Here is a 144,179-nt window from a genome sequence, read left to right as displayed (position 1 = left end):
TTGAGCCGAATTGACATACCCTGATTTGGTTTTGCTGGTCCCCAAGATCATTCTCACCAGGATAGCACTTGTACAGGTCACCTACCGTGGTATTGCTATTGGGGTACTCATCAATCTTAGGAATGCTATGGCCCTATACAGCTTTGTTTTTAACCTTCACTGAGGACTAACTTACCTTTAGTCAGTCAGCAATATTTTTAGCTCACAGTTTTTTTGGTGTATGTATTTTATACTTGTTTGTGATATATTTGTTTTTGTTATAATAAAGATTGTATACAAAAAAATTTTAATTATGCCCACAAAGTACAAAGCACAATAAATATGGCCTGAAATACATCCTTTGAGCCACCATTCATAAAATTGCTATATCCTGGCGGCAACCCACTCTATCTTTTGGGGAAGTTAAACGATGCATTACAAGCACTTTGATCAATGAGAAGCTTCTTGAAAAAGTATTCATACCCCTTGAAATTTTCCACATTTTGTCATATTACAACCAAAAACATAAATGTAATTTATTGGGATATTATGTGATAGACCAACACAAAGTGGCACATAATGGTGACGTAGAAGGAAAATGATAAATGGTTTTCAACATTGTTTACAAATAAAAATCTGAAAAGTGTGGCGTGCATTTGTATTCAGCCCCCTTTACTCTGATAGCCCTAACTAAAATCTAGTGGAACCAATTGCCTTCAGAAGTCACCTAATTAGTAAATAGAGTCCATCTGTGTGTCATTGAAACTCAGTATAAATACAGCTGTTCTGTGAAGCCCTCAGAGGTTTGTTAGAGAACCTTAGTGAACAAACAGCATCATGAAGGCCAAGGAACACACCAGCCAGGTCAGAGATAAAGTTGTGGAGAAGTATAAAGCAGGGTTAGGTTATAAAAAAAATCCCAAGCTTTAAACATCTCACGGAGCACTGTTCAATCCATCATCCGAAAATGGAAAGAGTATGGCACAACTGCAAACCTACCAAGACATGGCCGTCCACCTAAACTGATAGGCCGGGCAAGGAGAGCATTCATCAGAGAAGCAGCCAAGAGGTCCATGGTAACTCTGGAGGAGCTGCAGAGATCCACAGCTCAGGTGGGAGAATCTGTCCACAGGACAACTATTAGTCGTGTTCTCCACAAATCTATCCTTTATGGAAGAGTGGCAAGAAGAAAGCCATTGTTGAAAGAAAGTAATAAGAAGTCCTGTTTGCAGTTTGCGAGAAGCCATGTGGGGGACACAGCAAACATGTGGAAGAAGGTGCTCTGGTCAATGAGACAAAAATTTAACTTTTTGGCCTAAGATCAAAACACTATGTGTGGCAGAAAACTAATGCTGCACACAGGGGTGGAGAATAGAAGATCATGGGGCCCCCTGTGTTCCTGCCCACACTCAAGACACACCTGCACAGGGAGACACTGGGGGAGGGGAGGGAGAGCACACAGGGGGAAGCACACAAAGGGACACTGTGGGGGGGAGAAAGCACACGGGGACACTGGAGGGAGAGCACACAGGGGGACACTGGAGGGAGAGAGAGCACACACACAGGGGGACACTGGAGAGAGAGCACACACACAGGGGGACACTGGAGGGAGAGCACACATACAAGAGGTCACTGGAGGGAGAGCACACACAGGGGGGACACTGGAGGGAGAGAGCACACACACACACAGGGGGACACTGGAGGGAGAGCACACACAGGGGGGATACTGGAGAGAGAGCACACACACACAAAGGGGGACACTGGAGGGAGAGAACACACACACAGGGGGACACTGGAGGGAGAGCACACACAGGGGGACACTGGAGAGAGGGCACACACACAGGGGGACACTGGAGGGAGAGAGAACACACACACAGGGGGACACTGGAGGAAGAGAGAACACATACAGGGGGACACTGGAGGGAGAGAGCACACACACACAGGGAGACACTGGAGAGAGAGAGAACACACACAGGGGGACACTGGAGGGAGAGAGAACACACACAGGGGGACACTGGAGGGAGAGAGCACACACACACACAGGGGGACACTGGAGTGAGAGAGCGCACACACACACAGGGGGACACTGGAGGGAGAGCGCACACACACAGGAGGACACTGGAGGGAGAGAGAACACACTCACAGGGGGACACTGGAGGGAGAGCACACACACACACAGGGGGACACTGGAGGGAGAGAGAACACACACACAGGGGGACACTGGAGGGAGAGCACACACACACACAGGAGGACACTGGAGGGAGAGAGAACACACACAGGGGTACACTGGAGGGAGAGAGAACACACTCACAGGGGGACACTGGAGGGAGAGCACACACACAGGGGGCAATGGAGGGAGAGAGAACACACACACGGGGGGACACTGGAGGGAGAGAGAACACACACACAGGGGGCAATGGAGAGAGAGCACACACACAGGGGGACACTGGAGGGAGAGCACACATACAAGAGGTCACTGGAGGGAGAGCACACACAGGGGGGACACTGGAGGGAGAGAGCACACACACACACAGGGGGACACTGGAGGGAGAGCACACACAGGGGGGATACTGGAGAGAGAGCACACACACACAAAGGGGGACACTGGAGGGAGAGAACACACACACAGGGGGACACTGGAGGGAGAGCACACACAGGGGGACACTGGAGAGAGGGCACACACACAGGGGGACACTGGAGGGAGAGAGAACACACACACAGGGGGACACTGGAGGAAGAGAGAACACATACAGGGGGACACTGGAGGGAGAGAGCACACACACACAGGGAGACACTGGAGAGAGAGAGAACACACACAGGGGGACACTGGAGGGAGAGAGAACACACACAGGGGGACACTGGAGGGAGAGAGCACACACACACACAGGGGGACACTGGAGTGAGAGAGCGCACACACACACAGGGGGACACTGGAGGGAGAGCGCACACACTCACAGGGGGACACTGGAGGGAGAGCACACACACACACAGGGGGACACTGGAGGGAGAGAGAACACACACACAGGGGGACACTGGAGGGAGAGCACACACACACACAGGAGGACACTGGAGGGAGAGAGAACACACACAGGGGTACACTGGAGGGAGAGAGAACACACTCACAGGGGGACACTGGAGGGAGAGCACACACACAGGGGGCAATGGAGGGAGAGAGAACACACACACGGGGGGACACTGGAGGGAGAGAGAACACACACACAGGGGGCAATGGAGGGAGAGAGAACACACACACAGGGGGACACTGGAGGGAGAGCGAACACACACACAGGGGGACACTGGAGGGAGAGCACACACACAGGGGGGCAATGGAGGGAGAGAGAACACACACACAGGGGGACACTGGAGGGAGAGAGAACACACACTGGAGGGAGAGAGAACACACACACAGGGGGACACTGGAGGGAGAGTACACACAGGGGGGACACTGGATGGAGAGCACACACAGGGGGACACTGGAGGGAGAGAACACACACACAGGGGGACAATGGAGGGAGAGCACACACAGGGGGACACTGGAGGGACAGCACACACACACAGGGGGACAATGGAGGGAGAGAACACACACACAGGGGGACAATGGAGGGAGAGAGCACACACAGGGGGATCAGGAGAGTATCATGGGCCTTCCTGCGGTCATGTTGGGGCCTGGTCCCCAGACATCTGTACTCAGCCCCCACATCCCCCCCGATGTCTCAGCTTCACTCACCGAGTCACCCGATGCCGATAATAATACTGCTAACGGTGCGCATATCCCCGCCGACCCCTCCTATCTTCTCATCCCAGGTGATGTCACAACGCATACAGTACAAGCACCTGGGATGGACAGGAAGGAAGGAGGGGCCGGCAAGGAGCAGCACGCCGTTAGCAGTATTATTATCTGCATTATTACAGCCGCTTCGAGTGGCCTCTCATAGGGCCGAGCCCGGGCCCCTAATGGCCTTGGGCCCTCGGTTGGTGCCCAAGTGCTGACTGGTCAGTCTGCCCCTGGATCCAGTGTAAGTTCACCTTACAGATTTTTTGTAAAGGTGAACTAACACTTTAAGTTAAGTTAATAATTTTGTATTCGTTATGTTAGAATGATTCGTTTTCGGAATTTGTTTTGTATGTTCAGATTTATTTTGTATATCAAGATTTGTTTTGTATATTCAGATTATTTTAGTTTATTCGGATTTGTTTCGTATACAGTGGGGACGGAAAGTATTCAGACCCCCTTAAATTTTTCACTCTTTGTTATATTGCAGACATTTGCTAAAATCATTCAAGCTCATTTTTTTCCTCATTAATGTACACACAGCACCCCATATTGACAGAAAAACACAGAATTGTTGACATTTTTGCAGATTTATTAAAAAAGAAAAACTGAAATATCACATAATCCTAAGTATTCAGACCCTTTGCTCAGTATTTAGTAGAAGCCCCCTTTTGATCTAATACAGCCATGAGTCTTTTTGGGAAAGATGCAACAAGTTTTTCACATCTGGATTTGGGGATCCTCTGCCATTCCTCCTTGCAGATCCTCTCCAGTTCTGTCAGGTTGGATGGTAAACGTTGGTGGACGGCCATTTTTAGGTCTCTCCAGAGATGCTCAATTGGGTTTAAGTCAGGGCTCTGACTGGGCCATTCAAGAACAGTCAGGGAGTTGTTGTGAAGCCACTCCTTCATTATTTTAGCTGTGTGCTTAGGGTCATTGTCTTGTTGGAAGGTAAACCTTCTTCCCAGTCTGAGGTCCTGAGCACTCTGGAGAAGGTTTCCGTCCAGGATATGCCTCTACTTGGCCGCATTCATCTTTCCCTCGATTGCAACCAGTGGTCCTGTCCCTGCAGCTGAAAAACACCCCCACAGCATGATGCTGCCACCACCATGCTTCACTGTTGGGACTGTATTAGACAGGTGATGAGCAGTGCCTGGTTTTCTCCACACATACCGCTTAGAATTAAGGCCAAGAAGTTCTATCTTGGTCTCATCAGACCAGAGAATCTTATTTCTCACCATCTTGGAGTCCTTCAGGTGTTTTTTAGCAAACTCCATGCAGGCTTTCATGTGTTTTGCACTGAGGAGAGGCTTCCGTCGGGCCACTCTGCCATAGAGCCCCGACTGGTGGAGGGCTGCAGTGATGGTTGACTTTCTACAACTTTCTCCCATCTCCCGACTGCATCTCTGGAGCTCAGCCACAGTGATCTTTGGGTTCTTCTTTACCTCTCTCACCGAGGCTCTTCTCCCCCGATAGCTCAGTTTGGCCAGACGGCCAGCTCTAGGAAGGGTTCTGGTCGTCCCAAACTTCTTCCATTTAAGGATTATAGAGGCCACTGTGCTCTTAGGAACCTTAAGTGCAGCAGAAATATTTTTGTAACCTTGGCCAGATCTGTGCCTTGCCACAATTCTGTCTCTGAGCTCTTCAGGCAGTTCCTTTGACCTCATGATTCTCATTTGCTCTGACATGCACTGTGAGCTGTAAGGTCTTATATAGATAGGTGTGTGGCTTTCCTAATCAAGTCCAATCAGTATAATCAAAAACAACTGGACTCAAATGAAGGTGTAGAACCATCTCAAGGATGATCAGAAGAAATGGACAGCACCTGAGTTATATATATGAGTGTCACAGCAAAGGGTCTGAATACTTAGGACCATGTGATATTTCAGTTTTTCTTTTTTAATAAATCTTCAAAAATGTCAACAATTCCGTGTTTTTCTGTCAATATGGGGTGCTGTGTGTACAATATGGGGTGCTGTGTGTACATTAATGAGGAAAAAAATGAACTTAAATGATTTTAGCAAATGGCTGCAATATAACAAAGAGTGAATACTTTCCATCCCCACTGTAATCAGATTTGTTTCAAATATTCAGATTTGTTCCGTATATTCAGATTTGTTTTGTGTATTTGGATTTGTTTTTTATATTCGTATTAATTGTGTATATTTGGATTCGTTTCGCATATTCGCATTAATTTCGTATATTCGGATTTGTTTCGTATATTCAGGTTCGTTTTGTATATTCGGATTTTTTTAGTAAATTTGGATTTGTTTCTTATATTCGGATTAGTTTAGTATATTTGGATTTGTATCATATATTCAGATTAACTTTGTATATTTGGATTTGTATCGTGTATTCGGATTTGTTTTGTATCTTTGGATTCCTTTCATATATTTGGATTTGTTTCATATATTCAAATTCATTTTGGATTTGTATTTGGATTGTGTATTCAGATTAGTTTTGTATATTCAGATACGTTTTGTATATTTTGGAAGAGCAATCCCTGTTTGTTCAACCCACAAAAAGAAATGTAATGAGCTGATTTTTTTTTATAATAATGAAAAATGTTAACGCAAAATAAAAATATAATAGATTCGAAAGAACAGATGGGTCAAAATGATTTGTTTTCTATATTCGTATTCTTTTGGGCATTCGGATTTGTTTCGTTAATTTGAATTTGGATTTGTTTCTTATATTCTGATTAGTTTAGAGTATTCAGATTAGTTTAGTATATTTGGATTTGTTTCATATATTCGGATTAGTTTAGTATGTTCGGATTTGTTTCATATATTTGAATTCATTTTGTATATTTTTAGATTTGTATCATGTATTCGGATTCGTTTTGTATTTTCGGATTCGTTTCGTATATTTCGGAAGAGCAATCCCTGTTTGTTAAACCCACAAAAAGAAATGTAATGAGCTGATTTTTTTTATAATAATGAAAAATGTTAATCCTAAATAAAAATAAAATAAATCTGAAAGAACAGATGGGTCAAAAAGAATTTCAAATTAATTTGTTATGTTGTGATTTGGAGATTCTGATGGATCTACCTCCATCCAACCCAAACACAATAAGTAGGCATCATCATCTTATTTCACTTTTATACATTAATGTATTTATTGAAATATGTTTCCATTTCATATGGTAGTGTATTTTTTTAAAGATGAAAAATGCTAATAAAACATAAAAACAAAATGGATCCAAATCAAATGGGATCTTTTGTTAATTAGTTTCGTTATTTTGGATGCTTCAGGCATTTCGTTGTTACATTATAATTAATTTTGGATTTGTTGAAATTCCTTACTATTGTGATTTGAAGATGCATACACATCTAAATCTCCGAATAATGAAAATTTTGTCCGCATTTGTCCGTAACAAAACGAATCTCACGTCTATACATCAGTGCCATAGAAAAAAAAATGACATAGGAGTGTTGAGGGGAACGGTTCCCTACTGTACCTACAGCAGACTCAGGTATTTGGGGTCCTGCACAGGAAATGCTACAGTTTAGGCCTCTGAAAGATGAATTTAGCAGAAGATATCAGACCAAAGGAGAAGAAAATCTTTCATCTGAGGACACTGGAAAAAAGGATTATAATAAACTTTGTAGCAGATTGATACCTTTTGTCGCTCTGAAGAAAAAGCTGTTTTGTTTCACCATTTATTGTGCAGACGGATTCTGAATGGGAGCGTCTGGTTTATTATTAGACATGAGTACTACCAAAAAACTTGTTTGTTTTGGTTTCATTCATTTTTGGGTTTTTTTTTCCATTTTTCGGGTCATTTTGTTATGATCGAAATTCGGAAATTCAAAAATTCGGAAACTCAAAATCCGAAAATTAAAAAATTCAGAAATGCGAAAATTCAAAAATCCAAAAATAAGAAAAAAAATCCAAAAATTCGAAGGAACGAAAATCCGAAAATGCAAAAATCCAAATATGCAAAAATCTGAAAACTCAAAAATCTGAAAATCCAAAAATTCAAAAATCTGAAATAATAACTAACTAATAATAACTAACTACTAAATTATACGTATTGGAACTTCCTTTCAAATTTGGCTGTTAGTGAACGCAACGAATACGACTTTTTCCAAAATTACGAATTATCCAAAATAACGAATGGAATGTAACTAATTATTAATAATAAATAATAATAATAAAAAGTTTTTATTAGTAATATTATTATTATTTATTATTATTAATTCATTACGTTCCATTAGTTTAGATGCGGAATTCGTTATTTCGGATAATTCGTAACTTCAGGTAAATTCGAATTCATTACGTTCACTAACAGCCAAATTTGAAAGGAAATTCCTATACCTATAATTTAATAGAAAAGATGTAGCAGCGCTAAACTTAACAAACATAAATAAATTAATTGATAATCAATAGTGATGTGACAAAAAGTTCATCAATCATGCTCAGATTCCATAAACCAAGTGTAGGTATTAGTATATTGAGTGAAAAAATGAATCATCCACCGTAACCAGAGTAAAGCACCACACAAAATGCGCGCTTACCACAAGGCAAGCTATAAGAGCCTGCAGCCTATTACCCGGCTAAGGCCTTTATCCAAAGACAGGGGAAACCATTGCCACAGCTGGATCCTAGGGATGTAGTCAGCAATCAGCCCGGGTTCGGATAAGTGATCAACTCCAGGTACCGTTTAGTTGTTCCCCAGAATAGAAAATCTCACCATAGCCTAATACTGGCGGACCACCGTTTATTAAAATAGAGTAACACTTACAATTTCCAAGGTTGGAAACACATAACAGCCGGCCGGCAAATACAAATGCCCGTCCACTCGGACTCACACGCGATGACGTCAGCACGTCAGCTCCTCCCGACGCACGTTTCATCATATAATGATGTCCTCTGGGGCCCCATGCATTTTGTGTGGTGCTTCATTCTGGTTACGGTGGATGATTCATTTTTTCACTCAATATACTAATACCTAAGCTTGGTTTATGGAATCTGAGAACAATTTGTTTCCTACTAAGGGACATTTTCAATTCTGATCATCCTTAATATTAGGACTGTGTTTGCATTAATAACAATACTTTGATGAACTTTTTGTCACATCACTATTGATTATCAATTAATTTATTTATTTATGTTTGTTAAGTTTAGTGCTGCTACATTTTTTCCATTACATTTTTGTACCTGTATCTCACCCTAGCAGCTGCTCTAGTTTGATGTATATATTCCACTAGCGCGGTGTTTTTTATTATATTCTATAAATTTAATAGTTAGTGTTAATTATTATTAGTTAGTTAGTTATTATTTCAGATTTTCTCATTTTCAGGTTTTCTCATTTTCAGATTTCTGTTCTTATTTTCAGATTTTCGTTCTTTTGAATTTTTTAGGATTTTCCTACTTATTTGGATTTTCGAATTTTCAAATCTCCGAATTTCCAAATTTTCGAATTTTTGAATTGTTGAACTTTCGAATTTTTGAATATCCGAATTTTTTTAATTTTTGATTTTCATGTTTATCAGATTTTCGGATTTTTGAATTTCTGCACTTTCGGCGTTTCGACTTTCGCAAAAATTTGTTAAACGGATTTTCGTTAATTCGAATATTTCTGAATTAACAAATTTGGCGAATTTCATCGAAAAACAAATTCGGGATGATACGAATTGCACATGTCTACTTATTTTAATCGCCCGGGGCACTCTTAGCGTTCTAATGAGGAAAGTTGCAGTGTCTGCATGCCTTAAGAAGTATTTAACCGTTGGGCAGTTCCTCATCAAAATTGAAATTCCCATCACAGAAAATGTCTAAGCTTTCCTTTGTACAGACTTCTGGGAAAATAATTCACACAAGCAGGGGGAAATGTAAACATTTTCTGTTGCAATGGAGCTTGTGCCTGTACTGCCCTGATGTCATCAAGACCCGGAATTGGATGTGAAGACGCCAAGAGAAAGTCCACCAGCAGAGCATGGAGAAAAACCATCTGCCAGGACAGCAGATAAGTTATAGCAGGAAAAGAAGGTCAACTGCAGGTCAGATACACCTATCATTGATTTCTAAGTAATCTCAGAAGCATCTCAAACTGAGGCCATTGACATAAGCCCAAAGACCCTTGACACAGGTACCCTTACACTTTGTTGGCCCCATGGTACTCACACTGGGTTGTTATTGTCTGGAGAATTTCCAATTCGGATCTCAAGACCCATCATCCGTTCCATAGAGCCATCCGACCAGCCAGTGACCACAACGATATTTACTTTGTATTTCCGTTTCATGTCTAGCCTCCACCAGGGCGACTGGTCCTTATTTGTGTGGGTACAGAAGCCATTATACCAGTTTGTATCTTTCACTCTATCAATGGCCTTTAAGCGTAACCTATAGGCATAGCGCCATGATAATCTGAGCTCTGTGAGGCTTCCCCAGTTCTGGTGATATTAAAGCCTGAAGAGAGAAAAACAGAAGACCCTCAAAAATTATACATTTAGGGGTTCATGTGTAAAAAGTTGGCTGAACGAATGTGACAAACATCTGTCCACAAAACTTGCCATATTCTGTGTAATATAATTTTCTCCTATGTTAGTAAGCGCCACCTAGTGGCTGTAATGTAGTGGTTGTAAAGGCTGAAGGTTTTACCTTCATGCATTGTATGCATGAAGGTAAAAAACCTTCTCTGTGCTGCCCCCCCCCCCCCCCCACAGCCCCCCTAATACTTACCTGAGCCCCCTCCAGCGATATGCATGGGAGTCTCGTCTATCTCTCTATTCTCATTGGCTGAGACACAGCGGCAGGAGCCATTGGCTTCAACTGTTGTCAATCACAGTCAGTGAGCCAATAAGGAGAGAGCTCTATGTGTTTTATGAACACATAGAGCGGGGTCTGGGAGCGAGCACGCACCAGTGCTTCCTTAGCAAGTAGCTTGCTATTGGGGGCACTGGTCAAGAGGGAGGAGCCAGGAGCGCCGCCGGGGGAACCACGAAGAGGAGGACCTGGGCTGCTCGGTGTAAAACAATTTTACAGGGCAGGTAAGTATAAGGGTTCTTTCACATGGGCGTTCTGTATGTCCGTTTTTAATCCATCCGTTGGCAGATGAAAAACGGACATACATGTACCTCTATGGGCTAGCGGACATTAGCAGATGATCATCTGCTGACATCCGTCTCTGCTGAGCTCCGTCATATGAAAAACGGATGTTAGCGAATTATCTACTTACATCCGATTTGCTGAAATTCATTTTTAAGCCCTTTCCCCCCCTAAACACACTGTATATACCTAGTTGCTAAGGAGCGGGCTGGGAAGCTGCCGTCGCGTCCTTAACAAGCGATGAGCCATCAGCGGGCTTCCCTGCTGACAGCTGAATGTAAAACAAAAAAATTGCCGGTAAAAAAAAAATTGTGAAAAAAACAGTGTGGGGTCCCCCCCCCCCAGGTCCATACCAGGACCTTTGGGTCTAGTGTGGATTCGGAGGGGATCCCCCAATGCAAAATGTAAATAAAAAAAATGGCGTGGGGTCCCCCCAAAATCCATAGCAGACCCTTATCTGAGCATGCAGCCCGGCAGGTCAGGAAAGGGAGGGGATGAGTGAGCGCCCCCCTGATTCATACCAGTCCGCATACCCTCAACATGGGGGGGTGGGTGCTTTGCGCACCCCACCCCAAAGTACCTTGCCCCCATGTTGATGGGGACAAGGTCCTCTTCCTGACAACCCTGACCAGTGGTTGTAGGGGTCTGCGGGTGGGGGCCTTATCAGAATCTGGAAGCCCAATTTAACAAGGAGAGACCTGCTAAAGGAGCTTCTCCTCTCCTATGACTTGGGCATGCGTGGCTACACACATTTCAATTGTCCAATGTCAGGGTTCTAAATATATTGTAAACAACCTGACTGGTTCGTGGATAAAATGAAATGCTGTGTCCAGGAGAGTTGTAGTGAGTCTGGTTAGATCAGACCAGACTGGGTTTCTCAGGTCACCCTGTGCCCATAATAGACACAGAGTAACTTACACATAATAGGGGCCAGAGGAGCTGAACCGGGAGTTTCCTGACCCCTCTAAAGTAAGCTGGGTTCCACGGACCCCCCGTCCAAAGTGACAGTCAATTTTTTTTGGTAAACAACGGATGTCAGCGGACAAAAAAACTGGTGTAAAACTTTATATCCGTTTTCGATCCATTTTATTTACAAAATAAAGTGACTGAACTGAACTAAAAAACTGAACGCCCGTGTGAAAGGACCCTAACATGTTTGTTATTTAAAAAAACAAGAAAAACAAACAAACCTATAATAGCACTTTAAGTATCTCAAACAGTAACAAAATGCATTATAGCCACTAGATGGCGAACATAGGAGATAATAATTATATAGAGTTTGGTAAAATATGTTGGAGCTCTGCAGATACTAATATTAATATTTAAAATGTATCTATACCCAAAATGTTTTTTTTTCTAGATTTGGATAGAATGAGGAAATGTTAGAAGCCTTACCAGGTATACCCACGTCCCACCCACGATATAAATGAAAAACGGCTTGTTGGGAGGGCGTCCATAGACGTTCTTCAATGAGCGTTCTTCCCACGCACCCCCTGCAGCATGCATCAGCAAAGATCTATGATCGCTGTTGCCTTGGGACACAGCTGATCACAGATCGGGGTAAAGAGCCAGTCACAAGGGCTCTTTATCATGTGACCAGCTGTGATAATCAGGGCACTGATCATTAGTGTCCTGATTATCAGTGCAGCCCCAACAGTGCCCACAAGTGCTGTCAATCTATGCCCATCAGTTCTGCCAATCAGTTCTGCCTATCAGTGCCACCTATCAGTGCCCATCAGTGCCACATATCAGTGCAGCCTTATCACTGCCCATCAGCACCGCGTATCAGTGCCCATCAGTGCAGCCCTATCAGCGCCCATCAGTGAAGGAGAAAAAATACTTATTTAGAACATTTTATAACAGGAAACCTGTTTCCTTTTTTTTGTTTCAAAATTTTTGGTATTTTTTCATTTGTTCAGCAAAAAATGAAAACTCAGTGGTGATTAAATACCACCAAAAGAAATCTCTATCTGTCTCAAAAAAAAAAGATAAAAATGTTGTTTGGGTACAGTGTCATTCAATCAATGTGTGACAGTGCTGAAATCTGAAAATTGGCCTGGGCAGAAAGGGGCCTCAAGCACAAGGGCGTATGAATTTATGCTCCAAGACATGGCTCACCTGCCATGAACATAAAAATAAAAAAATACCAAAAAAAATAAAAATGATTGAGCTTCGAGGGTCGTAGTTCGGTGACCTGGGGTCACCAGGGGTAGGTAGCGGAAGTCTTACCCAACCACTGGTCAAAATTTGGGGCTACAATCTATGGTTCCAGAGATACGGGACTCCTTGTGCAGCCTGTCAGATGCTACATACAGAGCGACCAGTTTAACCACATGCCGACCAGCCGCCGCAGTTGCACTACGGCAACATGGCTCGGCTGCGCGAATCGCCGTCATGTTACATCAGTAACATGGACAGCCACTAGGGGGCGCGTGCACACCCCCTGCTCGCCCACGGAGCCGATGCGAGTGCCCGTCTATCTCTCTGTCTATACAGCAATCCTACTTTGTACTGGGAGGGGGGCAAGGTAGAAGGCCTGGACATGCTACACACATTCTGTGTACAATGATGACCTTTTTGTTCGGCATGCACAGCACTGCCAAAGTTTGCAACTGGTTAAAGTAGAGAGGTAAAAAAAAAATATGTTAACATTAGGGATGAGCTTCGAGTTCGAGTCGAACTCATGTTCGACTCGAACATCGGCTGTTCGCAAGTTCGCCGAACAGCGAACAATTGGGGTGTTCACGGCAAATTCGAATGCCGCGGAACACCCTTTAAAAGTCTATGGGAGAAATCAAAAGTGCTAATTTTAAAGGCTTATATGCAAGTTATTGTCATAAAAAGTGTTTGGGGACCTGGGTCCTGCCCCAGGGAACATGGATCAATGCAAAAAAAAAGTTTTAAAAACGGCCGTTTTTTCAGGAGCAGTGATTTTAATAATGCTTAAAGTAAAACAATAAAAGTGTAATATCCCTTTAAATTTCATAGCTGGGGGGTGTCTATAGTATGCCTGTAAAGGGGCGCATGTTTCCCATGTTTAGAACAGTCTGACAGCAAAATTACATTTCAAAGGAAAAAAGTCATTTAAAACTACTCGCGGCTATTGCATTGCCGGTCCGACAATACACATAAAAGTTAATTGATAAAAACGGCATGGGAATTCCCTACAGGGGAACCCCAAACCAAAATTAAAAAAAAAAATGACGTGGGGGTCCCCCTAAATTCCATACCAGGCCCTTCAGGTCTGGTATGGATATTAAGGGGAACCCCGGCCAAAATTTAAAAAAAAAATGACGTGGGGGTCCCCCTAAATTCCATACTAGACCCTTCAGGTCTGGTATGGATTTTAAGGGGAACCCCGCACCAAAATTAAAAAAAAAAACGGCGTGGGGTTCTCCCAAAAATCCATACCAGACCCTTATCCCAGCACACAACCTGGCAGGCCGCAGGAAAAGAGGGGGGATGAGAGAGCGCCCCTCCCCTCCTGAACCGTACCAGGCCACATGCCCTCAACATTGGGAGGGTGCTTTGGGGTAGCCCCCCAAAACACCTTGTCCCCATGTTGATGAGGACAAGGGCCTCATCCCCACAACCCTGGCCGGTGGTTGTGGGGGTCTGCGGGCGGGGGGCAGTTTTTTAGTGAAATGGTAGGGGTACCCTTACCATTTCACACAGGGGGGGCCGGGATCTGGGGGTCCCCTTGTTAAAGGGGGCTTCCAAATTCCAATAAGCTCCCCGCCCGCAGACCCCCACAACCACCGGCCAGGGTTGTGGGGATGAGGCCCTTGTCCTCATCAACATGGGGACAAGGTGTTTTGGGGGGCTACCCCAAAGCACCCTCCCAATGTTGAAGGCATGTGGCCTGGTACGGTTCAGGAGGGGGGGCGCTCTCTCGTCCCCCCTCTTTTCCTGTGGCCTGCCAGGTTGCGTGCTGGGATAAGGGTCTGGTATGGATTTTCGGGGGGACCCCACGCCGTTTTTTTTTTAAATTTTGGCGCGGGGTTCCCCTTAAAATCCATACCAGACCTGTAGGGTCTGGTATGGAATTTAGGGGGACCCCCACATAATTTTTTTTTAAATTTTGGCCAGGGTTCCCCTTAATATCCATACCAGACCTGAAGGGCCTGGTATGGAATTTTGGGGGACCCCCACGTCATTTTTTTTTTTAATTTTGGTTCGGGATTCCCCTGTGGGGAATTCCCATGCCGTTTTTATCAATGAACTTTTATGTGTATTGTCGGACCAACAATGCAATAGCCACGAGTAGTTTTAAATTACTTTTTTCCTTTGAAATGTCATTTTGCTGTCAGACTGTTCTAAACATGGGAAACATGCGCCCTTTTACAGGCATAGTATAGACACCCCCCAGCTATGAAATTTAAAGGGATATTACACTTTTATTGTTTGACTTTAAGCATTATTAAAATCACTGCTCCTGAAAAAACGGCCATTTTCAAAACTTTTTTTTTGCATTGATCCATGTCCCCTGGGGCAGGACCCGGGTCCCCAAACACTTTTTCTGACAATAACTTGCATATAAGCCTTTAAAATTAGCACTTTTGATTATTCATGTTCGTGTCCCATAGACTTTAACGGTGTTCGCGTGTTCGAACGAACTTTTTTCCTGTTCGCATGTTCTGGTGCAAACCGAACAGGGGGGTGTTCGGCTCATCCCTAGTTAACATGTTAGGTTGTTATTGTTGCCTGTATCCCCATTAGCGAGATTTAACCTCTCTTTTTTTCCCTACTTACTGTTATCCCCAAGGTCCCATTTAAGGTTGTTACCAGAAATTTTTGAAATACCTGGAGGCGTTATTTTTGAATCAGTAGCTTCAGCCATGAGAATGTATTCAGATCCCCCTCCTCATCACAGTTTTTATTTATATTTATATTATTCCTTACTTTCCTCCAGGTTCAGGGCTGCACCAAGCCAGACCCAAAGAGCCCAGGAAAAGAAAAGCCTTCAGAGTCTTCATTCTGGAGGAGACATCAGGACACACAAAGTCCATTACTATTCTGAACCAGCAAAATAATACAGAAATATATTTGACTACATTGAAAAAATCAATGGGTTATTTGAATGATCATAATAAACTACGAATAGAATACATCAGGCCATGATCCTCTCGAAAACAGATGCCATATCCAACGATAACATACCTAAATTTGAAAAAATTTGGAGTCCTTGGGTGACCCACTTTCTTTCTTCTAATTTTGACACTTCTTTACTAAGACCTTGGTAACTATATAACTTTCTTTTGAATAACTGATAAAAAGATACTATGTACATATTGTTACTAAGAAATCCCCGGAAACCTCTACTAATCCAGACTTTTTTTTTTTTCTTCTTATCTTTACTTTCCTTTAATTCTTTTCTTTTCTCCTTATTCTATCCTGTCTTCTCCTATTTATTTTTACATAACGAAATGGTATCGAAACATTCACTTTTATAATGTTCAAGTACAATACAATAATAGATAGTAAGCTCTAATGTCCTATTATAAATAACTGAATCTCGTAATAATTAATATTATTTCTTTATTATATATTACTCAAAGTTAAAAGTTTAACAACTTTTTCATTTTTTGTTGCTCTTGATTATATAATTGTTAAAATTGATTGTAACACCTTAGTCTTTCTAAAACATATAGCCTATTTAAGTCTTTCATTGCTTGTAACTACAAGAAATACTAAGATCTGATATGTAAATGCCATTAGTTGAATTTAATGTAATCAATATTTTGTTAATTGTACCAATGTTTATATTTTCAAAATCAATAAACAAATTTGACAAGAAAATAACTCAAGGAATTTCTTAATCCTCCTTCCCCGGCCAGTAAAGGATCTATATAGAGACATTCAAACAGGTGAACTTTTGCCCATTCGACCCTCTGTTCAGCTTGAACTGAGCATCATACAGTATCTCACAAAAGTGAGTACACCCTCACATTTTTGTAAATATTTTATTATATCTTTTCATGTGACAACACTGAAGAAATGACACTTTGCTACAATGTAAAGTAGTGAGTGTACAGCTTGTATAACAGTGTAAATTTGCTGTTCACTCAAAATAATTCAACACAGCCATTAATGTCTAAACCGCTGGCAACAAAAGTGAGTACACCCCTAAGTGAAAATGTCCAAATTGGGCAAAAAGTGTAAATAGTTTGTGTGGCCACCATTATTATTTAGCACTGTTTAACCCTCTTGGGCATGGAGTTTACCAGAGCTTCACAGGTTGCCACTGGAGTCCTCTTCCCCTCCTCCATGATGACATCACGGAGCTGGTGGATGTTAGAGACCTTGCACTCCTCCACCTTCCATTTGAGGATGTCCCACAGATGCCCAATAGGGATTATGTCTGGAGACATGCTTAGCCAGTCCATCACCTTTACCCTCAGCTTCTTTAGCAAGGCAGTGGTCATCTTGGAGGTGTGTTTGGTGTTGTTATAATGTTGGAATAATGCCCTGCGGTCCAGTCTCTGAAGTGAGTGGATCACGCTCTGCTTCAGTATGTCACAGTACATGTTGGCATTCATGGTTCCCTCAATAAACTGTAGCTCCCCAGTGCCGGCAGCACTCATGCAGCCCCAGACCTTGACACTCCCACCACCATGCTTGACTGTAGGCAAGACACACTTGTCTTTATACTTCTCACCTGGTTGCCGCCCCACAAGCTTCACACCATCTGAACCAAATAAGTTTATCTTGATCTCATACTTGATCCGGCACTTCTGGGTAGGGAGCACGCATTTGCACCACCACCGGCCCGCTTCCGCTGTGGTTAGTTACACACAGCTTATACCAATCAGCGGGTGCCAGGCACTGGATGTGCGCCGGCACACGCCAATCGTCAGGCAGAGGCACAGAACTGAGATCTGCCTATGTAAACAAGGCAGATCACTGATCTGACAGGAGGGAAGGCACGGATCCTGTGTCTCTGCAAAGCAGGGAATCAATTTCATGCCTTCCCTTAGTAAAAGCACCTCCCACAGTATACTAAAACACAGCTAGGCACACAGTTAACCCTTTGATTACCCCTGATGTTAACCCCTTCCCGGCCAGTGTCATTAGTACAGTGACAGTGTATATTTTTAGCACTGATCACTGTGTCACTGGGTCCCAAAAAGTGTCGAAAGTGTCAGTTAGTGTCAGAATGTCCACCGCAATATCGCAGTCCCGCTATAAGTTATAAGTAGCTGATCGCCGCCATTACTAGTAAAACATTTTTTTAAATAAATAAAAATATCCCATGGTTTGTAGACGCTATAATTTTTGTGCAAACCAATCAATATACGCTTTTTGGGATTTTTTTTTACCAAAAATATGTAGCAGAATATATATTGGCCTAAATTGATGAAGAAATTTGATTTTTTTCATTTTTTTTATTGGATGTGTTTTAAAGCAGAAAGTAAAAAATATTGTTTTTTGTTCAAAATTGTAGAGATTTTTTGTTTATAGCGCAAAAAATAAAAACCGCAGAGGTGATCAAATACCACCAAATGAAATCTCTATTTGTGGGAAAAGACAAAAATGTTATTTGGGTACAGCGTCGCACGACCACGCAATTGTCAGTTAAAGTAACGCAGTGCATTATCGCAAAAAAATGGCCCAGTCATGAAGGAGGGGTAAATCTTCTGAAGGACAAGTGGTTAATTCAGTTTCAGCTTTATGTCGTCTAATTGCAGAAATGATTGTCCCGCTTTTGTAACAAATGGTGCGGAGACCCAAATTTTGCTCATGCAGTGCAGTTTTTTTTTCTGTATCACAACTGTGGAAATAGATTTTCAGATCTTGTGAATAAAGCAGCAAGGTATCTGGTCAACGCAAGCCTAATTTTTCCCCTAAAACTGCTATTTCCTAACTGTGGAAAATAGATTTTCAGCTTTTGAAACAGAGCAAGCAAAGTAATTGAAATTTTGTTTTTAAAAAAACTCTGCAAAATTTAAATTTTTGGCACATTATTGGACGACTGCTTTTGGTGGGAGCTCGGGCTTTCACACTGGAGCGGTGCACTTGCAGGATGTTAAAAAAACTCCTGCAAGCAGCATCTTTGGAGCAGTGAAGGAGCAGTGTACACACCGCTCCTTCATCGCTCCTGCCCATTGAAATCAATGGGGCAGCGCGGCTATACCACCGGCAAAGCACCGCTGCAATGGCACTTTGCGGGTGGTTTTGACCCTTTTCGTCCGCTAGCGGGGGTTAAAACTGCCCCTCTATCGGCCGAATAGCGCCACTGAAACAACAGCAAATCATTTTACTGCCAGCGCCCGCACCGCCCCAGTGTGAAAGTGGCCTTAGGGTTAGGTTAGCAATAGTAAATATATAAAAAGGTACAGTATACTTACTTTTTTAAATGTTTTGTTACATTTCTTCAGTTGCTTCCTGGTTTCAAAAAGATGTAACTCTTCCCAGTAGTCTTCCTGGGCATTTTTTTTTTTTGTATGGAGGAGGTATTTTCTCAGCTGAGCACACACTCCTGCCTGTATGTCTTAGCCAAGGGCAGATGGATTCCAGGAAGTAAATGAGTCATCTGCCTTTTACTCAAGATGGCCACAATTAGTTAGAAATGCTAGAAATTGGGCTGTTTTTCGAAGTATTTTCTCAACAATACAAAACATGGAGACATGCATGTGTAGCCTGGAGCTGGCTATTGTGCCTGGAATTCAGAGACATAAACATGAAAAATCAAAAGTGTTAATTTTAAAGGTTAATATGCAAGTTATTGTCATAAAAAGTGTTTGGAGGTTTTAAAAACGGTTGTTTTTTCGGGAGCAGTGATTTTAATAATGCTTAAAGTGAAACAATAAAAGTGAAATATTCCTTTAAATTTCGTACCTTGTGGGTGTCTATAGTATGCCTGTAAAGTGGCGCATGTTTCCCGTGTTTATAAAAGTCTGAGAGCAAAATGACATTTCTAAAGGAAAAAAAGTCAATTAAAAGTGCTAGCGCTAGTGCCGGCTATTAATGAATTGTCGGTCCCAACAATACACATAAAAGTCATTGAAAGTCATTGAAAGATACAAAAAAAAGTGCGTGGGGGTCCCCCAAAATTCCATTACCAGGCCCTTCAGGTCTGGTATGGATATTAAGGGGAACCCCGCACCAAAATTTTTAAAAAAGTGGCGTGGGGTTCCCCCCAAAAATCCATACTAGTCCCTTCAGGTCTGGTATGGATTTTAAGGGGAACTCCGTGCCAAAATTAAAAAAAAAAAATGGCATGGGGTTCCCCCAAAAATCCACACCAGACCCTTATCTGAGCACGCAACCTGCCAGGCTGCAGGAAAAGAGGGGGGGCAAGAGAGCGCCCCCCCTCCTGAACCATGCCAGGCCACATGCCCTCAACATGAGGAGGATGTCACCATATTGATGGGGACAAGGGCCTCATCCCCACAACCCTTGCCCGGTGGTTGTGGGGGTCTGCGGGCGGGGGGCTTATCGGAATCTGGACACCCAGATCCTGCCCCCCCATGTGAATTGGTAAGGGGTACATTGTACTCCTACCATTTCACAAAAAGAAAGTGTCAAAATGTTAAAAAAACCACAGGAGAAGGCTTGGGACAAGTCCTTTATTAAAAATACAAAAATAAAAAATAAAAAAGAGATTCCAGTGATGTAATCCAATAAATCCATGCTCCTACTCCAGCGATGTAATCGAATTCTCGATCTCCAGCGAGGTATGATCTCCAGCGACTCCAGCGAGGAACATGCACAGGATCCTGCCTCCACTGTAGGCACCCAGCCAATGACGCAACGCTAGCTTGACAGCTCTTATGTAGCTGAGGGCGGGGCCACCCGGAACATGACCCCACCCCCCATTGACAAGGGGAAACGCTGAGGTATCCCAGTGATGTGTACGGGTGACCCCACCCACCTCTGATGCAAAGCAGGATTCCCGCTGCATCAGAGGGGGCGGGGTCACCCGTACACGTCACTGGGAAACCCCGGCATTTCCCCTTGTCACATGACGGGTGGCCCCACCCTCAGCTACATAAGAGCTGTCAAGCTAGCGCCGCGTCATTGCCTGGGTGCATCCAGTGGAGGCAGGATCCTGTGCGTGTTCCTTTTATGCATTGATACATGTCCCCTGGGGCAGGACTCAGGTCCCCAAACATTTTTTATGACAATAACTTGCATATTACCCCTTTAAAATTAGCACTTTAGATTTCTCCCATAAAATTTTAAAGGGTGTTCCACGGCTTTTCGAATTTGCAGCGAACACCCCAAATTGTTCGCTGTTCGGTGAACGGGCGAACACTTAGTGTTCGAGTCAAACATGAGTTCGACTCGAACACTAGCTGTTCATCCGTTCGCCGAACAGATAGCCCATCCCTACCTGACAGACAGAAATTAGAGCTGAGAAAAGCATTGTGGGATGTGTAGTGCAGGGGTCTCAATTTCAGCAGGACTGGCCTGAACTACAAACACCAGATTGCTGAGGAGGAAAGAACAGACTGCTTGGAGAGGATATAAAAAGGCTGGCTTAGGCCTAGGTCGCTCTCTTGGGATGTCGGACTGGATCTGCCAGCAGGAGCTCTGTGCCAGTCTGAGCAGCGGCCCGAATCGCGGCCTGCAAAGACGGAAGCCATAGCGGTCCGGAGGTTGATCCAGATCCTTCAGCATTACCTGAACTTCAGATCCGGGTAGGCCATGGCCTGGTGGGATTGGAAGATCGGATGCCAGGACCCAGAGGGAGAGCCTGAAATCATTATCATTTGCATAGTTGCCAGCAACTTCTGTGGTGATCGGTGAGCGGGCACCTGCCCATTTGAATCTATAGACACTGAATATAGACATCATTGTCTTTGCCCACATTTCTGACACTTGTAGTCCCACAGGAAGCAAGCTCTTTATCACAAATAGACACTGTATGCAGACATCTGTGCTTGGCTCACATCCCTGTCATCTGTGACCCTATTGGATACAATACTATTGCAACAACCTATATGGTGACCGTGTGCTTGTAGGTTATACAGGAAAAGTTTGCAATTACAAGGAGTTGATTACACAAAAGCTAAATCTGCTCTGTTCCACCACCAAAGAATTATTTCCTTCATCATACTTGAGTGCTAGCTGAAAATTTATCAGATTTCACGGAGTTACCATTAACCCCTTTTTGTTCTTTCCTCATCTTCCTAAGAGACTAATATTATTTAGCACAAAGGGGTCTGCTCACATTTTTATGGAACCTTGTTTAAAGGAGCCAGCCAACCGTAATACAAGTTTGTTGAATGTTTGTCAGTAGTTGATGTTAAGTGCCTGTGGGCTGAGGAGATAGATGGGAGTGGTCTGACATTTTAAGTGTCAGTCCCCTGCTTCTCTGCTGCCTGTTCACATAGGTTTCAAGGATTTAAAGGGGTTGCATATGTACTGGACACATTACATACTAATGCTGTATTATTATCCCTCACTGAGAAAAGCTTACCAGAAAGGTTAGTGGGGCCATCCCCAATTGTATTTGTGTAGGTAGAGGGTATCTACACTAGGGCACTGTTGGATACTGGGGCACAAGTCATGCTGCTCTACAGAGACTTTTATGACAAGTATCTGAAACACATTACTCTATGCATGCTTGAAGAACTAGATATCTGGGGAATCGGAACTGTCAAATGCCCGTATGATGGGTACATTCCCATACAAATAGCCTTTGGGCCAGCAGCTGCTGGAAAACATAGAAGCGTTTGATACACTGGCAGTCGTGTGTCTCAGGCCACCAGGGGCTGAACAGAACTCCCTACTAATCAGAATGAACACTGACTTGATAAGGAGACTGTTGTCATCTGTACTGGGAGAAGATGGCTCCATTCACAATAAGGCTCCCCCTAAGTTGCTTCAGGATTGTCGACGTGTAGCCAAGAAACAGAGCACTCCAGCCGAGGGAGTGGGATGTCTGTGGAAGCTGGAAACCAGGGAGAGAGTGTTGCAGCCTGGAGAAGTTGCTTGCCTGAAGGCTACAGTCAAGTTGACCTGGGACCAATCCGGCCCCTTCGTTGTGTTGGAGACAGATGAGCAGGCCAAAGCTGCTGGAATAGAGATGGTCCCTGAGATAGTCCCTACTAAGGATCTGTCCCTAACTGGGAAGAAGGTGCCGATCAGTTTTCGGAATGTCACAGGTCATCCGATTACCTTAGGGGCTTGTATGCTGGTGGGGCGAGTGAGTGCTGCCACCCCCAGTGCCTCCCGAACAGGCTGTTGGGAAAGAGGAATGTCAGAGGATGTAATAGGAAATTCAGCAGTGCACTCAAGCTCTGCCTCCCGCATGGCAGCGAAGAATGAAGCTACAGCTGGCTAGATGGGAGAAGATTTTCTCGGAGAATGATTTCCATGTAGGATGTGCCAAGAGTGCTCAGCATTGAATCCAGTTGCAGGAAGACAAGACCTTTCAAGAGTGAGCTCAGAGAATACCTCTCAGCAACCTAGAAGACCTTCGGAATAGTTAGCCGAGTTGAAGAAGTCCGGGGTCATTCAAGAATCTAGAAGTCCCTACGCCACTCCCATTGTGATGGTGCGAAAGAAGAATGGGTCATTGCGCATGTGTATTGACTACCGGACTTTGAATCGACATACTGTCCCTGACCAGTACACGACCCCTCACCATGAAGATGCCCTACAGTGCCTCACCGGAGCCAAATGGTCCAGCGTACTAGACTTAAAGAGTGGGCACTATCAAATTTCCATGCACCCGGAAGACAGAGAGAAGACAGCATTCATCTGCCTCTTGGGATTCTTTGAGTTCAGTCAGATGCCTTCCAGCATTTAATGGAAAGAGCAGTAGGAGACATGAATCTAATAGATGTACTAGTGTACCTGGATGACATTATTGTACTCGGGAAGACTTTGGAAGAGCATGAAGCCCGGTTAGAAAAGGTCTTTGCATGGCTCCATAAAAAAGAGTTGAAGCTGTTGTTGGAGAAGTGCCAGTTCTACAGAACTTCCGTCAAATACCTGGGCCATGTCGTCTCTGCTGGAGGGGTAGCCACGGACGGAAGGTAAAGAAGCCTGATGCTTGCAGAAAGGGAGAATCAGTGCAAGAGCAACGGACTCCCCAAAGTGGAGAGGCTTTCTGGCATCTGAAGAGGAGTCTCATTGAAGCTCCGGTATTGGCTTATGCTGACCCCGCCACGCCCCATGGACTTCATGTGGATCCCAGTAGAGATGGGCTGGGAGGAGTTTTTTACCAAGAACAAGACGGTGGCCTCAGACAAGTGGCTTACTGTATGTGCCTTGCAGTCTCACCCCATCGTAGAGAAACTATCCTGTCCACAAACTGGAGTTCCTGACTTTGAAATGGGTCGTGGTGGACAAATTGAAGGATTACTTGTATGCAGACCATCATCAGGGGAGTACAGCCCATACACCTGTAAGGGGCCTGAGTGTCTGGAAGGGCCCAGCCAGATGGGAGAAGGCAGGGGGGTGTAGGGGAGCTCCGTGGCTGCGCTGGCTTTTGGAGTGAGTGTGAGTCGGCAGCTGTGTTGTTGCGCTCACATCGGGCTCTTTGCTGCCACCTCTGCATGTGCACTCCTTGCGTGTAAGGGCTGTTCTACAATTGAAGGGGGGGTTGTGTACATGTGTGTGTGCGTCTGTGTACATGTGTATGTCTGTGTACATGTATGTGTCTGTGTACGTGTGTGTGTGTCTGTCTGTATACATGTGTGTCTGTGTACATGTGTGTGTCTGTGTACATGTTTGTGTGTCTGTGTACGTTTGTGTGTCTGTGTACATGTGTGTGTGTCTGTGTGCATGTGTGTGTCTGTGTACATGTGTGTGAACATGTGTGTGTGTCTGTGTACATGTGCTTGTGTGTGTGTCTGTGTACGTGTGTGTGTCTGTGTACATGGGTGTGTGTATGTGTGTGTGTCTGTGTACATGTGTGTGTGTCTGTGTAATGTGTGTGTGTGTACATGTGTGTGCGTGTCTGTGTACATGTGTGTGTCTGTGTATATGTGTGTCTGTGTACGTGTGTGTGTGTGTGTGTACGTGTGTGTGTGCCTGTGTATGTGTCTGTGTGTATGTGTGTGTACATGTCTGTCTGTCTGTGTGTGTGTGTGTCATATATACACATGTGAGGGGAGCTGTGAACATACAGGTGTTAGGGGGGCTGAGAATGTACAGGTGTGAGTTGGGCTGAGAGCGTATAGGTGTGAGGGGGGGCTACGAGCATACAAGTGTGAGGGGGCTGAGAGCGTACAGGTGTGGGGGGGGGCTGCGAGCATGCAGCTGCTGGATTAGGATGTCTCTTTTGGGCAAAATATAATTTCCTACTGTTAAACCTTGAAAGCACTGGTGACTTATAATACACTGTGCATTTTTATATATGACGTTGTATGAGTGTTAAAATAAAAGTGTGTGCAATGAAGGACTTGGTGGGATAGCTAGTGGGCAGATTCGGTGGGACGGCCAGTGGGCAGGCCCTGGGGAATGTTGGTGGCCAGGCCTCGGGGGGCCCAGGCCTCAAGCTGTCTAAGGGGCCCCACAAATTCTGATGGCTGCCCTGGTTGTATGGAGCCGTGTTTGTGGTGAAGACAATAATCCTTTGACCTATCTCCTATCCTCTGCCAAATTGGACATAACGGGACATAGGTGGCTGGCTTCCCTTGCAGGATTTTAGTTCAGCCCGAAGTACCAGCCTGAGATGGGGAATCGAGGCGTGGATGCATTATCCCGTAGGCCTTACTGGTGGGTGGAGTCAGAAGGGCTTATGTGACTGCAGAAGGTGTGCGTGCTTTGTGTTAAGGTATGGCCCGGCGGCAGAAATGAAGTGTAAGAGCTGAGTTCCATCCTTCTGGAGTACCCAAATGCTATTGCAGGTTGACGCAAGTACGAGGTAAGGGCCTTCCTCGGTTGTCCAAAAGAGACCTGTGAAAGGACCAGGATCAGGATTATTATTATCAGGATCTGCAGTGCCACCTGGCTATTCAAGCCCTGAGCAAGCAGGATCCAAACTTGTTGATGAAGAGCTCTGTGATTGGGCGAAGATTCTACAACGGGAATGGAATAGGTTGCAACTGAGAGATGGATTATTGTGTAGGCAAGGTCCCTCTGAGGATATGGATGAAAAATGGCAGCTATTTCTTCCCGAGAAACACAGTGCAACAGTCCTGATAGCTTTGCATGATGACCATGGACATTTAGGAACAGAGAGAACCTTTCACCTAGTTAAGGATAGGTTTTACTGGCCCAACATGAGAGGGGAAGTAGAGAGTTACTGTCACTCATATTTAGCGTTAATTCAACAAAAACTTTACCAGTTCGGGTCACTCCCATGGGACACTTGCAGAGCCAGGAGCCCCTAGAGTTGGTTTGTATTGACTTCCTGTGCCTGGAACCCGATACGGGTAGAAGAAGTAATGTCCTGGTGGTGACTGACCATTTCACCCGCTATGCGTAAGCCTATCTCAATAAGATCAGCAGGCGACTAGGGTGGCCAACGTTCTCGTTGAAAAGTTCTTCATGCATTATGGGTTGCCTGTTCGGATCCACTCTGACCAAGGACGAGACTTTGAAAGCAGGCTAGTTCATCAGTTGTGTGCCTTGCTGAGCATTAAGAAATCTCGCACCACTCCTTATCACCCACATGGGGATCCTCAACCCAAGAGATTTAACAAAACTTTGTTAAATATGCTGGGGACTTTGCCCAGAGAAGAAACAGCATTGGGGAAATCATATTGCAGCAGTAGTCCATGCTTACAACAGTAACGTGAGTGATGCCACTGGCTATTCTCCCTACCGACTTATGTTTGGGAGAGAAGCTCGCCTCCCTATTGATCTAGCTTTTGGAACATCTGCTGACAACACTTCCTTGACTTCTCATAGGGGTTATGTCGAGAGGCTGAGGAGGAATCTGAAGCAAGCATACTAAAAGGCTATGGAACATCCCTCAACCAGAGAGTTAAGAAACAAGAAGAATTTTGATTTGAAAGTGAGATTGCAGGATTTGCAGCCGGGAGATCGGGTGCTGTTGAAGAACTTGGAGGTACAAGGAAAGCCTAAACTGGCTGACCGTTGGTGATCACAACCGTTGGTTATATCTTCTGTAAAAAGCTTGCTTCCATTGTCTGATGCTGTCAGGGTGCCTCAAGTGCCCCCTTCGCCTCCTCCAAAATAAACCCCACCCAGGACCCATTCACATTGATGATTTCCTGCTCCTACTGTAACGCAAGAAGAAGAAGGGGAAGACTGTGAGGATGAGGAAATAGTACCTTACTGGCTGTGGCCTACAGAAACTGATGAAAGGCCCAGTTGAGTGACTAGAGGAAGAGAGCGAACTGGAGCAATAAGAAATTTACCTAGTCCAGGGGTTGAGATCTTACCGTCATTTTGGGAGATTGACCGAATCAAGGTTGAAAGCACCAGCCCGACTTCTGAGAAAGAAACAGGAGATCTAATCAACTTTGTTGATGAGGCTTTAATAATGCCTGAGCCAGATCACCCTTTGACATCTGAAAGTAGGGAAAGTGAAATGTCTATCCCTGAGGTCATTGAGGAGATTGATCTCCCTCTTCCACAGCCTGGTTCTGAATCACAGTTACGGATTTTCCGCTGGAATCACGCAGCCCTGTCTACACCAGGAGCCCAGCAGGGAACTCTTCCCCAATACCTGAAGAGCATTCTCCCATCCGGTTGAGACGAAATATACATCCTCCAAAGAGACTCACTTACAATACTCTAGGAGAGAGCTCTCATTAACTGATCCCTACCGGGCGGGACAACAGCCTAAAATCATTATTGATGTTTCACAAGAAGGTGCAGAATGAGACCCCAGTTCTATTCCTGTCATTGGATGCAGAAAAAGCATTTGACAGGGTAGACTGGGGTTTCATGATGGATACATTGCGGCACTTGGGTATTGGGACAAAAATGATGAAGTGGATAATAAATTTGTATAATGGCCCGACAGCAGTCGTAAAAGTAAAACGGTAGACTCTCTCCAAAAATTAATATGCAGAATGGAACACGGCAAGGCTGTCCACTGTCTCCACTATTATATGTATTGGCTTTAGAACCACTATTAGCAACACTCCGCAATAACAAAGAGGTAGAAGGAGCGAAACTAGGAGGAAAAGAGCATAAGATCGCTGCCTACGCGGACGACATCTTGATGTACGTATCCAACCCAAGAGTGTCACTCCCAAACATACTGAAAGAAATTAAAAAATACGGAGAACTGTCAAACTTCAAAATTAATCCAATAAAAACGGAAATATTAAACATAGGTCTAGAGAAAAAGGAAGTTCAGTTTTTACAAAAAGAATTCCCATTCACTTGGGTAAAAGAACTAAATTACCTTGGAATTAAAATAACTCCTAGAGTCGAAAAAATTTATCAGGCAAACTTTATTCCACTGATCAATGAGGTCAAAGAAGAAATGAAAAAGTTAAGAATACAGCCACTTTCATGGATTGGAAGAATAAATATGTTTAAGATGACGATATTACCTAAAATAAACTACAGATTACAGATGTTACCAGTAAAAATCCCGCAGAGCTTTTTTAAAATAATTAAAACAATCCTGCTAAAATACATATGGCTTAATAAAAAACCAAGAATTAAATACACGCTGATCACAAGGAAAAAGGAGCATGGAGGTCTTGCCGTCCCAGATATAAGTAGGTACTATAAAGCCATAGTTTTAACACGAATGTTAGAGTGGACAAATGAGAAAAATGAAAAAAAATGGGTGGAAATGGAAAACACAATAAGTGGAGCCACACTACATAAGAATATTTGGATTCCACGGAAATATAGAATACTGGACACCGACACGCACGAAATAACAAAAAATGTATTTAAAATTTGGGACACCATTCACTTAAAGAATGAATGGAAATATAATTCACCACTATTAGCACTCACAGGATCGAATCTCTTCACCCCTGGGAGGGAAATATTTGAAATCCAAGGAATAGGTAACCCACAACTGAAAGATATCACTAGAAATGGCAAAATAAGAACACGAGTAGAAATAGAGGAAAGGAATGGATGGAAGATGAATGAATGGAATTATACTCAAATAAGGCACCTAGTAAGCACAATACCACACCCACTGAGAGATGAAACAAAATTAACTGCACTGGAAATGCTATGTAGCAATGAAACACCATTAAAAAACGGAACATCAAAAATTTATAGTATACTGACAGATTTGGAAGCACAAGAAAGACCAGAATATATAAATCAATGGGAAAAAGAAATGAATTTAAAAATAGATAACCAAAAAGTGGAAAAAATGATAGAAATGGGATATAATAAGGCTTGGGATATGAAGACCATAGAAATGAATTATAAACTAGTATCAAGATGGTATATGACCCCAGTAAGAATACACAGATTCCATCAAGATAGAACCTCCTTGTGTTGGAGAAAATGTGGCCAAATAGCAACGATCACACACATATGGTGGGAATGCCCAATAATAATGGAGTACTGGAAGGAAGTGTTAAATAACATAAAAGGAAATAACTGGAGAAGAAATAGAACAAAATATTTGGACTTGCCTCTTCCATATCTACAATAAACCTAAGAAACAATATAGAAAATCAATAATACCTAACCTCCTGAATGCGGCCAAGGCCTTAATTCCCAAGAATTGGCTAAAAAGTGGAAAACCAGACATTAGAAACTGGCTAAAGGAAATAGATTATCATTACAAAATGGAAGGAGGAGAGAAAGGGGATAATAGTAGATGGGAAAGTTGGAAAAACTATAAAGTCTCGGATATTTATTTAGATAGGATAAAAGAAAGAATAGGTGCAGAGCCAAGTGGATAAATAAACAACATAAAGGAACGGACCAGACACAGGGGAGGGGGGGGGCGGGGGGAAATAAGAGGGACTGAGAGGGACTAAGATAATAATAGGGTTTATAATTATAGAAGGCGTTTTGTTGTCGGTTTTTAAAAATATTTAAGAATATCCTAGAAGGGAAAAATAATAAAGATGTGACGGAAACAATCCACAATGATGTGAAAAAGGAGAAGAGATAAAGTTTGACACATAAAGTTGAAATAATGTCTCTCGGAAAACTTTCGCTGAAGTGGATAAAAAAAAAAAAAAAATGAACTGATCCCTACCATTTGAAGGTCAGTTCCTGTGCCTCATCCCCCTACTGTCAATTGGGTAAGGGGTGACTCTGTTCGGACCTCTGACACCAATGGGTGGGACACGGCAATTGCCCTGGCCTGTCAGAAAACTGATTTTGAATTGACTGAAAGTGTATATAGATGGTTTCAGCAAAATCCAGATGTGTGTCAACATTTACTGAGTTTAGATTGTGGTTGATGTTATTATGAACTTGTTAACGCCTCTTTCTATTCATAATTGTTTGATTAGTTTACTTTCTCCTTCTCTTGGGGACCAAAGAATCCAAGTGGGGGGAGAATGTAGCCTGGAGCTGGCTATTGTTTCTGCAATTAAGAGACATTATGCAGTGCTGTTAATGTGGAGCTGTCTCCCTCTAGCATTGGCTTGGACTCCATATGTCATTTTCTGACAGACAGAAATTAGAGCCGAGAAAAGCATTGTGGGATGTGCAGTGCAGAGTGCTGGGGTCTCAGTTTCATCAGGACTGGCCTGAACTACAACCACCAGATTGCTGAGGAGGATAGAACAGACGGCTGGGAGAGGATATAAAAAGGCTGGCTTAGGCCTAGATCGCTCTCTTGTGACGTCAGCCTGGATCTGCCAGCAGGAGCTCTGTGCCAGTCTGAGCAGCGGCAGAATCGCAGCCTGCACAGATGGGAGCCATACAGCTGCATCCAGAGGGACATCTGTGGACAGCATCGCTTCCTAGCTGTAGAGGTCCGGAGGTTGATCCAGATCCTTCAGCATTACCTGCATTTCAGATCTAGGTAGGCCGTGCGCGGTGTGATCGGAGGATAGGATGCCATTCCCTGACCAAGGACCCAGAGGGAGAGCCTGAAATCATGATTCCTCATAATCTGCATAGTTGCCAGCAACTTCTGTGATGATCGGTGAGCGGGCACCTGCCCATTTGAATCCATAGACACTGAATATAGACATCATTGTCTTTGCCCACATTTCTGACACTTGTAATCCCACAGGAAGCAAGCTCTTTATCACAAATAGACACTGTATGCAGACATCTGTGCTTGGCTCACATCCCTGTCATCTGTGACCCTTACATAGTTACATAGTTACATAGTAGGTGAGGTTGAAAAAAGACACAAGTCCATCAAGTCCAACCTATGGACCCTATTGGATACAATACTATTGCAACAACCTATATGGTGACCATGTGCTTGTAGGTTATAAAGGAAAAGTTTGCAATTACAAGGAGATTACACAACAGATGAATCTGCTCTGTTCCACCACCAAAATTTCCTTCATCATACTTGAGTGCTAGCTGAAGATTTGCCAGATTGCACGGAGTTACCATTAACCCCTTTTTGTTCTTTCCTCATCTTCCTAAGAGGTTAATATTATTTAGCACAAAGGGGTCTGCTCACATTTCTCTGGAACTGTTTGAAGGAGCCAGCCAACCTTAATACAACAGTTTCTTAATGTTTGTCAGTAGTTGATGATAAGTGCCTGTGGGCTGAGGAGATAGAGAGGAGTGGTTTGACATAGTCCTATTAAGTGTCAGTCCCTTGCTTCTCTGCTGCCTGTTCACATAGGTTTCAAGGATTTAAAGGGATTGCATATGTACTGTGTTTCTCTGCATTCCTTTTGTGGTACTAAGTAGGGGTCTTTAGATTACACAATCACATTGCATACTAATGCTGTATTATTTCTAATAAGTTACCTTTGTGACGTACAATCTTATATTATGCTTTTCTATGTGCCACAGTAAACAAATCTAAATCATTTCACTGACATTGTGTAAGTTCATTATTTTGGTAATAGTTGGTAAAAATGGCTGAGCCCAGGGTGTTAGAGGTGTTGGAGGATTTGCAGAGTTGGGGCAATCAGTGGTGTACAGATTCTACCAGGGAACCTCACAAGGGTAGCGCTACACATGGATGGGCAGGTTTGCACTGAATCGCAGAAAAGTGTATGGCCTGGAGCTGAGTGAAACTAGGAGGAGGTCCAGCATGACTGGGGCCTGCAGTAGAGGCGGAGTATTAGTGGGTGATTTAGAATGATGCAGTCTGCCTAGCAGATTGAAGAGTTCAAGGCAGAGGGTGCGTCCTGTAGTGGGTAGAGAGGAGGGGGGGGGTCATGTCACAGCTCAGTCACAGCTCATCACAGCATCAGACAGTTTTTGCCCACCCTCCCTCCCTTGTTTTTTTTTGTTTTGGGGAGCCTCCTACTTTCTCACGGTGCTGGGGTATTTGTAGTGGGTTTTCAGGTTTTATGTTATCAGCTTGCCATTCAATTTCTTAGTGCTTTTATTTTCTTGTTATAGCAGCAGGCAGGGGGTCTATTAGGTCTTTGAAGGTGGTGCTGGGTAAATAATTGTGGAAAATTGTGGGCGGGCCCATCTAAGGTATGGGTGTCCCTTCCTAACTGTGGAAAAATGTGGGTTGGCCCATCTAAGGTATGGGTGTCCCTTCCTAATTGTGGAAAAATGGGGGTTGGGCCCATCTGAGGTATGGGTGTCCCTTCCTAACTGTGGAAAATTGTGGGTTGCGACCATCTGAGGTATAGGTGTCCCTTCCTAGCAATATGGTGGGTATCAATTAGGTTGTATCTGGTAGTACATAAGTGGCTAATTGTTCCTGAGCTGGTGTAGTTGCGGCTGGGGGCCTTTGATTGGGTGACAGATACAACCAGTTAATCGTGAGTATATAGGCTTTCAAAGACCTTAGACCTTATTTTCTTGTAATAGCAGCAGGCAGGGAGTCTATTGGGTCTTTGAAGGTGGTACTGGTTAAATAATTGTGGTGCTCAGATATAGTTATGTTACTCTTCAACCGCTTGCTGACCGCCCGCTGTCGATTGACTGCGGCAGAATGGCACTCCTGCGCAAAATGCCGTAGCTGTACGGCGGCACTTTAAGGAGGATAGGGCGCGCGCGCACGCCAGCGGCGTGACATAGGAGCTCTTGCACTTGGCCGGCGGCCCCAATGGCCGCCGGCTACTTGCGATTGCTCCTGAGAAGGGGAAAACGGAGATCTGTCAATGCAAACAGACAGATCTCCATTCTGTCAAGTTTAGGAACAAGGATCGGTCTGCTCACCCAGGCAGTCCCATCCTCCCACAGTTAGAATCACTCCCTAGGTAACACAATTAACCCCTTGATCGCCCCCCAGTATTAACCCCTTCCCTGCCAATGACATTTATACAGTAATCAGTGGTTATTTATAGCACTGTTTGCTGTATAAATGTGAATGGTCCCAAAATAGTGTCAAAAGTGTTCAATCTGTCCGCAGAAATGTCACAGTCTTGATTAACAATCACAGATCGCTGCCATTACTAGTAAAAAAAAAAAAAATAATAATAATAATAAAAATGCCATATATCTATCCCCTATTTTGTAGATGCTATAACTTTTGCGCAAACCAATCAAAACACGCTTATTGCAATTTTTTTACCAAAAATATGTAGAAGAATAAATATTGGCTTAAACTGAGGAAGAAATTAGTTTTTTTATATATTTTTTGGGGATATTTATTATAGCAAATAGAAAAAAAATTGCTTTTTTTTTTTCAAAATAGTCCGTCTTCTTTTGTTTATAGCGCAGCAAATAAAACCCGTAGATATGATCAAATACCATCAAAAGAAAGCTCTATTTGTGGGGGAAAAAAGGACGTCTACTTTGTTTGGGTGCAGCGTCGCACGACCATGCAATTTTCAGTTAAAGCGACGCAGTGCCGTATCGCAAAAAATGCCCGGTCAGGAAGGGGATAAATTCTTCCGGGGCTGAAGTGGTTAATATGGTTTTCAAACAGATATTTTTTTCACAATTGCATGATACTTTAACCTCCTCGCGACAAGGGCACACAAATATGTGGCCTCTTTGCGGCCAGGCCTTAGCACAGAGTGGCCGCATATTTGCATGCAATAGCACCGATAGAGCTGTGCCAAGAGCGTGTGCCCTGTGCTCCTGGCACAGTTACTGGTGGCCATCAGAAAGGTCCCATTCGCTGCTTGCAATCTGGAGCTTTCCATAAGCCCAGCCCCCCAACATTTTAAACCTCTTAAAGGGCCAGCAGGTGCCGGCTCTAAGGGGTTAATTCAAGAGCCATTATTAGTACCTCTGTCTCTGGGTAATCTGTGAGGTTCAGCTGTCAGTTGGACCCTCAGGGCCAGCTATGTGTATGAGTAGTGTTGGATCCATGGTTCAAACTGATAGCTCAGAAGACAACAGGTTCCAGGACAAATCGCAAAATCCAGGACAGACTGGTACATGCCCCCCGCACTGTGCCAGGCAGTGGCGGCTGGTCCTTAGGGGGGCGCACGGGCGCCGCCCCCCCCCCGTCCATGCATCAGGCCCCCTAATCTACCTGCAGGATGCCAAAATGCATGGGGGATTTTTTTTTTCTTTTTAAGCACATGGTTAGAGCCAGAGGCTTTAATAGGCTTCAAAAGGGTAGTACTGCAGAGTACTGCGCCCGAAGCCCACCCAGTTGTATGTCAATAGCGAATGAATATTCACTGATTCTGCCTCCCGGCCAATCAGGAAACAGGTCCTGAGACCCATTTCCCAATTGGCCAAAAGGAGAAGCTACCCTATTTGCTGAGGAAGGAGGAGGGAGAAGACGCACGGCAAGAACGCCGCCGTGATGCCAAGGAGGAGACTCTCAGATGCTGCTGAGGAGGACATGCACAGCGAGGACACTGCCATGATGCAGAGGAGGGAATTGTTGTGGGTGACCGACCGACTAGGGGGGAGGCTGTGCACTGTTTGCCACCCCCCCCCAAAAAAAAATTTAAAAATATACCACCGGCCGCCATTGGTGCCAGGTAAAACAGTACAGGTGGAGGGGGGCCTGTTTAAAGTGGGGGTCACTGGCAGTCTGTGGGGTACATTCCTCTATTTTGTTAGCAGAGTAAGTAGCACAATCACGGTTTAAAAGCTGAAGCTTTCTTGGATGAGCAGTGATACAAGACCTGATTACCCCTTCATACAGTACTGAGCAGATTATGCCGACAGTGGAAATAGATTGCAAGCTTTTGGAACCAGCCAGGAATTTTAGCAAAAGGAACCACATCCATTTCTTTAAACAATACACTTTATCCATAGAACTAGATTGAAAGCTCGTATGATTAAGACAGCATACTTTAGAATTAGGTTTGTGTTTCAAACAGTTGCACACAATAAATCCTATAAATAAATACAAGTCATTGCTCTCTGCAAACACATTTTATTTATTTGTTTATTTAACATTTTTAAGCAACTTCCGATACATTCAGTTATGTTTCAGATAAGACCCCACACCACCCAATAAATGAAAAATGCTGCAATCAACAAAGCTAAATTTGATAACACAGGCAAACAGCTGGAGGGGGATGTCAGGGTAACACAGGCGAAAGGCTGGAGGAGTCTCAGAACTGGTACCACAGGCAGGTGCTTGGGGACACCATTCTGTAATTTTGACAAATTTGAGCAGTTCAGTACTTTTTTTGTAAGGATTTCATGGCTCATAAGTTGGGACCAACTCACCAAATTAGAAAAAGTTGGCCCTTGCGACAAAGCAGACCTAAAGTCATAGAAAGAAGAAACTTATTTTAAGACCCAAGGACGTTGGGGGGTGTTGCAGGGAATGTGGCAAAGCAGGATGTTCACCCAACCAATCAGTGGCTTGGCCAATGAACACAGCTTTTTCCCTTTGCAGAAAAACCCACCTCACTCCTGCCACAGCGGTGTCCCACCACAAGCAGCAAAGAGGGTCAAGTGCTACTAACAGGTGAGTCTAAATTTGACCACATATTCTACAGGATGGTTGAATGTGTAAGGATAAACCACATGCCCTTAAACATCTGTGCTGGCCAAGACTTCACTAAACACATGCTTTTGAATATATGACCATTGGTGTAGAAGCCTGTAGAGATAAGGAGGAAGGTGGTACAATGAAGACTCCTGGCCTGGCTTGTTAATAGGAAAACATGGGTTTTTGTACGACGGCCCCCAATCTATCCATTCCCTATCCCAACAAGGTTACATTTATAAGAACCTTTAGGTCTGTTGCAGCAAGTTCAGCCCTTTCCGGACAAGTGTAACTGACATTGTGAAAGGAGAATGTGTAAGATTTATGGGGTGTAAGGGGTGCTTAAATGGGTTGACCTTGATTTTTCCCACCATGGTAAAAATGGTGTTCTCTTTTTGTCTCAATCAGATAAAAGGGTGTCTGGTCCTGCTAGGTTAAGGTCATTCTACAGAAGCTATATAGAAAGGGATAAAGACCATCTGGCCTAAAAGAGTTGGAGAGAGGTCATGGACTTAGCTGTGATATATGAAGCAGACACAGGCATTAATAAAACCAGACAGTGGTTTAAACCCTTCCACATTCCATCCACAACCGAAAATGAAGATTTAGCTTTAGATACTCTTGTTTAGGGGTCTATTTATACATTTTTTTTCACATGGGACTCAAAAATTTCACCCAGGAGTCAATGAGGTTCAGTTGGCAGTGGTGGCTCAGGCATTGTGGGTGCATGGCGCCGCCCTCCCTACCCCTGCCGCTGCCCCCCTATCCATGCACCCAACCTCTTTCAGGACACCGGACGCATGGACTTCTATGGCAGGGGTGGGAGGGGGTGTTTTTTTTTAAGCACCTGATTAGAGCCAGAGGATCTAATAGGCTTCAAAAAAGGGTGGGCTTGGGGCGCAGAGAGTGCGCCCTGATCCCACCCTGTTGTGTGACCATAGCGAATGACTTTTCACTATTTTTTACACCACAGTGCCTCCCTGACAATCAGGAGGCAGGTCAGTGAGACCTGTTGCCGACTGGCCAAAGCGCCAGGTGATCCTATTGGATGCCCAGAGCTTTGGGTGAAGAGGAGACACACAGGGGAGAAAGCTTGAGGAATGGACTCCTCCGCCGCCGCTGCTGCCCGCACTGAGACACAGGGGAAGAGGACCCAACAGCCCGGTAAGTGCCGGATCTCCCGTGGCGGGTGGAGTTGGTGGGGTTTGTTTTGCTCTCAGTCACCCGTGCCACACAGGGGGTTCTTTCGGTGTCGCGAGACCCGCGCCGCAGGGGGTGTAGGGGTACTGTCAGTGTGCCAGCGAGACCCGCGTGGGGGGGTGGTATGGGCAGTGCTGTCAGTCCTATCTATGATGATGATCTATATACCCTGATCTGTGATGATGATCTATATACCCTGATCCTGTGATTCTGGGGCTGTATACTCTGTCCTGTGATGCTGAGCTCTATAGTCCTGACACTATGGATAGAAGCAAGTGGAATACAGGGGACGGAGTGAGTGGATTCTATAAGGGGTGGGGCTTATGAGAAGTGAGAGGGGTCAAAAAAGAAGGGCGGGGTCTGGCGCCCCCCCATCCTAAAACTTCACCAGCCGCCACTGTCAGTTGGGGAAATATGTGAATCCTGGGTGAAAGTTGTGTGAATTTTGGGTGAAAAGATTTATAAATAGAGACCTAAGTTTCACTCACTTAAAATAAAAATATATAGACTGGTGTTTCTGAAGAGTTTCTTGAGTGAGTCAAGACTATAAAAGGTGTGGAAAACATCCTCCTCCAGTCAGATGGGAAAACATAGATGTGTCATATTTTTCTGGGGCCTTAAAGCAGAACTGCACTCTCTCAATCAACACTGACTATTTTTAATCCTTATGCTGCTAGCATTAGTAAATAGATAGGAAAGTATATCATATTAATTTGTTTTAAACTTTCTTTTTACATTTATTCAGTTACTTCCTAGTTTCCATGCCTTGGCAAATGATGTCATACATCCCAGGAGTCTTTGGGAGAGGAGGATGGGCTTTTTCAGCTAAGCAAGCCCTCCTGCCTGCATGGCTAAACTAACGGCTGATGGATTCCAGGAAGTAAATGCTGCATGAATCATCTGCTCTTACTCAAGATGGCCAAGGCCAGAAAAACTAGGCGGGGGGTTTCAAACTGATTACTCAACAAAATAAAGCAATGAAGACATGGATGGATGGGGGAGTTTGCTTTGAATATAAAAATGAATTAAATTGTGTTTTTGGTCATGCAGTGTAGTTCCACTTTAAGGACATGTTATTTCCTGGATATTAAATTTGATGATCAACTTCAGTATTCCTTCTGCCATGTTCCTCTGAGGTTTACCTAATAATAGTAGACCCGACTCATGGGGTCACCGTAGATCTCCAGCTCACAAATGGTCAGGAATTCACTGTGCCCCGGGATCACCACACTGACGTATTGACCCTCCATCCCATTACAGGAGAAAGTTGACGTAGGATCAGTATTTTGGGTGACCGTACCGCACCTGTGGAAGACAAATAAGGACCAACACAATGATACAGAAAATGGCACTTATTCACCTATAAGAGATTTACAAAATGGGTTCATAGTATACAAACGTCAATCTTTAAAAACTTCTTCAAATAACAATAAATGTGGCCAGAAATACATCTTTTTAGCCACAAGGCAGAGAATTGCTAAATCCTGGGGGCAATCTCTATCTTTTGGGTTTGCATTGCAGGCACTATGATCAATGAGATGCTTAGGGCTATTTTTAAAGATACTCATACAATGTATATCAAAGCGTGATCTCCTTGGGTGGGATATCATAGATCCATTGGATTTGACCATCTTGATATTGCCTTTTCTGCTTCTCTGTGTTCCCCCTAGTAGTAACCCCTCTTTTTCCTTCCATCCATACCTCCTCCTTTTCTTTAGTCTCTAGTTCTCCTTCTGCTTTTCTTGTTTCTCTCTTTTGCTTCCACATTCCCCTTTTTATGCTATAGCTTTTACATATTGTTTTTTTTGGGTTGTCTTCTGAGTCGGCCTATCTGTTAGGCGCCTTCTTTCTGTCTTCTTTGTTAAAGTGGATGTAAACCCGAATTTTTTTATTTTTTTTTATATCATACTGTGGAGTATAAGATTTCCTATCATTTGAGCCCATTCTTGCCACACAGAGTTAATTCATCTCTGAGCAATCCTCTTTTATTGTTCAGTGAGAAAAATATTGACAAACTGAGAAAAACTTTGTCAAATCCTCCCCCTTGCTGTGAGTGACAGCCTAAGATACAGGCATTATTTTTTAATTCCCTCCCCCACTTCAGCAGCTCTGCAAGGATTGGCTGTTCCACACCTCACCATGATTTGGCATGCTGAAGTCATGTGGTTACTTTCCTGTCTTTTCACTGGATGTTAGAGATCATAGCAGAAGTTCAGTGTTAGAAATACACAGGGGAGTGTAGAGGTGGGCAGGGAGTCTACTGACATCACGACTCCACCCACCGAGCTCCAGACAACAGACCCACCCACAGAATCTGCAGTTTTTCGGCTCTCATAACAGACAGAGGGGAGACATTTGACAGGTAAGGATACATGCAGGAGGCATGTATGTCCTTATAGATAAACCCCATGGCAGTAGTTTAGAATGGATGACATTGGGTTTACATCCACTTTAATGCTCATAAAAAGAAACAATAAAAATTTCGTAAGAGCAACTCTCAGAAATACTATCACTGAGGCTACTTTCAGACTGGGGCGTTGTGGGCGTCGGCGGTAAAGCGGTGCTATATTTAGCGCCGCTTTACTGTTGTTTTAGCAGCGCTATTCGGCCACTAGCGGGGCGGTTTTAACCCCCCGCTAGCGGCCGAAAGAGGGTTAAAACCGCTTGCTGCAGCGGTGCTTTGCCGGCGGGTTTGCGGCGCTGCCCCATTGTTTTCAATGGGAAGGGGCGTTTTAGGAGCGGTGAATACCTAAAGGGTGATATTTGGGGGGGTTTGGGATTGGAAGTTGGAAGGTGAAAGTCTATGAGCGGAGGAGTCTGTTAGTGGTGGGACGAAGAGGTAGTTGGGGTGAGGGGGAGGGGTCTGTCAGTGTGGGCTGGGGGTCTTTTGGGGGGGGGCAGTTGGTGGGGTTTGCATTGCAGTGCGGAGGAATAGCTCTATGGTTGTCCAGTTGCTGGCCACCAGGCCACTCCATGTCCCTGGAGGAACTGACTGCTCGGTCAGGAATGTCTGGGTCTGTTGTTTGTCCCAGTCCGAGCCTGCCAATGGTTCATAGATAATGTAGTCTTAACTATGGGCAGTACATGGAATTTTCTTTGCTTCCTTGTCACCTCCCACTGTTGGGAAGCAGTATGAGGAACAAGGGTGGGTACTGACAGGCAGCAAGAACAGTTCTAAATATAACCCCATACAAAGTTGGGATTGCTCTGATGTGCTTATATCAGTAGAGATGTGCTTGATGGAAAAATTTGTTTCATTTTGTTTCGTTAAGTTAATGATTTAGTTATGGCAAATTAATATTCGCTATTGTCTTCCTGATTCTCCTCCCGACCAATCAGGAAGCAGGTCCTGAGACCCGATTGGCCAAGGAGTCTTAGGACTCCCAGCCAATCGGGTCTCAGGGCCCACTTCCTGTTCGGCTGGGAGGAGAAGCAACAGCACGGAGCGAGGAGTAGCTGGAGCGAGGAGCAGCAGTCCCACCCTGGATCCTTGTCATCTGCCTCCTAAGGTAAGGAGGCCTCTTACCACTACCTTCCCGTCCGTCTCCTGGGGGGGGGGGTGATAGCCACGCCTTCCCGTTCATCTCCCATGGGAGGGGGGGGGAATTACTGCCTTCCGTCCATCTCCCCCCCCAAAAAATAGTGAGCACCAGCCGCCACTGCTTTTATACCTTCCTGTATTGCAATATTGTTCCATTTCATATGTAGTGCATTTTATTTAAATAATGAAACATTAAAAAAAAAAAATGGATCCAAATTATTTGGATCACTGTTACGTTATTTTGGATGCTTCCAACATTTCAATTAAACAAATGAATTCCATATTTAGTTTCCTTATAATTTATTTCAGATTTGTTGAAATTTCGTTGCTATTGTGATTCAGAGATTCATATACCTCCGAATCTCCGAATATGAAAATTTTGTCCGAATTTCGATTCGTAATGAAGTCTATACATCAGTGCGATAGATAAAAGAAACTACATAGGAGTGTTGAGGGGATCGGTTCCCTACTGTACCCACAGCAGACTCAGGTATTCGGGTTCTTGCACAAGAAAATGTTAGTTTATGCCTCTGAAAGATGAATTTAGCAGAAGATATCAGACCAAAGGAGAAGAAATCAGGATCAGTTAAGTCATAGCAGGCAGGGCCATCTTAATAGCATCATGGGTCCCTGGGCAAAGTAATGCTCTGGGGCCCCTACAATGGAGACAGCGCAGGTAAACAGACATCAAGTAGGTAGGAGGCAGACAAGCGGAGCTTCCCCTTTTGGGTGGAGCGCCGCATTAATTCTACATCCCAGATATCCCCCCAGCACTCAGACCCATCTACACCCCAGATATCCCCCCAACACTTTGACCCCTCTACACCCCAGATATCCCCCCAGCACTCTGACCCCTCTACACCCAATATCCCCCCAGCACTCGGACCCCTCTACACCCCAGATATCCCCCCAGCACTCTGACCCCTCTACACCCCAGATATCCCCCAGCACTCTGACCCCTCTACACCCCAGATACCCCCCCAACACTTTGACCCCTCTACACCCCAGATATCCCCCCAGCACTCTGACCCCTCTACACCCCAGATATCCCCCCAGCACTCTGACCCCTCTACACCCCAGATATCCCCCCAGCACTCTGACCCCTCTACACCCCAGATATCCCCCCAGCACTCGGACCCCTCTACACCCAATATCCCCCAGCACTCTGACCCCTCTACACCCCAGATATCCCCCCAGCACTCTGACCCCTCTACACCCCAGATATCCCCCCAGCAATCTGACCCCTCTACACCCCAGATATCCCCCCAGCACTCTGACCCCTCTACACCCCAGATATCCCCCCAGCACTCTGACCCCTCTACACCCCAGATATCCCCCCAGCACTCTGACCCCTCTACACCCCAGATATCCCCCAGCACTCTGACCCCTCTACACCCAGACACCCCCCAGGACTCTGACTCCTCTACACCCCAGATATCACCCAGCACTCTGACCCCTCTACACCCCAGATATCCCCCCAGCACTCTGACCCCTCTACACCCCAGCAGGGGCGGACTGACAACTCATGGGGCCCCCGGGCAATAGGAGATCCTGGGGCCCCCTGTCCCCACTCATGTGTTCCCACCCACACTCAAGCCACACCCACACAAATCCCCACCTACATTTTGCACTGCCCACACTACATGCGTTCGTCACAGAATTACATTAAAGAAAGTGCAACAACGGTACCTTTCCAAAATTAAAGTGATTGTAAAGGCTTGTTTTTTGTTTTTTTTTAAATAACAAACATATCATACTTACCTTCACTGTGCAGCTCGTTTCGCACAGAGTGGCCCCCGAACCTCGACATCTGGGGGTGGCTCTCGCGGCTCCTCCCCACATCAGATAAGTCCTAGGAAAAGCGCTCTCCCGGGGGAGGGGGGTTACCTTGCAGGTGGGCTCCCGTGTCCAGCATTTGCGTCTATAGACACATGTTTACATACATGTGCTCATCCTACATAAAGCTTTTCATATAGAGCATGTGCGGGGATCATGGGGGTGCTTTATATTTTTTTTTTAATTATTTTTATTAACTTTATATAATTTTCACTGATCACCAATGTAAGGAACATTCTTCCCACTGACCACCAATGTAAGGAGCATTCTTCTCACTGATCACCAATGTAAGGGACATTCTTCTCACTGATCACCAATGTAAGGAACATTCTTCTCACTGATCACCAATGTAAGGAACATTCTTCTCACTGATCACCAATGTAAGGAACATTCTTCTCACTGATCACCAATGTAAGGAACATTCTTCTCACTGACCACCAATGTAAGGAACATTCTTCCCACTGACCACCAATGTAAGGGACATTCTTCTCACTGATCACCAATGTAAGGAACATTCTTCCCACTGACCACCAATGTAAGGAGTATTCTTCTCACTGATCACCAATGTAAGGAACATTCTTCTCACTGATCACCAATGTAAGGAACATTCTTCTCACTGATCACCAATGTAAGGAACATTCTTCTCACTGATCACCAATGTAAGGAACATTCTTCTCACTGATCACCAATGTAAGGAACATTCTTCTCACTGATCACCAATGTAAGGGACATTCTTCTCACTGATCACCAATGTAAGGAACATTCTTCTCACTGATCATCAATGTAAGGAACATTCTTCCCACTGATCACCAATGTAAGGAACATTCTTCTCACTGACCACCAATGTAAGGAACATTCTTCTCACTGACCACCAATGTAAGGAACATTCTTCTCACTGACCACCAATGTAAGGAACATTCTTCCCACTGACCACCAATGTAAGGAACATTCTTCCCACTGACCACCAATGTAAGGAACATTCTTCTCACTGACCACCAATGTAAGGAACATTCTTCTCACTGACCACCAATGTAAGGAACATTCTTCTCACTGACCACCAATGTAAGAAACATTCTTATCACTGACCATCAATGAAAGGAACATTCTTCTCACTGACCACCAATGTAAGGAACATTCTTCTCACTGACCACCAATGTAAGGAACATTCTTCCCACTGACCACCAATGTAAGGAACATTCTTCTCACTTACCACCAATGTAAGGAACATTCTTCCCAATTTTTCTTTATTAAAAGTCTTGCAATCAATAAGCATAAAATCACTATATATAATATACACATATTTACATAAATGAAAATAAATATAGCAAATCTGCTCTCAAACAAAAAATGACTTTACAGCAAAAACAAAACTCATCATGAACATGTCATTATTGGGGATAATCTCACTACAACTCACACCAATACACCAGACATCTAAACTGTGAGGTCAAGAAACAAACCCGTACCCATTATGCATGCAGCCCTTCTTCAAAAAGAAGCTACTAACCAACAAAAGCTAAGGGAGTGAAACAAAAAAAAAAAAAAAAAAAAAAAAAAAAAAGGAAGAGCACCTCACCCAGAGATGGGCAGTTCACCAAAGGCAGGTCTGATATTCCTCCACGCCCTTTTCCAGACCGCCCGAGGCTCCCTGCCCCTCTCAAGACCCCGAATTTTCCCAACCTCACCAGGAATATCGTGCACCACCACCTCAACAGAGAGGACTTTTTTCCGCAGGGTAATCTGGCACCGTGCATTCCATGTGAAGTAACGAACAACTATACTAACTAAAAACAGTGTATCCAAATCAAAATCCCAGCAAGTCGGGAATGCCCCGTACACCCACTCCGCATAACTCATGCGATAGAAAAAGGGGATGCCTAGAGCCCTCCCCACCCTTTTATACACCTCTATGTTAAAGGGACACTGCAGCAAAAAGTGGTCCATAGACTCCACTTTACCAACACACTCCGCTCTAGGACAATCCCGATCATCCACAGGGCGATGCTTCAAGTTCCCTCTGACATAGAGCCTTCCATGGAAAACGAGCCAGGCTTGATCCCTAAACTTCGAGAGGATTCTTTCTAAATTGATTAAACGCAACCCCTCCCTCATTACAGAGCCTGGGCAATCCCTTAAGGCCAGTGACACACTGAAAGCAGAGCTCAAAATCCTCTTCTCCAGAAGCTTCCTGGGGAGGGACTTGATATCCTCCACTGTCACCTGCCACTGCGGAAGTATTTTCAGACACGGGGCAACATAAGCCGGGAGCTTGCCATGTCGGACTCTCAGACTTTTCACTGGCCCGCCATCTTCCCAGCATCGCAGAAAAGGCCTAAAACAAGATTGAAAAATGCCCACCCATCCCGGCGGGTTCTCTGCTAGCATGTTACCAAGATTGTACTTTAAAAGGAGCAGAGAAAAGAAAACTATTAGGTTGACCATTCCTAGGCCACCCTCCCGCCTAGACAGGTAAGTTACATTGCGTTTGATCAGGTTCAGCCTACTTCCCCATAACAGTTGGAAAAAACAGCTGTACACCCTTGCATAGAGAGATGCTGGCAAGATACAGACGAAGCTGACATATAAAAAGATTGGGACCAGGTACATTTTGATCAAGTCGACCCTCTCCCTCAAGGAAAGCTTCCATTTCTTCCAGCTTGCTACTTTGGCATTGGCACACACCAACCTGCTTTCCCAATTTCGATGACCATAGTCACCAGGACCAAATTTGATGCCCAACACTTTAATTTCCTGCTGGGCTCTGAGAAGGCATCCGGAAGTTCGAAACTTTCACCCTCCTCACCCATCCAGAAAACTTCACTCTTTTCATGGTTGACTTTAGAACCAGAAGCCTCCGTGTACTGCTCTATCATAGAGACCACCTCCTGAGCCTCCTCTGTCCCAGAGACAATAACAGACACATCATCGGCATAGGCCACGACCTTCAGAGGCGGCACACCAGCAATGCCCAAAGGCACCCCGCACAAAGATCCACTCTCTAGCCTTCTTATGAAGGGGTTGATTGCGAATACATATAACAGGGGGCTCAGAGGACATCCCTGGCGCACACCAGAGCCAACCTCAAAAGGCCTTCCAACCCAACCATTAACCAGTGGGAAGCTCTCAGCCCCTCTATATGTCTTCAGCCAATCTATAAACTTCCCCTGCAGGCCGTATCTACCAAGTAGCAAATACAGGTATTCGTGATTGACTCTATAAAAAGCCTTCGCCTGATCCAATGCATGCAAGTACTTTCTCCATCCAGCAGCCCTGCATCGTTCCAAAGCCTCCCGGACAGCTAAAACCGCTGAAAAGGTACTTCTACCTTGGACCGAGCAGTGCTGATGACTGGACAACAAATCGCCTGCTACTGACGACAAGCGCCAAAAAAGAATCTTCGCCAGGATCTTTCTATCAACATTGAGAAGACTGATGGGGAGCCAGTTCTCAATCATTGAGGGGTCTTTACCTTTTGACAGAAGAATCACAGCGGATTGCCTCATGGAGGGAGGGAGCAAACCCTCTTCTAGACAGCTGTTATAAACCTCTGCTAAAAAGGGAGCCAGAATGGACTTAAAACACTTGTAGAATTCAGCGGTCAACCCATCTGGCCCAGGCGATTTTTTGGTAGCCAGCTTCTCTATAGCATGAACTACCTCATCCACTGAAATTGGTTCTGTCAAATCCATCAAAGGCAACGTACCATTTCCCAATCCTGGAGTAGAATCCAGAAAGCTTTCCATCCTGTCCCGACAAAGGTCCTTTCTTACCAGAAGGTCTGCGTAATATGACCTGAAGATCTCCAGGATCCCTGATCTGGACTTCACCAGGGAACCCGTACTATCCCTCAGGCCTATGACCGTCTTAACTGCTATGCCTTGCTTACAGTTCTGGTAAGGATCAGGCGAGTGATATTTTCCATAATCCCTCTCCAGAACCAAGGAGGCATGCCGGTCGTATTGACACTTCCTAAGAAGAAACTTCACCTCAGAGATCTCCCCTGGATCTCCTCTATACGAAACAAGACGATCAAGCTTCCTCCGCAAATGCTGGTAGGCAATGTACATACCAAGCTGCTTCTTCTTACTTATGGCCTTGAAAAGTCCAATTGTCCTTTGTTTCACAAGCTCCCACCACTCTGACTTACTGCTGCAAAAGTCCAGAATAGAAACCTGTGCCTGAAAAAAATCCTCAAAGGATTGTCTTACCTCTACATCTTCCAGGAGAGCCGAATTCAGTTTCCAGGTACCCCTTCCCCTGGGTGGAGTGTCCGAGGCATTCAGAGTCACAGACAGCATACAGTGGTCAGAGAACTCCACCACCCTCAACTCAGGAGCCGAGAAAGCAGAGTTCTCCTTTAAAAAAAAACCTATCTATCCTACTCTGACTATTCCCTCTCTGAAATGTGAATCCCGTGCTGCCAGGGCAGTGCTTAATATGCGCATCTACCAGGCCTGCTTGTCTCACCATATCTCTAAGAAAAACGCTATCATAACCCAGCCTGTCTATGGAGCCTCTCCTGTCTTCAGGCCTAATTATGGTGTTAAAATCATCTCCAAAGACAACCTGCTGAGACGTAAAAAGGAAGGGCTTGATCTCTGTGAGGAGGCATTTCCTGCCCCATTTTGACTGCGGTCCATAGATATTGATTAGGCACAGGTCCTGCCCCCTAACAGAGACGTCTAAGACCATGCATCTCCCCATTTCTACCTCAATTACCCGCTGGCACGTTACCATATCGGTTTTTAAAAGGACCGCAACTCCGCTGCAGGGCTCAGCCGCAAGAGACCAAAAGGAGGGACCGCATCTCCACTCCCTTTTTGCTAGATGGACATCGGCCAAAGTATTGAGCCAGGTCTCTTGCAAAAATAAAATCTCGGCATCAAACTCGCTGAGCAAAAATAAGGCAATATCACGAGCTCTTGCAGATTTAATGCTGGCGACATTAATGGTCGCCACCTTTATCGGAGTGGGAACTGCCATCAGGATGATTGGGGTAGTCGTTTCTTAACCTTTGCCACACTCTCATCACCAGAAACAGCTCTCTTCAGACTACGTGACTCCCCCTCATCCATGGATGATAAAGAGAAAGATATATCAGACATATCATCACCTGACAAAACTGAAAAACTATTACCAAGAGGAACCCCTCCTGGGTCCGACCCTGACGAAGAAATTACCACTTTACTTGTCTTCCTCTTCTTCTTTTTCTTCCTCCTAAACTTCTCCCACCCCTCATCATCCGAATCCCCCTCAACAGAGGGTGAGACATGGGATATGGACACCCTTCTATCAGCCCCACCCCCACCCAGCACCCCCACATTCCCCTGACCACATTTGTGCTGCTGAGGGACAGGGACTGGAGGCCGAGAGGGAAGATCCGCCAAACCTGCCCCCCCAGCAGCTTCTGCCAGTCTGGAGGATCTACGTACAATAGGATTAGGGACCACCACATGGGGGACAGATTCAGGGACCACATTACTAGGTGAAACAGAATCCGAAACAACAGATGTAACAGACATAAGAGGGACAGACTCAGGGACCACATTACAGGGGGAAACAGAATCTGAAACAACAGATGTAACAGAAACAGGAGGGGCAATAGTTTTAGCGGCCTCATCCTCCTTATCAAGTCTCTGCAACTCAGCCTCCAATCCTGGCAAGTTATGTAATGCCTCCGGGCACTGGCTATAAGGATGACCGAGCTTTTGGCACAAATTGCACCGAATTTCAGTACAATCCTTAGCCAAATGGTCCAGATCCTGGCATAGTGAGCATTTCTTACGGGTACAAGTAGATGCAAAATGGCCTTTGTCTCCACATTTATTACAGACCTTAGGCTGACCCTGGTAAAAAATGGTCAGCCTATCCCTCCCCAGAAAAGCTGAACAGGGAAGGTGTTGAACTACATTGCCCAGCACCCCCAATTTTAGTGACACTGTCCAGGCCCCTGTCCATATTCCATGCTCATCAAGGACCTTCCGCAGTGGAGCGAGGACCTCACCATATCGGCGTAGCCATACTATCAAATCAGCCTCTGGTATGGATTCGTTGCGCACCAAGATCGTCACCAACTTTATCAGAGGCTGCCTGGAAATCACCTTTGGCACCAAACCACTCCACTGCGGAAGGCCCTTGCACCTCCTATATCGCTCCCAAAATAAATCCAGACCCTCAGGCTTTACAAAGGACAAATCAAATTCATAACTCCCCACTGGGCAAATCAAAGCAAATATATCCAATGCTTTAAACCCCATTTCTAAAACCAACTCAGCCACCCTCCCCCTTACTGGTGGGGTCCCCTCCCCCTCCCACTTCAACTGAACCACATTCCTCCTCCTGTACCCACCAACCATCCCACCACCAAGCCTCCCCAAATTGTGACCACTAATATTTACAAAATTCCCTCCACCCTCCTTGGTGCGACTCCCCAGAATAGACACATAACTGCCCACATTTCTCCTAGCAGAAGAAACATTTGTGTGTTTTGAACCGTCTGACACATTTCTAGCAGATATCGATTGTACAGATTTGGTCTGAACAATCGATGAGTCTTTCCTCTGCTGAGCAGGGAGAGCAATGTCATTTTTATTTTTCCCAGCAGTATTAACCCCTTCACCACCACCCACCACATTCATTGTTTTATCATTACTGTCATTCTTAATACTTGCTGGTATATTCACAGTTCCTGTAGTCTTCCCAACAGTGTCAGTTCCCACTGCTGTGCTGGTGGAATCTTCAGCTGGCCTGTTCTCTTCCATCAGGACAGGACTTTCAGCAGCCTGGTCTGACACATCCATGGTTTCCACTGCACATGGTGCAATGTGCTGATCCCCTCCCCCATCAGCATCAATCAGCTCTGCTGGAACACAGGGAGGCTCAGGTGAGGCAATCTCTTTGCAGGTGTCAGCCATACTGTGTGAAACACATGGAGAAAACTTGGTAGAGGAACTACTGGTCTCAGCAAATGCAGGAGTAGAAACATCCATGTTCAGGGTATTTGGTGCAGGTCCACCTTCATTCCCTGGTTTATTTTTCTTCTCATCCTCAGGGATTTCTGATGGATCATCAGAAATGGCAAACTTGTCTGCTCTCAGGGGTGACTCCATCTGCTGGATGAAGATCAGGGTGCCATGCTCACTCTCAACCCCCTGGCTGGTTGCCGCTGGCGATTCCAAGGCCTTACATGGGGGGAGAGGTCATCCATAACCTGAGGCTGCTGATCCATGCAACTTACTGACGACTGGCTGGCAAATCTCTTCTCATTGTCAAATTTTTCTTTAAAAGCTCCACTTCTGGCTTTTAACTTCTCCAACAATAAAGTTTGCTGCTTTACCTTTTCCTCCAATTCCTGTAAGGCCTCTTTCACACTGACGATCCGTATGTCCGTTTTTCATCCTTCCGTTTTCGGATGAAAAACGGACATACATTCATCCCTATGGAGCGTTGGATGTCAGCAGTGACATGTCCGCTGACATCCGACCCCGCTCCGATCCGAAAAGTGTAACGGAGGAAAAACCTACTTTTCCATCCGTTTTCGGATCGGATCGGGTGACGACGGACACTACGGTCCGTCGTCATCCGATCCCCCCATAGGGGAGAGCGGCGCTCTGACAGGTCCGCCGCTGCACAGCGTACAGCAATGCACCTGTCATCTTCCTGCTCAGCGGGGATCGGCGGAGCGATCCCCGCTGAGCCAGCGGATGTTCACAGGGCGGATCATCACTGATCCACCCCGTGAGAAAGAGGCCTAACTCAGGCTTCATGGCTGTGCGATTTCTACTCCATGCCTGGAAGTATTTGGCTCTAAAGTTTTTATGTTCAGCTTTCAAAACTTGAAGTTTCTCTTCAGCCCTTCCAATTTCCCTAAAACGATCAACAATCTTCTGTCTGAAGATACTCGCATCCATACCTGTGCCTGGACCCACAGTCAGATCCTCCACCTCCTCCTCACTAGGCCCCGTGTCATCAGGGGGATCCCTCCCTGGGCCTCCCCCAGGATCAGGCATTTTTCCTGGGCCAAACTAGCAGGCAAGGCCCAGGCTTGAAAAAAGGCTGGTTCTCACAGAGAGCTCCTTGGGTGTGTCCTCCTCCTCCTTCCCACTGACCACCAATGTAAGGAGCATTCTTCTCACTGATCACCAATGTAAGGAACATTCTTCTCATTGACCACCAATGTAAGGAACATTCTTCTCACTGACCTCCAATGTAAGGAACATTCTTCTCACTGATCACCAATGTAAGGGACATTCTTCTCACTGATCACCAATGTGAGGGACATTCTTCTCACTGATCACCAATGTAAGGAGCATTCTTCTCACTGATCACCAATGTAAGGAACATTCTTCTCACTGATCACCAATGTAAGGGACATTCTTCTCACTGATCACCAATGTAAGGAACATTCTTCCCACTGATCACCAATGTAAGGAACATTCTTCTCACTGATCACCAATGTAAGGAACATTCTTCTCACTGATCACCAATGTAAGGGACATTCTTCTCACTGATCACCAATGTGAGGGACATTCTTCTCACTGATCACCAATGTAAGGAGCATTCTTCTCACTGATCACCAATGTAAGGAACATTCTTCTCACTGATCACCAATGTAAGGAACATTCTTCTCACTGATCACCAATGTAAGGGACATTCTTCTCACTGATCACCAATGTAAGGAGCATTCTTCTCACTGATCACCAATGTAAGGGACATTCTTCTCACTGATCACCAATGTAAGGAACATTCTTCTCACTGATCACCAATGTAAGGGATATTCTTCCCACTGATCACCATTGTAAGGAACATTCTTCCCACTGATCACCAATGTAAGGAACATTCTTCCCACTGATCACCAATGTAAGGAACATTCTTCCCACTGACCCCCAATGTAAGGAACATTCTTCTCACTGATCACCAATGTAAGGAACATTCTTCTCACTGATCACCAATGTAAGGAACATTCTTCCCACTGACCACCAATGTAAGGAACATTCTTCTCACTGATCACCAATGTAAGGAACATTCTTCCCACTGATCACCAATGTAAGGAACATTCTTCTCACTTACCACCAATGTAAGGAACATTCTTCCCACTGATCACCAATGTAAGGAACATTCTTCTCACTTACCACCAATGTAAGGAACATTCTTCTCACTGATCACCAATGTAAGGAACATTCTTCTCACTGACCACCAATGTAAGGAACATTCTTCTCACTGATCACCAATGTAAGGAACATTCTTCTCACTGATCACCAATGTAAGGAACATTCTTCTCACTGATCACCAATGTAAGGATTATTCTTCTCACTGATCACCAATGTAAGGAACATTCTTCTCACTGATCACCAATGTAAGGGACATTCTTCCCACTGATCACCAATGTAAGGAACATTCTTCCCACTGATCACCAATGTAAGGGACATTCTTCTCACTGATCACCAATGTAAGGAACATTCTTCTCACTGACCACCAATGTAAGGAACATTCTTCTCACTGATCACCAATGTAAGGAACATTCTTCTCACTGATCACCAATGTAAGGAACATTCTTCTCACTGATCACCAATGTAAGGAACATTCTTCTCACTGATCACCAATGTAAGGAACATTCTTCTCACTGATCACCAATGTAAGGGACATTCTTCTCACTGACCTCCAATGTAAGGGACATTCTTCCCACTGACCTCCAATGTAAGGAACATTCTTCTCACTGACCACCAATGTAAGGAACATTCTTCTCACTGATCACCAATGTAAGGAACATTCTTCTCACTGATCACCAATGTAAGAAACATTCTTCCCACTGACCACCAATGTAAGGGGCATTCTTCCCACTATTTATTTAATCTATATTGTGCACTATATTTGGCTGCTTCTGCTTGGCCCACACGCACAATCACAATCACGCACATGATGATGAAGTCATCATCATGTGCGATTGTGCGTGTTTGCCAGGCCTAAGCAGAAGCAAACAGCCAATCAAATATAGTGCTTAATATGGATTCAATAAATATGCATAGCCATAGATATCATAAATGACTACAGGAAATGACCAGACTGAGAATGCAACTACAGGAAATAACCAGAGACTGCAAATGCGACTACAGGAGATAACCAGAGACTGCGAATGCGACTACAGGAGATGACCAGAGACTGGGGATGCGACTACAGGAAATAACCAGACTGCGAATGTGACTACAGGAGACAACCAGAGACTGGGGATGCGACTACTGGAGATAACCAGAGACTGTGAATGCGACTACAGGAAATAACCAGACTGCGAATGTGACTACAGGAAATAACCAGAGACTGCGAATGCGACTACAGGAGACAACCAGAGACTGGGGATGCGACTACTGGAGATGACCAGAGACTGTGAATGCGACTACAGGAAATAACCAGAGACTGCGAATGCGACTACAGGAAATAACCAGACTGCGAATGCGACTAGAGGAAATAACCAGACTGCGAATGTGACTACAGGAGATGACCAGAGACTGGGGATGCGACTACAGGAGATAACCAGAGACTGCGAATGCGACTACAGGAGATAACCAGAGACTGCAAATGCGACTACAGGAGATGACCAGAGACTGGGGATGCGACTACAGGAGATAACCAGACTGCGAATGCGACTACAGGAAATAACCAGAGACTGGGGATGCGACTATAGGAGATAACCAGAGACTGCGAATGCGACTACAGGAGATGACCAGAGACTGGGGATGCGACTACAGGAAATAACCAGAGACTGCGAATGCGACTACAGGAAATAACCAGACTGCGAATGTGACTACAGGAAATAACCAGACTGCGAATGCGACTATAGGAGATGACCAGAGACTGGGGATGCGACTACAGGAGATAACCAGACTGCAAATGCGACTACAGGAGACAACCAGACTGCAAATGCGACTACAGGAGATAACCAGACTGTGAATGCGACTACAGGAGATAACCAGAGACTGCGAATGCGACTACAGGAGATAACCAGACTGCGAATGTGACTACAGGAAATAACCAGAGACTGCGAATGCGACTACAGGAGATAACCAGATTGAGAATGCGACTACAGGAAATAACCAGAGACTGGGGATGCGACTATAGGAAAAAAACAGACTGCGAATGCGACTATATGGGATAACCAGACTGCGAATGCGACTACAGGAGATGACCAGAGACTGGGGATGTGAATACAGGAAATAACCAGACTGCGAATGCGACTATAGGAGATGACCAGACTGCGAATGCAACTACAGGAAATAACCAGAGACTGCGAATGCGACTACAGGAAATAACCAGACTGTGAATGCGACTACAGGAAATAACCAGACTGCGAATGTGACTACAGGAAATAACCAGAGACTGCGAATGCGACTACAGGAAATAACCAGACTGTGAATGCGACTACAGGAGATAACCAGATTGCGAATGCGACTACAGGAAATAACCAGAGACTGCGAATGCGACTACAGAAGATAACCAGATTGCGAATGCGACTACAGGAAATAACCAGAGACTGTGAATGCAACTACAGGAGATGACCAGAGACTGCGAATGCGACTATAGGAGATAACCAGACTGCAAATGCAACTACAGGAAATAACCAGAGACTGCGAATGTGACTACAGGAGATAACCAGAGACTGCGAATGTGACTACAGGAGATAACCAGAGACTGTGAATGCAACTACAGGAAATGACCAGACTGCGAATGCGACTACAGAAAATGACCAGACTGCGAATGCAACTACAGGAGATAACCAGAGACTGCGAATGCGACTACAGGAAATGACCAGACTGCGAATGCGACTACATGAAATAACCAGAGACTGGGGATGCGACTACAGGAAATGACCAGACTGCGAATGCGACTACAGGAAATGACCAGACTGCGAATGCGACTACAGGAAATAACCAGAGACTGGGGATGCGACTACAGGAAATGACCAGACTGCGAATGCGACTACAGGAAATAACCAGAGACTGGGGATGCGACTACAGGAAATGACCAGACTGAGAATGCGACTACAGGAGATAACCAGAGACTGGGGATGTGACTACAGGAGATAACCAGGTAGCCAGTTTTAAAATTTAAACTTTCAGCAATGCACAGCTATACAGGGGGGTAAACAACATTTCCAGGGATGGTTTAGGGAAAAAAAGGGGTCTACAGGCCGTGTATATACGGTGGGCAGAAGGACCTACCTGACCAGTCGGGCTCACCTCCCGCTCTCAAAGGTCCAGGGGCGGAGCTTTCGTTGATAGGGGGTGGAGCTTTCGTCGGTAGGGGGCGGAGCTTTCATCGGTAGGGGAGGTGATCTTTGTGGTTCAGAGCGGAGCTCTCAGAAGTGCAGGAGAGACGCTCTAATTAGGAACAGACTCAGACTACATGAGGAGGGGTGGGGCAGGGCAGGGTCAGAGCGTCAGTGGAGCACCCTGCCCCGCCCCTCCCTGCTGACAGAGCCTCTCTCTCTCTCTCTCCCGTAGCCGAGGTCTGCTCGGGCAGCGGGCTGGCCGCGGCGCCGGGAGCTGTTATAATCCGGGAGGACGGGTTTTCGTGCGGTGCGGCGGGTGGCTTTTTTCCGCTGCTGACTGAGCCGCTCATGGGGCCCCTCCTGACGTCGGGCCCTCGGTCGGCGACCGAGTGACCGAATGGTCAGTCCGCCCCTGCACCCCAGATATCCCCCCAGTACTCTGACCCCTCTACACCCCCGATATCCCCCCAGCACTTTGACCCCTCTACACCCCAGATATCACCCCAGCACTCTGACCCATCTTCACCCCAGATATCCCCCCAGCACTCTGACCCCTCTACACCCCAGATATCACCCAGCACTCTGACCCCTCTACACCCCAGATATCCCCCCAGCACTGTTACCATATAACAAAAGATACCACTTGTATTGTGACCCCACTACATCCCTGATACCCCCTACACTGTGACCTCTCTACATCCCTGATACCTCTAGCACTGTAGTCACCCTCAGCATTGTTTTTCCACATATACCCTTGATATCCCCTAGCACCATTATTCCATCCATGTAGTACCCCCTTTTCCAGTGGAGATACAGTGCATGTAAACTTTTGGCTATGTGCTCACCTCCAGCACTGCACTCACCTATACCAATCAAGCAGGCAGAAAGAGGGGCGGAGGAGGGAGCATCCCTCCGGGCATTCCAAGCCCTTCGGTGCAAACAGTGCTGGACAGCTGGGCTCACCATGACACCATCCATAATGCTACTTCCGCAGGTGGGTTCTCAGTGCTGCCGACTCAGCAGCTCCCTCTCCAGCTCCTACCCTGCAGCCTTTGAATCCTGAGCAAGTGCAGGGGCCCCCCATGCAACTGGGGCCCCTGGGCAATTAAGACAGCCCCGATAGCAGGTCAGATACACCTGTCATTGAATTCTAAGTGATCTCAGATGCATCTCAAACTGAGGCCATTGACATAAGCCCAAAGACCATTAATATAGGTGCCTTTACAGTTTGTTGGCCCCGTGGTACTCACACTGAGTTGGTATTGTCTGGAGAATTTCCAATTCGGACCTCTGCACCCATCAGCCGTTCCATACCAGCATCCGACCGGCCAGTGAGTACAACGGTATTTACTTTGTATTTCCGTTTCATGTCTAGCCTCCACCAGGGCGACTGGTCCTTATTTGTGTGGGTACAGAAGCCATTATACCAGTTTGTATCTTTCACACTATCAATGGCCTTGTCAGCGTAACCTATAGGTGAAGCGTCATGATAATCGGAGCTCTGTGAGGCTATCCCAGTTCTGGCGATATTAAAGGCTGAAAAAGAAAAACAGGAGACACTTAATAATTTTAAATTTTGGGGTCCGTTGGCTGAATGAATGTGATAAATATCTGTACAGCTCCGCAAAACTTATATTCTGTGTAATATATCTATCTCCTATGTTAGCAAGCGCCATCTAGTGGCTGTAATGTATTTTTTTTTCTAAATGTCTCAAACAGGAACAAAATGCATTATGGTCACTAGATGGCGCTTACAAACATAGAAGATAATTATACAGAATACGGCAAGATATGTTGGAGCTGTGCAGATATTTGTCACATTCGTTCAGCACACTTTTATACATTTAACCCATAATGTTTTTCCATTGTTCTAAAGCAGTGGCGGCTGGTGCTAAATATTTTAGGGGGGGTTGCAAACTAATGCCATCCACCCCCCGCCCGGGGAGACGGACGGGAAGGCTGGCGATCGGCGCCTATGGGAGAGATTTAGGCAGAATAAATGTTTTACTATCCAAAGTTAAAACAACAACAAGAGCAGAAGATTTAATAGATGGAAAGATGAAAAAAATTACTGAAGTTCCGCTTTAAAGTGATTGTTTTTTTTTTTTCTTTACAAACATGTCATACTTACACGCTCTGTGCAGTGGTTTTGCACAGAGTGGCCCCAATCCTTTTTTCGTGTACCCCCCCAGCGCTCTGGGCCCTTCCCCCTGGCACAGTGCCCCCATAGCAAGCCGCTTGCTGTGATGGCACTCGTGTGTGCTCGCTCCCGAGCCGACTCTCTGTGTCCATAAGCACATGCAGTAGAACCCCCCACTCAACAGACTACCAACTCTTTAGTACCCCTGTTCAGCAGATCCTCAGCTTATTAGTACTCAAGAAGTGTCTGGCGTCAATGAATCTACCTTGCATTAAACCCACCATGCCTCCTAACTCACTCTACATAGAAGGATGTCAGCTATCCCTATCTCTGGAGGTTCTCATTAGACCAAAGGGGGCTCGGGACTTCGCTACACATCTGCAGAGTTTATGCCTTTGATCTGCAGATGAATGAACAGAATGATAAAAAAGTAACAATATGTTACATATATACATTGTATTTTTCTGTAGCCTCTAAAGAAGTGTTTTATAAACACTGTCAGGCTGGGATTTTTTTTGACAGCTTAAAGCGGACCTTCAGACATTTTTTCATTTTTCCATCTATTAAATCTTCTGACTTTGTTGTTGTTTTAAGTTTGGATAGTAAAACGTTTATTTTCTGCCAGTAAATACCTTATACAGCCCACTTCCTGTTTCTTGTCTGGTCATTAGCCTAGGCTTATGACATCATACACAGCTCTCTCTCTCTCTTGTGAGAGTTTGCCAGGAAGGAGGGGGGGGTGAGTCATAAGAGGGCCAATAAGAGCTGCAGAGCTGGAGGTGTGCCATACCAGACCTGAAGGGACAAGTGCACCACAGTTATTTTTTATATTTATATTATTCCTTATTTACCTCCAGGATCAGGGCCACACCAAGCCAGACCCAAAGAGCCCAGGAAAAGAAAAGCAACCAGAGTCTTCATTCTGGAGGAGACATTAGGAAACACAAAGTCTGTTATCATTCTAAAACAGTAAAATAATACAGAAAGATATGCGTCTAGAATGAATTAATCAATAGGTTTATCGAACGATTATAATAAAAACAGTCATTAGAAAATAACTCCAGGAATGTCTTACTCCTCTTTCCCCAGTCAGTAAAGGCTTTATTCTAGGGACATTCAAACAGCTGAACTTTTTCCCATGGAACCCTCTGTTCAGCGGGAACTGAGCATCATATATACAGGTGGTATCTCTAATGCTTCTATACAGGGCCGTCTTTAATATTGATTGGACCCTGGGCAAACATTTTCTTGCCCCACCCCGCACAATTTTACTCTCCCATTACATAGGACCCCCTCCCCATACTACCCCCTTTATTAGACAGAACCCCCTCCCCTTACTACCCCATCATTACACAGGACCCCCTTACTACCCCCATCATTACACAGGACCCCCTCTCCATACTACCCCCATCATTAGACAGGACCCCTCCCCCTTATTACCCCCATCATTACACAGGACCTCCTCCCCCTTACTATCCCCATCATTAGACAGGACCCCCTCCCCCTTATTACCCCCATCATTTGACAGGCCCCCTGATTACTACCCCCATCATTACACAGGACCCCCTCCCTCATACTACCCCCATCATTACACAGGACCCCCTCCCTCATACTACCCCCATTATTACACAGGACCCCCTCCTCCTTGCTACCCCATCATTACACAGGATCTCCTTCCTCATACTACCCCCATCAGTACACAGGACCCCCTCACTACCCCCATCATTACACAGGATCTCCTCCCCCATACTACCCCTATCATTACACAGGATCTCCTCCCCCATACTACCCCATCATTACACAGGACCCCCCATACAACCCCCATTGTTTCACAGGACCCCCCATACTACCCCCAACATTACACAGGACCCTCTTCCCCATACTAACCCATTATTACAAAGAACCCCCTTCCACATACTACCCCCATCAATACACAGGACCCCCTCTCCTTCCTCCTCAGACCCTTGCATTGCCCCGCCCATAGTCTCACCTTAAGCGTGTCCCCATCATACCCACTGGTGCAGAAGTTCTTCAGCGAGCCGATGGTTTGCAGCTTGCAGGCTGCAGCGTGACGTCAGCACATCACAGGGAACTGCGCGCCCTTTGATTGGACCTGAATGCCAGCACGGAACAAACAGCTGACGGCTGTTTCTTTCTCCGGATACACGCGGAATTATACGGAGGCAACGACCATACAACAAGGGATCTTTCTCCCCGGTCGAATACAGCTACTGTCCAATGTGGAGCGGCGCTCTTGGCTACAGTCTTCCAGGGGTAGAGTAACACTATTGGTGGACGACGGACTCCTTACAGTTGGTGAGAGTATCCATATCCTACTCAGTATATGTATAGATTAGGGATGAGCTTCGAGTTCGAGTCATGTTCGACTCGAACATCGGCTGTTCGCAAGTTCGCCGAACAGCGAACAATTTGGGGTGTTCGCGGCAAATTCGAAAGCCGCAGAACACCCTTTAAAAGTCTATGGGAGAAATCTAAAGTGCTAATTTTAAAGTCTTATATGCAAGTTATTGTCATAAAAAGTGTTTGGGGACCTGGGTACATGGATCAATGCAAAAAAAAGCTTTAAAAACTGCCTTTTTTTCGGGAGCAGTTATTTTAATAATGCTTAAAGTGAAACAATAAAAGTGTAATATTCCTTTAAATTTCGTACATGGGGGTGTCTATAGTATGCCTGTAAAGGGGCGCATGTTTCCCGTGTTTCCCGTGTTTAGAAAAGTCTGACAGCAAAATGACATTTCAAAAGAAAAAAAGTCATTTAAAAGTACTCGCGGCTATATGAATTGTTGGTCCGACAATACACATAAAGGTTCATTGATAAAAATGGCATGGAATTCCCCACAGTGGAACCCCGAACCAAAATTTAAAAAAAAATGGCGTGGGGGTCCCCCTAAATTCCATACCAGGCCCCTCAGGTGTGGTATAGATATTAAGGGGAACCCCGCGCCAAAATAAAAAAAAGGCGTGGGGGGGGTCCTCCTCTGAATCCATACCAGACCCTTCAGGTCTAGGATGGAATTTAAGGGGAACCCTGCACCAAATTTTTTTTTTAAAAAAGGCGTGGGGTCCCCCCAAAAATTCATACCAGACCCTTATCCGAGCACGCAACCTGGCAGGCTGCAGGAAACGAGGGGAGGATGAGAGAGCGCCCCCCTCCTGAACCGTGCCAAGCAACATGCCCTCAAAATTGGGAGGGTGCTTTGGGATCCCCCCTAATGCACCTTGTCCCCATGTTGATGAGGACAAGAGCCTCATCCCCACAACCCTTGTCCAGTGGTTGTGGGGGTCTGCGGGCGGGGGGCTTATCGGAATCTGGAAGCCCCTTTAACAAGGGGACCCCAAATCCCTGCCCCCCTGTTTGAAATGGTAAGGGGGTACAAAAGTACACCTACCATTTCACAAAAAAAGTGTCAAAAATGTTAAAAATTACAATAGTTTTTGACAATTCCTTTTATTTAAATGCTTCTTCTTTCCATCTTCTTTCTTCTATTTTCTTTCTTCTATCTTCTATCTTCCTTCGGTTTCTTCCTCCATCCTCTTCTTCTTCTTCCTCTGATCCTCTGCTTCTTGCTCCGCTGTTCTCGTCTGGCATCTTCCTCCGCGGCGTCTTCTTCCCTTCTTCGAGCTCGGGCCGCTCCGCATCCATGATGGGAGGCTCCTGCTGTGTGACGCTTCTCGTCTTCTGACGGTTCTTAAATAACAGAGGGTGGGACCATCCGGTGACTCCGCCCCCCTCTGACATACAGGGACTTGACGGGGACTTCCCCGAGGCTTTCCCCATGATGTCAGAGGGGGCGGGATCACCAGTTACGTAATAGGTGACCCCGCCCCCTCTGATATCACGGGGAAAGCCACAGGGAAGTCCCCGTCAAGTCCCCGTGCATCAGAGGGGGCGGGATCACTGGGTGGCCCCGCCCTCCATTATTTAAGAACCGTCAGAAGACGAGAAGCGTCACACAGCATCCCATCATGGATGCGGAGCGGCCCGAGCACGAAGAAGGGAAGAAGACGCCGGACGAGAACACCGGAGCAAGAAGCAGAGGATCGAAGGAAGAAGAAGATGATGGAGGAAGAAACCGAAGGAAGATAGAAGATAGAAGAAAAAAGATAGAAGATAGAAGAAAGAAGAAACATTTAAATAAAGGAATTGTCAAAAACTGTCTCTTGTCATTTTTAACATTTTTGACACTTTTTTGGTGAAATGGTAGGGGGTCCCCTTGTTAAAGGGGGCTTCCAGATTCCGATAAGCCCCCCGCCTGCAGACCCCCACAACCACCGGGCAAGGGTTGTGGGGATGAGGCCCTTGTCCTCATCAACATGGGGACAAGGTGCTTTGGGGGGGACCCCAAAGCACCCTCCCAATGTTGAGGGCATGTGGCCTGGTATGGTTCAGGAGGGGGGGGGCGCTCTCTCATCCTCCCTCTTTTTCTGCAGCCTGCCAGGTTGCATGCTCGGATAAGGGTCTGGTATGGATTTTTGGGGGGACCCCACGTCATTTTTTAAAAAAAATTTGGCACAGGGTTCCTCTTAAAATCCATACTAGACCTGGATTTTGAGGGGGACCCCCACGCCTTTTTTTTTTTTTTATTTTGGCACGGGGTTCTCCTTAATATCCATACCAGACCTGAAGGGCATGGGAAAACCCATGCCGTTTTTATCAATGAACTTTTATGTGTATTGTCGGACCGACAATTCATATAGCCACGAGTAGTTTTAAATGACCTTATTTCCTTTGAAATGTCATTTTGCTGTCAGACTGTTCTAAACACTGGAAACATGCGCCCCTTTACAGGCATACTTTAGACACCCCCCAGGTACGAAATTTAAAGGAATATTACACTTTTATTGTTTCACTTAAAGCATTATTAAAATCACTGCTCCCGAAAAAAACGTCCGTTTTTAAAACTTTTTTTTTTTTGCATTGATCCATGTCCCCTGGGGCAGGACCCAGGTCCCCAAACACTTTTTATGACAATAACTTGCATATAAGCCTTTAAAATTAGCACTTTTTATTATTCATGTTCGAGTCCCATAGACTTTAACGGTGTTTGCGTGTTCGAATGAATTTTTTGCCTGTTCGCATGTTCTGGTGCGAACCGAACAGGGGGGTGTTCGGCTCATCCCTGGTATAGATGCATCCTAACTGAATAAAGCACTCCCCCTGCTGGTATCTGCATGAATATTCATCTGCTGCCTCTGCCTCTGCTTTTCTTATCTGGTGATAATGAACTTTTATAGCCATGCTGCTTATTTCACCTGCTGTATTGCCTGATCATCTTCATTTATACAAGATCAGTATACTCAGGTCATCTACCCTCTAAACCAGCATACCATGTATTTGGTTTGTGTTTGATGAACGTTACTATTGGGAGTCTATTTACTGGAATACTATGTTGACAAAGAACTTCTATATCCATTCCTGATTTTCAACTAGCCAAATTATTCTATCAATAGCGTATGTAAGTGGTGAATATATGGTGTGAGTGTGGTATGTGCAGCCGCGGCTCCCTATGTTTTTAACCATTTGACAACGTTGTCTTAGTTTTAAACAGTCTGTGTCAGCCATTTACCTTTGCCCTCATTTTTGTTTAATTTGCTGTGGAATTTTTTTGTACTAATAAAGCCAGTTTGTATTTACCTTAGTGTTCTGTCTTGGCCCTCTTAAGAGCACTTTTTTCTCTAATGCCCCGTACACACGGTCGGACATTGATCGGACATTCCGACAACAAAATCCATGGATTTTTTCCAACGGATGTTGGCTCAAACTTGTCTTGCATACACACGGTCACACAAAGTTGTCAGAAAATCCGATCGTTCTGAACGCGGTGATGTAAAACACGTACATCGGGACTATAAACGGGGCAGTAGCCAATAGCTTTCGTCTCTTAATTTATTCTGAGCATGCATGGCACTTTGTGCGTCGGATTTGTGTACGCACGAATCGAAAACAACGGATTTGGTTGTCGGAAAATTTTATAGCCTGCTCTCAAACTTTGCATGTTGGAAATTCCTATGGAAAATGTGTGATGGAGCCCACACACGGTAGGAATTTCCGACAACAAGGTCCTATCACACATTTTAGTCGGAAAATCCGACCGTGTGTATGGGGTATTAGTCTTTTTTGTGTGCAATTAGGGCAATCAGAACTGCATCCTACTAGGCTTAGTTGGATGAATGATATATACTCACTCGCTATTACCCTTTATACTTACTAGTACCTAATTCTGGCTGATCCAGGCAAACCCTTGTTAATTTTTGCAGCTTATTGGACATGGTGAACGAGTGGGGTTGGTGTGATTGTGCCCAGGACTGACAGATGCTCTCCCGGGGCAAAGTTTACCTTACCTAGCTGGCCAATCGCTGCACAGGCTGCAGACATAACACCCAACCAATCACCAGTGCCCCCAACATTCAGTTCCACCCTCATCTCCTGAATGTTTGCCAAATCACAACTTATCAACTATTTGCGGGCAGCGCATGCTCAAGGGGCAGCTCGGCTGTTTGGGTCCCACAACAATGACTGGGCCCAGGGCAGCTGCCCCTTTTGCCCCACATTAAAGATGGCCCTTCTTCTATATATGACAGCTTCCCACTGTTACTAAGGCAGCCTTAAATCCTCAGCGTTCCTAGCAATGACTGGCATCACCAAGAATCCCTGCCAACTAAGCAAAGGGGCGGGATAGCAGTGACATCAATGCCCAAATATAGCCATGACCAGATTGGGTCAATGATGTCACCACTATTCCCTCCCCTTCTCTCATATAGCTGATGACAGCTCAGGGAGCTGATAAGGAGTACCATTGGAATTGGTCACTTTTTTTTTTTTTTTTCAGTGGGCATCATGATTGACAATGGATTTAAAATGAGGGACTTTTTTTTTGCACATAAGTCTCACTTATGCTGCTGAAACCTTGGTGAAGAGGAGTGACAAAATTACTTTTGGTGGACTTCCATTTAAAATGAAATGTAATTTGTTGGCAAATGTAAACACGGTTTTCCTTTGTAAATGGCAGTACTACTGCAGCCTTTCCTGCACATCATAGAGATGCGCCCCTTCACAGACAATATTTGGACACCAGAGAAGCAAAATGATACCCCAGCTCCACTGCCAATATGATGATCTATGAACTGTGATCCGGTGCTCTAGCCAGGACGGACAGGCAATATATAATATATAAATTTAATTTGGGTACAGTGTTGCACGAAAAATGGCCTGGTCAGGAAGGGGGTGAAAGTGCCCAGTAGGCAAGTGGTTAAATGACAATTACAACATTGTACCCAAATTAATCTTATGTCATTTTTTTACACAAATAGAGCTTCTTTTGGTGGTAGTTAATAACCACTTTTTGCATTATAAAGGAAAAAAGATTAAACTCAAAGTTACAAATTTAATCCGACCATACTGGCATAAAAGGGAACACCCATACAAATTAATAAAAATATACAAATTTTATATAAAGATAAAGGAAAAAGATTGAATATTTTTTCTTAATTTCTGTTATAAAACTTTGCAAATTTTGGGGGAAAATGAAGAAATTAAATAAAGTAATATTTTTTTCACAATGTTGTAATTTTAACAAGTTATGTCTCACACACATCATAGGCAAACTATTGTTACACTCCAAAACACATTCTGCTGTTCCTCCTAAGTATGGGGATACTACATGTGTGAGACCTTTTCAAAACCTAGATGTGTAGAGACAGGGCCCAAAATCCAAAAAGTACCTTTGGAGGTGGGTTTTTGGAGGCCCTGGAGCACCAAGATAGTGGAAGCACCCACAAATGACCCCAAGGTATTTTCTAACTGGCATAGTGAGTGTTTTTAATACTTCATTTTTTGCCAATGCTTCAGAGTTTTTGAAAATGCAGAATGAAAATGAAAAATGAAAATGTAATTTTTACACTAAGTTGTCAATTAATAGGATGTTTCTAACACACAGCATAAGCATACTTAGAATTACACCCCAAAAAACACATTCTGCCAGTCTTTCCACGTGTGGCGAAACCACATGCGTGAGCCTTTTTCACAGCCTAACCACATAGTGAGACCCAAAATCCAAGGAGCACCTTTTACACTATGATTGCTTATACAGCCATGATGACTGTGTAAGCAATCATTTAGCTGAGATCCTTCAAAGGCTGCATTGCTGGTCAGTGAGTAGAGAAAGGGGGCACTGCTGCTTAGTGGGGGGGACAATAGGGGGCACTGGTGCTCAATCGATGAACAAGGAGTGGAAATGGCGATCAGTGGGGGGAGATGGGGGGATCTGGTGCTCAGTGGAAAGACAAGAGGAGCACTGGTGCTCTGTGGGGAGACAAGGGGGGAAACTGGTGCTCAGTGGGAGGAAAACGGGGCACTGGTGCTCAGTGGGGGAACAAGACAGGCACTAGTGCTTAGAGGGGGGACAAGGGGAGCAGTGGTGCTCCATGTTGGGACAAAGGATGGGCAGTGGTGCTCAGTTGGGAGGACAAAGAGAGCACTAGTGCTCAATGGGGGAACAAGGGGGGCAATGGTGCTCAGTGGGTGGAGACAAGTGGGGAGACAAGAGGAGCCCTAGTGCTCAGTTGGAATACAAGGGGGCACTGGTTCTCAGTGGGGGTACAACGAGAGCACTGGTGCTTAGTGAGGAGAGAAAGAGGGCACTGGTGCTCAGTGGGAAGTTAATGGGAGCAAAGGTGCTCAGTGGAGAGGGAAGGGAGCACTGGTGTTCAGTGAGGAGAGAAAGAGGGCACTGGTGCTCAGTGGGGAGTCAATGGGAGCAAAGGTGCTCAGTGGAGAGGGAAGGGAGCACTGGTGTTCGGTGAGGAGAGAAAGAGGGTACTGGTCCTCAGTGGGGAGACAAGGAGGCACTGTCGCTCAGTGGGGGGACAAAAGGGGGCACTGTTGCTCAGTGGGGGGGGACAAAAGGGGGCACTGTTGCTCAGTGGTGGGACAAGGGGAACTGGGGCTCAGTGGGGGAAATGGGGGGGTCCTGGTGCTTAGTGGGGGACAAGGGGGGCACTGGTGCTCAGTGGGGGGGTGGAGTGGTGGGGCACTGGTTCTCAATACCTGACTGCTTGAGATAGCATCTGGAATCCTGGAGATAAATTATCCCCTCTCTCACTGTTCTTGTCTGCCTTTCTTTCTCCAGAGCCAGCAGCAAACGAAGATTACCTCTACTCACTTATCTGCTGGGCTCTGACGGATGACATTATCTAATGCAGAGCCCAGCAGAGAAAGGCAGTGGTGGAAGTCTTCCTTTGTACCAGCTATTTGTTGACTTGTTGACTTGCTGTTTCTGCACTGACATAGCTCCCAACTGTCCCTGATTTGGAGGGTTTGTCCCTGCTTTGGAACAAAGTCCCTCTGTCCCTCTTTCCTCCTCATTTGTCCCTCATTTTGGTTTGATTTATATAGTTGTATATAAAATGCACCACTTATCTTATAAAAAAAGTGTTTTCCACTGCTAAATCTTTCATCCAATTTCTAAATTGCTGCATTTGAAAATTCAAAAAAACAGAATAAAGGAATAGTAGTGTTAAAAAAGCACCTGTGGGTTCAACCAATAATGTTTTTTTTCTACAATTCTCCTTTAAGGGGGCGTGGCAAGGGGGTGTGTCCTATTCCTACATACTTTTGCTAATAGATGTCCCTCATTCTCATCTCAGAAAGTTGGGACGTGTGCACTGGCATCCCTGGCATCTCTGCAGATGTGTCGGCCACAGGAATAGCGATACCACTGTCAATATTTCTGTCAGCAATGGCGTCCCTCATAATTTGGCACCCCCGGCACATGTCCCCCCTGACCCCCCCCCCCCCAAGTTTTGGCCCTGATCCTCCCTCTCTCTCCTTCACAGTTTGAAAATTATTCCTTATTCCTTTTTCATGCTGCATCACAGCATGTCCTTCATTCTTGCCTTGGGGAGAATGACGTAGTGCCCCCCACCAATGTCGATGTTTCTACAACACGCAAAAAAAATGCATCTCTTTTGCAGGCAAGCAATCGTGCACATGCCAAAATGCATGCTAGCATAGTGCCGTGTGTTTTGGTGCAGTGCAACTTAAAAAAAAAAAAGAAATATGCACTTTTGTGTGACTTTTACATTGAGGCTGGGTTCACACTGATGCGGTTGGGGGTCACAGCAGGGGGCCGGGTGCGTGGTGTCTGTTCACCGGTTCAGGTGAGCATCAGGTCCGAATTTTTGCCTGAATTCGCACCTGAAACAGAGCCAAAGAGGCACAGGACCCTTTTCCAATGCGGACCGCGGCCGCCCTGGAACTGTGTGAACCGGCTTCATTGAGAGCCGGTCACACTCTCCTGTTATGCGAATTGGATGCAGGAGAAAACCACATCCAATTTGCATCAGTGTGAACCCAGCCTTAAGGCAGCCCATTGAAATGAATAGGCTTCCCTAAAGAAGACACAAAAAATTGCACAAAAAACGCATGCGTATTGTAGAACTTACATAGATGTGAACGGATCCTAACTATTCCTTTATCTATCCTAATAGATTAAAAAATGATCAGTAGATACACTTTAATTTCCCTGATACCTTTGGGATGTCTTTGTGTCCCCTTGTGCTTTGCAACCTAAGCAGTTGCCCTCATCCCCCCCGCCAACAGGTATTTCTACATATGAAGTTCTTACCTGTACAGAGTCTTGAAGCTTCTGAAATTTTCATAGTCTCCCCTTTTTATTTATATGGGTGTTTGCTTTACATATTTCCTCCCACACCAAATTCCCTCCTCGAGCGTGGGGAACCTGATATGGATTATCCCTAAAAATCCAATGCCTAATCCTGGGGAGGGGCTGAATAAAGTCAGAAGACTGTGATTGAATTTTAGGATATACAAAGTTTATATTGTCAACCAGTTCAACAGAACTTTCAATATGTGATAATGATGTTATACATGTGCACACAATATATACAATGTTATACATGTGCACATACAGTGCCTTCAAAAAGTATTCATACCCCTTGACATTTTCCACATGTTGTCATGTTACAACCAAAAACGTAAATGTATTTTATTGGGATTTTATGTGATAGACCAACACAAAGTGACACATAATTGTGAAGTGGAAGGAAAATGATAAATAGTTTTTCAATTTTTTTTACAAATAAATATGTGAAAAGTGTGGGGGGGCATTTGTATAGCAAAGTCAATACTTTGTAGAACCGCCTTTCACTGCATTTACTCCTGCAAGTCTTTTTGGGGATGTCTCTACCACCTTTGCACATCTAGAGAGGGACATTTTTGCTCCATTCTTCTTAGTAAAATATCTCAAGCTCTGTCAGATTGGATGGAGAGCGTCTGTGAACAGCAATTTTCAAGTCTTGCCACAGATTCTCAATTGGATTTAGGTCTGGACTGTGACTGGGCCATTCTAACACATGAATATGCTTTGATCTAAACCATTCCATTGTAGCTCTGGCTGTATGTTTAGGGTCGTTGTCCTGCTGGAAGGTGAACCTCCACAGACTTTTGCAGACTCTAATGCCCCGTACACGCGGTCGGATTTTCCAACGGAAAATGTGTGATAGGACCTTGTTGTCGGAAATTCCGATTGTGTGTAGGCTCCATCACACATTTTCTATTGGATTTTCCAACACACAAAGTTTGAGAGCAGGCTATAAAATTTTCCGACAACAAAATCAGTTTTAGGAATTTCCGATCGTGTGTACACAAATCCGACGCACAAAGTGCCACGCATGCTCAGACTAAATAAAGAGATGAAAGCCATTGGCTACTGCCCCGTTTATAGTCCCGACGTACGTATTTTACGTCACCGCGTTCAGAATGATCGGATTTTCCGACAACTTTGTGTGACCGTGTGTATGCAAGACAAGTTTGAGCCAACATCCGTTGGAAAAAATCCTAGGATTTTGTTGTCGGAATGTCCGATCAATGTCCGACTGTGTGTACGGGGCATTACGGGTTTTCTTCTAAGATTGCCCTGTATTTGGCTCCATCCATCTTCCCATCAACTCTGACCAGCTTCCCAGTCCCTACTGAAGAAAAGCATACCCACAACATGATGCTGCCACCACCATGTTTCACGGTGGGAATGGTGTGCTCAGGGCAGGGCCGTAGATAATTTTTTGTTCTGGGGGGGGGGTTCAGCAGTAGTAAAAGTCTTTTTAAATAAAATAAATTGCGCCACAATTATAAAGACTGGAAAAAGGGAAACTGATATGTGTTGCCCCTAGTAAGCAATCACATCCTTAATTCTATTTTATTAGGTCCTTTAGAAAATCAATCCTGATTTAAGTTTTTTTTCTTCTTCCAGTTTCTATGAACGCTGCCCAGTAAGGTTGGCTATTGTCCAGTCTAATGCCGCGTACACACTATCGGACTTTCCGACAACAAAACCGTGGACTTTTGTCCGAAGGGTTTTGGCTCCAACTTGTCTTGCATACACACGGTCACACAAATGTTGGCCAACAATTCCAAACGTGGTGACGTTCAAGACGTACGACGAACCTATAAAAAAGGTAGTTCAACAGTCCTGCGCCACCCTTTGGGCTCCTTCTGCTAATCTAGTGTTTATCTCGTGTTAGTATAAGTTTGGTGAGAGATGATTTGCGCTTTTCAGCCTCGTGCTTTTCAGTTCGTTTCTGCTTTTCAGGTTGTGCTTGTGGGTTCGTATCTGTTCTTCAGTGCGTGCTTGTCAGGTCGTTTCTGATTTTCAGTGCGTTCTATTTATAGTTCGCTTCTGATTTTCAGTGCGTGCTTGTCAGGTTGTTTCTGATTTTCAGGTCATGCTGGTCAGGTCTTTTCTGATTTTCAGTGCGTTCTGTCAGTTCGTTCTGAGTAGCCATTCGTTTACTAGCCATGTGGCGTTCTCGTCGGAGAGATCATACTGTTGTTGGGCTTGGAGTTATTGCTTTGACCCAAGTCCAGTCCATGAACAGGGGGAGGAGGAGTTCTTGGACCAAGAATTGGTTACTTAATCGTGACCAATTCTGTCATATGCCTTTGCTGTGGGAGCTCCAAGAGAATAATCCTGATGATTTCAGGAACTATCTCCAGATGACGGACCTATTGGGTTTGCTGTCCCCTTATATTACGAAGCAGGACACCTGCATGCGGCAAGCCATCTCTCCCAAGCAAAGGCTCATTGCCACCTTGTGGTTCCTAGCGACAGGGAGAATTCTCCAGGACCTGAAGTTCATGACTGGGATCTCCCCCCAGGCTCTGGGAATCATTATTCCAGAGACCTGTTCTGTCATCATTCAGGTCCTGCAAAAGGACACATATAATATCAGTACTAAAAGAACTATTTTAAAAAAACTTAATGAAAATTGTATAAAAGCAATGTGGATAATAATGGATAATACAAATAAAAATGAGGCAGTGACATGAAAAAACACATTTAGAGCATAAGAGATACTGCAAGGACACATGACCTAAGCTAACAATTGGGGGTTGCACATGTAAAAATCTGAACAAAAAGTAATGTTTATGTGTAGTAAATTAATAAAAATGAAAATAAAAATAAAAATAAATAAAATAAAAATAAAAAATAAAAAAGAGTGGGATAATGGTTGTTAAATGGGATTGGATGAATTGACAGATGGGAGAGGGGAGCAGTCAAATTAGGCTGCTCACCTCTATTTCCTCATTCAAACCATCATGGGCAAGAGACCAAAGTGTATATCCAGTACGTTTCCCTCTGGCAGAGACATTTGAAACGCTCTGCCAGTGGGAATGTACCAGGAATGGACTCAATGATCCAGACCCTGAGGCCAGAGGAAGAGTGGTCATGATCATGAAGAAAATGTAAGGGAACACTGTGGGTGTCGTCTCCTGCTTCTACGAGATGACGGTGCTCCCCAAATCTTTTTCTCAGAGTACGTATAGTTCTTCCCACATAATAGAGCCCACAAGGACAAGTTAAGCAGTAAATTACAAATTCTGTGGAACAATTGAAGAAACTGCTAATCTGGTAAGTCTTGACCCTTGTGGGTAAACTCCTTTTGACCATGTGTGACATGGTTACATGTCAAACATAATTTTTTGTGACACTGGTACATCCCAACCAAAGGAATGAGACATGGGAATGCTGTCTTGGGACCTGATTTGGATTTGAGTTCGCTGGGTGCTATCAAGTTTTTAATATTCCTTGTTTTGCGATATGTGAATTTGGGTCTTGGTGTAATGATGGATTTGAGTTGCGGATCCTGAAGTAAGATGGGCCAATGTCTATTCAGGATGCGTTCCATGGTTTTGTATAGGGTATGGAACTGAGTCACAAATCTAACAGGTTGTATCGTGGACTGGTCCAAATCTGATACAGGTAGGGTGCTCAGACATAAAGGAATCAAAAGCTTTGTCAATCACTTTAAGTGGAAAGGCTTTGTCGAGAAATTTTTGTTTCAAAAGGGACCCTTCTGTAATGTAATCTGATTGTCTAGTGCAGTTTCTACGTAGATGGCAAAATTGGCTCTTAGGGATATTTGAGATCCATCTAGGATGGTGGCAGCTTTGGTGATGTAAAAAAGAATTGCCTGCCGTAGGTTTTGGGTAATTCTTAGCAAAAATTTTGCCATCCTGATGAAATAATGTTAGATCTAAGAATGCCAATTGAAGGGAATGATGCTCTGAGGTGAATGTAAGACCATGTTCGTTGTTATTACAGTGTGTCAAAAAGTCTAGGAATAGGGGCTCTGGGCCATCCTAAATGATGATAATATCGTCTATATACCTCCCATAGAATACTATATGGGCGGTATAGGGATTATTGAGCCAGATGTAGTTGGCCTCCCAGAACCCCATGGTTAAATTAGCATAACTGGGGGCAAAATTAGCCCCCATTGCTGTGCCTTTTAATTGGAGGTAGAATTCTCCATCTAACTCAAAGTAATTGTGGCTCAGGCAGAATTCTGTGGCCTCCAAAATAAACTCTGCCTGACCCGGATTTAATAGAGAGTCAGAAGAGAGGAAGTTGTCAATTGCTCTAAGACCTATATCATGTGGGATTGAAGTATAAAGAGAATTCACATCAAGGGAAACCCATGTGTAGTGTTCTAACAATTCTAAAAGGTGAGTACCATCGCGGATGTAAGAAGGAAATCTAATTGCAAGAGGTTGTAAAAATGGATCTATGTACTGGGAAAAGGGACTGGTGATGCTGACTATGGGTCGGCCTGAGGGGTTTATTGTGCTCTTATGTATTTTGGGGATGTGATAGAAATATGGAGTGGAGAAGTATGGTCTGTTGAAAAAAGCATATTCATATTTGGAAATGATATTGTTGTTTTTGGCTCTGTCTGTAAGTGTTTTGGCTTCTATAGTGAAGGTTGACAAAGGGTCACAGTGTAATTTTAGATATGTGTTATCATCTGACAATAGGCATCTGGCTTCTGCCAAATAATCATGACGATTTTGAATAACGATGCTTCTGCCTTTGTCTGGGGTTTTGAGAACTATATCTGAATTGTCTGTAAGATGTTTTAGAGCTGTTTTTTCCGAGGGGGTGAGATTGAAATGGTTGGAATGGCTTTCATGTGTTTGTTGACAAAGTTTTTGTAAATCAGTGAAAACCACCTGATAAAAAGTGTGTAGATAGGGTCCCTTGGAACGTGCGGGATTAAACACAGATTTGGGCCTGAATTTGCTATGTTGTACCGGAGGTGAAGTTGAAAGATGTTGCGTTAGAAGGAGCAAATCTTCAACCTCATCTTCACTCTCTATATTATATAGTTCTTTTAAGATGCTCAATTCTGGTGAATCACTGGTCTCAGAGTGGGGAGTAGACTCTGCAGGACTGGGGGGTGTATATAGCTATCTGAGGCCTTTTGGGTTTTGATATTGTAATGACGTTTAAGGGTAAGGTTACGAATAAACAGATGTAAATCTTTGAATAGACGAAATGAATTGGAAAGTGATGATGGAGCAAAGTTTAGACCTTGTTGTAAAATGGAGGCTTCAGCTGTGGACAAATTATGAGAAGATAAATTGAACATTTTTACTGTTTTTGGGACTTGGCCCTGTGATTTGTGACTCTGCTTTCTCCCTCGCTTTCCTCTTCTTCTAATTTTCTTTTTCCAGTGGTTGGACAGTGGGTCGGCGAGGGGGGAAGTACTAAAAAACCCCAGAGCCCTGTTGGATCTGGCCTGAGGGAACAAGTTCTGCTGGAACTGCCGAATCTGAATTGGAAGATGATACAAGCAACCGTATATGAGAGGGAGACCTGACTATGGGAACAATGGAACTGGTGGATCTATCCAAATCATGGGTAGCAGAAATAATGGGTGTAGTGGTTTGTAAAGTGAGATCTGAATTACTATCCTGATGTGTAGGACAGGACAAGGAGCTAGAATGGATGCTCTTATCTTGTGTGGGCCCACTGATGATGCTTGGGTTTGGATGTATATTGTTATCATTATTTCTATGAAAATGGTGATTGGATGTCTCATTGTTACATAGTTACATAGTAGGTGAGGTTGAAAAAAGACACAAGTCCATCAAGTCCAACCTATGTGTGTGATTATGTGTCAGTATTACATTACATATCCCTGTATATTGCGGTCATTCAGGTGATTATCTAATAGTTTCTTGAAGCTATCAATGCTCCCCGCTGAGACCACCGCCTGTGGAAGGGAATTCCACATCCTTGCCGCTCTTACAGTAAAGAACCCTCTACGTAGTTTAAGGTTAAACCTCTTTTCCTCTAATTGCAATGAGTGGCCACGAGTCTTATTAAACTCTCTTCTGCGAAAAAGTTTTATCCCTATTGTGGGGTCACCAGTACAGTATTTGTAAATTGAAATCATATCCCCTCTCAAGCGTCTCTTCTCCAGAGAGAATAAGTTCAGTGCTCGCAACCTTTCCTCATAACTAAGATCCTCCAGACCCTTTATTAGCTTTGTTGCCCTTCTTTGTACTCGCTCCATTTCCAGTACGTCCCTCCTGAGGACTGGTGCCCAGAACTGGACAGCATACTCCAGGTGCGGGCGGACCAGAGTCTTGTAGAGCGGGAGAATTATCGTTTTATCTCTGCAGTTGATCCCCCTTTTAATGCATGCCAATATTCTGTTTGCTTTATTAGCAGCAGCTTGGCATTGCATGCCGTTGCTGAGCCTATCATCCACTAGGACCCCCAAGTCCTTTTCCATCCTAGATTCCCCCAGAGGTTCTCCCCCCAGTGTATAGATTGCATTCATATTTTTGACACCCAAATGCATTATTTTACATTTTTCTACATTGAACCTCATTTGCCATGTAGTCGCCCACCCCATTAATTTGTTCAGGTCTTTTTGCAAGATTTCCACATCCTGCTGAGAAGTTATTGCCCTGCTTAGCTTAGTATCATCTGCAAATACAGAGATGGAACTGTTTATCCCATCCTCCAGGTCATTTATGAACAAATTAAATAGGATTGGTCCCAGCACAGAACCCTGGGGGACCCCACTACCCACCCCTGACCATTCTGAGTACTCCCCATTTATCACCACCCTCTGAACACGCCCTTGTAGCCAGTTTTCAATCCATGTACTCACCCTATGGTCCATGCCAACGCACCTTATTTTGTACAGTAAACGTTTATGGGGAACTGTGTCAAATGCTTTTGCAAAATCCAGATACACCACGTCTACGGGCCTTCCTTTATCTAGATGGCAACTCACCTCCTCATAGAAGGTTAATAGATTGGTTTGGCAAGAACGATTCTTCATGAATCCATGCTGATTACTGCTAATGATATCATTCTTATTACTAAAATCTTGTATATAGTCCCTTATCATCCCCTCCAAGAGTTTACATACTATTGATGTTAGGCTAACTGGTCTGTAATTCCCAGGGATGTTTTTTGGGCCCTTTTTAAATATTGGTGCTACATTGGCTTTTCTCCAATCAGCTGGCACCATTCCAGTCAATAGACTGTCTGTAAAAATTAGGAACAACGGTCTGGCAATCACCTGACTGAGTTCCCTAAGTACCCTCGGATGCAAGCCATCTGGTCCCGGTGATTTATTAATGTTAAGTTTCTCAAGTCTAATTTTAATTCCGTCCTCTGTTAACCATGTAGGTGCTTCCTGTGTTGTGTCATGAGGATAAACACTGCAGTTTTGGTTACTGAAGCCCCCCGATTCACTCGTGAATACTGAGGAGAAGAATAAATTCAATACCTCTGCCATCTCCCCATCCTTTGTAACCAGATGTCCTTCCTCATTCTTTATGGGGCCAATATGGTCTGTCCTCCCTTTTTTACTGTTTACATACTTAAAGAATTTCTTGGGATTTTTTTTGCTCTCCTCCGCTATGTGTCTTTCATGTTCTATCTTAGCCATCCTAATTGCACCCTTACATTTCTTATTGCATTCTTTATAAATTCTGAATGCTGTGGATGATCCCTCAACCTTGTATTTTTTGAAGGCCTTCTCCTTTGCTTTTATATGCATTTTTACATTGGAGTTAAGCCATCCAGGATGTTTGTTCGCTCTTTTAAATTTATTACCCAATGGGATACATTGGCTAATGCCCTTGTTTAATATGCTCTTAAAGCAAACCCATCTCTCCTCTGTATTCTTTGTTCCTAATATTTTATCCCAATTTATGCCTTTTAGCAAGGTTTGTAGTTTAGGGAAGTTGGCTCTTTTGAAATTCAGTGTCTTTGTGTTCCCTTCATGTCTCCTATTTGTGTGACTTATACTGAAACTAATTGACCTGTGATCGCTGTTACCTAAATTGCCCCGTATTTCCACATCTGTTATCAGGTCTGTATTGTTGGTAATCAGTAGATCTAGTAATGTTTTATTTCTAGTTGGTGCGTCTACCATCTGACCCATAAAATTGTCCTGCAAGACATTAAGGAACTGGCGAGCCTTAAATGAATGCGCGGTTCCCTCCGCCCAGTCTATGTCTGGATAATTAAAATCCCCCATTATGATAACACTTCCCATCCTTGCTGCTAATCCAATTTGTGATAGGAGATCCGTCTCCACTTCCTCCCTCAGGTTAGGGGGCCTATAGCATACTCCCAGTATTATTTTCCCCTTAGCTTCATCCCTTTGGAGCTCTACCCATAAAGATTCCACCTCCTCCCTAGCCCCCTCAGTGATGTCATCTCTCACATTCACTTGTACATTATTCTTGATATATAGGCATACCCCTCCCCCTTTTTTACCCTCTCTATCCTTGCGGTATAGGGTATACCCTTGAATGTTTGCCAGCCAATCATGAGAGCTGTTGAACCAGGTCTCTGAAATTCCCACAAAATCCAAATCCTCCTTGTACAACAGTATCTCTAGTTCACCCATCTTGTCCGCCAGGCTCCTGGCATTGGTGAACATGCCACATAGTTTAGACCGGTCGCATATTGTCCTCGTATTGGGTGTTTCAAGATTGCAACTTGGACTTGCTACTATACTCACCTTGTGTTTTTGTGCTTTGGTTAACCTACCACTAATGCCCCCAATACTACCCTCTGGAATATCTTCCGCGCTGGCTATCACTGTCTCTGGACCCTCCCCCCCATTGCCTAGTTTAAAAACCCCTCTAACTTTTTGGCCATCTTCATTCCCAGCAGATCTGCACCCTCCTCATTTAGGTGCAGTCCGTCCCTTCTATAGTACCGGTTACCGACTGAGAAGTCGGCCCAGTCCTCCAGGAACCCAAACCCCTCCTTACTACACCAGCTCTTCAGCCACTTGTTTACTTCCCTAATCTCCCTCTGCCTCTCTGGTGTGGCTCGATGTACCGGTAGTATTCCTGAGAACACTACCTTGGAGGTCCTTTTCCTCAATTTAGCTCCTAAGTCCCTAAAATCGTTCTTTAGGACACTCCATCTGCCTCTGACTTTGTCATTGGTGCCAACGTGCACCATGACAGCCGGGTCTTCCCCAGCCCCTGCCAGTAATCTGTCCACAAGATCCGTGATGTGCCGAACCCGAGCGCCCGGTAGACAACATACTGTTCGGCGCTTCAGGTCTTGGTTACAGATTGCCCTCTCTGTCCTTCTAAGAATTGAGTCCCCTACCACCAGAATCTGTCTTTCCTTTCCCTTTGCTGCTCCCCCACTCTCACTGGAGGAGTTCTTCCCCTGGCAGCTAGGAGAGTCCCTCAACTCCAGCAGTGCTGGTCCCTGACTGGTTACACCAATGTCACTCAATGGAGCGTACTTATTGGGATGTTATTGGTGTTCTGGTTGTGGCTAGGTTTTTTTGCAACACGGTTTCTAACTCTTTTGGTTGGTGTACGTTGAGGTTTAGGAGTGAGATGGCATGTTCTTAAGAGGGAAAGGGCTTAGCCCCTGGCCCACTGCTAATAGGATGCCCTTGGTGTGATGAAAGAAAGGGAAGCCTATGAGAGGGCCAGGATCTGTGACCTGGGGGATCTACAATATATTGCATGAAGGGCATGAGTTTGGTACTTGAGCTGGTTGTGTGGTTGGTATTGGGTGCACGGTGACTCTTTTTCCAATTGAACACCCTTCCTAAATTGTAATCATCCAAATCCCTCCTCATTTTACCTAGTTTCTTCTGTAATAGTGAATCCTCTTCTTTTTTGCTATGATGTTTAAGGGTATTAAACCATGAGATAGGGAAATGGGAAGATAGAGTACTAAGGTGTGTGATTTAATTTGTTCAACTAGGTCTAAATATTTTAGTTCTGTTTGCTGCATAATAATGCACATCAATTTTTGTGTACAAAATTCAGAAATCTGGGACCATTCATTGCACAACTCAGGTGTCAAAAAGGAGCACGTTTTTAGTATTCTTAGGCCCCGAGGGGAAATGGGGTGGGATATATATTGTTCTAAAAAGAACTTATCCCACCACTGGTGGTTAGCAGAAATTATGAGATGCTCTAATTTCCTGAATTGTGTACAACAACTCTTAAATGTGGAACCAGAGATGGAAAAACGGTCTTAGAAAAACCCTGTTGGAAATAATGCATACAGTTGGTCTAATATGTCATATTTGGCCGATTCAAGTTGTTGCAACCATGCCATAGTATAGTTGCTAGCCGTAAATGGGATGTAAAAAAAAAAAATTGGATGGGATAAGCACTATCCAATGGGTTGCATGTACTCACTGGACAGTGAGCTTCCTAGCAATGTCCAAAAGTGATGATAAGATTGCACCAATACAGAAAAATTACACTGTTATGGCAATGAATGTTCAATCTAAAAAGGGGTGATATATGGTGATAGATCAACTAGAGCTACTGAATGGCAATTTGCAGTTAAATAACAGGGTGGGGGAAGGGCAGGGTAAGTGAGTAACCAATATAAAGATAAAAGGGGTAGATATATATGGTGCTGTGGGATAGGGGGTGGGGATGGCAGAGGAAAGGAAATGCAAAGGGGGGGAAGGGGGGGGGAAGGGGGGAGAGGAGGAGGATGGGATGGGAAATGTAATGTACAAATGACTGTGTATGGGATAAGCAGCACAACAATATGGCTTCTTGAAAGAACACAATACAACAATAAGTAAAAGTGAGAGCTGGGCCCAACACAGTTATGGATTTAAAAAACAAGTGATTAATTGTAACGACCGGCCACTGTATATATACGTCATCAGTTTAAAGATGGATATCTCGGTAACGGCAGCAGCTGCTGCCACAACCAAGGTATCCATCTTTGTGGCCGGCGTTTCTGTACACGATAATGGTGGTCTCTGCGGCGGGTTTGCCACGAGATCACCGTTATCGGCGGTGGGAGAGGTGCCACCCCCCTCCCGCTGCTCTCCCGTGCCCTCCGCCGCTTACCGGAGCCGTCGGCAGCGGCGGAGGCGATCGGGTCCTTTCTGTGCCTGGGTATAGAGACGAGTGAGGCCAAGATGGCGCCCACCCGTCTCTATACCATAGGACGGCCGGAGCGACGTCATTACGTCGGCTCTGCCCACTTCTCTTAAAGGCACAATTTTTTTTGTGTCATTTTTTTAAACGACTTTTTTTTTTTTTTTTTTTTTTTTGCATTTTAGTCTAAATATGAGATCTGAGGACTTTTTGACCCCAGATCTCATATTTAAGAGGACCTGCCATGCTTTTTTCTATTACAAGGCATATTTACATTCCTTGTAATAGGAATAAAAGTGATCCTTTTTTTTTTTTTTTTAAACAGTGAAAAAATAAATAAAATAAAGTAAAATAAATAATAAAAAAAATATATATATTTTAAAGCGTCCTGTCCCGACCAGCTCGCGCGCAGAAGCGAACGCATACGTGAGTAGCGCCCGCATATGAAAACGGTGGTCAAACCACACATGTGAGGTATCGCCGCGATCGGTAGAGCAAGAGCAATCATTCTAGCCCTAGACCTCCTCTGTAACACAAAACATGCAACCTGTAGAATTTTTTAAACGTCGCCTATGGAGATTTTTAAGGGTAAAAGTTTGACGCAATTCCACGAGCGGGCGAAATTTTGAAGCATGACATGTTGGGTATCAATTTACTTGGTGTAACATTATATTTAACAATATAAAAAAAAATTGGGCTAACTTTACTGTTGTCTTATTTTTTTTATTCAAAAAAGTGAATCTTTTCCAAAAAAAGTGCGCTTATAAGACCGCTGCGCAAATACGGTGCAAAAAAAAGTATTGCAATGACCGCCATTTTATTCTCTAGGGTGTTAGAAAAAAAACAATATATAATGTTTGGGGGTTCTAAGTAATTTTCTAGCAAAAAAACTGTTTTAAACATGTAAACACCTAAAATACAAAACGAGGCTGGTCCTTAAGTGGTTAAGAAATAGAAATAAAACCAATGCCAATAATGAAAGAAGTTTTAAAATTGATGAACATTAATTAATCAGAAGGAAAATAATCTATAATGTCCATATAGGCTAAAAAGTTGTCCATAAATTGGATGGAGTACTGACCACATTAGAAGGCTGCCCTGTTCTAGGAAAAGAAGCGATCCTCTGGGTACTGTAGATAGAAAACTCAAGGCGCCACTCTAAGTGCAGAGATACCATAAGGTTTATTAAACAAACTAGGAAAGGCGGTACTCACAAAGGTACATGATATAAAAACATGTTTGCAGTGTTGCCGGAGTGTCCTGGAGTTTCTCTGATCCCGGTCTAGTTGGCGTTGGTGTCCGGTGGACAGGCTCGGCGGTGGATGCAGTCGCTTCCTGCCGCTGGAACGCACGCTGAGAGCCAAGGAAACCAGAGAGATGAGGTCACTTCCGGGTGGAGGGACATGTAGGCAACGCGTTTGCTGAGCTACGCTCCTTCCTCAGGCCTAATGTGTGATGTGATTGGACTGGAATATAGAGGCTAGTGGATGGCGCTGATTAGTTGAAAAAGTGAACTGTTTTGGATTTTACTGCAATCGCTCAGGCTGACACATTAGCTAGCCGGTATAGATTCCTTAGACAACAACTGCTGGAATTACTAAAATTAAACAATGCATATATAATACCAATTCTAAAAGAACTATTTATAAAAACTTAATGAAAATTGTATAAAAACAATGTGGCTAATAATGGATAATACAAATAAAAATGAAGCGGTGACATGAAAAACCACATTTAGAGCATAAGAGATGCTGCAAGGACACATGACCTAAGCTAACAATTGGGGGTTGCACATGAAAAAATCTGAACAAAAAATTATTGTTTATGTGTAGTAAATTAATAAAAATGAAAATGAAAATAAAAATAAATAAAATAAAAATAAAGATGAAAATAAAAATAAAAATTAAAAAAAGGTATATAGACGATATTCCTAGACTTTTTGACACCCAGTAATAACAATGAACATTCACCTCAGAGCATCATTCCCTTCAACTGGCATTCTTAGATTTAACATTATTTCATCAGGATGGAAAAATTTTGGCTAAGAATTACACAAAACCTACAGCAGGCAATTCTTTTTTACATCACCAAAGCTGCCACCATCCTAGGTGGATCTCAAATATCCCTAAGAGCCAATTTTGCCGTCTACGTAGAAACTGCACTAGACAATCAGATTACATTACAGAAGGATCCCTTTTGAAACAAAAATTTATCGACAAAGCCTTTCCACTTAAAGTGATTGACGAAGCTTTTGATTTCTATATGTCGGAGCACCCTACATGTATCAGAGATTTGGACGAGTCCACGATACAACCTGTTAGATTTGTGACTCAGTTCCATACCCGATACAAAACCATGGAATGCATCCTGAATAGACATTGACCCATCTTACTTCAGGATCCACAACTCAAATCCATCATTATACCAAGACCCAAATTCACATATCGCAAAACAAGGAATATTAAAAATTTGATAGCAAACTCAAATCCAAATCAGGTCCCAAGACAGCATTCCCATGTCTCATTCCTTTGGTTGGGATGTACCAGTGTCGCAAAAAATTATGTTTGACATGTAACCATGTCACACATGGTCAAAAGGAGTTTACCCACAAGGGCAAGACTTACCAGATTAGCAGTTTCTTCAATTGTTCCACAGAATTTGTAATTTACTGCTTAACTTGTCCTTGTGGGCTCTATTATGTGGGAAGAACTATACGTACTCTGAGAAAAAGATTTGGGGAGCACCGTCGTCTCGTAGAAGCAGGAGACGACACCCACAGTGTTCCCTTACATTTTCTTCATAATCATGACCACTCTTCCTCTGGCCTCAGGGTCTGGATCATTGAGTCCATTCCTGGTACGTTTCCACTGGCAGAGCGTTTCAAATGTCTCTGCCAGAGGGAAACGTACTGGATATACACTTTGGACTCTCTTGCCCATGATGGTTTGAATGAGGAAATAGAGGTGAGCAGCCTAATTTGACTGCTCCCCTCTCCCATCTGTCAATTCATTCAATCCCATTTAACAACCATTATCCCACTCTTTTTATTTTTTATTTTTATTTTCATATTTATCTTTATTTTTATTTTTAATTTTTATTTTTATTTTTATTTTATTTATTTTTATTTTCATTTTTATTTTTATTTTTATTTTTATTAATTTACTACACATAAACATTAATTTTTTGTTCAGATTTTTTCATGTGCAACCCCCAATTGTTAGCTTAGGTCATGTGTCCTTGCAGCATCTCTTATGCTCTAAATGTGGTTTTTCATGTCACCGCCTCATTTTTATTTGTATTATCCATTATTATCCACATTGTTTTTATACAATTTTCATTAAGTTTTTTAAAATAGTTCTTTTACAATTGGTATTATATACGCATTGTTTAATTTTAGTAATTCCAGCAGTTGTTGTCTAAGGGATCTATACCGTCTAGCTACTGTGCCAGCCTGAGCGATTGCAGTAAAATCCAAAACACAGAGCGCTTTTTCAACCAATCAGCGCCATCCACTAGCCTCTATATTCCAGCCCAATCACATCACACGTTAGGCCTGAGGAAGGAGCGTAGCTCAGCAAACGTTTCGCCTACACGTCCCTCCACCTAGAAGTGACCTCATCTCTCTGGTTTCCTTGGCTCTCAGCGTGCGTTCCAGCGGTAGGAAGCGACGGCATCCACCGCCGAGCCTGTCCACCGGACACCAACGCCATCCACACCGGGATCAGAGAAACTCCAGGACACTCCGGCAACACTGCAAACATGTTTTTATATCATGTACCTTTGTGAGTACCACCTTTCCTAGTTTGTTTAATAAACCTTATTGTATCTATGCACTTAGAGTGGCGCCTTGTGTTTTTCTATCTACAGTACCCAGAGGATCGCTTCTTTTCCTAGAACAGGGCAGCCTTCTAATGTGGTCAGTACTCCATCCAATTTATGGACAACATTTTAGCCTATATGAACATTATAGATTATTTTCCTTCTGATTAATGTTCGTCAATTTTAAAACTTCTTTCATCATTGGCCTTGTTTTTATTCCTATTTCTTAATATACAATTAATCACTTATTGTTTTTTAAATCCATAACTGTGTTGGGCCCATCGCTCACTTTTATTTATTGTTTTATTATGCTGTAAGCTTTTAATGCTCCTTTTTTGTCCTTCATGCATATTTAGCTTCACTAACCTCCACAGCATGCTATCCTGGGCCCATACACATCTAGCCTAGTAACTTAACAATGTATTTTGTCAGCTCCATTGTAGTGCTTACCCTAAACACCCCCTAAAATGTGTTCAAATGTTATTGTTGTCCTTAAATTCAGGCAGAGTGCAAGAGGCTATTTTTTTGGGGCCCAAACTTATTTGGAACCTCCCTCCCCCCCAACCACTAAGTCAACCGATACCAATACTCTATCTGCTGACTGTGCCAAACCCATACACACTATTATCTACCTCTTTTGTGGTGATATTTATGGATGAATTCACCAAACATGTAGTGCAAGTTCCTGCCTGAATACTTTCAAATGGTACTGTTTAAAGTTTTGTTCTCCTATTATCTTGATAGGTAATTGCAGAATGTAAAAATGTGCTTCAATTTGTACAGTGTGTATTCATATTTTTGGATTACGACACTTCTTACCTGTCCAGTGGGCTGACAATAGTGTAAGTAAGGAGGGGCTGGCCAAAGTAACAGACATTATGTATGCATTCAGCTCCCAATGAAGTGGCGTGGGTTACCTGTCCAAAACATCTACCCATCCCCTCCCACCATAACATTTTTTAAATGAGCCACCAGAGGGGGTGAGGAATCTGATAAGTTGACCTTATACTTTTGTCTTTAAATACTCATTTCAATAAATGTTATACTTATGTTCGCTAAGAATGTTTGTTTCTAATCTGCTTGCAATGTTATGTGCAAAAGTACTAATAATTTTTTTCTTGTTTTCTTGACTCCACAGTTTCCTTCCAACCCACAGGAATGGCAGACTGTGGCTTCCCAGTTTCACCACCAGTGGGACTTTCCCAATTGTGGTGGTGCTATCAATGGGAACCACGTACGGATCGTCCCACCACCCAACTTGGAGTCGTACTACTATAATTACAAGGGGTTTAGTAATTTAGTGATGTTGGTGGTGGTGATGGCCAATTATGAATTCATCTACCTGGACGTTGAGAAGAACGGCCATATCTCTGACGAAGGCATGATTGCCCAGATGGAGTCTTACCGGCGTCTACAAAATGGCACCTTGTGGTTGCCACCTCCGGAGGAGAATGTTGAGGGCCTGAATTTCGTGTTTGTGGTGGATGAGGCCTTTGCTCTGGGGGAACATCTGATGAGGCCGTTCCACGTGAGGAATATGACCCCAGAACAGAGGATTTTTAATTACTGGTTAGAGTGGTGGAGAATGCATTTGGCATAACGGCCAGTCAGTTCAGGCTCTTCCTTACGTCCATCAACCTGGCCAAATACAAACTTAACCATTTGTGTTGAGCTGCTGCATTCTGCACAACTACCTTTGAAAGAATGCAGCCAGCTATCTGGCCTCAGTTGCAACTGAGGCTGACTTTTCTGCAGCAATGATGGCTCTTGAAAGTGGCCATCCTGGCTTGCTCCCCTAAAGCGCCCATCAGGCAAAACTATGTAGATTACTTCGTGGGTAGGGGGGCAATTGATTTCCAACAAAATCTAGCGGATGTTTAATAAAATATTTTTGAAAAACAAAATTCATATTTCATTTGAATTACTGTTTGTGTAGTGCAAACATAACTTGTTTGATACATGAGGTGACAATCTCTTCTTCAGCTAACTATTATGTGGTGCTGTGGGTCTGCTACACACACACAATGTTATTGTTGTTAATGTATGTAATGCATTAATGATAAAAATATTCATCCTTTTCAACTCCATGAATTAATTGCTTGGAGTCCCTAAAATGGCCTGATTTTGGCACATTTTACAGCACAGTGGGGGTTATTTACTAAAGGCAAATCCACTTTGCACTACAAGTGCACTTGAAAGTGCACTGAGAGTGCACTTGTAGTGCAAAGTGGATTTGCCTTTAGTAAATAACCCCCATTGTCACTGTAACTACACCAACTTAACAAATAAACTAGTATTGAGCATTGAAATAAGATGCCACACATTGTTGAGTATAAAACATTTTACTCCAAGCACATTCACATGTGCGTTATAAATGGTTTTGGAACAAACCAACATCTTGGTGTATAACATGTATGTTTGACATAAATTTGCCTTTTTTGGGGCTAAACATACACATCCCCAACTCAGGAACTTACAAAGTTCGACTTTGCTAAAGTGAAGGCCATATGAGACATTAGTATGTCAAAACTGTGTTGATCTTGCCTTCATCGGATGGGGTGATCTCACCCCTCTATAAGCCAAATTTGGAAGATGCCAAATTTGGATGATAAAATCAGCAGAGCTTCCCCTCATTTCAGTTCTACCCCTCAGATTTACAGCAACTGCACTTCCAAATGCACTTGCAGTGCACTTGTAGTGCAAAGTGGATTTGCCTTTCGTAAATAACCCCCAGTGTGTCAACATGTGCTATCTCCCATCATGGGATATCAATGTATGCGTTTTGTGGGTGCAACCCCTTCCTCCAAACTAAAGTAGGTGAGAGAGGAAGGGGTTGCACCCCTGAAACACATCCATTGATCCCCCATGATAGGAGCTAGCACATGTTAACACACTGGGGTTTATTTCAGAAATGACAATCCACCTTGCCCTGCAAGTGCACTTTCAAGTGCACTTGCATTGCACTTGTAGTGCAAAGTGATTTTGCCTTTTTTAAATAAGCCCCAGTTTGTCAACATGTGCTAGCTCCCATCATGGGGGATCAATGGACGTGTTTCGGGGGTGCAACGCCTTCCTCTCACCTACTTTAGTTTGTAGGAAGGGGTTGCACCCACAAAACGCATACATTGATATCCCATGATGGGAGATAGCACATGTTGACACACTGTGTGCATCTTAAAAATTTGGCCTTGCAATTCATTTAAAACTGTAAAAACACATACAACGACAACTTTTAAAAAATTTTTGGGTTTAGATTTTGCCTAAAATATCTATGATGTTGCTCAGTCTTTTTTGAACATCATGGATGTTTTGTTGCACGATTGCACACCATGATCTCACTGATCAGGATTTGTGCACTTGCATGCTGAAATGAGTTTCTTGTTCCACAACATCCACATCACCTAAAAATAAAAAAACACACACCATTGATTATAAACATGCAGGCATCCATCTATTACCTGAAGCTGTGGTCGCAGACACTGACCTGTTGTCGACACCATTTCTACCACTTCACCCAGCACTTCCTGAACATCTGCATCCACATCTTCAGGGTGTGTGGTGAGTTGCCTTTCTTCATTTGGTGTGGGGTTACTGGTGTCCTCAGATGCCCCTATTCTTTTCTCCCCTATGTGAATACAAAAAAAGTATACTTAGCAGACACATATGTTAGGCTAGAAATAGTAATATGAAACATTGCTTGGAAGTATCTTCCAAATGTCTGTTTTGGCAGAATTCCAAGCTGAATACATGATTTGTTCACTTTCAAAACCTGGAATATATACCTGTTTTGTGCAAGTTTCACACATGGAGAGACCCCTAGTATCCACTGGAGCACCTGCGTGGGACACCATAACAAGGGTGTTATGGTGTCCCACACTAGTGCTCCTGCATCCAGATGTGTAAACAGCTGCTGGGAGTCCTCTCCTGACACTGAATAAATTTGTCATTTCATTATAGTTTTAAACACATCTAGACAACAAAGTAATAAACTTATTTTAATCAAAATAGACATGAACAAATGTAGTTAACCTGCATCTGCCAAAAACGACGTATTAGTGGTTGAGCGAACAATGTTTAATACGAACGATTCCTGTGTCCACGAACCTCAAACTTGGCATTTTAAACTGTACAACAGAAAAGAAAAGCACATGAACCAGCACGAAAGTAATAATAATAATAGGAACACACGACAAATACTTACTTTTTTGCAGCACTTTCCTAATCTTTCTATACTGATCTTGCTCCCTCAATTTCAGATAAAAGTAATAATAACTTAAAGCGCATATACAGCATACAGTATTTAGAATTAATCAGGTTGGCCAGGCATATAGTCCATGGCTAAATTGTTGGCAGCCCAGGGGTTAATAAGGGTCTGACAGTTCGGAACATATAAAGTAGGTTACATGGCTGGAATGTTGGCAGTCCAGGGGTTAATAAGGATCTGACAGTTCAGAGTATGTGGAGTGGGTTGGTGGAGCAGTGGATCTAGGAGGCGGCTGCTGTCCTCGGAGAGCTGGCTCTGTGGTATGCAAGAGAGGGTGAAGAAAGGAAGCACCACCTTAGTGCAGCATTAGTAGGTACTTTTAATGACACAAAGTAAAAAAACACTTACAAGAGACATAATTAAAAAGGCTCATCTGTAGATAGGTAATCCTGGTGAGTTCCTCGGGCTCCAGTCTGGATGGTGTGTCAGCGGTGTAAGGCTGCAGGGGAAGCTGTTTAGCAGGTGGTTCGTCCTGTGGCCATCAGGGGGAAGCTGGGGCCGGAGTGGAGCGCACAGAGGGTGTGCGTGACGTCACGGATCGTTCGGCGGCTTCCGGCTTCCGGGTACACTCCAGGGGGAGAGCTCACATCGAGGGAGGATTCAGGCAGTGGGACAGCACTGGGTAGGCTACGCGCTGCTCCTTCAATAGGCCTGAGGGGGCAGTGTGTGTGTGCTGTGCTATTTATAGGCCGGCGCTGTGGGACAACAAGGCTCAGCGCCGGCTGATAGCACAACTGAAGTAACGGAAGGAACACAAAGAGAATGACATCTGGGGAGGGGGCACATAGTGGCTGAGGGAATGTTAATAAATGCATATGAATAAATTAGATTATGAAAAATATGTAGAAAAAACAAATACAAAACTTGTATATAAATAAACTTGTATGTAATTAAAAAGTGTATTAAAAAATGTAAAAAGTATATAAAAATATATAAAAAATAAAAAATATATAAAAAATATATAAAAATATATATAAATATATATATGAACATATAATAATGCACACATATATATATATATATATAAGAGGAATTGTTATATGGAGAGTAAGGGAAATATATATGAGAATATGGGAGTATGGTAAGCCGGGGGAGGTGGGGGGGGTGTTTGTATTAGTATGCGTGTGCCTGCGCACAATGTGGTGTGTGCATATGTAAGAACGTACAAAGTCAGAAGAAGGAGGATAAGGGGGTAAAGGGGGAGGGGAAAAGGCAAAAGTGAGAAAGAAGGGGGAGGGGAGAGAGGGGGGGGAGAAGAAAGGATGGAAGGTGGTATGGGGGGGACAGGGGAGGAAGGGAGGTGGGAAAGGAAGGGGAATAGAGGAGGAAGAGAAAAGAGGGAGAGGAGGAGGGGAAAGCTGGATGGTGTGGTAGGAGGATGAGGTGGCTCATAGCAGTGTGTGTACCTCGATTTCTTTGTTTAGCCCACCGGGTGTAAGGGTGCCCAAGGAGTAGATCCAGTAGGTTTCTTGTTGGCACAGACGTTTGAAGCGTTCAGCTGTAGGGAATGTGGCGGGGATGGACTCAATAACCCACACGCCTAGGCCAGCAGTGGACCGGCCGTGGTGTGTAAGAAAATGTTTGGGGATGCTGTGATGGTCACGACCCTTTTCGATAAAGCACCGGTGTTCCCCAAATCGTGCTCTGAGTGCCCTTATGGTGCGACCAACATAGAATTGTCCACAGGGGCAGGTCAGGCAATATACGACAAAGTCCGTAGAGCAGTTGTAGAATTCTCTGAGGGTGTAACTTTTGCCTTTGACGTTAAAAGTTTTCTGACCATGTTGTACAAATGGACAAGTGAGACAGAGGGGTTTTTTGCATTGGTACATCCCTCTGAGGGGTATAAGGACAGGTTGCAGGGGGATGGGTTGGGAGGACTTGATTTTGCTGGGTGCAATTTTGCTCTTAATGTTCCTTGATCTCCTATATGTTACTTTAGGTTTTGACCCAACTGTGGCTTTCAAGTGAGGGTCTTCAAGGAGAATGGACCAGTGTGATTCTAGTATTTTTTTCCATTTTCTTATATTTGTCGTGAAACTGTGTGATGAAGCGGGTTGGTTGTTTGGCAACAGGAGAGGAGTTATGACGACTGGTTTGAGGCTTGCGGTAGTTGTTGAAGGCTGCCTCTATGAGAGGAGCAGGGTATCCTTTATCTTGAAATTTTTTGAAGAGAAGTTGGCCATGGGCTTCATAGTCTGAGTCCCTGGTGCAATTCCTCCGAAGACGGCAAAACTGGCTCCGGGGAATATTGTTCACCCATCTAGGATGGTGGCAGCTAGTATAGTGTATGAAGGAATTGCCTGCAGTAGGTTTGATGAAGTTTTTGGCATATATGGTTTCGTTGTCATGGCAAAGTTCGAGGTCTAGGAATGCCAGAGTTTCGTGCATTATTATATGTTTATATATATATATTTATATATATTTTTATATATTTTTTTATATATTTTTTATTTTTTATATATTTTTATATACTTTTTACATTTTTTAATACACTTTTTAATTACATACAAGTTTATTTATATACAAGTTTTTGTATTTGTTTTTTCCACATATTTTCATAATCTAATTTATTTATATGCATTTATTAAAATTCCCTCAGCCACTATGTGCCCCCTCCCCAGATGTCATTCTTTTTGTGTTCCTTCCGTTACTTCAGTGCTGTCTCTCACGAACTTTACTCCATAACCCCTCCCCCCTTGAGTCCACAGCACTACACCGCTCCTTAACAGTGTTGTGCTATCAGCCGGCACTGAGCCTTGTTGTCCCACAGCGCCAGCCTATAAATAGCACAGCACACACACACTGCCCCCTCAGGCCTATTGAAGGAGCAGCCGCTCCGAGCGCGTAGCCTACCCAGTGCTCTCCCACTGCCTGAATCCTCCCTCGATGTGAGCTCTCCCCCTGTAGTGTACCCGGAAGCCGGAAGCCGCCGAACAATCCGTGACGTCACGCACACCCTCTGTGCGCTCCACGCCGGCCCCAGCTTCCCCCTGATGGCCACAGGACGAACCACCTGCTGAACAGCTTCCCCTGCAGCCTTACACCACTGACACACCATCCAGACTGGAGCCCAAGGAACTCACCAGGATTACCTATCTACAGATGAGCCTTTTTAATTATGTCTCTTGTAAGTGTTTTTTTACTTTGTGTCATTAAAAATACCTACTAATGCTGCACTCAGGTGGCCCTTCCTTTCTTCACCCTCTCCCTCAATTTCAGGTCTGACCAGCGTTTCCTCTATTGATCCTTGAATCGTGATACCCCAAAATTCCTGTGAAGACTTCTCACAACTTTAGCCATGATCTTGGCCTTTTTCACATTAGGGTTTCTGTACGGCCCATGATTCCCGTCATAGTCTGTCCTCTTTAAGATGTCCACCATCTCCACCATCTCTTTAAAGGACATATTTGAGGCCTTATATCTCCTCCTGGATCTGGAACTGCCTTGCTCCGGGCTTTCGTCATTGCTCATAACAGCACACACCTGCTGTGTCTCTGCCATGTGCTCTCCCACTGCCCGGAAAGAGAAGAGGCGGGGAATACACTAGAAAGAAGGACAGGGGCAGAGTTTAACACATGCGCAGTGTATATAAAGCATAACACGTGAGCGATGTAACGGGCGTACGTACGATCTGGAAGATGGAGGATCGTTATCGCTGATCGTTCAAACGAAGGTACAATTGTAACTAGGGGGATCAGTGGTTAGTGGCCTATACTGCTTATAGATTGAGGCCTATATTGGGACAAGATTAGGAGAGTTTAGCCTGACATTAGGGTTTGTCTTGTGTTGTGTCTTGCAGATAAAATGGTTGATAAATTTACAGCCCCTGATTTCCTGCCAAACTTTATCGACAAATACAGGGAGCTGCCATGTCTCTGGCAAGTACAATGCAGGGACTATTCCAACAAGCTAAAGAGGAATGCAGTGATGGAGAAACTGTTCCAATTAGTGAAAACTGTGTATCCCACGGCAGACATCACCTATTTGAAGGCCAAAATTGGTAGCCTGAGGAGCACATATAATAGGGAGCGCAAGAAAGTCCAGGATTCCCAGAGATCTGGAGCATCAGCAGATGGCGTATATGTCCCCAGGCTGTGGTATTACCACAACCTGTGTTTTTTGTCCGACCAGACGGAACCCAGGCCATCGCTCTCAACACTTCCTTCAACATCAGCTGAGGCTCCTGAAGTCCAACCTGGGGGGCCTTCCACCCAGGAAGAAGATATGGAGGAGCCCAGCTTGACCCGGGTATAGCGTTGTTGAACATATTTCTTGGCAAAAATTGAATGATGTTATTGATCACAAATTTCTGATTAAACAAAGTGGTTTACATATCAATAGACAGTAGTAGCCAAAAATGATTGGGACAAGAAAGAAAAATGCTGGGGACAGAATGATAGTCTTTTCTATTTGTTAACATTCAATTTGCAACAAACAGTCATGAGCTCAAAATTGTGTGTGACTGATGACCAAAAACCTAAAACTATGTACCATTTTCATACACAGGAAAGTCTCAGTCTCAGCCTCAGCCAAGTGGAGGCCATGGAGGCCGTGGCAAGCAGCCAGACCGAATCACAAGTTCTTCCCCTCCGCCCTCCAACCAAAAGGACCAGGAAGGCAAGGAACCTGGAGGAGGCAACGGCTCCTTTCCTTCGACATGCTACTGTGGCTATTAGCACAGTCACTGGTGGGCAGGAGGTGTTTGGAGGCGTCACAGCCAATAAATTAAAGCAGATAGAGGGAGACCCAGCGTACTACATGTGAGGAGATAATTCTGCAGGCCCTAAACAAGGGGGTGAGGGGCGAACTCACCCGTCAAACACACCTCTGTGAGTTGGACCATGCTCCTCCACCACCTCCACCAACAACACAGCCACCCACCCACCACAGCAGCATGGAAGGAAGCATGGAAGGAAGTGTTGAGAGTGATGGCCTGAGTTTGGTGTGGTCTGGAAAAAAACACAGGCTGTTGGAAGACCACAGCCTCGGTACATATATGTCATCTGCTGCTGCTCCCAATCTCTCAGAGTCCTGGACCGTATTGTGCTCCCTTTTAAATGAACTCCTCAGGTTACCAGTTTGGACAGTTAAATAATTGATATCTGCCCTGGGGTACAAAGGCTTCACCTATTCCAACTGTTTCTCCATCGTTGCCTTCCTCTTTATTTTGTTATGACCTTGTGCTCCCTATTCAATTAAAAATTTTGGTTTTGACAAATACTTGGCTATGTGTTTTACTTCAAAAAGGACAGTTTGTTTGTGAGTAGGCAGGTACATTTCAAAAATACAATGTCAAATTAACAAGGGACACCAACATAGTTATATCTTTGAGGTTAAAAAAATACAAGATAATAATAGTGTTGTGGTAACTTGACACACAAAAGCAAAAAAAAATTATTCTGGAGATCACTCGGAAAAAAAAATATTATTATGGAGATCACTAGAAAAAAAACACAAAGAAAATTATTCTGGAGATCACTAGAAAAAAAATAAAAAAATAAAAATATTATTATGGCGATCACTAGAAAAAAAACCCAAAAAAATATTATTCTGGAGATCACTAGAAAAAAAACAAAAAAAAAATATTATTCTGGAGATCACTAGAAAAAAAACACAAAAAAAAAATTTTATTCTGGAGATCACTAGAAAAAAAAAGATATATACGTTTGTCAGAACTCTGTGAATATCAGCAGCAAAGCAGCCTCATTATTATACCATTATAAAGAAGAAGAGAATGCGATGCATTGAGAGATTCCATAATTTGGCACGTCACGAATGTGATATCTCCATTACGAACGCTAGTTTTACAAGACCGAGCGCTTCCGGCTCGTCCTTGATTCCGAGCATGGCGTGTTTGTACTTTGACTTTTGTACGACGGACTTGTGTACACACGCTCAGAAAGTCCGACAACAAACATTTGTTGGCGGAAAATTTGAGAACCTGATAGTCCAACAACAATTGTCTGATTGAGCGTACACATGGTCAGACTTTCCGCCAACAAGCTCACATCCAACATTTCCCGTCGGAAAATCCGATAGTGTGTACGCAGCATTAGAGTTCCATGATGTAATCCTGTTGGACCAAGGGAAGGGTGTCACTTTGAGACAAATAATGCCTCACTGCAGCGAAACCCAAATAATGGGGAATGCAGGTATACAAAACTGCAACATCTGCTGTTACAAGTGAAGCGCACTACCCCCGTAGGAGCTGCTGGGTAGTTCGTCCTTTCCTGAAGTGTGTTCCCGTTACCCCCTTTCCCTCACGGATTGACACGATAGACAGTCCATGAACATTTAAACTTGAAGGCTTTATTTTGTTTCTGATATTTGTTGTTGCATTGCATTGAAGAGCCACTCTGAATAACTCACAAAGATTTCGGCAATGAACATATAACACTCAATCCAGAATATGTAAAGCCTTTTTCCAATATGGGCTCCATCTTGCACTGGTTCCAAAGGTGTAATGCATCTTTCCTTCCTCCTGTTAGTCACTATTTCCTGACAGCACTTCTAATTTAACTTCAAGCACGATACTCTGAATAAAGTCCAAAGAGATGACCTTTTGGATTCCTCCAGGGTGTTAGTTCTTTAAGGCCCACTCCTATTCCTTTCCCTGGACCCGCACTCTAACCCCTTTAAGGTCTCTTAGAAGCACTGTCCCCCTGGGTTACACTCACGTGTGTTACTGAGCGACCATCCATGATTCTACAGAAGATCCTCTCCCAGTCCTTGTGTTTGTCAGTAGTAACAACCTTCTTATCACTTCTCCTGAAGTCTCATCTCCACATGCATATTCCCCCTCCCCCAAAGGGGAGAGCACCCAAGCTGCACCGGGCTCTGCATCCTTCTTCTCTGGCTCTTCACTCTCTCGAACTCCCAAAAAAAACGAAAGCCAAAAACAAAAAACCAATGGAAGCATGTGACCTAGTCTTTTTATAGAAGTCCCGCCTCTGCCCAAGCAAATCAATGATTGGCTCAGAGGGGTCTCCAGAAAACTGCCTGCCACTCTAGTCCTTTATTCCTCCCACTTCCCAGACCAGGTCATGGAAAATGAAAGAAACTACACAGGCAGAGTGTAGGTGGCCACACCTTCCTCTACTCTAATCAACCTCCCATGCCAATCAAACCCACCAGCTTACACCACAGGGTAAAACACTGGCAATTTGGCCTGACTATAAACCTAACTATCTAATCTAGCACACACCTAAGTAGGTGGGCGCTACACAAGCAAATAATCCTCATGGTAATCTACCTTCTCTAATAATCTAATAGTATACTTAGTGTCCTTCAGATATGAAGGAACCGATTTCACAAAGGGTTGTAGATGGAAACCTATGTACCGCCCTATACGAGATATGACAAGAGAGAGAGAGAGAATATGAATATCCTACATAAAGTTAACAGTATCAAAGGCCACAAAAGGGTTTAGTAGTATGAGTATGGAGTAGTGGCCATTGGTTTTAGCAGTTAGTAAGCCATTAGTGAGTTTTAGTAAGGTAGTTTTTGTGGAGTGCTGCGAGCGAAAGCCAGACTGTAAGGGGTCAAGAAGGTTGTTTTCATTGAGGTAGGAGCTCAGACAGTTGCAGTCTTGGTGTTCTGAAAGTTTAGAGGTAAAAAGGAGCAAGGGGATGGGTTTTAAGCTGTTCAGGCTGGTGGGTTCCAGTGAGGGCTTTTTAAGTATAGGGTGACCAGTGTATGATTTAGAGGGGAGAGGAAGGTGCCAGTAGAGAGCATGAGATTGAAGATGTGAGTGAGGGAGCATAAGATGAGTAAGAGGGTGACAGTAGTAGTTGAAGTAGGGAACAGGGTTCAAGGTGATAAGGCAACTGGGTGTGCAGGAGAAAACGCCCTCGTCCAGGCAAATGAGAAAGCATACAGTAGATGAGTCACAGTTTATGATCTTTAAGATATGGTACCAATGAACATGAAATTTTATGATGGGTGTAGGTACGTGTCCCCGCATTCAGGTACATTCACCCACACCCACCCAAACTGAGATCCTAAATGTTCTATGAGCCTTCCAGGTGCATAAGCTTATCCTATTGACGTGAGAGTGCTGATGTTTGTTGGATATGTGGCCACGCTATATGATCTCCTCAAGACATGTTGTGCAACAGTAATGCAGCTCTGACTGGTTGTGATTATACGAGATTAGACCGAGACCTAAAGAACCTGCTTCTTATCAGAGGATATCTGCAAAGTGTTTTTCCTGTTTCCTATTGTTACTGGCATATACATAAAGAACTAATTGTGAGCATTCATGCCTATGGACAAGTGGGCATTGTTTGGTGGTTTATCTCCACTTTCTGCATTAGATGAGATTCCCACTTCTGTATACATGAACATCATCAGATTTATCCACCTTATTAAAGAAGAACTCTACCTCTTATAAGTGTAAGCAAGTACTCTGCAATGGCTGTCCCAGTCTGGGAATCTATGCCGGCTAATATGTGTATGCTAGTGTTGGGCGAACCAGGCCAAAACTAGTGTTGGGCGAAGGGCCTGGTATGGACCCCCACGCCGTTTTTTGCTTTCTTTATTTTTCAGTAGCCGGGTGGTGGCAATTTCAACTGCGAGTCATTTTAACTCGTTAGCACTGATCGTACACACATATGCGGTCTCGGTTTTAAGGGGTTATACCGGGATGATGCCTGCAGTTGCAGGCATCCCCGATATGTTTTTTTAGAGCGAGCAGTCGGCTAGATTTACACTGTGAGGCATTCGACCCACACAAGCTCGATTGACCCACTACCGCTGGTAGGTGGGTCCACCACATCTGGTAAGAGTATCCACCCATTGTCTCACGACAGAGGATCATTTTTCTCATCCACACAGTTTTATTGTCAACCACATGTTGCACACCGTCACTTTTGATTGAAGAATCACCATTGTATGCTTATGGACATTTAAGTTGTACTCCACATTTTTCCTTTCACTTATTCATTACAGTGAATATTGTTGCACAGACCACACATTTGTTATGGTTTCAGTACACTATATCTTTAAAGTGGTGTTCCGGCCAACGTTATAGTTTTTAAATAAAAGTACCGCTATAATACACAAGCTTAATGTATTCTAGTAAAGTTAGTCTGTAAACTAAGGTCTGTTTTGTTAGTTTATAGCAGTAGTTTGTTATTTTATCAATTTACAGCAGGCCGTGGCCATCTTAAGTGTGGGCATCTGAAGCCAGACTGTATTTCTTCCTGGATCTCATCCTTGCAGATCTCGCACATGCTCAGTGCAGCACAAGCAGTGTAAAGGGTTTCAGGTCAGGTTTCCACAGCAACGGCAGTGTCAGAGGAAGTTGCCACCCCTTCCCAGAAGGCATTGCAAACAGGAAATGATGCGATGGGCCGCGGCCAGGGAGGAGGAAGTGAACAATGAATACAGCAGATATACAGTAGGTGCTGAGAAAAAAAATTTAAAAATATCCAATTTGTTTACAGTGCACAGTTTAGTGAGGGATGCTAAAGAGTTGTAAAAGTGGGTGGAACTCCACTTTAACGTTTTAGCGCTACGCTGTATTTTCATATTATATGGTCAGCTAGAAGCCGCACAGTTGTTATCACAAAGGGGCAGGAGGGGACATTCCCCCCCCTTCCGCTGCCTTCCGCAGCTCCTCCCGGGCCTCCTGTCCCACCGGGAGATCCGATCCACGATCCGGCACTTCCGCCGGCTAGAGTAAGTCTGAAACAAATCCGGAAACGGCTTGGTTCCAGTCTTCTATGTAAACACACGGAAGCCACGTCACGACTTCACTTCCGGTTTCCTCGGCTGCCCATGGCACCGATTTAAAAAAAAAATGATAGTATTCAGAATCGCCGTTTTTGGCAGTCTGAATACTTTGCAGTGCAAAGGAGGGATTTGGAGTCTTTTAGACCCCACCCCCATCCCTCCATAAAGAGTACCTGTCACCGCCTATTACTGTCACAAGGGTTGTTTACATTCTTTCTGACAGCAATAAAAGTGATCAGAATTTTTTTTTTTGTTAAAGTGACAATGTAAAAAAAAATAAAAAAATAAATAAATTTTTTAACGTGCCCCCTATCCCTGTGAGCTTGCACAGCAAAAAAAAAATGCATATGTAAGTTGCGCCCGCATATGTAAACGGTGTTCAAACCACACATGTGAGGTATCGCCACGATCGTTAGAGTGAGAGCAAAAATTCTAGCAAAAGACCTCCTCTGTAACTCTAACCTGGTAACTGTTAATTTTTTTTAAAGCGTTGCCTATGGAGATTTTTAGCTACTGTAGTTTGTCGCCATTCCACGAGCGGCCGCAATTTCATTTTTATACAAAAAAATTGGGTCAGCTTTACTGTTTTTTTTTTTTTTTTTATTCATGAAAGTGTATTTTTTCGCAAAAAAAAAGGAAAATTTATTATCAAATACTTACCGTAATTTTCCTTTCCTGATGGACTCCATGGCAGCCTACGTGTGGGTTAACCCCGCCTCCTCTCCAATGCTATAGGACCCCATTCCCATAAATGAGTACTCACCACTAGCTACTGCGTTCCGTAACTAGCCTACTCGTTGACCAATGGGTGGGAACTCTGTCTGCCATGGAGTCCATCAGGAAAGGAAAATTACGGTAAGTATTTGATAATAAATTTTCCTTTTTCCTGACAGACTCCATGGCAGCCTACGTGTGGGAAATAACTAGCCAACCACACGGGTGGGTATGCTGAACAAACATAAATTTTAATTTGTCCTATCGGTCGATTTGTAACCCAAAGTTTACAGAGGATAGTGAGGCAGGCTCTATACAATAATGCAACATGAAGGTATTAATAGAAGCCCATGAAGCTGCCTTGCAGATGGTATCTGGAGCCACGTGTCGAGCTGCTGCCCATGAGGCTGCCATTCCCCTGGTGGAATGGGCTGTCACCGCCTTTGGAGGAGCCAAGCCCTTAGCCCTGTATTCTTGTTGTATGGTCTGTACGATCCAGGACGCAATAGTCCTGGTTGAGGCTTTCTTCCCTATATTGCTGCCTGAATGAAGCACGAAGAGATGACTAGAAAGTCTAAAGGGAGAAGTAACTTTGAGATATTCTTTAATAGCTTCGCCTACATCTAGAGGGTGATTTTCAGTGGACCCTGGGGTCCTAAATGTAGGTAAAACGATCTCTTGATTGACGTGGAATACCGAAGACACTTTCGGGTTGGAACCCAGCATAGGGATGAGGACTACCCGGTCCGGGAAAAACGTTAGGAAGGGTTCTTCATGACCAAGTGATGCAATCTCAGAGACCCTTTTGGCTGAGGTAATGGCTACTAAGAAGGCCACCTTTGCTGAAAAGACCTTGATAGAGAGCGGGGAGGGCCCCGTAGTACTGAGTCCAGAGATCGAGTCGAGGACTAATGGAAGGTCCCATTTGGGGAACCTAGGCTTTCTTTGGGACTTGAGCCTCGATGCACCTCGAAAAAATTGTCTAACCAAAGGATGAACTGCCCACGAAGTGCCGGAGAAGGCCGAAAGTGCCGAAACTTGGACCCTCAGAGAGCTGACAGATAGATGTAAATCTAGGCCCGTTTGGAGGAAACTCAGAACGTCCTGGACTTTTGGATGTCTAAAAGACCTGCCCTGGGGAGAGCAGAACTCCACGAATTTGGACCAAATTCTTCCATAGACTTTATTTGTACTAGATCTTCTCGAGCTCATGAGAGTGGATATTACTTCTGAGGCACAACCTAAGGATTCCAGCCTCTCCCTCTCAAGAACCAGACCATCAGTCTCAGCACTGCAGGACAAGGGTGCAGGACTGACCCTTGAGAAAGAAGGTCCAGTCTGAGAGGGAGAGGCACTGGGTCCCGACAACTGAGCTGGACCAGGAGAGGGAACCAAGGCCTGTTCGGCCAGTAGGGAGCTATTGTCACCACCTCCACTGGCTCTGCTCGGAGCCTCTGCAGGAATCTCAGCATGACTGGCAGTGGCGGAAAGGCGTATGCACGCTTGAATCTCCATTGATCCGTCAGGGCATCTGTCCCGATGGCTTGACTGCAGAGACCCCTGGTGTAGAATTTCTTCAGCTTGCAATTGCAGGGGGAAGCAAACAGATCCACCTCTGGATCGGTCTTGAGCGACAAGATCCACCTGAACGTCTCTATGTGAAGAGACCATTCGTTGTTGTCCAACTCGGTCCGTGATAGGAAGTCCACTTGAGTGTTTTGGACCCCTGGGACAAAGACTGCCGAAATGTTGGAAAGGTTTTTCTGCACCCATGATAGGATGGGCTCGACTTCCCGCAGGAGAGTGGGACTTCGAGTGCCCCCTTGCCTCTTCACATACGACACCGCTGTGGTGTTGTCCATCCTTAACAGTACTGACTCCCCTATGAGGAGATGAGAGAAGGACTGAAGGGCACACCAGGCCGCTCGAAGTTCCAGGATGTTCGACCCTGGTTTGGGAAGACATGCACCCCACTTGCCCTGAGCCAGATTTGACCCGCAGAGGGCTCCCCAACCGGTACCGCTGGCATCGGTCGTGACCGTCACCCAAGAGATGGGAGCGATAGAATGGCAGGTCAGAAGGTTCTTGCGCTGAAGCCACCAGAAGAGGCTGTTCCTCATTGTAGAAGTTATGCGGATGACCTGATTCTTGTCTCCAGACTTCCATTGTCGAAGGAGACCTGCCTGGAAGGGTCGCAGTCTCCATAAGGCCCATTTTACCATGGGAGTCGTGGAAACCATCGTGCCGACGACTTTCAGGCACTGAGAGGCTTTCATTTGCCGGACATGTAGGGCCCGAGAGACTCTGTCTCGAACCGTAGGAATTTTCTGTAACGGAAGGGAGATAGTGTTTGCTACTGTATCGAACTGAGCTCCCAGATATATTAGACGCTGAGTTGGGGTCAGTTGACTCTTTTCTAAGTTTAGGAGCCACCCGAAGTTGGACAGCGTGGAAATCACTTGTTCCCGATGGACCAGCAACTGCTCCCTGTTCTGAGATAGCACCAGCAGGTCGTCGAGGTAGTGGTAAAGACGTACACCTCTTGATCTTATGAGTGCCACCGTAGCCAGAAGGACCTTTGAAAAAACTCGGGGGATGTCGTCAGACCGAAGGGGAGGCAGATAAATTGTAGATGATCCGACCCTATTTGGAAACGGAGGTATTTGTGTAAATCTTTCTCCACTGGGACGTGGAAGTACGCATCCTTCAGGTCGATCGATAACATCCAGTCGCCTGGCTGTATAGCTTTCCATATAGGTTTCCATTTTGAACCTTACGTTCTCTATGAATTTGTTGAGATATGTGAAGTCTATGACTGGGCGCCAAGAGCCCCCCTTTTTCTGCACTAGGAAGAGAGGGGAGTATATCCCCTGGAGCCATTCGTCCTGTGGGACATGTACCACTGCTCCTTGAGTTTTCAGGAGGTCCACATAGGACAGCAAAATTTGTTTCTGATCCTCTGCCCGAGGGAGAAGAGTGGAGACGAACCTTGGGTGAGGAGTACTGGAAAAGGCCCATCTGTGGCCTGACGAGACCGTCCTTATGACCCAGAAGTCTGAGATCGAGGCCACCCAGACGTGCCGGAAGAGGAGCAGACGAGCCCCCACCCGGCCCGCCTGGGCGGGCGTAATCTCAAAAAGATTTAGCCTGATCACGAGCACTGGACGTTTGATTTTTAACAGGTTTGCGGAAGGATGTCTGCCCTCTGCTCCAATTCTTCCTAAAGTCCCGACCAGGCTTGTAGGAGCGTGCTTCCCTGGAGCGCTCCGGGCTTCGTCTTCTGAACTGGGGCTTCTTTCGACCCAGCATGCGCCTGTCCTGGGGGAGAAAACCCGATTTACCACCTGTGGCTCGCGTAATGGCATTGTCAAGCTTATTGCCAAACAGTGAGGACCCCTCAAACGGAATTTTACACCATGCTTGCTTAGAACCTGGGTCAGCAAGCCAGGGACGCAACCAGAGGGCTCTCTTGGCCGTAACTGAGGACAGCATAATACGAGCCAGAAGGCGGATCAAGTCAATGGACGCCTCCCCCAGGAAGACCGCTGCAAGCTTCAGCTCTGCGGCTGCTGAACTTCCGGCCAGCTCTTCTGATACGCCCTTAAGGAAGGACTCCACGTTCTCCGTCCAGGCCTCCATGGCCTAGGACATGGCCGCTAGTGCCAGGGCTGGTTTACAGGCCATACCAGCGAGCCCATAGATTCTTTTTAGATCTAGATCTATCTTCCTCTCGAGCCCATCTTTGAAAGATACTGCGTCTTCTAGAGGAAGAGTCACATGTTTGGCCAGACGCATAAGAGCTGCGTCCACAAGGGGAGTATTCTCCAAACTCTTTACTTTTTCCGACTTGAAGGGGTACAATCTGGAGGTTTTATTAGACATGGAAGACTTTTTCTCTGTTTTACTCCATTCTTCCTCAATGATTTCCTTTAGCTCCGAAAGGAGCGGAAAGTTTGAGCGGCTGTCATGGCGGTGGGAGCGGTGTCTTGAGGAGGAACGAGAGCGTCTCCCCTGGTGAGATCCGGACTGGGAGTCTCGTCTGGATGAAGATGATTTATATTGTGGCTTGGCAAGGTCATTGGCATTCTGGACCGCGTTTAGTGGGTCCGACCTAGAAGGGCTGGAGAAAAAAGAATAGGGGAAGGGGGGAGAAGAAAAGCAGAACATGGTATCAGCACGACAACTTTTGTGCATAAATCTCATCCCCTCCCCTCACGAGCACATACCTTGTGCGTGAGGGCTGGCCACTTAAAGGCGGTGAATTTTTTTAAGAATATTATTTCCACAAAAAAAATCAATCATTAGTCTATTCATATATAAATATATACCCTTTTTTTTTTTTTTTTTTTTTTAAAACAAGCAGAGGTTTCAGCCACTCACCTGGAGACCAGCAGGGATCCGCTCCTCCTTTCCCTACCAAGGGAGATCCCAACACAGCAGGACAGGAGGGCGGAATTTAAATTCCCCGCTCGTGACATCATTATCTCCTACTGCGCACGCGCAATGGGAGACCACCGTACGTCGCCTGCGCGGACAACGAACCGCCGTACTGCGCATGTGCGAGCCAAGCCTCGCTCTCAAGGTGGCTACAGCGCAGGTGCCAGCGGCGGAGACTGCCGTAACCCGGAAGTGCCGTGGCGGGCTGGAACGCACGCGAACCAGCCGCCATGAGGGGGACAGGACACACTGGACCACCAGGGAAACACAGACTACACATAAAAACACTGCCATGGAGTATGAAATACAGCCACAGACCTTGCCAGCCGTTGATGAAAACTGTCCGCCGGGCATACAGAGGCGACCACCCATCCACCAAGGGGAAACATTCAAGCCTCTTTAAGCTACTCGCCCGCTCATGGCTGGGCTTTTTGAGCTGCACCGCATAAGTATGCCAATCCTGGATCCATTCAATCCTGATGCGAACAGCATGTGTAGGTCCATAGAGGAGGACAAAAAAGGAACGCAGTAGCTAGTGGCGAGTACTCATTTATGGGAATGGGGTCCTATAGCATTGGAGAGGAGGCGGGGTTAACCCACACGTAGGCTGCCATGGAGTCTGTCAGGAAAAGTGCATTTGAAAGTAAGTGGTTAAAATCACTTCTCCTGCAAAAAACTATTTAAAAAAAAATTGCATTGATACATGTCCCCCAGGGCAGTACCCAGACCCTCACATGCTTTTTATGGCCAATACCTTGCATATAAGCCTTTAAAATGGGCAATTTTTTAAAAGGAGAGAGGCTGGTGCTATGAAAGTCAGCTAAAACATTGTTTTATTATTGCCTGTGAACAGCAGTCAAAAAGAAAGCCAACGCGTTTTGGCCATCAGGCCTTAAAGCGGAGTTTCACCCAAAAATGGAACTTACGCATTTCCATTTCCTCCACCCCCTCCGGGTTTTATTATAAAACGATGGGTAGCCGACATCAAAGGGTAAAGCAGGAAAATTCAAAATGAAACTAACAGCTCAGCCACGGTGAAGCTAGCCAGCTGATGTGTGGTGACATCAGGCCCCGTGGCTCCGTCCGACGCGGCGTTTCTCCGTAAGAGGCATCGACTGGGAGAGGAGACTCTGATGTGTGGTGACGTCAGGTCCCGTGGCTCCGTCCGACGCGGCGTTTCTCCGTAAGAGGCATCGACTGGGAGAGGAGACTCTGATGTGTGGTGACGTCAGGTCCCGTGGCTCCGTCCGACGCGGCGTTCCTCTGTAAGAGGCATTGACTGGGAGAGGAGTTTTATAATAAGAGTTTTTACCTACTACACTATGGAGGACCCTCTGTTCTTGTGATTTCTCCCTACATATTATGAGTGATCCTACAGAGGCACAGTTCATTATACTGTTACCACAGTGCTCGAGAAGGATCCAAGGTGGATTGAAGTCTGTGTGTGAAATCCAAATCAGCTGTTCCTGCCTGCAAGATCCGACATACCTGAGCCCTGAAGACCCCCGTAATAGGCGTCCTGCATATCTGGTAGGCGGCCCCCCTTCTTTCACCATTATCTGGCTTGTTCAATACCAAAGGAGATGACATCCCGCATTTGAAGAAAGGACTGCTCACATAGAAAAATACACACTGTTTAATTTTTCAGGACTTTTTATTAGTCATTCACTTTTTAGGTGGACTGCACATTATTGGAATAATCAATCCATTTATACTCAATGTTTGAATAATATAAATTTTAGGTTGAAGGTGCACCCTTAACCAGTGTATTTTCGCATCAGTAGCGCACCTGATTTTTTATTCACTATTTAACAAAACTGGATATTCAAGTTTTTTTTGGGTTGCAGCACTTTTTTGTCACTATTATTTGTGTTTTGTTCCAATAATTTTTTTTCAATATTGGTGTAGGGTTTTGGGGTTAGCGCAGATTAGTCCGGTTACAATACACAGCTAGCACATAGTCACGCCTGACACTGGCTTCAGCCAGGCCTTAGCAGGATGCCCTATTACAGGCAGGGACCGTGGGCCAAAAAAGTTCTAGTGCTAGCTGCCCTCTTTGGTGGACTACTGATCCCAGTCAGCCCTTTGCAGACCCTGACAGCCCTCCTGGCTGCAGCAGCCTGACTTCACTGCCAGTAACATCACAGTCTCTCTTGCTGGCTCTACATCCATCTCAGGCTGCCTCCCAGTCCGCTCCCAGCTCTCCCGACTGTGCCTGTCACTCCCCGACACCTGGTGGATTCCTCCTGGAGACTTGTCCGGCAGTATTCCCCGCTATCCTCTCCTGCTCAGGACACCTCTTGAGTTGTGTGGGGTTCCTTCACAGCTTTGAGCTCCTAGCCCAAGGTCACCCCCCCAAATTGGGGAGGGCTCCTTCCAAGACCCAGACAGCCTAAGGGCCCTTTCACACTGGGGCGGAGGCGGTGTCGGCGGTAAAGTGCCGCTATTGTAAACGGCGCTTTACCGTCGGTATTCGGCCGCTAGTGGGGGGGGCGGTTTTACCCCCCCGCTAGCGGCCGAGAAAGGGTTAAAAACTACCGCAAATCACCTCGTTGGCTATGCCACTTTGCCGGCGGTATAGCCGCTCTGTCCCACTGATTTCAATGGGCAGGAGCGGGGAAGGAGCGGTATACACTCCGCTCCTTCACCGCTCCGAAGATGCTGCTAGCAGGACTTTTTTTACCGTCCTGCTAGCGCACCGCTCCAGTGTGAAGCCATGAACTAGCAGGAGACAATGCAGCGGCACTTTCAAGTCGGTTTGCAGGCGCTATTATTAGCGCAATAGCACCTGCAAACCGCCCCAGTGTGAAAGGGTCCTTACACTCCATCTCCCAGTTCTTTCACCTGACAACTCCTCCCCAGCTGGACTCACCCTGGGTATTTAAGGAGGCCTACCTCCTGCCAATCCAGGTTGGGGATTGGTCAGGGCTCCTTAGAACACCCAGACAGCTCTGCCCTTCTTCCCTTCCTTCCTTCTAGAAGCCTCCAGAAGCAGAAGGGAGGTAACCAAAAGATAATGCTGTCTGTGAGTCCCCAGCCTTCTCCTAAGGTAGAGGGTGCCACATTTACCCCCCACCAGAAATCAGCTGGTCCCTCAGCTGAGAAATTTTGAAAAAAATTTGCTCCTGGTCCCAGGAGCAAGGGCATTGTCAGGAAAGGTTTCACCTGCTGGTGGCGCTGTCAGATCTTTGGACCGCAGTACTGGTCTGTGGTAGACACACCAGAATTTATCCAAAAAATCTCTAATCTTGTTCCTCGTGCACTACATTGTGGCCTCATCATACAGACTAGCTCCCCAAACCGTTGCTTACAAAATAAAGAAAGCTTGCAGGGAAAATGTCATTTTTTGGGCTGTATAAATGCAATTATTACTGCAGCAGATTCTATACACAGTACAGATGAGCCACTTTCCAGGTGGACTAATGCCTCGTTTCCACTGAGCGGATCGGTTCTGGTTGGTTCGGTACGGTACGCTATTTTCAGTGTTTCCATTATGAAAGCGGCCCATACAACCAAACCATACCGCACTAATTATGGTCCTGCTTCAGATGTGGGGCCATAGAAAATGGTACGGTATGGTTAGGGCGGAGCTACTGGCATCACACAATACATTCCACTGATTGTCGGACAGAAGAAACGTCAATGCTCACGTCAAAGGCATTTTTTCTAAACCCCATATGGCCCCTGGCGGTCTGACTTGCAGTGGAAATGCTCACCTGAATAGGCCGGACCATTCTAACCCTTCCAAACTGTACCGATCCAAACCGTTCCACTCAGTGGAAATGAGGCATAAGGGAACCCCCCTTGAAAGGAATTTTTCATTTTTATACTATCACTTCAAGCATCAATAAATCACTGCTCATTTAAAAATGACAAACTTTTTTTTCATTGATACGTGTCCTCCAGGGCAGTACCCAAACCCCCATAACCATTGTATGCTAAATTACTTGTATATAAGCCTTCAAAATGGGCACTTTTTTTCATGTTTGGGTCCCATAGACTTCAATAGGGTTCGTTATTCGGTTTCGAACTTTATTGATATTTGAAATTTCTGGTGCGAACCAAACAGGGGGTTGTTCAGCCCATCCCTAGTTTCTACCAGCTTTGCACATCTAGAGAGTGAAATTTTTTCCCATTCTTCTTTGCAAAATAGCTCAAGCTCTGTCAGATTGGATGGAGTGCATCTGTGAACAGCAATTTTCAAGTCTTGCCACAGATTTTCAATTGGATTTAGGTCTGGACTTTGACTGGGCCATTCTGACACATGAATATGATTTGATCTAAAGCAGGGGTCTCCAAACTACGGCCCTCCAGTTGTTCAGGAACTACAATTCCCATCATGCTTAGTCATGTCTGTAAATATCAGAGTAAATGTCAGAGTTTTACAATGCCTCATGGGACGTGTTGTTCCCCAACAGCTGGAGGGCCGTAGTTTGGAGATCCCTGATCTAAACCATTCCATTGTAGCTCTGGCTGTATATTTAGGGTCGCTGCCCTGCTGGAAGGTGAACCTCGCCTACCTGAGCTGTGGATCTCTGAAGCTCCTCCAGAGTCACCATGGACCTCTTGGCTGCTTCTCTGATGAATGCTCTCCTTGCCCGGCCTGTCAGTTTAGGTGGACGGCCATGTCTTGGTAGGTTTGCAGTTGTGCCATACTCTTTCCATTTTCGGATGATGGATTAAACAGAGCTCCGTGAGATGTTCAAAGCTTGGGAGATTTTTTTATAACTAAACCCTGCTTTAAACTTCTCCACAGCTTTATCCCTGACCTGTCTGGTGTGTTCCTTGGCCATCATGATGCTGTTTGTTCACTAAGGTTCTCTAACAAATGTGTGTAGTTCTCTAACAAATGTAGTAGTTCCATCTGTTCCACCTGTCACCCTGCCCAGCCTGGCATTCACTTCCAGTCACTCTCCAGACAACGAACAGTCCATCAGCTTTGTTTTTGTTATTTTATTAAGGGATTAAACTTGGATGGGGTAAAGGGATTATGGGATGCCCAGAATCAATAGTATTAAATGATGAAATGATTGATTGGAACCTCTATTCACATCCTCTAAAGCTCCAGACTTCTCCAGCACAACGATTCTTTGTAGACTGTTACTTTCTCTCCTGTGCAATACTTGGTTCCTGGCACAGCTAGAACATGGTTAGGCCCAGCTCTGAATTAAGCTCAACTTTAGGGATTTGCCATTTACTGGCAGGGACCGCAGGCCGCTTTGGTGTAGCAACGGATAGCAATAGAAAAAGTCTTTAGTGCTAGCTGTATTGAGGTGGACTACTGATCCCAGTCAGTCCTGTGCAGACTCTGACGGCCCTCCTGGCTGCGGAAGCCCGACTTCAACACAACTAACATCACAGTGTCTCCCGCTGGCTCTACATCCATCTCAGACTCCAGCATGCCTCTCCCAGCTCTCCCGACTGTGCCTGTCACTCACCGACACCTGGTGGATCCCTCCTAAATACTTGCCTGGTAGTGTTCCCCGCTGTCCTCTCCTGCTCCTGTTCAGGATACCCCTTGGGTTGTGTGGGGTTCCCTCACAGCTCCGAGCCCCTGGCTCAAGGTCAGCCCCCCCCCCAGAATGGGGGGCTCCCTCCAAGGCCCTGACAGCCTAACACTCCATCTCTCAGTTCTTCCACCCGAACAACTCCTCCCTAGCTGGGCTGACCCAAGGTATTTAAGAAGGCCTGCCCCCTGCCAAACCTAGTTGGGGATTGGTCAGGGCTCCTCACCACACCCCAGACAGCTCCACCTCCCCTCCCCTCCTCTGCTTCTAGAATCTTCCAGAGGCCAGAGGGAGGTAACCAAAAGGTGATGCTATCTGTGAGTCACCAGCCTACACTAAACCACTCCCAAGCCCACAGATCTTTCAGCTAGACCTGCCTAAATTTACCTGCACTGGCCAAAAAAAAATAGCTTTAGCACTTAACTTAGGTAGAGGGTGCTACACAAACCTGAGGGCACAGAACAGCTGTATTTATACTGAGATTCAATTACACCCAGGTGGACTCTATTTACTAATTAGGTGACTTCTGAAGGCAATTTGTTTAACTAGATTCACACACACACACTTTTCACATATTTATTTGTAAACAATTTTGAAAACCATTTATCATTTTCCTTCCACTTCAGAATTATGTGCCACTTTGTGTTGGTCTATCACATAAAATACCAATAAAATACATTTATGTTTTTGGTTGGAACATGACAAAATGTGGAAAATTTCAAGGGGTATGAATACTTTTTCAAGGCACTGTAAGTGTAAGCAAGTACTCTGCAATACCTGCCCCAGTCTGAGAGTAATTTCATCATACAGGAGGAGATGATTTGCATTTACACTGCTGAGTTAAGGGGAGAACTTTACAAGGGTTGGACAAAATGATGGGAACAAGTATGGTAAAAGAACAAAATCATTACCATATATGGTGTTGGACCGCCTTTGACATCCAAGACGTCCTGAATTCCCCTGAGCATTGACAAATATAAGACTTGGATGGTGGATAATGGGAACTGATACCACTATTCATGCAAAAATCGTTCCAGTTCTTGCAGAGATGCTGGAGGGGAAAAACGAGCCTGAACCTTGTTCTCCAAAATTGACCATAGTGGCTCTATGATATTGAGGTCCGGCTATTTTGCCTCTGATGCAGCCAGTGTGACCAGTGAAAACGGTCAGATTTCCATTTTTCTTCCCCTCTATTTCCATATCCTGGGGTTGCTCTCCCCATAATATGAACTAGTATACCCTTTATTATTATTATAAAGTATTGGGACGCCTGCCTTTACACACACATGAACTTTAATGGCATCCCAGTCTTAGTCCGTAGGGTTCAATATTGAGTTGGCCCACCCTTTGCGGCTATAACAGCTTCAACTCTTCTGGGAAGGCTGTCCACAAGGTTTAGGAGTGTGTCTATGGGAATGTTTGACCATTCTTCCAGAAGCACAATTGTGAGGTCAGGCACTGATGTGGACGAGAAGGCCTGGCTCGCAGTCTCCGCTCTAATTCATCCCAAAGGTGTTCTATCGGTTTGAGGTCAGTCAAGTTCTTCCACCCAAACTCGCTCATCCATGTCTTTATGGACCTTGCTTTGTGCACTACTGGTCCAAATCATATGGTGGAGGGGGGAAGGAGGGATTATGGTGTGGGGTTGTATTTCCAAGGTTGGGCTTGGTCCCTTAGTTCCAGTGAAGGGAACTCTTAAGGCGTCAGCATACCAAGACATTTTGGACAATTTCATGCTCCCAACTTTGTGAGAACAGTTTGGGGACGGCCCCTTCCTGTCCCAACATGACTACCCACCAGTGCACAAAGCAAGGTCCATAAAGACATGGCTAAGTGAGTTTGGGGTGGGGGAACTTGACTGGTCTGCACAGAGTTCTGACATCAACCTGACAGAACACCTTTGGGATGAATTAGACCAGAGACTGCAAGCCAGGCCTTCTCATAGGATGTCTAGATAATGAACATTCATTAGGATGGCAGGTCAGTCTCAAAAGAGTGTAAGAAAGATAGGGGGCGCTAGATACCATAATATTCAAGTGCTCCAAAAAAATATATCTCTTGCATTACCAAAATGGAAATGTAGGAAGCTAGGGGGCGCTAGATACCATACTATTCAAGTGCTCTAAATAAATATATCTCCTGTGTTACCAAAAAAATGAAAATCATAATATTGACAAATCATAGTTAGATTACACATTGAAGTGCCCACATTAGTGAAAACATATATAGTGATTGATTGTCCACATAAAAAAGTGATTGAAGTAGTTGAAGTGATATCTTTCAATATTATCCCAATCTTGTTGCTGTAAACAAAAGGTTTTCCATCACCAAAGAAACAAAAGAAAAAGGAAAACACCTCGAAGTAGTAGATATCTGCTTACCAGATACCAATGACTCCTTTAGTTAAAAAGGGAGTCACTAGCGCTTGTGCAGGGTTGTGCCTGCTCACATGGATGGCCGGACTGTGGTTGGTATTATAGGCATGGATCGTTCCCGTCAGGCTCATTCAAGATAGGATAAGGATACATAGGAAACAAAAACAGTCTCCATAGCGTAAAACCATTTATTAAAAAAGTAAACAAATTAAAAAGCCAAATGGCCGCTTACATTGGTGGGTGCCTACCCGGCACTGGGGCTGCTTGCATGTCAGGGTGACTTCGCAGTCAGAAAAAGCCTTTCATGTCTCCTCCACGCTGGCGTGCGTTCCAGCTTACACAGGGGGGCAGCCAAAGGATCCGGATGTTGTTGGATGATAGGACATGTGACCACGTACCGCAAAAGAGGCCTCCTCAGCACCACTTATCAATCCCAGCAACATTGTATCATTTGTATATAAGAGCGGAGACTGCGAGCCAGGCCTTCTCGTCCAACATCAGTGCCTGACCTCACAAATGAGCTTTTGGTCAAACATTCCCATAGACACACTCCTAAACCTTGTGGACAGCCTTCCCAGAAGAGTTGAAGCTGTTATAGCTGCAAAGGGTGGGCCAACTCAATATAGAACCCTACGGACCAAGACTGGGATGGCATTAAAGTTCATGTGCGTGTAAAGGCAGGCGTCCCAATACTTTTGACAATATAGTGTAGGTACTTCCTGCTTTAATATGGTTTTAAGAAGGATATATTTTTTAAAGTAAAAAAATAAATATTTTTATTTATAATTGCAGGATACTTTACTACAAAAGCCATTATTAGTACCTCTGTCCCGTGGTAATCTGTGGGGTTCAGTAACATTTGGACATTCAGGGCCTGCTACGCATGTAAGGAGTGTGGGATCCGTGGGCCAAATTGATAGCCCAGCCCAGAAAAAAACAGGTTCCAGGGCAAATTGTAAAATCCAGTACAGACTGGTACATGCCCCCGGCAGTTGGAAGAGGTCTGTTTTCAGTGGGGGTCACTGGCAGTTCCTCTGCGGGGTCCAAGATTCCTCTATTTTGGTAGCAGAGTGAGTAGCACAATCAGTGTTCAAAAGCAGAAATATGCTTTTTTCTGACAAGTATGATACAAGACCTAATTACCTTTTCAAATTATACTGAGTAGATTATGCCGACAGTGGAGATAGATTGCAAGCTCTTGGAACCAGCCAGGAATTTTAGCAAAAAAAGAGCCTCCTTGATGTCTTAAAACAATACACTTTTTCTGTAGAACTAAATTGTCAGCTCATGTGATTAAAACAGCAAGCTTTAGAATTATTTGTGTTCCAAACAGTTGCACACAATAAATCCAAGACATTGTTCTCTGCAAATACTTTTATTTAACTTTTTTCAGCAACTTCTGATACATTCAGTAATATTTCAGATAAAATCTCACACCTCCCAACAAAAGGAAAATGCTACAATTAACCAGGCAAGGTCAACAGCTGGAGGGGATGTCAGGGCTGGTAACACAGGCGAGAGGCTGGAGGGGTCTCAGGGTTGGTAACACAGGCGAGAGGCTGGAGGAGTCTCAGAGTTGGTAACACAGGCGAGAGGCTGGAGGAGTCTCAGGGTTGGTACCACAGGTGAGAAGCTGGAGGAGTCTCAGAGTTGGAACACAGACGAGAGCCTGGAGGAATCTCAGGGTTGGTACCACAGGTGAGAGGCTGGACGAGTCTCAGAGTTGGTAACAGAGGCGAGAGGCTGGAGGAGTCTCAGGGTTGGTACCACAAGTGAGAAGCTGGAGGAGTCTCAGAGTTGGAACACAGATGAGAGCCTGGAGAAATCTCAGGGTTAGTACCACAGGTGAGAGGCTGGAGGTGTCTCAGGGTTGATAACACAGGCGAGAGGCTAGAGGAGTCTCAGGGTTGGTACCACAGGCAAGAGGCTGGAGGAATCTTAGGGTTGGTACCACAGGCTGGTGGCGTTTTTTGCAATTTTGTCAAATTTGAGCAGGTCAGTATTTTTTTTTTGTAAGCATTTAACGGCTCATAATTTGGGACCAATTTGGGATGTTGTTGCCACATCCTGTGCAACAACCCCAACATGTGGCAAAGCAGGATGTTCACACACAACCAAATAGGGGGTTGGCCAATGAACACAGATTTTGCCCTTTGACAGAACCCCCCTGACTCCTGCCACATCTGGATGGGAAAACACAGATGTGTAATTTTTTTGGGCTCTTAAGGATATGGTTTTTCGAAGAATGAAATTTGATGATGAACGTGAATATTCCTTCTGTTATGTTCTTCTGAGGTTTACCAGCAGAGCTGAATCTTTGACTCTTCCTGAGTCGCGGGGCCCCCGTAGACCTCCACCTCGCACAGGTGCAGGTAATCACTGCGCCCCGGGATCACCACGCTGACGTATTGACCCTCCATCCCGTTACAGCAGAACGTTGTCACAGGATCAGAAACACTGGTGATCTTACCGCACCTGTTGAAGGCAAACAAGGATCAACACAATGATACAGAAAATGCCACACATACACCTATGGGCAATGGTGGCCCATCCATAAGGGGTGCAGGGGGGGAGGGCGCCCCTCTTATCCATGCACCCGGGCCCTAATCTCCATGCAGGACACCGGAGGCATGGATTTCAATGTTTTTTTTTATTAGAAGCACATGATTAGAGCCTGAGGCCTGTTGAAGGCAAACAAGGATTAACACAATGATACAGAAAATGCCACACATACACCTATGGGCAGGGGTGGCCCATCCATAAGGGGCGCAGGGGGGGGTGCCCCTCTTATCCATGCGCCCGGCCCCTAATCTCCGTGCAGGGCGCCGGACGCATGGATTTCAATTGTTTTTTTTTTTATTAGAAGCACATGATTAGAGCCTGAGGCTCTAATTGGCTTCAAAAAAGGGTCGGCTCGGGGGAGCAGAGTACTGTGCCCTAAACCCACCCAGTTGAGTGACAATAGCGAATTAATATGCGCTATGTTTGGCTAGGAGGAGAAACAGGAAATCGAGAAGCGGGTCTTAAGACCTGATTGGCCGAGAGGAGAAGTGATCCTAGTGGCCGCTGAGGAGGAAGCGATGCAGGGTGAAGTCGATGTGAAGCTGCCGAGGAGGAGGAGACGCAGGAAGGAGCCAAAGCTGCCCGCGACCTAGGTGGGGTAAGTGTGGGGCTGGTGGGTGGACAAGTGAGCGACGGGGGGGTTAGACTGATCGACCGGAAGGGGGGGTGGTTTGTTTGCGCCCAAAATACATAGAGCACCAGCCGCCACTGCCTATGGGAGATTTACAAAATGGTTCCAGAAAAAACATACATCACTATGGGGTTGACTTACTAAAGGAAAAAAGAGGATCCTGGATGGCCGCACACCATAGAGCACACCATTTTCTGGTGTGCGGCCGTCCAGGATCCTCTTCTTTCCTCAAGCTTGTGCAGAGCCAGCACCTGTGAGTTCTATTAGGGTGGGTGTTTTGTTACAGATTTGGGGGACTGGAACGGCAACCTTTTGCTTGTTGATTTACTAAAACCGGAACGTGCTAAATTTAGTGCAGCTCTGGAAAACCAAACAGCTTCCAGGTTTTTTTGTCCAAGCTTAATTGAATAAGCTGAAGTTGGAAGCTGATTGGCTACCATGCACAGTTGCACCAGATTCTGAGTGTTCCAGTTTTTATAACTACCCCCTTATGTGACTTAACATTGATCTCCAGGATCATCAAGAATCGGTAAGAACTTCTTTTGTCATTGCACAGTAAAAATGGCAAAGAATACAAATTTTAGGCACGAAGCAGATGATCTCCAAACCCTGACAGCAGCCCATTCTATCTTTTGGGGAAGCCAAACAATGCATTACTGGCAGCATTATTAATGAGAAGCTGATTGCTTTTCCTAAAGAACATGTCAAGCCAAAATTTCATATGTGCCTGCTGTACCATGTACTTGTATGAAAAAGTCTCCTGTTCTCTTTGCATTGCTTCCTTTATGGGAAATCCCTGGTGTTCCTGCCAGTCCCCCTGCTTCCCTAATAAAAAGTCGACGATGCTAGGCATGAGAGCACAGCATGGTCAGTTCTCTAGCTGTGCTGGGAGCTCAGCCTGCTCTCCTCCAATGATCAGACCTGTGCTGACGTGCCCTCCCCCCTGCACTGCCATTCACTGGGAAGATCAGTGTGCTGTTGTTTCTACTCTTCCAGCTCTCTAAGCTCCTTACACAGAGAACAGAAGGTATGTGATCACTTATAAAAGAAGGGGGAGGGTAAAGGTGTTTATAATGTTTTTTTATATGTATGTACAAATGTTTTGACTTTAATTTCTATGGTAAACTGAATGTATTGTTTTACAAAGTGAGGGTTCACATATACTTCATTCATCATTTGTTGATTAGTTGATGAAAATATGGTCTCCTTGGGCGAAATATCTTAGATCCAGTGGATTGACCCCATGCGGTTGCATCTCTGATGTTGCCCCTTCTGCTTTGCAGCTTTTTTAACCATGAGGAACCCATAAAATCATTTTTAGGTCTTGGGAAACCCCTTACAAATCCAGAACGTCACCTTTACAGATAGCTAAAAAAGATTGTTGGTGTCATTTCACTGACTCTGCCATGTGGTGTTGGCTCCAGAATTATGTAGGCACCATCATATGGGAGGTCATTCAACCACATCTCCAGAAAACCCTTAGCAACCCTTGGAGCCTAGCGGTAACTCCATTTTTTTCTTTTTAACCCTACCCTCCTATTTTTCTTTGGCCTCTAGTTATTTCTCCTTCTGCTTTTTTCTTGCTTTTCTCTTTTTATTGTACATTGTCCTTGTTACTCTCTAGAATTTACATATTGGATTTATTGGGACCTGCTGAGCTGGCCTATCTGCTGGGTGCCTGATGATGGATCATGATTACAATGACCATCCCTTCAACTTGTGCTCTTTGTGCATTTGCTCACCTATGTATTCTCCATGTTGGGAATAGACATGTGTAATTTGTTTTGTTCCAAATTAGTTTAACGAATTTTGACAAATTTGTTAATTCGGAAACATCCGAATTAACGAAAACCTGTTTAACAAATTTTTCCGAATATTCGTAAATTCGAATATTTGGAAATTTGAAATTAGAAAATCAGAAATCCCATAAATTCGAAAATCTAAAATAACAGCTAACTATGAAAACATAGGTTTTGGAATTTCCTTTTAAATTTGGCTGTCAGTGAACGTAACGAATACGAATTCATCCGAAATCACGAATTATCCGAAATAACAAATGCCGTATGTAAACAAATGGAATGTAACACATTAATAATAATAATCCCCTTACAGTCTGGCTTTCGCTCGCAGCACTCCACGGAAACTACCTTACTAAAACTCACTAACGATTTACTAACTGCTAAAACCAACAGCCAGTACTCCATACTCCTACTACTTGACCTCTCTGCGGCCTTTGATACTGTTGACCACCCGCTCCTTCTCAATAAACTACATTCCCTTGGCCTCCGAGATTCTGCTCTATCCTGGTTCTCTGGCTATTTATCACAGCGCTCCTTCAGTGTCACCTACAACTCTGTCTCCTCCTCTCCATTGCCCCTTTCTGTGGGGGTCCCCCAAGGCTCGGTTCTTGGACCCCTTCTCTTCTCTATCTACACCTCCTCCCTTGGTCACCTAATAACTGCCCACGGCTTCCAATACCACTTATACGCTGATGACACCCAAATCTATCTGTCTACTCCTCACCTCACTCCTTCAGTCTCCTCTCGCATTACTAACTTACTAACTGACATATCAGCATGGATGTCGCACCACTTCCTTAAACTAAATCTCTCTAAAACTGAGCTATTAATATTCCCCCCCGCCCGTGCCCCCCTCCATGACTTTTCCATCAAAATCAACAATGCAACCATCAGTCCCTCCCCTCACGCCAGGGTACTAGGTGTAATCCTAGACTCCGACTTGTCATTTCAGCCTCAAATCCAATCATTGTCAAAAGTTTGTAGAATTCACCTCCGTAACATCTCTAAAATTCGCCCTTTTTTAACAAATGAAATCACCAAGCTCCTCATTCACTCCCTTGTTATCTCTCGCCTTGACTATTGCAACTCCCTTCTCATTGGCCTACCGCTCCATAGGCTCCTCCCCTCTTCAGTCTATCATAAATGCTGCTGCCAGACTTATCCACCTTACCAACCGCTCAGTGTCTGCCAACCCTCTACTTCAATCCCTACACTGGCTCCCAATCACCCAGCGAATTAAATTCAAAATTCTAACCACAACATACAAAGCCATTCACAACTCTGCCCCAAGCTACATCACTAATCTTGTCTCCAAATATCACCCAAATGGTCCTCTCCGCTCTTCTCAAGACCTCCTGCTTTCAAGCTCTCTCATCTCCTCCTCCCATGCTCGTCTCCAGGATTTCTCCAGAGCCTCTCCCATCCTCTGGAACTCGCTACCTCCATCTATCCGGCTAGCCCCTACTCTTGCTACCTTCAGGCAATCCCTGAAAACTCATCTCTTCAGGAAAGCCTATCACGTCTCCAACTAATCTCCTACCACTTCCACCAGCTCATTCCCCACAGTTACAACCTTTTGTACCACCTGCCCCACCCTATTAGATTGTAAGCTCTTCTGAGCAGGGCCCTCTTAATCCTATTGTATTGTATTATATTATAACTGTATTGTCTCCTTTTTATATTGTAAAGCGCTGCGTAAACTGTTGGCGCTATATAAATCCTGAATAATAATAATAATAATAATAATAAACAACAATAATAATAATTAAACCTTTTTTTATTATTATTATTTATTATTAATTCATTCCGTTCCATTTGTTTAGATGCAGCATTCGTTATTTCGGATAATTCGTAAGTTCGGATAAATTTGTATTCGTTATGTTCACTGACAGCCAAATTTGAAAGGAAACTCCAATACCTATAATTTAATAGTTAGTTGTTATTAGTTAGTTATTATTAAGAATTTTCAGATTTCGTTCTTTAGAATTTTTCGAATTTACGGATTTCCAAGTTTACAAATTTACGAATTTACAAATTTACGAATTGCAATCATAACTAATGACATGAAAAACTAAAAAAAAAAAGAGGATGAAACCAAAACGAACACGAAAAAATTTTTTGGCATTGCACATGTCTATGGGGAAACCAATGCATTCTACAAGGCTCTCTGTGTGATTGACTTTGTGCCTCATCAACACAGATTGTAACTTTGTTATACAATTCTTTCATGAAGGGTTGGGGGGTGTTTTGGTAGTCATTTTTTACAATTCTTTAATTTTTGTTTACATTTTTTTTTTTAATTTCTTTATAATTACCACTGGGTATAGCTAAATTATGCTACTTCTTGAGCATGGCCTTTTTTTGAAGTTTTACTCATTTTTAAATTTATTTTTTTTACAATTTTTTTACATTTATTTTAATAATTTTTTTTCACAACACTGTAGGGGGGTCTTTGGTAAACTATTAAGGGTCAGACACCTGAAGTCTCACTTTTGAGACAGAGAAAGTGAGTGAGGAAACACAATCCCCAGTTCCTTTCTGTAGCCTCAGCTGCACTGCTGGTGAATGCATGGGAGCAGTGGCGGCCCGTCCGTTAGGGGCTCCCCGGCGCAGCCATCTCTATCCACGGCCACCACATCCTAATTAATGCTTTATGATCCCCGGCTGCTACCCCCTATTCATGCGTCCGGCCTCTTTCAGGACACCGGGCACATGAATTACAGCGGCAGGAGGGTGTTTTCTGAAGCACCTGATTAGAGCCAGAGGCTCTAATAGGCTTCAAAATAGGGTGGGCTTGTGGCGCAGAGCATTGCGCCACGAGCCCACCCAGATGTTACAACAGCAAATGAACATTTGCTGTTGCAATACTGATCCTCCTCCCCGCCAATCGGGAAGCGGGTCTGATACCTGTCACCTGATTGGCTGAAAGAACAGGTGATCCTATTGGACGCCTAGAAGGAGGGGAGGAGACGCATGGCGGAAGCGAGAAGGGGAAGACACAGGAGCCGCTGCCCGATGCCGGCCGCAGCCTGATGTCTGCCGATGCCCGATCCCCCGCTGCTGCCCGATGTGCCCTGCCACTGCCCGATCCCCCGCCGCTGCCCGATGTGCCCCACCACTGCCCGATGTGCCCACTGATGTCTGATCCCCGCCACTGCCCGATGTGCCTGCCGCCGCCCGTTCCCCGCCGCTGCCCGATGTGCCCTGCTGCCTGATCCCCGCCACTGCCCGATGTGCCCTGCCACTGCCCGATCCCTGCCACTGCCCGATGTGCCCGCCGATGTCTGATCCCCCCGCTGCTGCCCGATGTGCCCACTGCCTAGATGGGGTAAGTACCGGTGGTCCGGCAGAAAGCGCGGGGGGGTTGAGATCCTGTGGGGAGGGGGTGGTTGTTTGCCCCCCCCCCAAAACCAAAAACCACCAGGTGCTACTGCATGGGAGACAGAGGCTTCCTGTTCATTCTTAAACTGAAGCATAGTAAGCATGCTTCAGGTATTAATGAATACAGTGAGTGATCTGTGGGGGCTTCGTAAATTACATATTTACTGGCCTCTGCCCCCCCCCCCCATCCTGAGGATCCCCCTGTGTGCCTGCAGCTGCTGCCGTGGAAGAGGAGAGGAGGGAATCCTGCAGCACTGCTGGGGGGGAAAGGGGCGGCACACAGGGTGGGGGCCCAGGCAGCGGGTGAAGAAATAACTTGAATCAATTTTTTGTGGCTCACCCATCACCCTGCAGCAGCTGAAAGCCACAAAAGGTCGATTCCAGTTATTTCTGCACCCGCTGCACTGATTACCCGCTCTTGTCCTGTGTTCACATGCCATTGCCTCTGCTTAGGGGGGGGGACTGCAGGGCAGGGCCCATGCACCTCAAACCTCATGGCAGTGCCCAGGCGAAAAGACAGCCCTGCCTTGCCCCGTGGTACTCACACTGGGTTGTTATTGTCCGGAGAATTTCCAATTCGGACCTCGGCACCCATCATCCGTTCCATACAGCAGTCCGACCGGCCGGTGACCACAACGGTATTCACTTTTTGTTTCTGTTTCAGGTCCAACTTCCACCAGGGTGACGGCTCCGCATTTGTGTGGCTACAGAAGCCATGATACCAATTCAGATCTTTCACACCATCAATGGCCTTGTTGGCATAACCTATAGGCGTAGCGCCCTGAAAGGTGGAACTCTGCGTGGCTTCCCCACTTCTGGCGATATTAGTGGCTGAAGAAAGAAAAACAAAACACACTCAATAAATATACATTTCAGGGTTCATGTGTAAAAAGTTTGGTGTATGAATGTGACGCACATCCCCCACGGCTCCAATGAAGCGTGCCGTATTCTGTGTAATATAATGATAGCCTATTTTCAAAGCGCCATCTAGTGGCCATAAAAAATAAAATTAAAATTAAAGTTAAAAAAAAAAGCATTGTGGCCACTAGATGGCGCTTTGAAAATAGGAGATCATTATATTACACAGAATACGGAACGCTTCATTGGAGCTGTGCAGATGTTTTGTCACATTTGTTCAGCAAACTTTTTTTATACACGGATCCCTGAATGTTTTTTTGCATTGTTCTAAAAAGATGTCTTCACAAGAAGTTAATTGTAAACTGCAATGTTGGCTGCGATGTTATTAATGATTCGCTTGCCAATGCAATATCATTATACAATATCTCACCAAAGTAAGTACACCCCTCACATTTTTGTAAATATTTTCTTCTATCTTTTCATGTGACAACACTGAAGAAATGACACTTTGCTACAATGTAAAGTAGTGAGTGTACAGCTTGTATAACAGTGTAAATTTGCTGTCCCCTCAAAATAACTCAACACACAGCCATTAATATCTAAACCGCTGGCAACAAAAGTGAGTGCACCCCTAAGTGAAAATGTCCAAATTGGGCCTAATTAGCCATTTTTCCTCCCCGGTGTCAAGTGAGTCGTTAATGTTACAAGGACTCTGGTGTGAATGGGGAGCAGGTGTGTTAAATTTGGTGTTATCGCTCTCACTCTCTCATACTGGTCACTGGAAGTTCAACATGGCACCTCATGGCAAACAACTCTCTGGGATCTGAAAAAAAGAATTGTTGCTCTACATAAAGATGGCCTAGGCTATAAGAAGATTGCCAAGACCCTGAAACTGAGCTGCAGCACGGTGGCCAAGACCATACAGCGGTTTAACAGGACAGGTTCCACTCAGAACAGGCCTCGCCATGGTCCACCAAAGAAGTTGAGGTCACGTGTTCAGCGTCATATCCAGAGGTTGTCTTTGGGAAATAGACGTATGAGTGCTGCCAGCATTGCTGCAGAGGTTGAAGGGGGGAGGGGTCAGCCTGTCAGTGCTCAGACCATACGCCGCACACTGCATCAAATTGGTCTGCATGGCTGTCATCCCAGAGGGAAGCCTCTTCTAAAGATGATGCACAAGAAAGTCCGCAAACAGTTTACTGAAGACAAGCAGACTAAGGACATGGATTACTGGAACCATGTCCTGTGGTCTGATGAGACCAAGATAAACGTATTTGCTTCAGATGGTGACAAGCGTGTGTGGTGACAACCAGGTGAGGAGGACAAAGACAAGTGTGTCTTGTCTACAGTCAAGCATGGTGGTGGGAGTGTCATGGTCTGGGGCTGCATGAGTGCTGCCGGCACTGGGGAGCTACAGATCATTGAGGGAACCATGAATGCCAACATGTACTGTGACATACTGAAGCAGAGCATGATCCCCTCCCTTCAGAGACTGGACCGCAGGGCAGTATTCCAACATGATAACGACCCCAAACACACCTCCAAGATGACCACTGCCTTGCTAAAGAAGCTGAGGGTAAAGGTGATGGACTGGCCAAGCATGTCTCCAGACCTAAACCCTATTGATCATCTGTGGGACATCCTCAAATAAAAGGTGGAGGAGCGCAAGGTCTCTAACATCCACCAGCTCCATGATGTCATCATGGAGGAGGGGAAGAGGACTCCAGTGACAACCTGTGAAGCTCTGGTGAACTCCATGCCCAAGAGGGTTAATGCAGTGCTGGAAAATAATGGTGGCCACACAAAATATTAACACTTTGGCCCCAATTTGGAAACTTTCACTTAGGGGTGTACTCACTTTTGTTGCCAGCGGTTTAGACATTAATGGCTGTGTGTTGAGTTATTTTGAGGGGACAGCAAATTTACACTGTTATACAAGCTGTACACTCACTACTTTACATTGTAGACAAGTGTCATTTCTTCAGTGTTGTCACATGAAAAGATAGAAGAAAATATTTACAAAAATGTGAGGGGTGTACTCACTTTTGTGAGATACTGTGTAACTAATGCTAATATTACCACTTGCCTACCGGGCACTTTTACCCCCTTCCTGCCCAGGCCAATTTGCAGCTTTCAGCACTCTCACACTTTGAATGACAATCGCGCGGTCATGCAACACTGTACCCATATGAAATTTTTATAATTTTTTTTCACACAAATAGAGCTTTCATGTGGTGATATTTAATTACTACTGTTTTTTTTTAATTTTTGGTTAAATAAACAAAAAAAGACCAATGTTAGGGTTAAGGGCTAGGGTTAGGGTTAAGGGTTAAAGTCTAGAATTAAGGGCTAGGGTTAGGGTTAAAGTCTAGGGTTAAGGGCTAGAGTTAGGGTTAAGGGGTAGGGTTTGGGTTAAGGGCTAGGGTTAAGAGTTAGGGTTAGGGGCTAGGGTTAAGGTTAAGGGTTTGGGTTTAGGGCTAGGGTTTAAGAGCTAGGGTTAGGATTAAGGGGTATGGTTAAGGGCTAGGGGTAGGGTTAAGGGCTAAAGTTAGGGGTAAGGGCTAGGGTTAGGGTTAAGCTCTAGGGTTAAGGGCTAGAGTTAAGGTTAAGGGGTAGGGTCATGGTTAAAAGTTAGGGTTGAGGACTAGAGTTAGGATTAAATGTTAGGGTTAGGGCTAGGGTTCGAGTTAGCAGAAATCATTAGGGTTAGCACTCTTAAAAAAAAATGCAAAATGCAAAACTTACAGTTTTTGTGCTGGTCCATTGAAGTCATTGATTACACACAAAACGTAAAATCTGCTGCAAGACGAAAAGTCCCCGACCCTTTCCAAAAAACACACCAGCTCAAAATGTACAGATGTGAACTAGATCCATAGGAAACCTATGTTAAATGGACTGTAGTGCGTTTCTGCAAAACACACTAAAAAACGCACTAAAAAATGCATAGGTGTGAACGTAGGTATAATAACCGTCCTATAGAATTTGTGGCTGCCTCCTAATATGTTACTAATAAAGAGGGATTGGAAAGGACTATATAGAACTGGTCCAGTTTTGAGGTGAGCGCTATTGATACTGATTGCATACCTCTTTAACCCCATCCCGTTCCCTCTCAGTGGCCCTTTAACCACTTGGCCTCCGGAAGATTTACCCCCCTTAATGACCAGGCCATTTTTTGCGATACGGCACTGCGTTAATTTTGCGCGGTCGTGCGACGTGGTACCCAAATAAAATTGATGTTCTTTTTTTCTCACAAATAGAGCTTTCTTTTGGTAGTATTTGATCACCTCTGTGGTTTTTTTTTTTTTTTTGAGCCATAAACAAAAAAAGACCGACAATTTTGAAAAAAAAAACTATATTTTTTTTACTTTCTACTATAAAACATATCCAATAAAAAAAAAATCTTTTTTCATCAATTTAGGCCAATGTTTATTTTGCTACAGTGGGGGAAAATAATGATTTGAGTAAGTTGTGTAAGTTTGCCCCACTTACAAAGAAATGAAGGGTCTATAATTTTTATCATAGGTGTATTTTATATGATAGAGACAGAATATCAACCAAAAATCCAGAAAAAACACACATGATACAAATGTTATAAATTGAGTTGCAGTTCAGTGAGTAAAATAAATGTAGCAAGGTCCCAGACCCCTAGAGGCATAGTGGTGACCCCCTTCTTGGTAGAGTGGGTTACAAGGCATTGTGGGTGTAATGCAAGATGCAGCGATGGGCGCCAGATACTTTTTGAATGCAAAGAGATCTATTGTCTCTTGAACAAGAACTGTGGGAGAGAGGGTTAGGGCCAGGACACTCTTACGTAGGTGCAATGATAATTGGCAGACTCTGAGACTTCTATAGGTAGACAGCTATACAGGTGAAAGCAGGGGCGGACTGACAACTCATGGGGCCCCCGGGCAATAGGAGATTATGGGGCCCCCAGGCAATCAGAGATTATGGGGTCACATAGTTAACACACACACAGTATTCACATACATGTACACACAGTATAAACAGACATGTTCCTATTGGCTGTCCCTGGTCCATACTGTCTATTGGCTGTCCCTGGTCCATACTGTCCCTGGTTTTACTGAGGCTGGCAACCCTGATGGGGCCCCCTAGTGGCCCAGGGCCCTTGGGCAGTGCCCGAATGGCTCAATGGTCAGTCCGCCCCTGGGTGAAAGCCTTCAGCCCGACACCACTTCTGTGTAGCACCCTGCTGTTTAGGCAGGGTTGCTCCTAAATTTACCTGCCAGGTGTAGTTACCTTGGCTCATTGTAAAGGATCAGTTGAGTTCACCCTAAGTCTGGAATTGCTGCACTTCTCTCTTCTGCCACTAGGTGGCCGGGTACCTGGTGACATTAGATAAGACAAGGGCAAAGCAAGGACAGGACAGATTAGGAATAGATGGGGTGTCTCAGCCAATGGGCAGGGGTTTTCTTAAATCCTTTGGCCTGCTGGGAGAACCTATATATTTAGGTGGAGTCAGGTGATCAATGTTCTGTGCCACCTGGATGGCTGTCTGGGTGGACGTCTGTTGTATTGCCCATCTGGCTGCTAGGCTGTCCAAGGGCCTATCCAGGAGTAAGAGAGCAGCGCAGGGTTGGACGGTTCTGCCGGAGAACCTGTCGTGGTCGGAGGTAGAGGGGAAGCTGTTGCCACAAAGGGACCATCCACCTTATTACCAGGGACCACAGTGAGTAGCTGAAGCAAGTACCGGAGCAGAATTCTCACCAACCGGGGACGGTGAAGAATCGGGAAACTTCAGCAGGTGTCAAGCCAGGGACCCAGCCAGCAGAGGTGATGCTTGCAGAGCAGCCTTGTGTGCCAAGCCAGGGACAGAGCAGGCCAGTGGGGTGAAGCTTGAGAAGTATCTTGAGTGCTAAACTAGGGGACCCAGCAGAGAAGCGGGGGAGACGCTTGAGGAAGATATTTAAAGCGGGGTTCCCATTAAAAAAATAAAATAAAAGTTAGCAGCTACAAATACTGCAGCTGCTGACTTTTAATCGGACACTTACCTGTCCCAGGGCCCAGCGATGCGGGGGATCGAAGTCCCGCTCATCCCCCCCTCCGCTCGGCGGCGCCAGCATTTTCACTGTTGGCACCCAGCTGTGGCTTCACAGCTGGGCACCCACTGCGCATGCGCGAGCCGCACCGCGCGCTGTCACTGGCCCCGCAATCATCTGGGACCGGTCACTTGTCCCAGATGATTGACAAGAGGGAGGGTGGAGAGGCAATCTCCCTTCCTGCGCCGAGGGAAGTGACGTCAGCAGCCCAGGCACCGAAGGAGGCAGACTACGAGGGATCCCCTAGCAACAGGCATTTAGAGGTGAGTAAAAAAAAAATTTTCTCCAAATTTTTTTTTTTTTTATTTTTTTTAAGCACTTTACTAATTTTTTTTTTTTTTGGGGGTGAAACTCTACTTTAAGTGAAGATTGGAAGATTGGAAGAGCTCAAGGGATTTGGTGGCAGTGAATCAGCAAGTCTAGTGAGAGAGAATGGGAGCTCAGTGGGTTGGGAACCTACAAGAAGTGACTGTAGAGAAAGTAAAGAAGTTCGTTACAACTTGTGTTAGGAACTGTTCTAAGACTTGCCATAGGAGACAGCATTACTATGCATTCAGATTTGGTGTCTTGCTGGATGCCTTTCCCTGCATGGCTGTCTACCTGTAGAAGTCTCAAGAGTCTGCTAAATTAACATTGCAAGTACCTAAGGGTGGCCTGGCCCTAATCCTCTCTCCCAAAGTTCTGTTCAAGAGAAATAAAATCTCTTTGCATTCAAGAAGTGTCTGGCGCCCATGAATCTATCTTGCAGTACACCTACTATGCCTTACAACCCACTCTATATGGAAGGATGTCAGCAGCTCTTGGCTCTGGAGGTTCTCAGACTAAAGGAGGCCTGCGACATCTGTATAGGTAGGACCGCTGTCTCCTATGGCAACAATCTTGTAACAGTCACTAACGGTAATCGCACTTAACTATTGGCAACACAAACAGTTCTCCTTGTACTCCACAGTCTTTCGCTGTAGGTCTTTGCTCACTGAGATCCCAGTCTGTCGCTAGACTCACGGATCCATTCGCCACTGGATCCCCTGAGCTCTTCTATCTCTGGTAAGCAGGATCTTCCTCAAGCGTCACCCACACTTCCCTGCTGGGTCCCTGGCTTGGCACTCACAGATACTCTTCAAGCATCACCCCTGCTGACCTGCTAGGTCACTGGCTTGGCACCCACTGATGCTCCACAAGCGCCACTTCTCTTGTCCTGCTGGGTCTCTGGCTTGGCACCAGCTGAAGCTTTGTCTCATCTTCACCGTCCCTGGCTGGTGAGAAGACTGCTCCCGTACTGACTCCAGCTTGCTCACTGTGGTCTCCAGTAACAAGGTGGATGGTCCCTTAGTGGCGACAGCTTTCCCTCTACCTCGGACCACAACTGGTTCCCTGTCCAGCTGAACCTTTACTCTCGGTTAGACTTCAATCCTGCAGTCCCAACCCTGTGCTGCTTCTCTTGCTCCTGGATAGGCCCTCAGGCAGCCTAGCAGCCAGATGTCCCCAGGATAGGCCTCAGGCTTCAGGCCTAGCAGACCGGGGCAGCATAACACGTCCACCCAGATAGCCAAGGGATCCAAATAAATCCCTGCCAATTGGCTGAGACACCCCATCTATCCATGGTCCCATCTTACTACACCTTTGTGAATCTAATGCCACCAGCATATTGCCACCAGGTGACAAAGGGGAGGGAGTGCAGCATTCTAGAGCGTGAGATGAATCAATTGATCTTCTATCAATTAACCAGGACACTTACCACCTGGCAAACTAAATTTATTAGCAACCCTGTCTAAACTTCAGGGTGCTACATACAGTAAGTATTTGATCAAGCAAAACCAAGCAAAACATGACTTAGTACTTGGTGGAAAAGCCCTTGTTGGCAAGCACAGAGGTAAGACGTTTCTTGTAGTTGGTGACCAGGTTTGCACACATCTCAGGTGGGATTTTGGTCCACTCTTCTTTAAAGATCTTCTCTAAATCTTTAAGGTTTCTTGGCTGTCGCTTGGCAACTTGAAGTTTGAGCTCCCTCCATACATTTTCTCTAGAATTAGGGTCTGGAGACTGGCTGGGCCCCTCCATGACCTTAATGGACTTCTTCTTGAGCCACTCCTTTATAACCTTGGCGCTAGGCTTTGGGTCATTGTCATGCAGAAAGACCTATCTATGACTCATCTTCAGTGTTCTGGCTGAGGGAAGAAGGTTCTCATCCAAGATTTTACAATACATGGCACCGTCCAATGGCAAAGTCGGTCTGTACCTTTTAGAAGAGAAACAGCTCCAAAGCATAATGTTTCCACCTCTGTGCTGGACTGTAGGGATGATTTTCTTAGGGTCCTAGTCAGCATTTTTCATCCTCCAAACACGGCGAGTGCCCCTCCTCAAGAAGGCACATGTACAGTTATGCCAATGAACATCTAAATGATTCAGAGAAGGATTGGGAGAAAGTGCTGTGGTCAGATGAGACCAAAATTTAGCTCTTTGGCATTAACTCGACTCGCCATGTTTGGAAGAAGAAATATTCTGACTATGACCCTAAGAACACCATCCCTACAGTCAAGCACGGAGGTGGAAACATGATGCTTTAGGGCTGTTTCTCTGCTAAAGGTACAGGCCGACTTTGCCGCATTGAGGGGCCAATGGCCATGTATTGTAAAATCTTGGATGAGAACCTTCTTCAACCAGCAAGAACACTGAAGATGGGTCATGGATGGGTCTTCCAGCATGACAATGACCCAAAATATACCACCAAGGCAACAAAGGAGTGACTCAAGAAGAAGCACATCAAGGTCATGGAATGGTCTATTCAGTCTCCAGACCTTCATCCTATAGAAAATTTATGGAGGGAGCTGAAACTTCAAGTTACCAAGAGGCAGCAAAGAAACCTTAAGGATTTAGAGAAGATCTGTACAGAAGAGTGGACCAAAAATCCCTCCTGAGATGTGTGCAAACATGGTAACCAACTACAAGAAACGTCTTACCTCTGTGCTGCCAACAAGGATTTCTCCACAAGCACTAAGTCATGGTTTGCTTGGGGATCAAATACTTATTTCATTCACTGAACTGCAACTTAATTTATAGCATTTGTTTTATGTGTTTTTTCGGTTTTTTTTGTTTTTTTTTTATTTTTGGTTAATATTCTGTTTCTATCATTTAAAATACACCTATGATAAAAATGATAGACCCTTCATTTTTTTTTAAGTGGGCAAACTTACAAATTCTGCAGGGGATCAAATAATTATTGCGATGGACAATTTGAACACTGACACTTTTGACACTTTTTGGAGACCAGTGACACTAATACATTGATCAGTGCTAAAAAATATGCACTGTCACTGTAGTAATGACACTGGCTGGGAAGAGTTAACATCAAGGGTGATCAAAGGGTTAACTGTGTGCCTAGCCAACGCTTCTGTGCTGTGGGGGAGGTGCGTTTACTAGGAGAAGGCATGGATCTTTGTCGCAGCTTTGCAGGAGCACAGGATCCATGCCTTCCCTACTGGCAGAACAGCGATCTGCCTTGTTTACAAAGGCTTAATTGAACAAGGTTAAGTTAGAATCTGATTGGCTACCATGCAGACTGGTCCAGATTTTGCACTCTCCAGTTATAGGCGTATTTCCTCTCACTTGACGTGGCTATGGGACAGGAAGTGAAGGGAAGTCTCCACAATGGGGCACCATAAGGATGGCCAGAAAAACAAAAATTGTCAGGGGTTATAACCCTCCCTTACTCTATCCAAAAAAAAAGTTTTTCCTTTAGCTCTACTTTTATGCCCACCCTCCATACCGCATATACAGTAGGCTTGCGTCATCCACATGAGGTTAAAATACTGGGAGGAAATATTTTTATTCACTAGCTGATGTATTGAGACCCTCTTCCTCATCTAGTGCACCATAGTCCTTTTTATTTTCTCTTTTTACCTTTACAGTATAGTATTCTTACCTCCAGGTGGAACACTGCAGCACCAAGCCAGACCCAACGACCCCAGGAAAAGCAAAGCCACCAGAGTCTTCATTCTGCGGGAGACTTTAGGACACAGAGAGTCGGTTACCATTCTCAAACAGTAAAATAATTCAAAATATTGCCTATAATGAACCAACCAATAGGTTAATTGAATTTTCATAAAATAAAGAAAAACTCCAGGAAGTTCTGAAATTGCCTCCATATCCAGTAATGGATCTATTCTTCATATTGTTAGGGAGGCAGTTCTGAACCCTATTGAGAACAGGGCCTGGTAACTCCTTCCAAAACCCTCCATGCCCCAACAGTGATGTAATACCCTCCTATATAAGTAGCTAGTTAGTCTAGGTACATTTAGTTCTTGTGACTCTCCTGTAATCAGTTAAGCAGCTTTTGATTGTTTTGGGCTATTCTGGGCTCTGCATGCTGCAGGTTTGATTGCTTCCCTCTGTTTTCTGGAGGATTCCTAAATATAGTGGCTTAGGAGAGTCAAAAAGGCAAATTGAAATCAAGTGATTCCAGCCAATCCCTGGCAGAGGGTGCCCAGTAGGTGGCTGGAGAGTGCACAAATTGTCTGGGCCCTGAGACAGCTTTGTTCTTGTTCAGGAGGAGAAGTTCCCAGCCTGAAGGGCTGCTGCTTTTGCAGGCAGCCCAGCTGAAACTGTGCCTGTGTTCCCCGAGGTCCCAGCTTCTGCTGAGCTGTGGGGGGGGCTACTTTCTGAGAAGTACTGCAGCTATACAAGGGTTTTTTTTTTTTTACCTGAGGATCTGGTCTGGATGTCTGTTGGATATTGGAAGGAGGCATCAAAGTATCCAGGGACACTGAGCACAGACCTGTGTGCAGGGTCCTGCTGATTATGGCTGCTGCTATCCCTTGTGCACTGAGGCTAAAGCATGCCTGTCCTGGGACATTGCATATAATGTCCCAGTGCTGTCGAGTGCAGTCCATTATATCTGGGATATTGCTAGATGGCCTGTCCTAAGCGGTAGTGATAAAGTGGAGAGTGTCCTCTGATTGCTGCTCTGCATTCCTGCAGTATTCCACAGCTCCCTACGCCCTACCCAAGTTATCCAGCAATAAATTTGAAAAAGCCAACACCTAGACTATTTATTGAGCCAGGAGAGTGGATGTTGCTGAGTGCTTGGCTGCTGTTGCATATATTTGGGAAAAAAACCTGAGGAAATCAGAGGCCCTCCTAGGGGTGAGCTCTACAATAAACAAAAATTTTATTCATACAATAGAAGTATGGGAATTCAATATGTGTTGAAATCCTGGAAGGCTCAGGATGAGGCCTGGTGTCATTGCAGGTGATAAAGGATACAGAAGAGGTTAGAAGACCCTGCAGGAACCTGGTGGCCTTGTAAGGGATGAGGTTCCTGAAGGGAGCTGTGGCAACTGTTGGGGGTGGATAAGACCCCTGGAGGTGGCTGAGGTTCTCTCTAGCAGGCCGAAGACTTTGCAGGGGAACTGAGAGAGACTGGAGGGCACTTCAGGTACCAGAGTGCACTGTGGGACACTGTTTGAGGTTGGGGGCACCATGAGAGCTAAAAGCTCCGCAGCAAGCTAAGAAGCACTGCTTAAGGCCAAGTGGTACTGTGGGAGCTGGGGGCTTTCAGGAGGCTTGGGGGCACTGTGTTGAAGGGCACTGTGGCCCACTATGGGAAGCACTGTGGGAGGTTAGGGGATCTGTAGCTGGCATGAGGCCCAAAAAAGAGGGAGGCTGCGGCCCAGCTGTGGGCCAAAACCTGGTGTTTGAGAACCAATGGTCTAGGGGGTGAGATAGCATAGAGTAACACCACCTTAACCTGCAGTCCTGCTGCCAATGGTCTGGTCCTCTTCTCTCCAGCACCAGAATATAGGTTGGCATGGCTACAGCATCATATACTACCACTAGAGCAGACATTGGTCCTGTATTGTGCATGATAAGATTGGTGAAAGGGACCGTGACAAGAATGTTCAGAGACCAGCAAGAAGAGCGCCCTCAGGGGACCGTTCTTCACAACCAGGACTGGCAAAATGGAGGACTGTGGGACTCATACCCTTAAAAAAACAAGCATTATATCCTTTATCACCCAGAGTGGGGGTTATTTAATTATTTGGTAACTACCAAGAGTTAGGCTTTAAAGAAGAACTCCATGCGCAATGAAAAACAATTAACATACATGGAATCTTTTTTTTATCATTATCATTTTTTTTTTTTAATAGTCATTACATATATTCCTTATGATGTAATTCAGGGGTCTCCAAACTTTCTAAAGAAAGGGCGAGTTCACTGTCCTTCAGACGTTGAGGGGGCCGGACTGTGGCCAGTAGGAGTAGAAAATGTCTTGGCGTCCAGTGGAAGTAAGCAATGCCCTATCTTTGGTGTCAGTGGGAGGATTGGTGCCTCATCATTGATGTCAGTGGAAGGAACAGTGCCCCATTGTTGGTGTCAGTTGAAGGAATAGTGCCCTATGCTCAGTGTCAATGGAAAGCATTCTGCCCCATTGTTGGTGTCAGTGGGAGGAATTGTGCCCCATCATTGGTGTCAATGGTAGGAATAGTGCCCCATCATTGGTGTCAGTGGGAGGAATTGTGCCCCATCGTTGGTGTCAGTGGGAGGAATTGTCCCCCATCGTTGGTGTCAGTGGGAGGAATTGTGCCCCATTGTTGGTGTTAGTGGGAGGAAAAGTGGCCCATCGTTGGCATCAATGGAAAGACTTATGCCCCATCGTTGGTGTCAGTGGGAGGAACTGTGCCCTTTTGATGGTGTCAGTGGGAGGAATAGTGCCCCATTGTTGGTGTCAGCGACAGGAATTATGCCCCATTGTTGGTGTCAGTGGATGGAATGGTGCGCCAAGGGCCAGATAAAGGCAAGCAAAGGGCCACATCTAGCCCCAGGGCCACAATTTGGAGACCACTGATTTAGATGTATACTTTTGGATAACATGATTGTGTGTATAGCTTAGAAACTTTTTAAAAATTGGAATGAAAAGAAATCTGTCTCTCTGTTATTAGTGGGATCGCCTTAAAGATACAGAGGGAAATGGCAGCTGACCTCCTTCATACTGTTATGACGTCTCATCACATTAAGTAACCCCCTGTCTATCTGGTCCGAATGTCTGTCTATTAATTATATCCATTTTAACATTCATGGTATTTGCAACTGATAATAACTCTCCGTTCTTCTAATGAGTTCCCTACTTCCCCCAGTACATACCAGCCAGACAATATATTATCTCATTCTCCTTGCAGTAGTTATATCCTTGGGTGCAAAGGGACATACCGTATCTTGCAACAATTACTGGCAACCCTTAAACAGTATTAAACCCCAAAAACAACAATATAATATATTCTAAAAATTGGTAATCTGCAATGTAATATATTTGTGTTTTTTTGGGGGGTTTAATACTGCTTTAAAGTGGTTGTAAACCTCAGACATGAAATATGAACAAAGCATATCGCTCTATAGCAGCCTTTCTCAACCTTTTCATCACAGAGGAACCCTTGAAAACACTTTCTGGTCTCTCTGAAGCCCAGGAAAAATGACTAAACAACTCGAGATACATTAGTGTGATGGTGGAAAAATGCTCCTTACACTTAAGGTCGATGGGAAGAATCACTCCCTTATAGATAGCTAAAAATATCAATTGTTTAAGTGGGAACTTATCCAAGAGGCAGAAATTGCTAATTGCTCAAGGAACCCCTAGCAACCTCTCAAGGAGACCTGGTTGAGAAACCCTATAGCAGTGATGGTGAACCTTGGCACCCCAGATGTTTTGGAACTAGATTTCCCATGATGCTCATGCACTCTGCCGTGCAGGTGAGCATCATGGGAAATGTAGTTCTAAAACATCTGGGGTGCCAAGGTTCGCCATCACTACCCTATAGTGTGTTTGTTTCTCGATTAAAAGCACTAAATGTAAATTCTGTCTGTTGCTTCATTGCTTTGCTATCAGCATGAATCACTTCCAAAATGTGTCCCTGACACCAAGGGATAAAAGGTGACAGGGGAGGGATCCCTAGCTGATTGACAGCTTCAGCTCTGTTCCTGTGTGCTGTGTGACGAAGGGGGGGGCTTGCCCCTTCCCTCCAATCAGGTCTCAGAGCTCTCCTAACTGAGCTCTGCAGAGTCTAACTTCAGCTCTCAGACAAGCTTATGAATTCAGCACTTTAAATGGGTGTAGAGAAGACGGCAGATAAACAGGCACAACTTATGTAGGAGGATTTGTTTCATCTCTGTGTATCACCTGAGGCCAGTCACTTCACTGGGTATATGTGAGGGCTTACATAGTTACATAGTAGGCAAGGTTGAATAAAGACAAAAGTCCATCCAGTTCAACCTGTGTTGGTTGTGTGTTTGTTCATGTGGGTACACATTTCCCATATCCCTGTATATTGTGTTCGATAAGATGCACGTCCAAGAGTCTTTTGAAGCTATCGATATTTCCTGTTGACACCACCGGTTGTGGAAGAGCGTTCCACATCCTTATCGCCCTGACAGTGAAAACTCCCCTACGCAACTTAAGGTTGAGCCGTTTCTCTTCCAATCTCATTGGTTGGCCCCGTGTCCTCTTACACTCCCTTAACAACCACTTTGAGTTTCATCTCTAATGAAAGCCTAACATACTGTACATATTATTATTAGCATGTGCTGGCTCATGGGTAGACTTCCTGTTATTCTTTTCCATACATGGTCCCGCTACTTATCTCTGGAATTCAACCTCCATCAATATCTTCAATGTCCTCAACCAGTGCCCACAATATACTTATATACTTATATTATGCTTTTGATGAAGGCCTAAGGCTGAAACGCATCAATATTTTTGGATGATGTTACTGCTGTAATGCTTAAATAAATATTTTCTATGGAGGAGCTGTCAAGTTGCAGTCCTGTACTTTCTATGGATCTTTAGTGCCCACAATATACATCTCCAAGTTGCTAGTACTAATGCTAATTAATCTGCCATGGAGTTTTCGAGTACATGACAATGGGGCACTTAAGGGCAGGGATGAGTTGGATCAACTCCACTGCTCTCCACATGTTTACTCATACTTGGCCCATTCATTGCACAGTCTATACAAAGGCCATCTGAAGAGTAAGTTAAGGCCAATGTAGGATAAGTCAAGCCTTTCTTTAGCTTTGGTCAACCCTATACGAGGATCAGCGGATCAAAGGATCAGCCCAGCCCAGCCCAACACGAGGAACCCAAGAGAGTTTTCCTCTTGGTCAATTTAGTCTTCACAGGAACTCAAAGAAGTACCCTGCACAGGCAATACTGCCACACACACACACACACACACACACACACACATAGTCCTCTTTGTCAAAGTTAGATAAAAAGGCATCTATGGCAGCAATTAACAACTTATATGGTGCTCCCCATGTACCATCAGAGCAGGCCTACTTGGCTTCTGAAGGAGAACAGGAAACCACTGTGTACTCAAATTAGCAGCCACCAAATGCTTCCTTGCCTACACACTCCTAATTGGAAGGGAGAAGCCCGTTATTTGCACTAGTCTTCTTTCAAACACATCTATCAAGTTTGTAAGCTAACATGGATCTGAAGTCTTGGATGAGCGGTCAACTCACACATGGTATAAATAAACCTCTGCAGCCACCCAGGAGATCCAGCCATAAAGTCCTTCCATTAGCTATGAGCTGAGTGTTTGGTTCGAACATCAGTTTGGACTGAACACTCGCTTTTCGGACAGTGCAGTAGGCAAGGGGTTAAAGGACTTTTGCATTATTAAAGATTCACTTCAAGCATTACTTAAACCACTGGGTTTGTGTCTTATATATCTGCTTGGAGTTCAGAGTTAACCTCTTTTGTACCACCATGCATTTAATGGCAAAGCGCTGCATGGTTATTTACCCAGTGCTAGTTAATGTCATCCTCAGACGGTTATGCCCCGTACACACGGTCAGATTTTCCGACGGAAAATGTGTGATAGGACCTTGTTGTCGAAAATTCCGACCGTGTGTGGGCTCCATCACACATTTTCCATCGGATTTTCCGACACACAAAGTTTGAGAGCAGGATATAAAATTTTCCGACAACAAAATCCGTTGTGGGAAATTCCGATCGTGTGTACACAAATCCGACGGACAAAGTGCCACGCATGCTCAGAATAAATAAAGAGATGAAAGCTATTGGACATTGCCCCGACGTACGTGTTTTACGTCACCGCGTTTAGAACGATCGGATTTTCCGACAACTTTGTGTGACCGTGTGTATGCAAGACAAGTTTGAGCCAACATCCGTCGGAAAAAATCCTAGGATTTTGTTGTCGGAATGTCCGAACAAAGTCCGACCGTGTGTACGGGGCATAACATTCACAGACACTGTGTACAGAGCCAATCTGAGTGCCTCTGTACCTTAGGGTTGCTGTGATTGGTCATAGAGAGACCGATCACAGTGATCTTAGATATAAACTGTTTACATCAGAGAGCCCTCCCCTACCTCTTCCAACAAAGGAAGGAGATGATTGAGGCACTAATGTATGAATAAGGAATTAATTCAGCAGCTGCAAGTAAAGTTAACTCTTTAACTCCATGCTACGTTTGGGATGACTTTTGTGTCCCCTGTGCTTGGCGCCCCAAGCAGTAGACCCCATCTCCCCCCAATCTACACCAACAGGTATTACTACATATGAAGGTTCTTACCTGTACAGATTCCTGCAGATTATGAACATTTAACAACTTTCCCTGTGTACTTATAGGGCTGTTTCACATTTCCTCCCACACCGCATTCTCTCCGCACCGAGGGTGGGGAACCTGGTGTGAATTATTGCTGTAAAGTCACCCATTGCCTAATTACACCAGGGAGGGGGAAGGAGGCTCTAAAATGTCAGAAGACTTTTATTGATTTTAGGATATACAAAGTTTACATTGTCAACCAGTTCAACAGAAATTTCCACTTAGGCGGGCCACATACTGTTCATTTTTTTCTATCAGTCAAAGAAGAGCGAATCCCCACCCCCTCCACACAAGAGAAGTGGATGGAGGAATGCTCCCTTTCCCCCGTGCAATTGCCTCCAGAAACCACCTAATTAGTAAATAGAGTTCTCCTGTGTGTAATTTTAATCTCAGTATAAATACAGCTGTTCTGTGAAGCCCTCTGAGGTGTGTTAGAGAACCTTAGTGAACAAACAGCATCATGAAGTCCAAGGAACCCACCAGACAGGTTAAGGGATAAAGTTGTGGAGAAGTTTAAAGCAGGGTTAGGATACAAATATAAATGGTGCGCTTGTTCAGATAAACATTCAGTGTCAATGTATGCACAGTGATCAGTGAAACATATACAGTCAGGTCCATTAATATTGGGACATCGACACAATTCTAATCTTTTTGGCTCTATACACCACCACAATGGATTTGAAATGAAACAACCAAGATGTGCTTTAACTGCAGACTTTCAGCTTTAATTTGAGGGTATTTACATCCAAATCAGGTGAACAGCGTAGGAATTACAACACTTTGTATATGTGCCTCCCACTTTTTAAGGGACCAAACGTAATGGGACAATTGGCTGCTCAGCTGTTCCATGGCCAGGTGTGTGTTATTCCCTCATTATCCCATTTCCAAGGAGCAGATAAAAGGTCCAGAGTTCATTTCAAGTGTGCTATTTGCATTTGGAATCTGTTGCTGTCAACTCTCAATATGAGATACAAAGAGCTTTCACTATCAGGGAAGCAAGCCATCATTAGGCTGAAAAAACAAAACAAACCCATCAGAGAGATAGCAAAAACATTAGGTGTGGCCAAATCAAGTGTTTGGAACATCCTTAAAAAGAAAGAACGCACCGGTGAGCTCAGCAACACCAAAAGACCCGGAAGACCATGGAAAACAATTGTGGTGGATGACCGAAGAATTCTTTCCCTGGTGAAGAAAACAACCTTCACAACAGTTGGCCAGATCAAGAACACTCTCCAGGAGGTAGGTGTATGTGTGTCAAAGTCAACAATCAAGAGAAGACTTCACCAGAGTGAATACAGAGGGTTCACCACAAGATGTAAACCATTGGTGAGCTTCAAAAACAGGAAGGCCAGATTAGAGTTTCCTAAACAACATCTAAAAAAGCCTTCACAGTTCTGGAACAAAATCCTATGGACAGATGAGACCAAGATCAACTTGTACCAGAGTGATGGGAAGAGAAGAGTATGGAGAAGGAAAGGAACTGCTCATGATCCAAAGCATACCACTTCATCAGTGAAGCATGGTGGTGGTAGTGTCATGGCGTGGGCATGTATGGCTGCCAATGGAACTGGTTCTCTTGTATTTATTGATGATGTGACTGCTGACAAAAACAGCAGGATGAATTCTGAAGTGTTTCGGGCAATATTATCTGCTCATATTCAGCAAAATGCTTCAGAACTCATTGGACGGCGCTTCACAGTGCAGATGGACAATGACCTGAAGCATACTGCGAAAGCAACCAAAGAGTTTTTTGAGGGTAAGAAGTTGAATGTTATGCAAAGGCCACGTCAACCACCTGACCTGAATCCGATTGAGCATGCATTTCACTTGCTGAAGACAAAACTGAGGGGAAAATGCCCCAAGAACAAGCAGGAACTGAAGACAGTTGCAGTAGAGGCCTGGCAGAGCATCACCAGGAATAAAACCCAACCTCTGGTGATGTCTATGCATTCCAGACTTCAGGCTGTAATTGACTGCAAAGGATTTGCAACCAAGTATTAAAAAGTGAAAGTTTGATGGATGATTGTTAATCTATCCCATTACTTTTGGTCAATTAAAAAGTGGGAGGCACATATACAAACTGTTGTAATTCCTACACCGTTCACCTTATTTGTAGTGAATTTAATAATATCCACTGACATTAAAGTAAAAAACCTTCTGCGTTGACATGCATGCAAGTGAAATGCATGCTCAATCGGATTCAGGTCAGGTGGTTGACTTGGCCATTGCATAACATTCAACTTCTTACCCTCAAAAAACTCTTTGGTTGCTTTCGCAGTATGCTTCAGGTCATTGTCCATCTGCACTGTGAAGCGCCGTCCAATGAGTTCTGAAGCATTTTGCTGAATATGAACAGATAATATTGCCCGAAACACTTCAGAATTCATCCTGCTGCTTTTGTCAGCAGTCACATCATCAATAAATACAAGAGAACCATTTCCTTTGGCAGCCATACATGCCCACGCCATGACACTACCACCACCATGCTTCACTGATGAGGTGGTATGCTTTGGATCATGAGCAGTTCCTTTCCTTCTCCATACTCTTCTCTTCCCATCACAAGTTGATCTTGGTCTCATCTGTCCATAGGATGTTGTTCCAGAACTGTGAAGGCTTTTTTAGATGTTGTTTGGCAAACTCTAATCTGGCCTTCCTGTTTTTGAAGCTCACCAATGGTTTACATCTTGTGGTGAACCCTCTGTATTCACTCTGGTGAAGTCTTCTCTTGATTGTTGACTTTGACACACATACACCTAGTGTTCTTGATCTGGCCAACTGTTGTGAAGGGTGTTTTCTTCACCAGGGAAAGAATTCTTCGGTCATCCACCACAGTTGTTTTCCATGGTCTTCCGGGTCTTTTGGTGTTGCTGAGCTCACCGGTGCGTTCTTTCTTTTTAAGGATGTTCCAAACAGTTGATTTGGCCACACCTAATGTTTTTGCTATCTCTCTGATGGGTTTGTTTTGTTTTTTCAGCCTAATGATGGCTTGCTTCACTGATAGTGACAGCTCTTTGGATCCCATATTGAGAGTTGACAGCAACAGATTCCAAATGCAAATAGCACACTTGAAATGAACTCTGGACCTTTTATCTGCTCCTTGTAAATGGGATAATGAGGGAATAACACACACCTGGCCATGGAACAGCTGAGCAGCCAATTGTCCCATTACTTTTGGTCCCTTAAAAAGTGGGAGGCACATATACAAAGTGTTGTAATTCCTACACCGTTCACCTGATTTGGATGTAAATACCCTCAAATTAAAGCTAAAAGTCTGCAGTTAAAGCTCATCCTGTTCGTTTCATTTCAAATTCATTGTGGTGGTGTATAGAGCTAAAAAGATTAGAATTGTGCCGATGTCCCAATATTTATGGACCTGACTGTATAATCCTCAAACTGCAAATATATAACAAAAAAGTTGTGACTAATTATAAAAATCCTTCACTGGTGCTAAATAAATAATTAAATAAAGTCCATATTGTGATACCCAACATAACCAGTGAAGAAAATATAATTCCAAGGTTTATCCAGTGTTTAGAAAGGTATATTGCATCCACCGCTACCAATAGATAAAGAAAGCTTTCATTCTCTCATTCTCTAATGAATGCTGCACACCACACTAAGAGCTCCACAATATCGGGTATGACATTCCTAATCCACGACTGATAGATTGCAGGTACTCAGAGAGAGCATAGAAAACACCATAGCGTAATAAAGCTAATAACAAGAAGTAAATTTAATAATTTAATTCCAGTGACCAGTGACGCAATGCATCGGATGGAGCCTGTGACATCACTTCCCTGTGTCTACAGTGTGTGGAAGTGCAGTGAGGAGGCGATTGGGTTCTTTTTTCATGTCAACGCAGAAGGTTTTTTACTGTAATGTCAGTGGATATTATTAAATTCACTACTTGTTATTAGCCCGGAACACACCATCCCTACTGTGAAACATGGTGGTGGCAGCAATATGTTGTGGGGATGCTTTTCTTCAGCAGGGACAGGGAAGCTGGTCAGAGTTGATGGGAAGATGGATGGAGCCAAATACAGGGCAATCTTAAAAGAAAACCTGTTAGAGTCTGCAAAAGACTTGAGACTGGGGGGGAGGTTCACCTTCCAGCAGGACAATGACCCTAAACATACATCCAGAGCTACAATGGAATGGTTTGGATCAAAGCAAATTCACGGGTTAGATAGGCCCAGTCACAGTCCAGACCTAAATCCAATTGAGAATCTGTGGCAAGACTTGAAAATTGCTGTTCACAGACTCTCTCCATCCAATCTGACAGAGCTTGAGATATTTTGCAAAGAAGAATGGGCAAAAATTGCAGCGAACGATGGTTTTACAAAGTATTGACTCAGGGGGGCTGAATACAAATGCACGCCACACTTTGCACATATTTATTTTTAAAAAATGTAAAAATCATTTATCATTTTCCTTCCACTTCACAATTATGTGCCACTTTGTGTTGGTCTATCACATAAAATCCCAATAAAATACATTTTTGTTTTTTTTGTAACATGACAAAATGTGGAAAATTTCAAGGGGTATGAATACTTTTTCAAGGCACTGTACACATGCAGACTATATATGCAACATTATATTATATATGCAGACTTCAATATATATATATACATAATGTTATGCACGTGCAGACAATATATATACATGACTATATGTGTGTATGTATGTGTGAAAAAAGTGAACTTGGGGGGTGAAGTTAAAAGAAGGTGGCGTAAGGTCTCATTTTTATGGGCATTCGGGGGCCACTGAACAAGAAATGTGGGCATATATCTCCACCCAGTAGCCACAGGTGCTGTGCATACCCACCCGTCTTAGGACGGGTCTCCTGATGGTGACAACAATGGACAATGCCTGTGTATTGTAGCTAATGCCAGTTGTAGCCTCCATGGGAAGCCTGTGGGACAGGGTGACAACACAGGAGCACAACCGGGGGACAGGGACAGAGCATTGTCACCCTATAACAGGAAGTGCTTTAACGAAAACCTTGATGGCAGAATTACTAAAGATTACATGAGAATTTAACAGTTGGGTTTACTAATATTTAATGTGACGATCCCACAAAAAAATGCTTCCCCAGCTTTAATACTGCTTGACATACTTTAGAGCAGTATGCTATTTGGGTTCTCCTGGGTGCCACAAGCACTGGGCCCAGTTTGCCCTGGATTAGTGACATGAGTTGCTATGGTGTGGATGAAGAAGCCACCAGCACCAAAGCAACCAACGATGCTCTAGGGCAGTATGCATGGTATCATTTGTTGCTATGGTGTTGCCAGCTGGCCCGCTTGCACCATGGCCACTGATTACATCGATTCAGGGCAGGTGGAATGGAGAACCACCCCAAGCATTGAGGAAAGGGTAGAAGTTTGGCTCCCCAGACTCCCCCACACCCCCAAGACCTTCTACTGTGCTTCTGGAGCCAAAAGTAGGGCTCCAGGAAAGAACTGTGTGACTGGGGGCTTTGTGTGGGGAGGTTCTCTAATTTGGAGGGGCTTTGTGATGGGGGAATCTGATGAGAAGACTGGGTGTTGGGGGAATCTGATATGATGGGAGCAAGCTAATGTTTGGGGGGGGGGGCTCTGGTCTTATGGGAGGACTCCGATTTGAAGGCTTTGATGAAATGAGGGGACCCCTAACATATGGGGAGAACTTGGACATGATTGATATGATAGGTGGCCTCCGCTGTGAAATGGGGGCTGGGACAGGATGGGGGGGCCTCTGACATTTAGGGAAGACCTCTGACGTGATCGGGGGGGCCACTGATGTGAAAAGGGGACTGTCATTGGAAAACTGTGTAATGGGGAAAATGTGTGCTGGGGCTGCTTGGTGATGAGGGAACTGTGTGATGGGATGAAAAGACTCAGTGATGGGGGGAATCTGATGTGATGGTGGGACTCTGACATTTAGGAAGGACTTTGGGGTTATGGGTGGCCTCTAAAGGGGAATGAGAGGGGAGCCTTGACATGATGGGGGGACTCTAATGTGAATAGGGGACCACTGATGTAAAGGGGTGCTTTTGATAGTCCAAACAAACTATTCCCTTCGCTAAGAAATGCAGTTGCTGTCGGTGCTGTATGTAGATTCGGTTGTGCTGATGTTCTGGCAGCAGTACGGGGACTTCCCATCCAACTCCCAGAACAAAATCGAGTCGGGCTGAGCACTGCTCAGCCATTCATAGGAAGCCTTGTATTTTATCAATGAAAACAAGGCTTCCTCTGATTGGCTGTGATGGAGAGGTGGGGGGATGACGTCACTCACATTTCATTAATGCACAAAACACTATGGAAAGTTCATAAGAGATCCTCAGACAATGGAGAGGTGCACCTTCCCAGATGAACAGACTGGCCCAAGTGGTGTCAGCGTGATGATGTAACTAGGCCACGCCTCCACACACTTCTTGATCAGAGTGACTTTTTTTTAACAAAGCCGTAACAGGCCTGAACTGATCAGTGGAAGTAGCAGTAACAACAAATTCTAAAGTTATAGGAAAGTGTACTGTTAAAAAAAAAAAATAAAGCTAAAGCCCTCAACTTTGTACAACTTGGCCAGTGTAAGAATAGTTTAATACCTACTTTTTATGCAGTGCCGCTCTGTCTTGTCTTAAAAGTTTAATAAACTGTCAAAACAGAAGAAACCACAACCCCAAATTCCATAAACACCACCCCATTCCTATACCCTCAATGATTCCCAAAACATTCTAAATAGAGACTTCAGATATGTATTTTGAAGATACTATTTGTATTGTTATTACAATGCTGATGTTATAAAATGAAAGTGTATGCTGTGATTACCTTTAATGAGGAGTTCCACCCGAGGTCCAGTCAAAAAAAAAAAAAAAATTAAAAGTCAGCAGCTACAAATACTGCAGCTGCTGACTTTTAATTGGACACTTACCTGTCCCAGGGTCCAGCGATGCGGGGGGATCGAAGCCTCGCTCGTCTCCCCCTCTGTTCAGCAGCGCCGGCATTGCAACTGTGGTCGCCAGGCTGTGACTTCACAGCCTGGCACCCACTGTGCATGCGCGAGTCCCAGATGATTGACAGGAGGGAGGGAGCAGAGCCGAGCCCTTCCTGTGCCGAGGGGGAAGTGATATCACCAGCCCAGTCACTGGAAGGGGCAGACTACGAGGGACCCCCTAGCAACAGGCATTTAGAGGTAAGTTAAAAAAAAAAAAATATCCAAATGTTTTTTTGTTTTTCTTTTTAGGATTTTTCATGTATTTTTTCTTTTTTTAGGTGGAACCCCACTTTAAGTAGCTACTGGTGGTGTTGATATTGTTAATATGTATTCATGAACGAAGCCTGCAACCACTGTTTGCAGGTTTCATTTACTGAGGAGCTGTTTTCAGTGCACCTGGACAAAGTGGGCACAAAATCTTTACACAAAGATTTTTGGGGGCAAATATCTCAAATTGGTTTAAAATAAACACATCTGCTTCTCTATAGGAAAAGTTGAGAAGTGAGCATACCTTCAGATGTCTCTGGATCCACTGATCATTCTGACATACAGTTTTCACTAAGCACAACCTCTGCTTATGTATGTTTTAAGTCAGGGGGTCTCCAAACTTTCTGAACAAATGGCCAGTATACTGTCCTTGAGGCTTGAGGTGGGCCAGATTCTGGCCAGTGGGATTAGAAAACACCCTGGGGTCAGTGAGAGTAAAAAGTGCCCCATCATTGGGTTATAGGGGAAGGAATAATGCCCTGTTGCTGGTATCAGTGGAAGGAAGGGTGCCCCATTATTGGTATTCAAGGTAGGAATGGTGCCCCATCATTGGTGTCTGTGGGGAGAATAGTGCCCTATCATTGGTGTCTGTGGGAGGAATGGTGCTCCATCATTTGTGTCTCTGGGGGGAATTGTGCCCCATCATTGGTATCTGTGGGAGGAATGGTGCCCCATTATTGGTGTCTGTAGGAGGAATGTAGCTCCATCATTGGTGTCTGTGGAAGGAAATGGTGCCCCATCGTTGGTGTCTTTGGGAGAAATAGTGCCCCATCATTGGTATCAATTGGTATCAGTGGGAGGAATGGTGCACCATCATTGGTGTCTGTGGGGGGAATGGCGCTCCATCATTGGTGTCTGTGGGGGGAATGGCGCTCCATCATTGGTGTCTGTGGGGGGAATGGTGCCCCATCATTGGTGTCTGTGGGAGGAATAGTGCCCCATCATTGGTGTCTGTGGGAGGAATAGTGCCCCATCATTGGTGTCTGTGGGAGGAATGGCGCTCCACCATTTGTGTTTGTGGGAGGAATGGCGCTTCATCATTGGTGTCTGTGGGAGGAATGGTGCCCCATCATTGGTATCAGTGGGAGGAATAGTGCCCCATCATTGTTGTTTGTGGGGGGAATGGTGCCCCATCATTGGTGTCTGTTGGAGGAATAATGCCACATCATTGGTATCAGTGGGAGGAATGGTGCCCCATTATTGGTGTTAGTGGGAGGAATGGAGCTCCATCATTGGTATCAGTGGGAGGAATGGTGCCCCATCATTGGTATCAGTGGGAGGAATAGTGCCCCATCATTGTTGTTTGTGGGGGGAATGGTGCCCCATCATTGGTGTCTGTTGGAGGAATAATGCCACATCATTGGTATCAGTGGGAGGAATGGTGCCCCATTATTGGTGTTAGTGGGAGGAATGGTGCCCCATCATTGGTGTTTGTGGGGGTAATGGCGCCCCATCATTGGTGTCAGTGGATGGCTTGTTGCCCCAAGGGCCGGACAAAGGCAAGCAAAGGGTCACAACTGGCCTGCGGGCCGCAGTTTGGAGACCACTGATGTAAGTCGATGAAGTTCATCACAGATTCACTTTTAAACTTAATTTGTCTTCAGGTTTTCTCCTAAAAATGTGGTAATTCAACTTTGTAACTGCATATGACGTTGTCGTATTTTACCCTTCATGTACCAACACCAACTAGAGGTTAAAGTGTAACTATGGGCAAAATAAAAAAATATGTCTGCATAGGCAGCCTGGCTGTCACTATCATTAACACGGGAGTTTTGTTTTAGCTTTTTTAATAACAATGTTTCTATTTTTGAACCCATCGCTTTACTGGTGTTGCTGCAGAAAACGCCCTCAATGAAGATGGGAAAACATAGATGAGTCACAGTTTATGAGGTCCTGAGCAGATGTGACCCGCGGACAGGACATTTTATGGTGGACTTCAGCCAGGGCTGCCACCTTTTCTTCGAGCCAAACCCAGAACACTATATCGGCGAGAAGCATTGTTTTTTTTTATAGTGTATAAAAGAAGTGAAAAACAAAAACGTAGTACAAATAGATTGTGCTGCACCAAAACATACGGTATTTTTGTTACCATACATTTCCCCGCAGGTAAAGCAAGGTGTGTGGTTGTGTCATTAATACTTAACGGCACCACTGAGCACCTACAAAAGGGCTGAGAGTTTTTGTGCCTCGTAGGAATGCAGACAATTCCTGCAACGCAACAATGTCCAACTACGGGCGAGGTAAATCATTCAAATCCAGGGTGGTCTGGTTGCTAAAATTGTATCCAGCTGAGGTCCAAATTGCTCTCTAATATAACATAAAAGTAGGCCAATCACATCCATATTTCAAGTAAAATAAATTAAAATAATCTTACATCAGGTATCCCCATTACAGTCCCCCCTTACATCAGGTTCCTCCACCAGAGTCCCCTCTTGCATCTGATGTCCCCATCAGAGTCCCCCCTTACATCAAATGCCCCTATAAGAGTCCCTCCTTACATCAGATGGCTCTATAAGAGTCCCCCCCTTACATAAGATGGCTCTATAAGAGTCCCCCCTTACATCAGATGGCTCTATAAGAGTCCCCCCTTACATAAGATGGCTCTATAAGAGTCCCCCCTTAAATCAGATGGCTCTTTAAGAGTCCCTCCTTACATCAGATACCCCTTTAAGAGTCCCCCTTACATAAGATGGCTCTATAAGAGTCCCCCCTTAAATCAGATACCCCTTTAAGAGTCCCCCCTTACATAAGATGGCTCTATGAGTCCCCCCTTACATCAGATGGCTCTATAAGAGTCCCTCCTTACATCAGATACCCCTAAAAG

At 44.8% G+C, this 144,179-nt stretch overlaps 1 protein-coding gene across 1 annotated transcript; it reads right to left on the bottom strand.

Moving 5' to 3' along the window:
- Positions 1 to 37,356: 37,356 nt before the first annotated feature.
- Positions 37,357 to 134,218, bottom strand: LOC141144075 (uncharacterized). Its single transcript, XM_073629437.1, has 6 exons — positions 134,084 to 134,218; positions 127,419 to 127,502; positions 118,130 to 118,415; positions 111,553 to 111,686; positions 55,723 to 56,008; positions 37,357 to 38,138 (listed from the first exon to the last, which is right to left on the bottom strand). The coding sequence occupies exons 2-6, from the start codon at positions 127,489 to 127,491 to the stop codon at positions 37,976 to 37,978; spliced, it is 942 nt and encodes a 313-aa protein (XP_073485538.1). The 5' UTR covers positions 127,492 to 127,502; positions 134,084 to 134,218; the 3' UTR covers positions 37,357 to 37,975.
- Positions 134,219 to 144,179: the final 9,961 nt, after the last annotated feature.

Source organism: Aquarana catesbeiana, linkage group LG05 (genome assembly GCF_042186555.1).
Source record: "Aquarana catesbeiana isolate 2022-GZ linkage group LG05, ASM4218655v1, whole genome shotgun sequence".
NCBI lineage: Eukaryota > Metazoa > Chordata > Amphibia > Anura > Ranidae > Aquarana > Aquarana catesbeiana.
The sequence above is the reverse complement of the archived record's forward strand: the minus strand, read 5'-3'. Positions and strand labels throughout refer to the sequence as shown.

Excerpts from the sequence above, each read along its gene's own strand:
- LOC141144075 (XM_073629437.1), bottom strand. The coding sequence starts at position 127,491 with ATGAAGACTCTGGTGGCTTTGCTTTTCCTGGGGTCGTTGGGTCTGGCT. Across the intron at positions 118,416-127,418 it reads CTGCAGTGTTCCACCTGGAG|CCACTAATATCGCCAGAAGT; the intron begins GTAAGAATACTA and ends TTCTTTCTTCAG. Across the intron at positions 56,009-111,552 it reads CGAGGTGGAGGTCTACGGGG|CCTTTAATATCGCCAGAACT; the intron begins GCCCCGCGACTC and ends TTTCTTTTTCAG.